Source organism: Pyrus communis, chromosome 7 (assembly GCF_041283825.1).
Source record: "Pyrus communis isolate YQ-2024b chromosome 7, ASM4128382v1, whole genome shotgun sequence".
Taxonomy (NCBI): Eukaryota; Viridiplantae; Streptophyta; class Magnoliopsida; order Rosales; family Rosaceae; genus Pyrus; species Pyrus communis.
This window is the reverse complement of record NC_142571.1, coordinates 1,340,115-1,476,054: the sequence shown is the minus strand read 5'-3', so window position 1 is coordinate 1,476,054 and position 135,940 is coordinate 1,340,115. Positions and strand designations below refer to the sequence as shown.

Genomic DNA, 135,940 nt, shown 5'->3' with positions numbered 1-135,940 from the left:
GGGTTTGCTGGTTTGGCCGCTGTATTGATATTTCATTATATATCTTTGCATGTCTTTCAATTTTGATCAGTGGCAGAGTTAAGATTTTTTTCTTAATGGAGGAATAATAATAATAATATTACCCGTATAGATGTATTATATCAGATTCAACATTTTATGTAACCGATATGTGTGATCCAATATCCTAGTATATAAAATGTTGGAGTGATATAAACTGTTATAATAGTTTTGAACTCTCCCTCTCCCCTTAATAATAATAAATTTAAAAAAAAAAAAAAAACCTCCTTATGTAGTGTATAATTGGAGACAAAAGGCCTTCTTGGGATCATAGGATCCCAATGACTCCACCTTCTCTCCGCTACTGATTTTGGTCCTATTTTTTACCAATATATAGGAGAGCAAGCTACGTATATGTTTAAAATGAGGAAAATGATTTATACACACATCTTTTATTTATTTGCACGTTCTGTTTGTTTTAGTTTGTATAGTTGCTTTAATTTATTTTCATATCAGAGTCAGAAAATTTGTTAAGAAGGGTCAATTTTTTTTTCGTTTTTGATAGAAACCATAGACTATGGAGATCAACCTTTTTTTAATATTATAGAAAGATCAACCTTAAACAACTAAAAATTTAAAAGAATCGAACTCATTCTTCAACAACAACAAAGAAGTAACTCGTTCAATATTACAAATACCCAGGAAAGCTTTGATGGTAGTCATTCCAAAATGTATAGTAGTACAAAGAACTATAAGTTCCTAATCTATCACGAGTTCAAATGTTTTTATTTATTTATTTATTTTTAAATTTACAATTATTAGGGACAAAAGAAGAGTTTGAAACTATTACAATAATTTACGAGAGGAGTTTTGAATCTGGGACGCATGGATAGAAACCCAACACCCTATCAAGTTCAAATGTTGTTATTTAGCCTGAATAAACCTATCCTAATCTACTTCAACTAAACAGCCAAAACCATGTGGGTGGTTATTCAACCCACACTCTTAAGGTTGAGAAGCGTAAATGCTGTAAGGAAAAGGCAAAAACTTAGAAGAAAACCCTGGATGTTAAGTGAAGATCAATAGGGAGAAGGGTCAGGTTCAAACCTTCCCCCTCTCGGAACGTACTGTAAATTAAAGTAGCAATAGCTTGTATTCAAAAGATAAAAGGAGTTTATAAAGAAGGAGATGCCAAGTCATATCAAATGTTCTTATTAGTTTGTTATAGGTTTGTTATAAAGTATTCTGTTTTGGTTAGTTAGGCCGAAAAATAGCCTGAAAGGTGACTGGTCCGCTGGAAAACTGGAAAACTCGCCGGAAACTGGGTAAATTTTAAACATTCATAACTTCTTCAATACTCAACCAAATCGAGTGATTCAAAAATGAAAATCATACTTATCCACGAGATGAAGAAAATAGTATCTTTCTTTACTACTAAATCGCCGTGGTTTGGCCGAAAAACTGCTTGAAAGTGACTAACTCGAAAATGGTTAGCCAATTTTGAGCCGTTGTCCTACCAAAACACGGTGAGTTAGCCTTCGAAAAAGGTACCATTCTCTTTGTCTCGTCAAGAAGTATTATTTTCGTTTTTGAATCACTCGATTTGGTTGAGTATTGAAGAAGTTATGAACGTTTAAATTTTACCCAATTTCCGGCGAGTTTTCTAGTTTTCCCGCGGACCAGTCATCTTTCAGGCTATTTTCCGGCCATTTATGGCAACCATTGGGCTTCCAAATAGGTGTAATCTTATTCTACACTTTCATATCTTCATTTTGATATATTATGGGTCGAATTTGGTTAAGAAACGATTAATTAAGTTACAAAGTTTGAAAATTGCCCAAAATCATTCTTAACGGAAGGACTAAAATCATGGATGGTGGACAATCTTAGGGACCATTTCTATCGATCATGCAAATCTCAGAGACCATTTTGTATAATAACCCTTCGTCGAATTTGTATGCATCTCTTACGATTCAGAACATTGGCAGCATAGTGCTAATCAAGCTTAAACGGTCTAACTATCTTTCATGGCATGCACTGTTTGCACCGATTCTTCGCCGTTACAAGCTTATTGGAATCGTTAATGGCACTGAGTTGTGTCTACCGCCTTTTCTCCCAGATCGTTCCATCAATCCTACTTTTGAGCTCTGTATGAGAAAGATCAGAATCTTCTGATTTGGTTGAATTCTACACTTTCTGAAGATGTAATTCCCTTTACTATTGGTGTATATTCTTCTTGCGATCTCTGGATCAAGCTTAAGCAATGTTTTGGTAGTGTTTCTGATGCTCATATTCATCAGCTTCTATCTCTTCTCCAAGCCATACAGAAAGGCTCTCAATCCATGTCCAATTATCTGCAATAGTTGAAAGAAATCTCTGATTCTCTCTTTGTAGCTGGAGCACCGATAACCAATCATGAATTTAATGGCGGCAACATTAGCTGGTTTACCAAATGAGTTCGAATCTTTCATTGATTCACTTATGCTTTGCCTTTCTTCCACTTCTTTGGATGAATTACATGGCATTCTTCTCACAAAAGAACTCTCTATGTCTCGTCGCAAGAAGATCTCATCCAATACTAAACTATTTCAGGCGTTCTCTATGCAGTCACAAGCACCTCTGTTTCCCACTCCACCGCCTCAAGCATTTGCCACTCATAATCAATTCTCACATCAAAATTCTTCTCGGTTTCCCTCTAATCGTGGAAGAAACAATAATTGAAGACATCAACTCAACAACAACAATCGTTTCCATCATAATCGTCGTTCTCGGGGCAATTTTCGTGGAAATTCTTCAAATCGAGGTCGGAATCAAAGGTTTCGTGGTTCTAATTTCTCTGAAAATCATATCATCTGTCAGATTTATAGTTCCACCAGTCATGAAGCCATTGATTGCATTAATCTTGACGTTCATAACGATTGCTCCTTACCTCCCATGTTAGATCTCTCTGCTGGATGCAGCTTATGAACCTCTCATTGTAGAAAGAGTTGCCATCTTCTCCAAAAGCGTCTTAAAAGAGTTAGTCCGAAAATCACGGATACCTCATAAGTACTAAAGCTCCCCATTCCAAGTCTGCCCGAGTCCGGCAGACTCTGAAGAAATAAAGGCAAGAGAATGTGGAATGGTTGGTGGGAGAGCCTCAGCTAAGATAAGGGCATGAGCCACGCCTTCGGGGAATTCTAATTTTGGTGCCCGAAGCTCGAGAAGTACCACTGCAACCACAACTGGACCATGTAGGTTGGCTCGTTGAGGTTGGTTTCAAAGGGTTCACCCCTAGTCATTTTGAAGAAGATATGGTAAAGGTGAGCAAGAAGGAAGAGGCTCGTAGCTACATCATCGAAAGAATGAAGGGCTTCCACCAAGGGGATCCACTCGACCTTTACTCCCTTGGACTTGTTGGTGAAGATGTGTTTGTTGAGCCAGTACAATAAGAAGTACATGTGCTCTTGATCTCTGTTGGCATTAGAAGGGGTTGGGCCAAAGCTCTTCTTAACAAATGGGATAAAACCTATGAACGAAGTACCATAGCTCTTAAAAGTGGAAGAGTTGTACTCTAATCGGGTAAGAGACTCAGAATCGCCTGAACCTTTAGTCGTCGGGTGAGAGGAGGAAGACCAGTCATGGGTAGTATCCATGACTTTACCTGAAGGCTTTAGCCCGAAGACTTGAGCCATGTCGAGGATGGTTGGGAACATCAGACCCATCTTGAAATCGAAGGTGTTGGTCCCCGAATTCCAAAAGAGAAGGGCTGTAGTCAGAAGCTCGAGCTTGGCAACCATCATGACCTTTGAGAGCATGATGAGTTCGTAGATGCCATTATTCATCCACTTCTTCTTGAAAATAGGTTCGAGCTCATTTACCCATTGTGCCCATGCCTCATCCTTCATCAAGGGAAAACCTCAATGATGAGTTGACCACTTAGAAGAAGAAATTCTCGACTCAGCCGAGTACGAGTTGGGGTTGAACCAATTTGCCTTGGCCATGTTGTTCTCCACATCAATTGGGACCCTAAAGGTCTATGCTGGTCCCAAAGGGTGTACTCCCCATTCCTCGAAGAAAAGAGAAGTATTCAGGCCAGCTCGATGGTGATGAAGGCCATTGAGCAAATGGCGCATGGTGATGATCCTCTCACCAGACTCCCATGAAGATTAAGCAGCTTTGGGTGCCATTGAATATGTTAGAAAGAAGATGGAAGAGAATCGAAAGCAAGGAAATTGTGAAGGCAAGGAAGTTCTGGGAAGATTGGGAAATTTTGAAGCTTGGAGAATAATAATTGCTAAGGTAATTTGGCTGAGAGGTTTAAGTGAAGATTATATAGTAAAGAAGTTAGTTAACATTGAGGATCGTGGGTTAGTACAAAGGTTTAGTTAAAACGGTTGTTTAAAAAGGTACAATTCCCGAGTAAAGGCATGCAGTTCGTTTTAATCATCATTGACACCTCGAATTCCAAACTCAACAATCATTGACGCCTCGGATTGCAAACTTAATTAATAATCCAATCATCGATATCCACATCATTTGATTTACAAAATTTGGTTTAGAAATTTGGTCTCCCTAGCATTATCTGTCTAACCCTATGTCTGAAATTCAGACGTAAAATATTGAAATCTTTATGTAGAATAAAAAATTTATTGTTGGGTGGGCTGGTTAAAAAATGAAATAAATATAAAACGAATTTGAATTTGACATTATCAGATATGGTGAATCAATTAAACTAATCATGTTAGACAAAACAAGGGAGTTGGTTTGTAATTCAGAAAGTGTTAAACATTAGTTTATGCCCAAAGCAATAATATAGTGTTGTAGTATCAAAAGTTATCATGTATTTGATGTCTTTAACTTATAAGAGATGATCACGTACGTTGGAGTTTGGACCGTTGAAAGTCAATTTCACAGAGAGGTTAAGAGAGCGCAAATAATACATTCATGTTCCGGAAGATCAAGACTTTCGAAGCCCTACATATATCAATATTTCAACCTTTTTAGATTGCATGCACTACAATTTCATGCTTCAAAGGAATTATAATTAGATTGTCTACCATCATCCATGAATATATATACACACACACGCATGCGTGTGTGTGTGTGTATGGGATAGGGTCAAGGAACAAATAATTTTACAAATACTTTTACATTCCTTGTTGGTCTTTAGATCTATTTGAATCCAATGATCCTGAATAAAACTAATATGACTCATCTAAACTACTAAATGATGTGGCACTGATGACATGGAAATAAAAAGAATTTAATCAATTAAAAAATTTTAAGAAAAAATTATTAGGTTATGGAAGCTTAAACACTGTGGAGCCATCTTCATCTAACTCCCTATGCCATTGTTGATTAAGATGACAAGAACTCAATCATGGATATATCAATCTCACTCTATACAACCTAACTGACTTTTTCACTTTCTTCTTCATGTTCTCTCCCCTCTCTCGAATCCTACAGTATCAATACTATATTTTCATGGGTTGCCTGTAAATGATAGGAAGGTATAAAAAGTGGGCTGAAGAAGATAGATTCAGAACTCTCGCCCGTTAAATTATTATTATTATTATTATTATTTTCTGTTTGGTTCAATCACTGAAGATCCCTCGGTTTCTTAGCCCATAATTTGAATCTGGATATAGTCGGGGAAACAAGATTGAATCTTCCTAGAAAGGGATGAGGTTTTAATCCTAAAACTGATTTACATCAAGTTTCTTAAGTATGTCCTTGATTGACAAGAAAGCTTTCTAGTGGTTGGTTATTGCATAATATAAACAAAAGAACTAATCAAAATCTGTCTTGTCGTCCTTCTTTATTTTGGACTCAGCAACAAATTTTATTTGATGCACAACACAATGGCATGAAGTAAGATGGTGTTCGCCAAGGAAGATAAATGGTTTAGGTGCAACACGACTCTTTCAAAATATTTTAAATTTTTAAGTACAGGTTTATGTTAATTTATTCCAAGTCATTGCCACATCACCTACTAAATTAATGACAATAATCTTAACTTTTAATTATGACCATTAGATTAAAAAGAATCCAAGGGCTAATAAGAAGTGTAAAGATATTTGTAAAAATATTTGTCCCTCGATCCTATCCCTATATATATATATATATATATATATATATATATTTTTTTTTTTTTTTTTCAGATTTGTCCATAGGCTATTTGACCTAACAAGTAATTAGACGAAGCATGTGGGAATTTCCTGAGAGCTTAGGTTTATATGCGACCGACAAATATTATTTACCTAATCAAACCATGCAACATTATTCATGGAGAGAGACTTTGAAAGTCTTTTTTTTTTCTTGGTCGCAAAATTAATATAGTTGCTTATTTGGCCGAAAATGTTGAGGTTGGGGGCAATATTTTGGTCTTCAAGTGGAGGCTTCAGGGTTGTGGGAATCTTTCATCTTACATTAATATTGTCATTTAAAAGAAACGTTCGAAGTTTGAATTGCAGAAATGTTTTCAGGATGCTGATCATTGAAGTTGTGTAACTATTAATTTTTTGGAGTGTCAACTACAATTTTCATATTTTGTTTAAGTTGATAGCTATTCATGAAGAAAGATATCTTACTAATCCCCACAAAAATGGTAGAATTACAAGATGGATAATAGGATTACACATCGGTCATATGACAATATAATATACAATCAACGCCTAATAAAACACAAAAGTCCACACTACTACCAACTAGCATGAACTCAGACACGATCAACGCCTAATAAAACATACAAGTCTTAACTCAAAATCCTATAGATAAACGATACACCAGAATAGTACACGTTGAATAAAAAGTTAACAGTCGGCCAAAGTAGGCCCCGTTAGGGTCAACAACCCTAGATTCTCAAATCTAGAAGATTCGAACGTCAAATTTCCGTTCCACAAGTTCTCAAAATCTAAAATCAATTAACATGCCCAATAAGTTGCACAATGATCCAACAGTCGAATTGTCGTCAATGATGAAAATAAAAACGGAGGTAGAATTATCTCAAACATTGAATAATTGATCGAACATTGGGATATGGGCTCAAGGCATCGAGTACGTATCGATGCCAAAATCCATGTCACTTGAATTTCCCATTCACTGCTGCTCAAGGTGGTTTCTGGTGAACGAAAACTCAGTTTTCCGACCAACTCTAAAGTTCACCAAATTTTTACAGCATGTATAACTCAACATGAGAACAACTTTATACCTGAGACAAAGTGCCAGTATAGGCCGCGGGTGCCGTCAACTTCACATCGTCGACTCGCCGCCTACGGTGGTTTAGTGATGTTGGGGTTGGTCTGGTTTTACTCCGGGGATGATGGGCTAAAAGGTTAGGTAGTAGAGACAGTCGTCGTTTAGGCAATTTGCCAAACAAAGGATAGGGCAGTCGGAACTCATCGAATTTTGCGGCCTTAAACCTCCACATACGGTGGTTATTCGAAGTGGTTCTTGGGTGGGTTTAGTAGATGGAAGTGTGGTCTTCAATCTGAGAAGTTAAGAAAAGAGTTGGGGTAATTAGTTTGGAATTTACTATAGCAAACTAACAACATAAATTTAATTACCTAAACCTAAAGGAAATAACCCCGCAAATTCAAACAAGTTGAGAATTGAAGTAATTAAGTGCTGAAAAACCGAATGTAATTAGTTATTCACATACGTGTGCAAATTTTCTCGATCAACATATATACATACTTTCATGTGACTTTGATGTGGTAATGTATATGTGCGGAAATGAAAAGGTGAAGATCTAGTGAGGATGAATGAAGTCCTTCACAATATATACTTTGACTCAATCAATCAATTTTTGTAGCTGCAGTAGCATCATATGATGAAAACGTAGCAATAGGGACGTGGGATGATCGTAAGGATCACATTATATGCATGCTGCTAGGGCTAGGGTTCACATTCGTTTGAAGAAATTAAAAGAAACTGTTATTTAGGGTTTGCTAGTTTGGCAGCTATATAGATCGATATTTCATTATCTTTGCATGTCTTTCAATTTTGGTCCTATTGTTTTCCAATATATAGGAGATTGAGCTAAATATACGTATATGTGCGGCTAGTGCTTTACATATATGTTCAAAATAAGGAAAATGATTTATACACACTTCTTTTATTTATTTGCACGTCCTTTTTGTTTTAGTTCGTAACTTTCTTTACTTTATTTTCCATGGCAGAGTCAGAAAATTTGTTAAGAATGATCAATTTTTTTCGTTTTTGATAAAAACTAGAATCTAGAAGATCAATGTTTTTTAATACTATAGAAAGATCAACTCTAAAAAACTATAATTTAAAGAATCGAACTCATTGTTTATCCACACCAAAGAATAACTCATTCAATAGTACAAATTATCCAGGAAAACTTTGATGGTAGTCATTCCAAAATTAATAGTACAAAGAACTGTAAGTTCCTAATCTATCATGAGTTCAAATGTTTTGTTTAAGCTAAATAAACCTATCCTAATGATCTAATCTACTTCAACCAAAAAAGCCAAAATCATGTCGCGGTGGTTATTCAATCCATAAACTTAAGGTTGAGAAGGGTCGACGCTATAAGGAAAAGGGGCAAAAAAATTAGAAGAAAACCCTGGATGTTAAGTGGATATCAATGGGGAGAAGGGTTAGGTTCAAACCTTTCTCAGCCCATAGTCTAATTTAAAGAAGAAAATATCGCTTGTATGAAAATAAAATTATAATTAAAAATAATTCAATAGTACCCTAAAATTGAAAGAATGACGAGAATAATATGTATAGTACTGAAAAGAATTATATATATAGAAAAGAATGAGATGAATCACTTAGCCAATCATTAAGCAATTACAGTACCATATTCAGACAAGGCTTCCATACACTACTTGACACAATTAAGTTTATACAAAACTTTACAAACTCGATACATATTGAGAAATTACTAATATTGACAATATTACTTACCTACAAAAATTAACAAGATCTCCTTTAATTTCTTTAATGATTACAGCTGCAACTTTTTTTTTCGCTTTTAAATGTTCTTAGTAAGACTAATTATTGAAAGTAAATGTATGCTTCAACTCCTTGCTACAGCTTTCCTTATAAAGTATAGCAGATAGAGATGTAATTCATATGGTCGACAGGGTATTATCATTCACTTCAATCTCTTAATAATTTAATAGATTTGTACCTTAAATAATGTGACTCAGATGACATAAAGGAAATCTCATGACATTTTTTTAACCTGGACAGCTTCCTCGTTTTACTGTCAGCCAGTAGCTTTCCTTTGCAATATAATGATATATAACCACTTTCAATGTTTCAAATAATCTATACAATGATGGCTGTCATTGTTCTTAAACTACAAGATCTATTTGACAAAACAAGTAATATAATTTTTTGGATAACACTTAGATATACTCACTACTGAGTTAAGAAATCCTAGCAACCTTTGTACTAACTTTTTGTTTTCGTACATTTCACTTCTTCACATGACACATAACATTTTCTTACACAAGAAATAAGGCCGTTAATTGCATCTGACATTATATTATCTATCTTTCATCACTAATTCTTACCCAAAAGCATTAAAGATCATTTGAAGAAATGAAAAAGTCCAAGTACAAAAATTAGTGCAAAAGTTGCTAGAAAGTCCAAATACCAACTTTCATCCACTTGTCAACATTATTGATCAATGCAAACAATTTATGGTACACAATACGAATTGGGAGTTGGTGCATGTTTACAAGGAGAAGAACGTTGTTGCGGATGACCTTACCAATTGGAGTTATAATGTGAATTTTCGGTACCATTATTTTGAGAATCTACCTGTATAGATTGAAATTCATTTAGTGATGATATAATCAGAGTCTCTACAACTCGAATTGTTTATAATAATTTATTGATTTAGTTTCAGGATGAACTACCCCCTTATGTTACAATAAAAAATAAAAATCTCCGTCTGTCTATTTCTTCTTGTATAAAATGAGATTGCACTTTAAGAAAAGTGTGAGTTTATATGCGTTCTTGACTCACTTAACAATGACTAACCTATAACTTTTCACCTACATTTTAATTAAGTTGACATCGACTTTCAACTTACTTACTTTCTACCTTTCACTATTTAATTACCCTAATCTTTTACGTGTGCATGAGAGATTGAGAGATGCATACAATTATATGCATTCACTTTTACCTCATGGAAGAGTTTTGATAGTCACGACAAAATAAGCAAGCTGCGAGATTTTACTTTATTTTAGCAATACTATACTTACAACTCTTAAATGATGGTGATATTTATCATTTTATTTATTATTGTCAGATACGTTTAAATTTTAAAATTTATATAACGAATCTCAAAATTTAAACTGATCCAATGATAAAATGTAAGATTGTAAGCATTACTACTAAGACTAGTAAGCAAAAATAATGAATTATTTTACCGCCGCGATTTTGGAAGAGACAAAAGACATTGATTAGAGTGGAATAAAAGTGGGTTAGGGAACACGATAAGAATAATTTTTATTTTTTTATAATTAATCTCAGAGGGTTTGATATCATTCCACAACAATTTTGTGTCGTTTCCGGCTCTTTAATCGCATTTTAGCTTCTTTAACTTCAATGGCATGCTGCATGCATGATGATGACTGATGGGGACGCCTAAAAAAAACCCTAATTAATTAACGTGGTAATCCCACATACGCATCACCCACTTGCTGCAGTATGATTCGGGGATTTTCATTTCCCACTAGCCAATCGATGCCCTAGATTGAACTTTAATATCTATGAATAGAGTAATGCTATGGAGACTAAAATTACGAATTAAATGATGTGTCATCAATAAGAAATGAGCACGTTTATCAATGTTTAAGTAATAATCCAATCATTAACTTCCATGTCATTTAGCTTATAAAATTTAGTCTACAAATTTAATCTCTCAAGCATTACTCTTATGAATAACATTAGTTTGGTTGTGTAATCATCTGACAATAATGTTAAAGACAAACTAACTTATTACACTAACTTTTAAGATACCGACTAACGTGCACTGTTAATTTGTTTCATGTACTTCTGAAGTTCTTACATGCATTCTAACGTTTTGGAGTGCCAATAACCTATGCAACCTAAAGTTTGTAGTAATAAAGTAGTATAATCGCATTATGTACATGTTGTACATGAAATGTGAATTAGTAGCTAGTTAAACGATATGCTTAAGAATCACAACGTCAATGCATGTGTAAAGTGGTGTGACAGTTTACAAATCCTAAATATGTAATATGTTTTTAAAGACAAACGAGGAGAGATATATATGGGAGAGATGCATGATGAAGAAGGGTTCGAAAAATACTGGACAAATACAATTTTAAATTATTTTCATTTTCTAAAGTTTTTATTTCATTCATTCTCCATTTCTCTATCTTCCCCTCTTTCCATTCTTTTCCCACTTTTATCCCAAGTATTTTTCTTCCATATCTCTATTTGATGAAATACAGATATAGTTTTCATTTCCTTTAATATTGGTAAGTATACTCTATTATTGCATACAACGGTTTCACTTTGAGGGAAACAATATAGGTAAGCTACAAAATGAGTTTGTCAACATAATTATGTATCGAGTTTGTCATCATTATGAATTAAATATGAAACCTCTCAAGACTAGTTTGGGATTGTTGTCCTTTTAAATAAAACTTTTTTTTTTTTTTTTGTTTTGAAAAACAATTGTAAAATAAAACAGTAAAGTTTGATAAACTCCAGTTTTAAAAGTGCTTTTAGCACAAAAACAATGTGTAAGTGTTTAGGAAACTTTTATGTAAATCTGTTATGACAGTATCAAATGACCAAATGAATATGGCTCGGTCTCCTAAGCTAGAATTTGCAGAGTCGTGAGTTATGGGCTTTCGTTATTTTTAGATCTCGATAGGGCTACTTCAAGGAAAAGGCTGAAGGAGGAGGAAATAGATTCACAAATCTCGTTGCTAAATCGCGATTGGAGGCGGAGGCTGGGCGTCGTGGTTTGCTTCAGATCCACAAATCGCTGGGATGAAACGAGTCAGCAACTATTTGTTTTCATGATTGGGATGGTGATGGGATTAGCAAAGCTATGGCAGATGAACACCGACACCACCCAATTTTGTACATGAACAGCTCTCGTACAATAAAGAGAGAAAGGAAGGTAGGCTTTGGAATTTTGATAAATTCATTTGATAGGCACTGTTCACTCGTGTTTTGGAATAAAAAGTCGGTTTTGTAAAGCTCCATTTTATTGCTTCAGCTTTTCGACTTTTTCATCCAAAATTGTGAAAAATACTGATTATAGGATGTTCATCAAACACTAAAAATGTCTCAAATTTTTTTTATGTTCGCTTTTTTTAAAATTTCAACCTTACCAAACTAGTATTCAAACTAGTATTTAGTAAGATAAATATCACTAGGCTGTAATGATAAAAGCATGTATTTGCATATTATAGAATAACATGGTTCACCAATGTAACGTAGAATGTGATTTCTCTTGTTCCAAGAAAAAGAAATAAACCCTAATTTTTCATGAACATAGACATGATAAATTGACCATGGAGAGTGAGTAGGAGACCCTCTTTTTAGCAGCCCTTGGATCTCTACTACGACATATGTGTGGTCATTATTCCCACATTACAAATGCTCGAGTTCATGCAAGTCTTTAATTGTGGGTCGGTCTCCCTCCAGAAAGCATGCAATTAAATAAAGGATTAGGTTTTTCAGCACAAGTCCACAAATGAGAGGACTCCATGGCAAAGAGTTCACACTTGGCAAGCACGCCACAAACACTAGACTGGCAGTATCTTTATCAAATTATTACAGCAATCTTAATATTTTAATCCTAACAAAGATTTGTGTTTGCTGATTAGGACAGTTGCATGAGAGAGAGACCAACCAAAGTGCCCATGTCATCCAAAATGCCGGTTTTTATCGATGTTTGTTGGCGTTTAGGTCATGATTATGTCGTTTTCATTAGTACATTACAATACCCTTCAACAGATTCTCTGTTGGTATGTTATTCTTGGAGGATGATTCTCTATCCTCCTATTTAAATGATTACGGTTAAGTAACATCAATATTTTATATTGATTTTTTATAGAGATAATAAGACAAAAAATAATGTGTGAGAGGAGGAGATGGAAGAGGATGAAGATAGGAAGGTAGAGAATCCTCCTCCCTTCTTCTTTCCCTGCAACTTGTAGCTACGAAAAGGTTTTCTCCGTCGATCTTTTATGCTTAAATATTTAGGGTATTTTAAAGTTGAGGTTTGCTTTTGACAAGTTCATTGGCAGCTGCCATTTTCTTATTAGTTTCTGTAAAGAAGGCGGGATACAGCTTCAGACTGCTTTCGTTTTTGTCAATATAATAGTAAGCCGGGTCAATTTGCTATACAGTTACAAAACCTTGAATTATGCCATTAGCATTGTTATTCTTAAAAAATTTTAGTTTTCATATTCTCTTGTGGGAGTCCAACACAAAAGAGTTTCTTCCAAAAAGAAAATTATCAAACCCGAAACAAGACTTGGTTCTATACGATGTCAGAATTTTTCATCCACTCTTGTAACAGTGAGTTGGACACAGAAAATATTTTTTTTTTCACTAATAAATCACCAAGCCCTAAAGAAGATTTTGATTGTTTGCGATATATTTGCATCCACTCTTGTAAGAGTATGACATTGTGTCCAACCTAGAAAAAAGTTGTCCAAAAACAAAATACCAAACCCTAAGAAGACTTGTTTTTATTATTATTTTTTTAATATGTTTTATTACAAGCGATATTCTACAATAATTTACATTAAGGAGAGTGAGGATTGTTTGAACACTCTAGGCCCACTGGATGAATAATTTACACTAGTGATAGCCTTTAAAGAAGATTTGGTTGTTTGTGATGTCGGCATCTTTCATCCACTCTTGTGAGAGTTTAACATAGAGCATCGAATAGAGAAAAGAGTGTTTCCAAAAACAAAAGACCAAACCCTAAAGAAGATTTGCTTTTTATATTACAAACGATATTCTATACTAATTTACATTAACGAGAGTGAGGATGGCTTGAACTCGAGACTCAGTGATCTAAGGAAAATATCCTAACCACCAGAGCAATCCACTACTTGCAAAACAAGCGATAGCGTCTAAAGAAGATGGTTTTCTGCGATTTCAAAATCTTCCGGGCCAAAGAACTGAAATGATGTTGTGAAATAGCATTGGAACATCAAGTTAAGGAAACATTCATCTATATCACTTGTTGATGTTAGATTCCACTTTCCCAATTCATTATTTGGTTATTGTCCTCTTATGGAACAAAATCATGATGCCATCCATAATCCACAAGATCTTCTCTTATATTTGGAGACAGGTTAAAGACAATTCCAAAAAAATATATTATTAAGCATATAATCTCTTGAAGGGATACAATGCAATCTATCAAATTGTACAAAAATATGCCGATAAAAAAGGGAAGGGGGAGATGGAATATTGCTTGCTCCCCATGGAGATGCAAATCTCTTAGTGCTCAAAAACACAAGTTGTACAGAAAAAGTTGAAAAAAGGAAATGATTCTCGCACAATCTCTTTTCCGCATACACATTCCTGTTTATTTTTGGCATTTATTCAATAAAAAGAAAACTATAGCAACAGTGCCTCAACTAAAAATTCGTGACCATTGGTCCCTTTCACTCATCAAAATCTCCCGCTATGGTCTTTTTCGTCAACTCCATTAAAACTACTGTAAAAATAAGTCACGTGGCATACACGTGAGGCTGAATGAAGAAGCAAATATAAAAAACCAACTTTAACCCAATTGGAGCAATGGTCCCTCAACTTTAACTTGATTGTAGTAATGATCATTCCAACATGACTAATTTTGACGGAATTCTAATGGAGTTGACAAAAACGACTATAACTGCACGTTTTGATGCGTTAAGGAACCAATGATCATAGACTTTTAGTTGAGAGACTATTGCACCAATTTGATTAAAGTTGAATGATCAATTAAATTAAGGAGAAACGTGGGATAAATGAACAGGACGGGGTCGGGATATCATATCCTGGAAAAAAAGAAAAAGAAAAAAAACATATAAACAAGAGAATCGGTCAAAGAATCATTCAAAGTTGTCCATTTGCTGAGAACTGAGGGATTGATAGAAGCAGTAGCAGCTGATGGGCAGAAGAGTAGCGTTCCTTCGCCCATTCAAAGTGAGCCCAACAGGGTCCCAATACAAACAGAAACCATTTGAACTTCACGTGCCCCATGGACCCATCACTTTCCTCCCTCTCAATCTGAAACCAACGGCACCACGGCCAGAGGGCAGGCTTCAGTCTCCCTCATCCGATATGCAACTAGATACGGTGATATTAACATTATGACCACAATATGGATTCCAGGACACCAAACCTGAATCTGATACGATCATTCATGTGACCAATAAACACGAATATGGGGGGTTCCGGAATACATACCTGTCATCCGTTGCGTCGAGGCAGAAGCAATAACTCTTACTATAAATGGAAGAAATCATAAAAATTAGATTAGAAAATGTTAAAGAATGGTAAAAGGTGGGATTGTGGTTGCAACTGTTAGAAAAAGTGCAAAGATTTGTGAGATCTTTCTTGTGACTTTTTCACCCTTCAACTTGGCTTATGTGGTGTGTGTGATGACTACTCTCTTATAAACAAAAGACCCCAAAAAAGAAGAACTAAAAAAAGAAAATCTTAAAACTCTTCCACTCAAAGTAGGCAGTCTCCAGACGGATTCTAACAGATGAAGACGATAGGTTGACTTAGCCACCCAAACCCTTTTCCCCCCTTTAAATACCCTCCTCAACCATTTATTTCCTTGCCATTTGTACACCTCTCATTTTTCCTTTTACCCTTTTCTTGCTAAGAAACAACTCAAAACATTAAGCTCCCTTCACCTTCTGCTTCCTCCATCGCTTCTAACCGGGCAAAAAAATGAGGTATCCACCCATTTACTTCCTCAAACAAATGAACATGCTTATCATCGAAGGCTTCATGGTCTTGCTCGTGAGCTGCTTAACCATTAGAACGAACCTTTGTTCTCCAAACACTCCTTCGTTGAAAACACTTCCCCTCCATGGGCATTTCGACTTCCATGAAGTTCACCATGCAGCTAGAGATTTCGGCAACAGATATCAGTTCCTCCCTGTGGCAGTGCTGCATCCAAAGACCGTTTCAGACATTGCTACTATAGTTAAGCATGTTTGGGACTTGGGTCCTGGTTCGGAGCTCACAGTTTCAGCTAGAGGCCATGGTCACTCGCTCCAGGGCCAGTCACAAGCCCACCGTGGAGTTGTCATCAATATGGAATCACTCAAAGGCCCTCAAATCCAGATTCACACCGGAAGTTCTCCATACGTGGATGCCTCTGGTGGTGAATTGTGGATAAATATCCTGCATGAAAGCTTGAAATATGGGTTAGCGCCAAAATCATGGACCGACTACTTACATCTAACTATCGGTGGTACTCTGTCTAATGCTGGGATCAGTGGGCAGGCATTCCGGCATGGCCCGCAGATCAGCAATGTCCACCAGCTGGAAGTTGTTACAGGTTTGTTAAACTAAACCAGCGGGGAGGGCAAACATCCGTGGTGATGGTGATATATCACCACGGAAGACAAGACCAACATCAAAGGTCAGACTTGCTCATGAAGCAAGTCATTACTTTGACCTTGGTCTCATGAATGATGATATAAACGAGTATCTATGAAATTTGTATATTGATCCCATACCATCTATTTTTACTAACAGATGAACTAAAAATGAGTGCAGGAAAGGGGGAGGTTGTAAATTGTTCAGAGGAGCAGAATGAAGACCTATTTCATAGTGTTCTTGGAGGGCTCGGTCAGTTTGGCATCATAACACGGGCAAGAATATTGCTCGAAGCAGCACCTGCAAGGGTAAAAGCTATATATCATTGAGGCTAATGTGTCAAAACTTAAGCTTCCAGGTGCAGTAGAAAGTATCAGTTGCTAACCAAAATCTCCATTTTTGTGAATAGGTAAAATGGATTAGAGTCCTGTATTCGGATTTCACAGCATTTACCCAAGATCAGGAGCATCTAATGTCTGCAGAAAATAAGTTTGACTACATCGAAGGATTCGTGATAATAAACAGGACCGGTCTGCTAAACAACTGGAGATCATCCTTCAATTCAAAGGACCCAGTTCAGGCCAGCCAGTTTAAGTCAGATGGAAAAACTCTCTTCTGCCTAGAATTGGCCAAATATTTCAACCTGGACAAGACTGATTTAATAACTGAGGTAAGCCGCACAATGGCCTACGAGCAAGCAAAATGGTTTGGTGGAATTCGGTTGTAAGTTGACTATATAACTAACATTGCACTCATACATCTCTTGCTGGCATGCAGGAGGTTGATAACTCATTGTCTCAATTAAGCTATATCCGTTCAACGCTATTCGTGTCCGAAGTTGCATACATAGATTTCTTGGACAGGGTACATGTGGCTGAGATCAAATTACGCTCAAAAGATTTGTGGGACGTTCCACATCCGTGGCTCAATCTTCTCATACCAAAAAGCAAAATTCACACTTTTGCTAGAGAGGTTTTTGGGAATATCCTTACAGAAACAAGCAACGGCCCTGTCCTCATCTACCCAGCTAATAGATCAAGGTCAGTTACATCAAATGTGTCATTATCTCCAAAAGTCCCTCCTATGGCTTGTCTTAACAACTAATCTCTTAATTCCATGTTCAGGTGGGACAGCAGAACTTCTGTAGTCATACCGGAGGAAGATATTTTCTACTTAGTGGCATTCCTAACCTCTGCAGTTCCCTCGTCAACCGGAACTGATGGATTGGAACACATCTTAACTCAAAACAAAAGAATTTTAGCATTCTGTGAAACAGCCAAGCTTGGGGTCAAGCAATACCTACCCCATTACGCCACACAGGACGAATGGAAGGCCCACTTCGGTCCACGCTGGGAAGACTTCGCACAGAGAAAATCTGCTTACGACCCCTTGGCAATACTTGCTCCTGGACAAAGAATATTTCAAAAGGCAAAACCCTTCTCGTGACAGCTGCGACATGTAAATATTATAAAAGAAGAGGCCCTAAAGGCATGTGGGGAAGTTCCCTAACCAAAAAGGTTATGAGCTACTTTATATTCACAAGCCTTATATGTGTCGCAGGGAGACTGCAAGCGTTTTAAGACAACGGGTAAAATACTTTTATACAAACTATAAGTCATGGTTGTAAAGGGACTGGAGAAACACCTGCTCCATAGAGGATGTAAATACTAACTCTTGTCAATATGGCTGAATAATATATGTCATCAATCCAGTTCATATCTCCGATATCTTATCGAATAATTCCTCTCTCCAATGAAAAGAAATAACATAGTTGGAACAAAGTAGGGATCGATTCAGATGAAAGAAAAAACATAGCGAAATAAAAAGGAGAAAAGGACCCAGAAGAGCAATTAACCTGTAGTTGCAATCTTCAGCTTATTGCCTCTGTCACCTTGCAATATATTAATATCATATCTTGCTGCAAAACATCCGCTAATCTAGTACAACACTAATTTATACGGAATTGTGGCAATAACTAACTCGGAAAGCGCTGGCAACTGCAACTTGTGGGAAGGGGCTTAGACCTACAAAGCATTCATTCAGATAATAAAATGATAATGTACAATATAAAATGACATTGGCTATGTTCCATTTGATAACTCTTAAACACCGTTATGCAATAATTCCTTCCCAGAACAGATTCCAAATTTTACATCAGCAATCGTCTGAACCTAGAAATTTGATCATATTCATGTGTGTGTGTGTATGTGAGTAAAATATATATAAATACGTAGAGAAATTGAATAGAAGATATGTTTCACTGCGAAGAACATAAGCAAAAACACGATCGCAGCAAGCAAGGGCTTGGACAGTATTGTTGGCCAATTTATTTGCATAGTCAGTAACTTCATTGGAATTTTTAGGCAAGGAAATATGACATACAATGTGTGTGTGTCTGTGTCTGTGTCTGTTGTAGTAGCAAAAGGAAATTGATAGAGGTTACCCTTAGACTAGTACTGAACTGCAATAAACCTGATATATAACAGAATATCATAACGACTGAATTGAAGTATGGAACGTACAGAACAAATAAATTTACTGGTATTCACCCAACTAATTTGAAACAAAGATGCATAATCTTATCCTTTGTTTCCTTTTATTGGTTTTGGTTTTCTTGTTCTTCTCTTAAATTAGAAGACTCGCACAGCGTTGCAGGCCGGCATAGATCTCAAACAAAATCACTTTATCAGGACCATTTTTCTCTACAAAGTGAGAATTTCCAGTTTAATGGTCCTGCTAATCATATATAATATCCATGATTTTTCATACCTGTGAGTTATGTCAACTAAATAATACCAAAGTTAATGAAATTATACAGTTTCATCCACCTTCATGTACATTCGAAGTCAACAGAAAAAAGGATCTATCAAGTAAGTGAATTAAAAAAAGGAGACTTCTTCCATCTTTGTCTCAGAAAGTTAGAAATGTATTCAGTTGTTCAAACAATTCATGTACCGTTTTAATCACTGTTGACTGTACAACATAGTGATTTTAAAGTTCTTTGACACCAAGACCACCTTCATAATTACAAAATGCAGTGGTTGAGAATGGTCTCCTCTGTTTCAGCAACCACTCAAACACCAGTGACTCTCAGAAGACTAAAATCACCACAATTTAAAGCAAAGCTTCAGCTTTACTCATGTTGTTGGACGCTAAGGATCCTTGCTTTTGAAGATGAACTTAAACCATTCAAACTTCTCACAACGTTAGTTTGTTAAATAAAGAGAAGAGTTCAGTTATGAACACAAGTACTCTTTCCTTTTAAAGTACTCAAACATTGACAATATCATTGAATCCCCTTTTCAATTATCTGTACAAACCACAGAATCCCAAGAACGATAAGGCTAAGTACCTCACTTACCTTAAATAGAATATGGATTGTCTCACTTAAAAACTTTGATAATTCTAATGTTGCTTCTCCAGTGACTACAGAAAAAGCTGTTGGAAAATTGGACACAACAAAAAGGTCCATTTTCTATCAAAAGCACCAAACTTCAAGCATTTCATCAGTGCCAATTGACCAGATATACCGATAAGCATAAAAATAATTAGATATGAAAAGGATCTAACGTATAAAAGAAACACTTACATATGCATTTCAGAGCCAAAAGTTTGTGGTCAGGGAGCGATTATTGTCCCATGAAGGGCACATAATAAGTCAATGGAATGTGAGTGGGTAGGTTGCTTAGTGCACCAAATTGAAGTTGTACTACACAGGGTTCTGTCAGATCCTGATTCCCATGATGGTTGGATTGGACATACCTTTATATAGAAACAACATACTTAACAGTACTAAGGGCCAGTTCGGTATTGTTGTGCTTATATAAAAAAAATTGTTTTTACTGTGCCGTGAGTATACACAACTACATGTTTGGTGAAGGACATGTCGGAAAATGCTATTTATTTGTCTGTTTGGCAAAAAGAGCCAACTTTGACAAAAGAATTTAACCATAAAACAAAATATTGTGAACAAATTACTTCAATGTATTATAAACGTTAAAATTTTGAATAGATGCGTAAAATACCGTCAGCCAAATAATAGTTCCAACATAAACATCAGTAACCCGAAATTATACAATACATTAGGTCCTTGTATCAAACCAATTCACAAGAAGCCTCAAATAGCATAACAAGATAAGTTCACAAATATGATTCGTATGTACACTTTAATTACTCATGTTTGAGTTTACAAAGTCACCACTTGTTTCAAGATCTTAAACATTGGGATCCAAATGATCAGAGATTCATGTCGCCGATTCCAAATGAAAGGCCTACAAGCATTTGGGACCTCTAAAGCATTTCTTGCCACTTTTATTGACAGAAGTTTAATACTTTTGGAATGGATTATTTACACCATTGTGCTGTGAGCTTTCTTCTTCCATTATTTCCACGGGTAAGTTCTCCAACAACCAAGTGTGGCTAGTTATATCTAGGATTGTTATGATCACTTACCTCTTTGAATTTAACAATATTCGATGCTTCGATGATCTGTGGTTCATGATCCCCCCTTGTACAAGTCAGCTAACCATATCTACTTACGACGTCTAGAAAGAGAAACATTGTCCAGAAAAACGAATCAATTAGTGACATTGTTAACTAATAAATCGTGATGTCAAGAAACAAGACATAGCAACTCCAATGATTGACATAAATGTTGAGATGAGCCGAAGAAACATGAAAAATTCTAGCAATAACAACAAGAACGGATTGAAGTATGGGTTCGAACTCAAAGCTCGGCAAGAAAAGCCTCAAGAACATCCGGGCTAGCTACATATCCGAATATAAGCTAAAATTTGAATCATCAAACACAAGGAATAAAATTAATAGGAAATTAATATGCCAAGGAGTGAATAAATTTTTTTCAATTGGATCAATTTCAAGTGGAGTTTGGAAAATGGATTTAGAGCTGTGCAATTCAACAAACATAATCTTAGACATATTCAATTGACAACAAAGAACCCTAGTCCAAATCTACTGCACCCAAATTAATTAACCCAAAAATAAAATCACAAAAACTAGACTGAAATATTGGGTTCAGTTACCTTGTCTCCCAAGGACAACTGGAGCGAGAGAGCGACGGGAGGAGATGGGAGAGACGAACGACGGAACGAGAGCAAGGAGAGAGACAAGGATAAACGTTGTCATTTTCTAAAATACCTGAGGGTATTATAGGTAGTCCACTTTTTAGGGGCCGAAATACTCACATAAGCTGACCATTATTGTACGATTCACCAACGTCAGAATGAATGAGGATCTTCAAATTGTATTTGTTCAAATATTTAAAATAATTTCTAACCTCACGATGAATTAACAAGATTCCAAAATCTCTACATAAAGGATCAGGAATTAAATTCAAAGATGTGGCGTGTAAAATACAAGTGCAATACATCCCGAATCACTTGGACATGCCGAGGGGAATCATTGGGAGGTGTGTCTAAGTTGCTCTCATTGGGAGGTGTGACAAACCGGCCAACAGCAACCGCCAACAGTCTTCATTTCTTGACAACGTGAACGCATCAGCTGCTGCCGCGTAGAAAGCAATTACGAGCACTGGCCGCTTGTTCTTCTTCCAGAGACAACGTGACCATTAGAGTACAGGAGTAGAGAGAGGAGGCCAAGCAAGTTCATTTCACCCCACGTTCTCGTTTCACACGCCAAAACCCACCTCAGCAAAGATAACCCTTTTGCGTTCGTCGGCATAAGGTGTCAAATTTGACAGCTTTTTTGGGTACACGTTTGGATTTGGAGCGTACCAATTAGAAGGAGCCAAAGCCAAGTCAGTCCACCCAACCGCGTCGGCAAACACAAAGCAGAGTTTGTTTCTTCTTCCTCTTTCCTTTCGCTTTGTTTGCGTTGATTCGTTTTGGTGGGCCTTGGATAGCCGCTGAACCTGCTCGCTAAGAGTTCTGTATGTTTTTGCTTTGCGTGTTGGAATGCAAATCTTGTGTGGGGTGATCTAAAACCCTCTTCGGTATTTGTTGAAATTTTGTAGAATCTGAATTGTCTTAGGGGAAAAGGTAAGTGGAAATTTGACCAAAGGGCTGTTTTTTTGGCAGAAAACTCACCAAGAATATCTCATTTTTATTGCGAATTGAGGTGATTTGATGGTCTGAGCTGTGCAGTTGAGGGTGTTGTGAATCTAAATACAAAATCGGAAGTGGGTTGTTTCAAACTTTGTGTGGTTATTTGAATTTAGGGAGTTTGGTTTTGCAACTTCGAAGAGCAAAGAGATCTTCTTGAGATAGGTTATTGACAGTTTGATTGTGGTTTCGCTTCTCGGAGAATATAATATTGGAAGCATTTCTAGTGTCTGTGAGCATTTGTTCGTGTAAGTGACTGTGCTAGTCTTAAGTTTCTTGGAGCGGAGTTTAGAAGAAAATGGTTGGGAGTACTGATGGAGTGACCGATAAGGTCTACTCAAATGGATTGATTCACCACTCGAGTGATTCTGTTGAGGAGAAGCTTGATGAGCTTCGGCGACTAATGGGCAAAGCAGAAGGTGATCCACTTAGGATAGTTGGTGTCGGTGCAGGTGCTTGGGGAAGTGTATTTGTTGCTATGTTGCAAGATAGTTATGGTCATTTAAGAGATAAGGTCCTAATAAGAATATGGAGACGGCCAGGAAGATCTGTGGATAGAGCCACGGCAGAACATTTATTTGAAGTGATCAATTCAAGGGAAGATGTATTGAGGAGACTGATTAGGCGGTGTGCGTACTTAAAGTATGTTGAGGCAAGATTAGGTGACCGGACACTTTTTGCAGATGAGTTGCTGAAAGATGGGTTTTGTGTGAATATGATTGACACCCCTCTTTGCCCAATGAAGGTTGTCACAAATTTGCAGGAGGCTGTGTGGGATGCCGATATTGTGGTGAATGGGCTGCCATCAACAGAAACTCATGTCGTCTTTGAAGATATTAGTAGGTACTGGAAAGAGAGAGTAACAATGCCAGTCATCATTTCACTTTCTAAAGGTGTTGAGGCTGAATTGGAGCCTGAACCGCGCATAATTACTCCTACTCAAATTATCAATCGAGCAAGTAAGACTGATTCCATACTTTTCTTGAATTGTTGGCAATGTTTTTATGGTCAATGCACTGGTAGCTAAGGTTTCTGACACCTATTTTTCCTTGAGCATTTCTTTTTTCTTGGTTGTTTTCTATCTGTTTCAACATTTCTGGTGCTCTTTGATGCTGATTTATAGTGTGATATAATTGTTTAAATGATCCCTCCCTTGAGTTGAAGGCCTTGAGATTCTTAATGGGGTTTTCTTTCTGATTAAAAAAGTGATCCTTATTAATTATTTTATGCCATTAGAGTGGTTCATACTTGATAAAATGGCTGTGTGCGATAGATATCCAATCAATTAATTTCTTGGTAAGCTTTTGACCTTGGCTATTCTCTTCTCTTATTTTAATTTGTACTGTTTTTTGCAGCTGGTGTTCCGAATGAGAACATTCTCTACCTTGGAGGACCCAATATTGCCTCCGAGATTTACAACAATGAATATGCTAATGCTCGGATATGTGGAGCTGAAAAGTGGAGAAAACCCTTGGCTAAGTTTTTAAGGCAACCCCATTTTATAGTGTGGGACAATGGTGACCTTGTTACTCATGAAGTTATGGGTGGCTTAAAGAACGTCTATGCCATTGGAGCTGGTAAGATTCTGTTCTTTACATATCCTATTTGATAAACGTTAAGAGGTTTAGAACTTTTCTTGAATTTAACCCTAAATGGTCGGACTGCGTTGCATATTAATGCGTGCTAGAGTGACTAATTGTCTTAGGCAATGTAGTTTCATGAATTACAAAAGAGAGGATAGTGAGAGAGAGACGACTTGTGAATAAGGAATTGCAAAAGATGTAAAATACATTATGCTAAACCATGTCTCACTTTAGTTTTTGGCAAAGCTGAAATACGAGTAGGCTTTGATAATTAAACAAAAAGTGCTGCATTTTTTTTGGATCAAGCTCAGCTAGTCTTAAAATTGTTTCATTCCACATAATGATACACGGGCAATCCACATATATGTGTGTGTGTGTGTGTGTGTGTGTGTGTGTGTGTGTGCGTGTGTGTGTGTGTGTGTGTGTGTTTTTGTTGAAATTTGGAATTATCTGCACTTCATTGACCGAAGGCTATAACAGAGTGACCGAGTCATGTTTAGACTCCAAAAGTTAATTGAATGCCTCACTATTTGAGAGCATGAGTTGTTGGTGGTTCAATTTTACCTCTTGATTCAGTGTCATATAGACCTAAGTATGCATGTTAGATAAGAAAATTTTTATGGACCTCAAATATCCGCCTCTTTCTTCAGTCCAGTGTTGTTGGAATTTTAAATTATCTGCACTTAATTACCTTCTTTAGTAGATCACATCACATGTCAATTGGAAGGTTGATATGTATCATCCTCATCCCTTATGTTGCCCTGATGTATGTTAAATATCTTGGAACTTTATATCGGGTACTAGTGCTATCCTTAGACAATGCGACAATTATAATAAGTTGATTTTATCTCACTTTTAAGAATGTTTATTTGAAGGCTTTAATGTTTAATCAATACATTAATCTTCAAATCATGACTTAACAGGAATGGTAGCAGCATTAACCAACGAGAGCGCCACAAGCAAATCAGTATACTTTGCACATTGTACATCAGAGATGATTTTTATCACTCATCTGTTGGCAGAAGAACCAGAGAAGCTGGCAGGACCTTTGTTGGCTGACACGTATGTAACCCTGTTGAAAGGTCGTAATGCATGGTATGGACAAAAGCTGGCCAAAGGGGAATTAAGCCTTGAAATGGGTGATAGCATTAAGGGCAAGGGTATGATTCAGGTATGGTCTCAATCACCTTCATATTCATGACTTCACGAGCATGATCTTTGCGTTGTATTATTATTATCGTTCAATGAAATATGGGCTTTGAACATGAACATAGAGAATTGACTAATAGGTTAATCTTTGTGAGGATTATAATGACAAGTGATAGCGATCACGAATCACATTCCAAAGAGTTATTTGATAAAACGATGTTCTGATGGCCGATAAATTATCAACATATTGGACCTTGCTGATTCTGCGGTTTAATGCTACATACAGTTGTCGCATGAAGGATCACATCACATCATATCAAATATACAGTTTTTCTGTCGTGTGACTGCTTTCTGTTGGATATCTTGATGAAGAAAAGAAAAACTCTGTTTGGAGGTCTGCTGATGAGAATCCTACTTTTATCTTACAGGGTGTCTCTGCTGTGAAAGCCTTTTTTGAGCTGCTAAGTCAGCCCTCTTTAAGTATCCTACATCCCGATGAGAAGAAGCCGGTTGCCCCCGTTGAGCTTTGCCCTATCTTAAAGATGCTATATAGAATTCTCATAATAAGGTATTGCTTTTCTACATTCCAAATGAAATTAAGACAACTGCATTTTGATCAAGTTGGTTGAATTTAATGTGAATCTTAGTAGAAGTGAATTTGATGTTGTCTCGTTATGTATATCTTTAGGGAGTTCCCACCACAGGCTATTCTTCAAGCGTTACGGGACGAGACCATGAACGACCCTCGGGACCTTATTGCAATCGCACAAACCCATGCTTTTTACAGGCCATCTCTTCTTGGTCAGCAGCTTTGATGTGAATTCTCTCTCCTTTGCATGTAATTTTATTAGTTCTCGAGCATGTAGCAAGAAGCACTGGCGTTGTAGTTTTGTTTGGCAGTCTGCCGGGGGAATAATGTCACAGGAGAACGCTTGGCTGACGGTATGTTTGTTTTTGCATCCAAATTCAGTACCCCTCTCTGGCTCTCTGTTAGGGCTGTAAATCGGTTCGAAACAGTTCGAGCTCGCATGAGTTCGCCCGTAAAAAAAAATCAACCTAGATTGGCTTGATTTTATGACAAGCCAACCTTGAACATTAGTATGTTTGGTTTGTAAAGCTTGTGAGTAGCTCGAAATTTTTTTTCGAAAGAGCTCGAAGTAAGGTTTGAGCTCGGCTCAATCCTTCACGCTTGATACGTAATAAAATATATGAAAAAATGGCATCCAATCTTTGATTAAACGTGGTGTAATCATATTATTTTTATTTGCGTAATACGTATTGAGAGGCCGAAGTCAAGCTAACTCAACTAACAGTACAAATTGGTGCCCAAAGAACCCTAAACTTTCAAAAATAATGTCTACTTCGAAAGGATTATGCTTCTTCCCTTAAGGTAGCGGGTTTGAAAGTTCTGGATTGAACTTTTTATGTTTTATAATTATATTCCTGGCATGTACTGCCATGTAACAAATTTTTTTTACACATTCAAACCAACTTACAATAAAAAATAGCTTGAAATAGTTTGAGCTCGGTATCAAGCTTGAACATATTAAGCTTGCTAGCGCTCAACTCATATAAGAGCAAGCCAAGTCTAGCTCGAATTTGATAAATATTAAACACATCGATATTCAATTCGACTCCCTCATTTATCACCTTTCTCCTTGTAATTTAAAACTTTAAATTAGATTATAGTTTCGAGGTCTAGTTACAATGTTACGTCTCACTCAATGGTACATATTATAAAATTAAACCGTTTGATTTTTCTGATCACTAAGTGATACTTTTAATGAAAGAAAAATTAAAGCATCATTCGAATATGAGATAATTAAATATACATAAAATTGTAGCAAATGATCCTTATGACTTTAACCCTATTGGAGTAATGGTTCCTTAACTAAAAATTCATGTACATTGGTCTCTTAACTCATTAAAACATGTTGCTATAGTCATTTTCGTCAATTCCATCAGAATTCCAACAAAATGACTCATGTTGGAATGACCATTGCTACAATTTTTTCATTTGGTTTTCTATATTTGCCCCTTGATTCAATCTCACGTGCACGTTACTCATTTTGATGGAAGTTTTAACGGATTTGACGAAAAAAACCATAACTACACGTTTTGATAAGGTAAAGAACTAATGGTCAAAGATAAAACATTGCTACAATTTTCTTGTTAAATATAATATCCAAATTTATGCCAAAAAGTAATAAAGAAAAAGGCGAAAAAAAAGGAATATTGCGGAAGGAGCAGCGTTTTCATTGCCGAGCAGGCCACTAAAATAACAGCGGAGACGGAAGAGGGGCATAGAGTGAAAGAGTGAAAGAGAAAAGCCGAAGGATGTCGTTGGTGGACTACCCATCTTCAGACGACGACGTACCGGAGGAAGAGGAGGTTAGGGAAAACAAGGAAAACGAGCCACAACAACAAGTTCCCAGGGACAATCCGAGTCTTCCGACTCGTCCTCACACCCAGTAATTTCTTCAATTTCTTTTTTAAATTTGAAATCTTTTACTTCTTTCGAATATATCACTATTTTGTTATGATTTTATTTATTTATATGTGATATTCTTAGTAATTTTTATTGTTTTTGTTTTTGTTCAATTTGTAGAAAAAAAAAAAAAAGTGTTGGGATGCTGTTATTTTTGCGTATTTGAGTTGTAAATAAGAAAGGAAAATTCAAGGATTATGGGAAGAAGCATATTGTAATTAGCTTAATTACAATGAGGGTTATATCCCCTCTTTAGAAAATTTTAACTTTTCCTTTTTAGAAACGATATTCTACACTAAATTCATGTAAAAGATATTCCACACTGCTATAGTCAACTTGGCTAACTCCCAGTCTGCCGGAAAATTAAAACTTAGAGATAGGCACAGTGTAAAAGAGAATTCCATGTTTTTGGTCTTTTATTTTATTATTTTGAATTTTTCTTGGGTTTCTATATTGGTTGACAGATTGGTGTTGCATAATGTTGTAGTAAAAGAGGGTTTTTCTTAGCAGTCCTAAATTTTTACAGCTCGGAGAATAGTCACAATGTTTTATATAAGCTTCTCCTTCCTCGAGTTGAATTTTAATTCGATATTTTTTTTTCTGTGTAATAGATCAGTTGTTTCATCACACCAGCAGCCTGAAGGTTCTGCCCGTTCATCAGCTCCTTCAATCCGGCAACTTCCTGATGCTTCGCTGCTCTTGAATTCTCCTGTTTTCTCATCCAATATGGTGAGTGGCGACGACCACTCTTCTCGTGTTGCAGCTGCAATGGCTGAGAGTTCATCGCGCAAGAGAGAGTCGAATGCATTTGCTTCCTCTGTTCCCCGCAGTAAAGTTCCTAGAGGTAGTTTGCCTCATTCCAAGAATGTTCCGGATACTGTTGGTGATCTGCTGGTTCCGCCTCAGCTTAGTGGAAGGTCAGTTTCAATATCTGGAATTTAAATTCTGCTTTTGTTTAACTGTTTAGCTATACGCACATACTCTTTTGTATGCTTTCATAACTTGCAATATGAGCTTTAATTTCTTGAATATTGCATCTTAAGTTGCTTATTGTGAGTAATCACAACTTCAGAATTCATGTAGTCATGATTTGGGATTTAAATGCTAACTTGCTATGTTGTTTTTAGAATCCCAACTAAACTCGGGTCACATAGAGATCATGCCATGACGTATTGAAAGGGAAAAAAAGTTTGTAGATTTGTGTTAGCAATGAGTTTTGGTGAATAAATTATACGATTACAACGAGTGAATAGAGTGTGAAGTTGTACTTTAAAGTTTAAATTAGAAAAATTTATTCCTTGTAAGTTCAAATACTCTTCCATATTATCTGCAGTTACTTGTAATATTTACATGAGAGAGCCATATGCTGTATAACTTAAGAGTTTTAATGAAATGGACTCCTTTTAATTGGGTAAAAATTGCACACATGGAGTGTGCAGTAGTGGCTTAACACTTAACAGTCATGATGACTTAGTTGAGTGTACTCATTTTAAGTTGGTCTGTAATAAGAATCCTGCTCCACTACTCTATATTCTTAGGGTTCTGCAGTACTTGTATTGGTTCATCCTTTTGCCTTTGCTTTTACATGAAAAGATGTATTTGGGTTGCTTACTACTGCGCCATATTTGATTCTGTGACTGGATACGTTCTTCATGGGATACTCCTAGGAAAATATTTGTTAAGTCTGTCTTCCACTGTAAAGGGCCAGGTTTGTGTATTTCAAGGTCACTGTGCATAAATCTTGCTAAAACGATGGCTATGTGAAAGAATTTGTAGGTATAGATTAAATACAATCTTCTTGTGTTTGGTGAAGTTTGGAAATTGGTTAGAATTCTAAAACTGTTGGTCCTTTTTCTTCCTGATGGTGGCAATCCCTGAACTTGGCGTATTGTATCTGTTGAGCAACATTAAATATGCCAACTTTGTTATACGTCAGAGTTTTCGTTCTCATCATCGTTTTTTTCTCTTTTTTGGGTCCAGGAGCAACATTGTTACAGAAGATGTAGGAAAGCTATTTGTCAAAAAGCAAGCTGACCATTCACCAAAGTAGACGATATCTAAAGGGGTGATGACGTAGTAGGAGTCTTAAATTATGTGGTTTCTTTTTGTTGTTTTGGAATGAGAGTCGGGATAATGTCTTTCAGAATCACATCAACTACTGAGGATTTTTGTTGTGTACAATGTAAAGAATGTTAGAGGACCCTTGTATTGTATTTTAGTTTTAGCTTGCCTAAGTTGTGTCACAACAGTTAATTAGTTCTGGATCAACGAGTCAATGACAATTACATTTTGAAAGATATCCAAAAGTAGAATTTTCTGCTTCTGATGTTTTTTTTTTCTTTTCCTTTTTTTTTTTTTTTTTGCATTTATGAGGCATGGTTGGCTGTGAGGCACTGGAGTTGTAGCTTGTGTGTTTCTGGAACTATGACTCAGAATTTAAAGCATGTTCAATGTCTTGTCCAATTTGGTGGTCTATTTCCCTTGATCTGATGAAGAAATTGTTTCCTTTGGTCTGATCAAATGGCTTACCCTTGGATTGTTGCTCATAGAAAAAGCAAACCCTTCTTGAAAGGTGGTATTGGAGTATTCATGGTATGGCTGGTGATATCATCACTCTTATTAGTAGAAGATCTCCGAACGGAGTTGTATAGTAGGTAACAAACCCAAAAATAAATGTCCCCTAGACTTTTTGGGCAACAAATTTTCTGTGTGGAAATTAGATTAGGAAACGGTTTCTTCATTCCTTTTAACTAGAAGAAATTGCTTCTCGTTCATTAGTTTAAGTTCGATTTACCTATAATTGTATGTAAATGACATTTTTGTACACATTTTATGACTGCAGTGCTGTTATTCCCAATACTCTTTTCTTCTTGTTACTGTTTTTATTCATCTTCACATGAATCCTCAGTTCTTCACCCCTAAATATTGATTAATACTCACAATTACTTGATACCGTCAAAAGAAAACTACGAGGCCTGAGCTTCTCTTGGCAAGAAGATATTCTTCTCACAGAGGGATGGCTTGCAACCAGCATGGATGTCGTGCACATAAAAGGTCAATCGAAGATTACTTATTGGGGGCGAGTGACGGATTATTTTCACAGCTACAAAACATTTGCAAGTGATCGAGAGGAGAAGTCACTACTACAACGGTGGTCAACTATTCAACAAGCAACCAAGAAGTTTTGTGAGTATGTTACTCAAGTGGAAGAGAAGCACAAATACAGTGTGAATGGGCAAGATCAGGTAATCTTCTTTTTCTCAATGTTATTTATGGTAATCATAGTTTGGTAGATTTAGTAATGATCTTTTCTTTTTTTTTTTTCCTTCTTTGGGCAGCATTTTTATGCGAAACAGTTATACGAAAAATTGGAAAAGAAAAAATTTCCTTTCGATCATTGTTGGAAGCTGTTGAAGGATGCGCCAAAGTGGTTGGATGATATGCGGAAGCCCAGGAAAAAACCAACAAATAGAGGAAAAGGTACAAGTCTCGCTCCTGAATTCTCTTCTCCTTCTACTTCAGAGAGTTTGATAGGTCTTGTAGAGGACGACGTCCCAAATACTGAATCTGGGAACACAGAGAGGAAGAATGTCCCAAATACTGAATTTGGGAAAAAGGAGAGACTGCAAATAAGGAAGGATGCCCCAGATGCTAATTCTGGGAACAGGGAGAGACTACCTATTGGGAATGATGCCCTGAATAGTGATGTTTGGAATAGGGAGACACCACCGAAAAGGATGGACATCCCAAACATTGGTATTGGGGATATGGACGTCCTAGTTACTGATTTTGGGAATACGAAGAGACCACCCATGAGGAAGAATATCCTGAATTCTGATTTTGGGAGCATGGAGAGACCACCAATAAGCACAGACGTCCAAAACACTGACTTGGAGAACATGGATGCCTCAATTACTGATGTTGGGAACATGGAGAGACCACCATTAAAGAAGGGCATCCCAAATACTGATTCTGGGAACATGGAGAGACCAACGACAATGAGGGACGTCCTGGATACTGAATTTGGGAGCATGGAGAGACTGCCAGTAAGGCTGGTTGAGAAACCGAAGATCGAAGAAAACCAAAAGAATGACGATGCAAATAAGCAAGCCGTGGATATCCTACACATGATGGAGAAATGGAGAGACCAAGTTAATGAAGAGAAAAGGCAATATCGGTTAGAGAAATTAGAGATGCTTAGGGAGAGGCTTGAGATGGATAAGGAGAGGCTTGGGATGGATAAAGAGAGGCTTCGACTCGACCGTGAGGACAAAGAGGAGAGAATAATGTTGATGGATATAAGTATAATGCCTCATCAGCTTCAACAATACTATCATCGACGTCGAATGGAAATTCTTGCTAGAGGAATGGGTGGTGTCTGAAGTCTACTTGTTGCTTTGTAATTATTTGCTATCCCAGCGTACCTTCTCTTTTTCCTTTGATAGTCAAAACTAGCGTTATATTTAGCCTCGAACGTTCATCTCGCTCATTACCCTCACTGCAACCCAATCTTACTTACCTAGGAAACTTGCAGTTGACCCAACTCGGCACAGCACGCACATTCACCGCCATCTCTACTGCATATACCACCGAAGCTCACGCATTCAATTTGACCGCCAACCAGCGAAGCCCCGCCAATCAACTCCACTGTGACAGCCGAACCCAAGCAAGCATCTCCGCTGCTTTCTCTAAAGCTTTTGATTCTGTCAGGGGCCTAGCTCCTTTCAATTCAACTGAGCGGGAGGAAAGAGGCAGGTTGCTTTGGCGGCCGCAGCCCGGGTCTTGGTGCGTACTGGCTCGCCTAGTCCCTTAGGACACGAGTTAAGTCTTCACCCTTGCGGTGTCTTAAAATGTAGTTAACAACTCAACAGCAAAGAGGTTAACAGTTGAAAGATGAAAGCAAACCGTATAAAACTCAGCCTGCAAGTAAATATTAATCCTCCTGGCCTTTCCTGCCCCAAAAACTACAGTTACCAGATCAAGCGCGTATAAATTGAATTTGAATAAATACCACCGAAATGGCGAAAAGAAGACCGATTTCTATCTGAAATGTACAACCAAAAATGACGAGAAATGGTGTCGAAAAATGTTGAGCAAACATGCAACGAAAAAACGAAGAGATTCCTCCAAAATTCTTGCACAAAAATCTTTCACGAACAAGCTGTTTCGATCTTTCATGCGTTGTCAGGGCCACTGAGGAGAGGTTCGTAGACATCCTCGTGATCCCGAGGAGCTTGTTGTTTCCTGACTGAAACAGGAATGAACTTGAGGACGACAGCAACGAGCAAACTTACAGCGCCGATCAAGACGCTTGTTAACCACAACTCCCAGCTCAGTGGCACGGTTTGTGCAAACTTGCCCAAGAATTCAACGATGATGATCTGGAAAACAACGGTGGAGATCATCACCATCATGAAGGTGTAACTGCTGAACATGCCACTGAACACATTGATCTTCTCCATATCACGGCTGTTTATCTCGTTGAATGCCTGCAATACATGCAAAATTATATCACCTTTGAACGAAGAAAATAAAATATCAGATTAAAAAAAAGAAGCCCTTAATCTATTGTAAATGACCAACTTACCCACCACGTTTGACGTCACCCACATTTTACAGAGATGACACATTCAAGAAAGGAAAAATAGCAAATAAAATTTAATTGCAGGCCATTCCTAGGCATAACATTGATCAAAACAAATGTTCAGAAGGAAAATCGACGGTAAGGTACAAGTAGTTGTTGGGGAAATTGGTGAAGTACTCAAAATAAAAACTTGGGAAAATCCGATACTATGTTTCTAAAAATAATTTGATAATTATTTTAATAGCTGAAACAATCATGAATTAAACAGATAAGAACAAAAATGATACAATGTATTTGTAAACACGAAAATTCATGCAATGAATAACAGTAGTACCTGGCAAAACACAAAAGAGTTGAATATGACGGTATTGAGAACGGAATTTGCGTCGGAACCAGTTAGCTTCAAAAGCCGGATTCCACAAAACTTGAGAACCAGAAGGACAGCAATTTGGTAGATACTCTGGCCAACAATGTTCCTCCACATGATCCCGGTTATGAACTTGACGTTCCTTCCGACCGGTGGTCTTTTCATTAGGCCCTCGTTTGGTGGCTCCGTAGCCAGCGCCAAAGCACCGAGAGTATCCATGATCAAGTTCACCCAAAGCATCTGGACAGCCGTGAGAGGCGCGGATCCTGAAAGTTATTTCGCACGATCATTAGCGCCTGCAATGCATTTGGTAAATATGTATGTTGAAAGGTTTTGAAGTAGTTCCGCAGATGGACAAACCTGAGACGCATGCTGAAACGAAATTGAGCATCAGAGCTGCGATGTTAACTGTTAGTTGGAACTGTACAAACTTTTGAATGTTGATGTAAACCGCCCGACCCCATCTTGCAACGTTCACTATGCTTGTGAAGTTGTCATCCATTATGATAACATCGGCATTCTCTTTCGCAACCTGTGGACCGGCAGATGTTTAGCCGATTATTAGCATTTAAGAAGAAACAAAATTGTGTAGGATGATGTTTGTAACAAACCTCCGTTCCCGCAATACCCATGGCAAGTCCGATGTCTGCCTCGTGCAGCGCAGGAGCGTCATTTGTCCCATCACCAGTTACTGCCACAACTTCTCTAAGCTCATTCCTCAACTGTTTCACCAAGGTGTGCTTGTCCAAGGGCAAGGATCGAGCCATTACCTGCACAGAGAAATTTTCACCAATTTCCTGACAGAAAATTCATCTGGAAACTACTTCCCATTGTTACAAATGTGAATTTGATGTTAAGAAGTTACTAAAGCAATAGAAAAACTAAAACCTGCAGTTTCGGAATTATTTCCGCCATCTCCTGTGAGCTCTTGTTTCGGAAATCTGGCCCTTCTATAGCCAAACCACCTTCTGTCAAAATACCACACTCCGTAGCTATGGCTTTAGCCGTATTAATATTGTCACCGGTGACCATCCTTACAGTAATCCCAGCATCTAAACAAGTCTTCACGGCTTCCCTCACCCCTGGACGCACAGGATCCTTGATTCCAACAACAGCTATTAACGTATACTTATCGTCAGGAATACTGCTTTCACTAGAGGAATCATCTATATTCTTAAAAGCTAAGCATAGAGTTCTTAAAGCTTCACATGCAAAACCATTTATGATATCAGAGATATTCGTTCTTTGCTCGTCCGATAGAGGCACAGCTTCACCATCAGTGCCAACAACATTATCACACATTTCTAAGATTATTTCTGATGCTCCTTTGCAGAATGCTCGTTTCTTTCCTCCATCGGGTAGAGCCGCTAGCACCGACATCTTTTTCCTGACTGAATTGAATGGTTCAACCGTAAGTATCTTATAATCCTCACTGTAAGATTTAAAATCACCTCCCAGAAGCATTCCAAATTCAATTATCGCCGTCTCTGTTGGAGTCCCTATAACGCTATTATTTCCATCTTCCCCCTTGACTACCTCCGCGCTTGTATTCAGAAAGATGGACTGTAAAAGGAGGTTATGTACTCCTTCAGAAGCCGATTTCAACTCATCATTGTTCTCATTACTCGTTATGGTCTTGGTTTCGTTACAGACCCATATCTTGTTCACAACCATATGATTTGTTGTCAAGGTTCCTGTTTTATCTGTGCAAATACAAGTAGCAGAACCCATTGTCTCACATGCAGAGAGATGCCTCACAAGTGCTTTATCCGACATGAGTTTTTTCATTGCAAAGGCAAGACTTAACGTCACTGCCAAAGGTAGCCCTTCTGGGACTGCAACAACAATTATAATGACGGCAGTCGAAAAGTAATTCAAAAGCTTTTGTGCATCTTTGGAAGACCAGTCTTTCATGTGATGGTGAACCGCCTTGTTTACTAAAAACCTTGAAATCAGAACTATAAATGTCAGCACCGCAAAAGCCAAACCAATTTTTCCGATAATGGTTGCAACTCCATTAAGTTTCACCTGCAGTGGTGTCTCATTGTCTCCCCCTTCACTCAGAGTAACCATTAGTCGTCCCCATTCGGTCCTCATACCAACTGATGTCACTAGCATTTTACCAGAACCATCTTGCACTTTGGTTCCTGCAAGAAGAAAAGGTCTGTCTTGATTTATGTCCACTGGCTCACTCTCGCCTGACAAGCTTGATTCGTCGACTTGTAAGCTGTGGCCTGATATGAAAATACCATCAGCTGGAACTTGATCACCGATGGAAAGATGAACAATTTCTCCAACCACCAAATCGTAGATAGAGACCTTCTGTCTACGTCCATCTCTAGTCACCTGAACCATTATGTTTTTCTTCTCCTTGTCCAGTTCTTTAAATTGCAGTGACTGCTTGTAGTCGCTAATTGCAGTCACCAACACTACTAACAATATGCTAACTATTATTCCCAAGCCATCATACATACCTTTCGGCATTCCTTCAGTTGCAATTCCAACACCTATAGAGACCGCAGCAGCAACCATGAGGATAATTAAAGTTAAATCTTGTAAGGCTTCCCAGAGAAACATCAAGAAACCTTTAGAAGGTTTCTCTGCATATTGGTTTAGGCCAAATATATTCTGCCTAATAGGTATCTTGCTTGAAACAACACCATCTTTCAGCGATACAGAAACCTCTCCTGCTAATCCTGATACTCCTCCGTGTCCTTCCAAACCCTTCGTATCATGAGATCGAGCAAAGGATGCAATTTCTTCAGGATCAATGCCAAAACCAGCATCTTTTACTTCTTTGGAAAGATTATATCCCCCACGATTGCCAGCTGAATTGTACAAAAAATTATAAATTGACTTAGAAAGGAATCAGAAGTTTGAATGAAGGAGATGTTACTATATAAGAAGGATATAATACCATCGATGAATTGCAATGCCGCTTTTTGTACGTAAAGAGCTACACGTATCTTTTCCTGACAAGAATCAACAGAAGCATAGCGAAAATGGTAGATTAAGAAAATAATTAAAACCAGTATTCAGAGTTAAATGAACACGCTTTTCATGCTTAGCAGATGACAAATGCCATCAAACTTGATGCATAACAATCTTGATGCGGATATAATCATATATTATATATCTATTTAACATTGACAAGCCTAAATTTCCTGCCATTGAAGTATAGTTCGATTGAAACACTAGTCTGATGTGCTGACAGTGCACGCCATCCTCACACAAGCATATAAATTTTGTCCTTATCAAATGAAAATCCCGACTTTATCAACATGAAACCTTCATTCCTTTGATTTTCATTCATTTTCTGTCACACTATGAAGGCGTGACACTTTCAAATGGAGGTAACACAAAATCAACGAAATAGACACCAAGAAACGCAATTTTCTGAACATCTAACAATGTGCAGCTTCATGGCATCAGTGGTTGGATTTTTACCTCAATACACATTATGGGAATTTGAGCCTCTTCCTCCCAATTTCTCCCTAGGCCTTAGGCCTCAATTGAACTATTTCATTGTCATTGGTATATTCAACTGCATCAAACCCTCTTCTATTTGTACCACTTTCATATACTTTTTTTTGGCGAAACAACGGGGCTAAACAGCACAAGACAAAAGCACAGAAAGAACTTAGCCCGAGAGTCTGTACAGATGACTGTTATTTCTCGAAGCCACACAGATTGTCTATCACTTTCGTGTACTTGAGACAATCACTTTCATAGAGAGTGAAAAATATTTCTTCGATGGTTTAATTGTTTAATTAAGCTGACATTAGTAACCCCCATGAGCATAAAAAACCATAGCTACTATTCAATAAATAAGTTTAATGCACAGTAATAAAGAGATTCAACACCCTGAAGTGAAGACCTTTAGAAAATAATAAAGTTTATGAAGATAAAAACATAACTGCTGAAATAAACTCATCAAACTGTACCAACTCTACCTAGGGAAAAGTTAAGACACGTCTTTTTCTTTCAGAGTAAGAAGAAAAAAAATAAGCACAAATGTTAAAGTTAAGCTAAGAGCTTAACGATTGAGATCAGTAGAATTTATCTTCGTTTCTCGAATTTGTAACAATGCAGCACATTTAGTGGCTTCGTTTGTTGCTCGGGAAGGGGGTTTCATTTTTTGGATGGTCTTGAGCCACAATAGTTGTTTAATACGTTGACTTTAGATATAAACGTTTCCATTTGAATTTTATCTTTTTCTTTCAGAGTAAGAATAAAATATATAAGCACAAATGTTTAAGTTAAACTAAGAGCTTAACGATTGAGGTTAGTGGAATTTATCTTCGCTCCTCGAATTTGTAATAAGGCAGCACATCTAGTGGCTTTGTTTTTGCACTGGAAGGGGGTTTCATTTTTTGGATGATTTTGAGCCACAATGATTGTTTAATACTTTAACTTCTGATATAAGCATTTTCGTTTGAATTTAATAAAATTCTTACCTTTAAAGGAAAAAAAGAAAAAAAAATTAATTCTTGTGGGTCCCACCTTTGTAAAGCCAAAAAAATAAAATGAGACGATTTCTTGAACGATACGGACTTTGCAGCTTTGTGGCTGCCTAAACCCAGTGTCAGTGGACAATTTTTTTTGTGTGCCGAAAATATAATTAGCTACATCAAGTATTCTAATACAATTAATTGATTTTTTTTTTAAAAAAAAAAAATTTAATTAATTATATTATTTTACCGGCACGCTAAAAAATTTCTCGTGTCAGTTGCCGCCTAATGGACTTCTGAATAACACCACCACCACCTAATGGACTCGTGGATTTTGACCCCTGCCACCTCTCAAAGAATGAGGTTTGCTCACCCGCGCACATGGATATGTGCATGATTTGTGTAAATAGTGCATTGACAAGGTATTCTAACTAATGGAAAGAGATCCGAAGAGGATCTCTTTCCTCCCAAACCATCCTTCAAAACCATCAAATTAAGTTATCCGGGCCTTTGAAATTTGATCCAACGGTTTAGTAAAAACTTTTGAAAGTTATAATAATTTTTTGCCGTTGAATTAAATTTCAAGAGTCCGGATCACTTGATTTGGTGGCTTTGGAGGTAGAGATCCGGAGAGGATCTCTTTCCCTAACTAATGTATTGTTATGGTAAAATTATTATTCTATTAACATAATGGTGCACTGTTCTAAAAATTATCGCTTAGGACTGCCCTGATTAGTCCTTAGACGTTTAAAAATTAAGAAAGTCTGCCTAGACCCGGTTAGGTACCCGCTTAGGTTGTGACTCTCACTTGGACAGAAAATCAATAACTTTCTTTTTGCATTTTGTTTTGTCAATAAAATGTAAGAGACTTCTTGAATACTTGGATGAAAACTCATTATGTACTTGTTCCCTATGTTTTCAATATGTTATAATACTTTATAATCTATACGTCATTTATTTTGCAAATAATGTATGCCAATACATTATCGGTAGCCCATTGTGAGGCTAAGCACACGCCCTCCTCCTTAGTGTAGATAATATCGTTAGTTAAAAAAAACACATAAATGTGTTTTTTTTATAATATAAATAGGCACTTATTTATACAATATATAATAAATTTATTTATCCCCCTAATCCGCCTAGGCCCCCGCCTAGCCGCTTAAGTGTTAGACCCCAACCAGCCGCCCGACTAGCCGGTTAGTGTCTTTTAGAACCTTGAATGTATGTCGTCAATACACTACTTATCTATATTATGCACATCAGCACAATTCAGATGCGCAGTAAGAATTAATGCTCAAAGCACAATGCAATGGCATATTGTGCATTGGATTTTAGCACCCAAAAGAAAAACAAAATAAAAGACAGTTTGTGGAGCAATCATCCAACTCAATATTATGCACATCATGATTAATTAGTTGATTACTTGATGATATGTTCATCATCAAAGGCATTTCGAAGCCAAGGATCATACAAATATTATAACAAACAACACATCTACTACAAGTCACTTCTCCCTCACAAGTATAATTATCCAAGACTCGCAAAGGCCTGTTCGGTTTCCAAGAAAATCTGAGGCTCCAAACAATAACACAAACACAAACAATAGAGAATTAACACATGCATCTCATCTATTCCTCTGACTTCGCCATAAATTTTTGAAGCCAAAACAGAACGTGACATGCAATTAAAGTAACGAGCCATCGAGTAGTTTGAATGTGACAAACACAAAGGCGAGAATCGAAATAATTAGTTGAAGAAATTATATATAGGAACGACGATGATCCAGATATTGAAAGGAACCTGGAGGTTCTTGCGCTTCCGCTCGTCCTCGGCGCGCTTGGCGAGATCAGCGACCATGCGGAACCTTCGGGTAGGATTCTTGACAATGGAAACCGCGGATCGCCACCGCTTCAGGGCCTCCTCGGACGGCCGTTTGGGTTCGACGTCGAAGTGCGTCCGCAAGTACTCCTCCATTTTCTCTCTCATGATTTCTCTCTCTCTTCTTCTGAATACAACGACGATGACCACTCTGACCGACTCGTTCTGTGTGACTGAGTTCGTTTGGATCTGTGAATTAGTTCGTAGCGAGAGAGATAGAGTTTTATTTGGTGTTATAGAAACGTTCAAAAGGAAGCCGACAATGGCGGGAATGTTTGTGTATTAAGAGTATGTTTTGCACAAAATCTCGAGGGGAGATATTATCAATAAATTACCGACTAATTAGCTCAAAACTAATTAGCTAGCTAACCAAAATTAATTAGCATGGAAGGCGAAGCCAAGATTTTGTAGCAATGTGGGCGTGACAAAGAAGTTCTCAAGTATTAATTAAAATACGTCTGTTCACAATTATTTCATACATGTTTTCATATTTTATAGTCATATGCATGACCGATATATTGTATCAAATTTAATTTTCTATGTATTATTTTAGTCATTTGAAAAGGTCCATATTCAAATCTCCTCGATAAAATATGTATAATCTAAGGATAATGTTATATAGACTAAATTTTTAAACTAAATTTGCAAACTAAATGATGTGTCAACAATAAAAAATAAGTACGTTAATCAACACTTAAATAATAATTCAATATTTTCTATAAGAAAAACAAAGTTTGCTATGAATAATTTAAGGCGAAATGAACAATACGCAATTGTTTCGGGTACTTAATCCATTTATTGTATCTAGTGTTCTAAAAATCAAATCACATTTTATTGGAAGAAAACACAATATTTTTTTTTTTTTGAAGTCATATGATATTATCTACATTAAAAAGTGAGAAAGTGGACTCAGCTCATAATGGGCTAGCAATAATTTAGTTTGAATTTGCTTTAGGTCAAAATCAAACATAATACTTCTCACTTACAAATAAAATAAAATAAAAATTACGGTCTACCCTACACTGTAATACTAAGTAACAACACAATGCTTTAGAGAAAGAAAAATCACAATGTTATGGATTCACTATGTCCTTCACAATATTATTATAAGTTTCTTGCTTTTTCCCCAAGTCTTTCACAATTCATTCATTTGATTGATACTTTCCCTATTTTGCTCAGATTGATCCTTGCTTTGGGTTTAAGGATTTCTTTCCTCGTTGAAGCTTGGAAATGGCCATCCAAATAAGTTAAGGAATAGCAAAAGTTTTTTTGTTGTTTTACGTACGCATTTGCCCTTTAAAAGAAGGGGAAATTAAATTAGGTATAGCGTATTTTTTGCTCACCTCTACCGTGAAGGTGATGCTCATCCCGTATTGTTGTAAATTAGTTTAAATTTCGAGTATCGTGTATTAGATCAATTAAACAAACTAATCTAATGGAATGGGGGTGAGCATCAAAAAGGGAAATATTGACGAAACATACTCTAATTGTTGTGTGATATGAGATGCAAGTAGTGGATTGCTTTAATGGTTAGGTTTTTTCTTTTCAACTTACTGCGTCCCGGTCTCAAGCAATCTCTCTTTTTGTACTTTACATGAATTTAATATAAATTATCCTATCCTTTGTCAAAAAAAAGAAAATCATCTTATATGGGGTGATATGGGATACTGCAATCTAAGTCAAAATCTGATCCAAGTTCACTTAATCAAGTTACAAATGGGATACACATGACAAACCTAAATTTCAACCAAAGAATACAAACGGTATTTCTATTCTAAATATTGCTAAGAAGAAAAGGAAAAAAAAAAAAAGAGTTTGACGTTGTAGTTTAAAAATTAATATCCTAACCAGTAGAACAATCCAACACATGCTACTCGAATTGGTGTTGACGTGCTAGATGACAAGCATAATTAGAGAACCAGTATTAACAACATGATCCAGCCATTCAACCTCAAAATACTCCACCACCACCACCACAACCTCCTCCACCGCTGTCACCACTGCCGCCATAGCCTCCTCCACCGCCACCACCCCCACAACCTCCGCTGCTGATGCTGCCAACATGACTATGTACGGTAGCTACAGCAGTTGCAGTAGCCAACATAAAACCAGCTGCTCCCAAAACAGCCACACCACCGTCTTTGGTTCCACCACTTTCAACATCGCGGCGCAGAGATCGTTGATAGGAGTGATGTGACACGGTGCCTGGTGATGATTCATCCATCACGTTATATGTTGTATAAATATAGAAACAAGCAAAAACTAATGCAACGATTGCAACCCCAGTAGCACAATATGCAGCGAATGGCGTCATCTCGCACAAGTTTGTCGTTAAAAATAAAGGTTTTACGATAAAATTCCAGAATTCTTTGATAATCTCATAGTATATTCTTTCTTCCCCATCTTAGAGCAATTTATAAGAGAACAAAAGTAATAAATAGGAAATAAAATCAAAATAAACTGTCCCTAAAAAAAGTAAGCTTCATAGCTAAAGGCTTCATTGGATTGAAAAGGAGAATAACCGTAACTTACCATCATTTTTTTTTTTTTAAGAAACATTTTTAAAATGATTGAAAACATTTTTTATACAAATATTTTTTGAACCAATCTTTAATAAAAATATAAGTAAATTCTGGAAGAATACTTGAAGTGTTTTTTAATACCAAAAATATTTTTTCTAAAAGCGTTTTCAATCATTTTGAAATCACTTCCAAACACTCTAAAACACAGAACCTTTAATTAAATCAAATCAAAAATCATTTCTATTTTATTTTTTTAACACCCCCTCAAACTCATTATTTAATAAAATAAAATCCATAATTATAAATAATTCTCAATATACGAGAAAGAGCGCCTAGTGCACGCTTTATATCTACCTTACATCTTGCGGTTATCAGACATTTTTGTCACGCCCCGTTCCAAGAAAATTGAGAAATACCAATTTTCGAATGGACAAGGATTTTCTGCCCTTCACTTCCGGTGTCTTCCATGTGCCCTCCTATTTTGTATGGTCACGGTTAAGCCACGTCAATATTTTGTATTATTTTTTTCATAGAGATAATAAGATAAAAATGAATAGTAATATAAAATGTTGACATAATTTAACCGTAACCACACAAACAGGAAGGCACAAAAAGGGCACCGGGAGTGGATGGCAGACAATCCTTGTCCCTTTCGAATTAAGGCATGATTGCTTTATTTAAAATCATAATTGCAAAGCTCTTATTACACATTGAAATGTGTTGCACGGACTCCATACTCTCCACCAAATAATTTGATAAATTTTATTCAAAACTTACCATGTCTACGGATGAAATTAATTGATTGGCATGCTAATGTAATTGGGTGATGCTGTTTATAATGTATACTCAATTGAAATTCAAGCTAGCATGGAGTGTTTCTTTTTATTGGTGTAAGTGTATATTAAATGGCAAAAAAGATATAATGTATTAAGTGTTGCAATCCTATTGGATTAGGAATGTGATTGTGTAAATCCTAGTATATCTAGGAGTATCTTGCATATTCCCTTTAGTAGTTTAATTCTTATTAGAGTTGTAATCCTAATAGGGTAAGGATTTAACCTTCCCCACTACTATAAATAAAGGCACAATGAGGTGAAACAACACACACCTCAGAATTACATCTCTCTCTTCTCTCTCTCTGTTGCCGCCGGCCTCTCTCGCTGTTTTTACTTTATACAGTTCAGTTAAAGCATCAAAATAGAAGCAATTAGGGTTTTTAACCCTAGAATTCAAAGAAAACAAAACTGGGATTTATGCGGCACCGCCGCCGCACCACCGTGGTACCATCGCCACACCCAAGCGCTGGCCTACATCCCAGCCGCATGGAGACAACATTGGGACAATGTCGTATCGACACCTTAGATCAACCACAGTAGCCCTTTGGGCTTGCTGTCACTAAACCACAACCAAGCTTTGGCCTGGGTTGAATCACATGCACGAGCCCGAAACCCCGACCCACACCCTAGCATACCTGAAGCCAACTGGGCTTGTCTCTTGTCTCTTGTCTCTTGTCTCGGCCCCATCTGCTAGCAAGCCTTTGTGCTTGTTGGGCTTTGCCTTAGCCCCAACTTGTGAGCACCATAACCCAGCCCAGATGGATGGGCTTGTCCTTACAACCCAAAAATCAAATCCAGCTTTGATGGGCTTCACGCGTACCCACTTCCCAGGCCAGCCTGTGTCTGGCATGTGCACCCACATCCCAGGCCAGCCCATGTCTGGCCTTTGCTGCTCGGCCTATTCCAATTACACAATTCGTGGCCTATGACCATGTTTGGGCTGCAGCGTAGCCACCCAAGGCCCAATATGCCCTTTAGGTCTTTGCCCTACTCACGACACCCATACCCACTGGAATTGGGCTATGGACTTTTGAATCCAATGCTATCTTTTGACATCCTATATAATTTTAACCCGAATGTTATAATTAATTTTGCTTATACGTTTAACCCTTAATGGTTTCGATCTATTGAATTAATTAAAGTGACCAGCAGTCCATTAATCTAACAATTAATCCAAAATTATTGGCATGAAGCTCACTTTTTTAGAAATTAACGATTCAATAAATTATTTTGTTTCTTTGAACCGTTGACTATCTTTCACAGTCCCAAAGCACTCACGCTTGGGTTCCTGACGCAATCCACAAATCCACTACACTTTATTGTATATTGTATTCTGTGTTCTTGCAGGTACTCATATATATAAACTAAATGTTCATAGCTAAATCGAACTTGTAGCTTTGAATTTAGCACATTTGAAACCCTAAGTTTTCATTCAAAACTTACCACATGAAAGTCGTAGCTTTCATGCTTAAATTAAACCAATACATGTATATAGAACCCAAATGTTCTACGATATATGTCTACGGCTTTCCGTATGACTGACCATGTTTTGTTGTACCCTCCATTTAAAGACATGTCAAACTTGAACAAGCTCGATTTCACCACTTTGGAAATCTCTGGAAGAAACTACCTAAAGTGGGTTCAAGACGTGAAGCTCCATCTTACTACAAAAAGTCTTAGCTACTATTGAGGAACCTACCAACAATGAACCCATCAACGAAGCTCAAAATGCTACTCCTATGATCTTCAACTGCAGGCACATCCATGATGCACTGCAGACCGAGTAACTCATAGAGGAGGATCCACATACCCTCTAGCTTGCTATGGCCGATCGATTCGATCACCAGAAAGACACTTACTTGCCTAAAGTAAGACACAACTGGTAGCATTTACGCTTCCAAGACTTTAAGTCTGTGAATGAATACAACTCTGAAGTTTGTAGAACCCAATCACTACTTAAGATCTGTAACGATGACTTAACCGAACATGATCCTTTGGAGAATACCTATTCGACCTTCAATGCCACAATATTGTCCTACAGCAACAATATAAGGCACATAAGTTTACCAAATTTTTGGATTTGATATCTGTTTTACTTCTTGCTGAAAAGTAGAACCATCTTTTGATGAGAAATCATCAAGCTCGGCCCACTAGTTCGAACTCTACTCCTGAAGCGCATGCGACCAATTCTAGTAGCCATAACCAATAAAAATCCCATTGTGGCCGTGGAAAAGGGCGGTAGCCCCACCACGGGCCCAAGGTCAACAAAATAGAGGCTTATCCAATGGAGGAAATTTGACCCAGAAGCGACAACCCCTTGGCCCCAAGGCTCTAAACTTCAAGAACAAGGGAAAAGCTACCGTTCAATCGGCTTCCACTGAATTGGACATGTGTTATCGCTGTGGATCAAAGAATCATTGGTCACGCGTATGCCGAGCTACCCCCGAGGCTATTGCCAAGTATCATTCTCGTCGTGAGTCTAACTTTGCGCAAGTAGAACTTCCCGAAGATACTACTACAACTCTGGAGGTTTTAGATTTTTAGGAGGCATTCGTTCCTATGGAAGAATGAAGTTTTATTTTTCTAAGACATGTTAGGGAGTTTTACACCCCTAGTGGCCGAAACCCCCCCCTAAATTTATAGGTTTATGGTTTAATTTTTGGACAATTTTTCTAAGTATTTGGAATTATTTGTGTGGTTTTGGTTTGTTTTGAATTATCGATATTATTTCTCAAATTGATTAATTGAATGAATGGAATTATATTTATGATTTGACCGATTCAATTAATCTATTTCTAGGTATGACTAGTGGGGAAATTAGTTGTCTGGCTGATAATGCCACCACGTACACCATATTGTGTGAGAAACACTATTTTACTAACTTCGTACCTAAAAATGCACCTCTGAGAACCCTCTCAGGCCCATCCAACTTCATAGAAGGATATGGAAAGGCCCATATAATGTTGTCCAACAGTACTGAATTAACCATTAAAGAGACAATTTGTTTTCCACGTTTTGACAGAACATTGTTGAGTTTTAGAGATATTTGAGATAATCAATATCATGTTGAAACCACTAAAAAGAATGGTTATGAATTTCTTTGTATCACTTCTTACAAATATGACCAGAAGTGTATTCACGATAAGCTGGAACGTCTCCCGAGTGATTTATACATAACAACCATTTGATCAGTGGAGACCCACCATGTGGCCGACCCTATGGCCGACTTCCAGCCCACTTTACTGCTTTGGCATGACACTTGGATGAGATATTGACACGCGCTAACCCCGATATCCCCAAATATCAAGGTAGGCACGTGATGGCCGATGTCCGAGAGTGACGAAGCCATTTTAAATAAGCATGCAAAAAAAAAAAAAAAAAAGTAATTAGAACGATTATGCCAAAGCAAGAACGTGTTCAGAGCATACAACTACTAAAAATAGTATGGAAGAATTACTAGGAAAAGATACGAACAAGGGAATGATATCAATACTGAGGAGACTTAAGGATACCTATGTTGTAGAGTTCTGACGCCGAGATCATGTGCCTCAATCCTAACTCCTGAAGGGGTGCAAAAACAAAAGAGGTGAGTGAACCGTAATTTATAATAATACTAATAATAGGAAAACATTTTATTTTTGGACATAATAACCCCCTGTTTTGAAAACACATATATAACCCTAGCATGCCATGTAAAACATTCGTAAAACATGTAGATATTATGCATACTTCTCACTTTTCTCCTTAGTCTATAGGTTTTCCCCTACCTTGGGTTTTACCATAGCTAGGTTTTGTGAGTTTTACTACTCATGCACACTTTCTTTTAAATTTGAGAGTCACATTCACCCGTTGTGCCGACAACTTCATCAAATGTTCTACCTTATCTGCTCAAGATCTGATGCGATGTTTTGTTTGAGTATTTACACACTCAAGAGAGTGTTACAGTCCTATTAGATTAGGAATGTGATTGTGTAAATCCTAGTGTATCAGGAGTATCTTGTGTACTCCCTTTAATAGTTTAATTCCTATTAGAGTTGTAATATTAATAGGGTAATGATTTAATCTTCCCTACTACTATAAATAAAGGCACAATAGGGTGAAACATCACACACCTGATAATTATATCTCTCTCTTCTCTCTCTATTGCCGTCAACCTCTCTCATTCTCTGTCATTTATACAGTTCAGTCAAATAAGCCTACAACATTAATTTCTTTTTTCTTTTTCAAAAAAAAAAAAAAAAACTAAAGACAAAAACTAATCATGGTTAATGTTAACGAAGTCTGTGTTTGCATCTACTTGTTGGCAAACTCATGTCATGTGCTGCCATAAGTTTGACAGGGTGTTGAAAAATTAGTTATTTATTTTATTATTATTTATGGTTTTCTTGTGGGCCAATGATTAAGATTTCTTACCCTTCAAGGTTTAGGGTTTATTTTTATGTTTCACCATATATATATGAGAGTTTGTATTCATTTATTTTATATAAGTCTGACAAGATATATTTTTCGTTTTGTAGTTTTGTATTCATTTATTTTATATATATGAGAGTTTGTATTCATTTATTTTTCTTTTTTTTTCGTCAATAAAGAGATATTTGTAGTTTTGTCATGTGGTGCCGTTTGTTCGTTTGCGCAGTCTAATGTCCTAACTTATGAATTAGTTATTAGTCAATCTTAAATCTGGGCAGATGAGTTTATGAATTAGATCCCAATTTTCTTGTTATTTTACTGGTTTAGTACATGGAACTTGTTTGTTAATTTATTTGTACTTAATTTGATATCTCAAATATTTTCGATTTAACTAATATTTTACAAGGATGATTTATAAGGTCCAACTTGAAAAATATACGGTTCAGATAATTGAAATTCAATGTGATGTGGCCCCATAAATAATTAATCCTCATCAAAAGAACTTATTGGCTATTATATTTCTTTGTGTTCCGGGACTTTTAATGAGATTGCTAAGCGTGGTCGCGGCTTGTGAGTTTTTCTTTGTACATTTCTTTTATTTTTTACATCCTTCATACCTCATTTTTTTCTATGTATTTATTACTAACACGGAAAAGTGAAATAAAAAAATCGAAAACTAAAATAGCTATAAAATGAGCGTTCAAAGTGCTTCTAATGCATTTTAAAGAAAAAAATGGATGACAAATTCCTAATTTTGTTCAAATTAAAAGTTATTCACATAAAAAAAAATATTCCTACTAACACCACAAAAATGATAGAATTAAAAAGTACAACTGTTTTTCATGAGTATCATTTAACATGAATAAAATAAAGAATTTGTCATTTATTTCTACTTTAAAATACTTTTAATATAAAATAGTCAGATCCAAACTAATTTTTCTATAATTATACATACAAATTATCAGCGACCGGATAACATCCAAAAGGGTATAATTATGCAGGTATGCTGACACCGCCAAATCGGTGATCCTTGTTTCCATTTTGTCTTTGTTATCATTGTTAAGAGTTGAGTTCCCCCCTTAAGTATAAAATCCAGGCTACTTGCCTCATAATTTTGACAGAGAGGAAAAAGTATGCATCAAAACATAAGCTCCGCACGCACAATTTGACCACCCCTATTGTGTCATCAGTCTGTTATTCCAAGCGTACCTCTGATCTGTCGAGTGAGAGGCCTTTCCCCCGGGTCCGCCGAATCATTGTGGCCGATTTTCATCTTTGTTCGACTGATAGGTCTCACGATCAAGCAAGCTTATAACAACAACAGAAATTTTAGCTTGAACGTACTGTCGCACACCTCCGTTACTCTTTAGGACGCATCTGCTCCAAATAAACTACCCACCTCGCAGGCATCCTTAAGCAAGAGAGTGACCTTTCCGAATTGGCGTTGTGTGTCACCATGTCCCACTTATCCTAAACATTCAATCAAGGTTGTCATTGCAAAGCTATAGTACATGCATATACGCGCGCGCGCGCGCACATATATATATATATATTAGGATCAAAGGACACATATTTATAGATACATTTTAATATACTTTTTTGTGGTTCTCATTTTATAACATTTTTTTAAAGATCTAAACCATCAAATATTTCTATTTTAATTTATAGATCATCCTTGTCAAAAATTAGATAAATTCAAAATCATTAAGAATCTTTTGTAGTGAAAAATTAGACGAATACAGTTTTAAAAAGAAACACCAAGATGACTATTATTTAATCCAAGAATCATATAATTTTGCAATTGATTAATTTTTGGTAGAAATAATTTTTGAAGAAAGACGTAAAAATAGACGATCAGATTGCTTCGTATAATACAAAGTGAGCCCTAAGAATGTGTCAAAAAAATGTGTCCCCACTCTTTATACAAGACAGATTAGCACATGGAGCCTTGAACCTTCCCTCTTTAATCGTAAGCTTATTTTTTTAGCAACCGTGAAACTCAAATTTAATTTCATTTTCATCCGTGAAATAAAAATATCACCATCTTACACTCCCTAAAACAAGATTTTCATCCCAAATTGTCTAGATCTTGTTAAGTTGCTTATGTGGTAGACATGTTGGACCCTTCACACAATGATATGACGCCACTTGGATTTACATATTAAATGAAAGTTTAAAGGTTTTTAAATACTAAATTCATAAAGAAATTGAATAGAAAAACAGAAAAATATTGTATAAAAATCAGAAAAGATAACAAAAATATGGAAATGGAGAGAATGAGAAGAGGAAGAGACGGGGGTCGGCGCGGGTTGACTTCGGCGACCATTTGTCGGCGACATAGGATTGCGTCGGCAAAGGTTTTGTGATAAAGTGGTAAAAAGTGGTGAAATTTATGTTTCGGAAGAAAAAGTGAGATTAAGTTTGAGTTTTACATAGCATACTAAAAAATAAGCTTTGATTTTATATGTGCACCAAGAAACTTGTGTATCTTTATATTATGAGCTACTAGGGTTCCATGGATCTCGTCGGGAGACGTGCTTTGAGTTTGGATGGTTGTTGGAGTGCATTTAACAATATTTAGTAGAATTACAAGAGCGCTCATTGCGGCAGGCTTGCCCACCTCATTTTTCATTCGTCTTTTTGGTTCTTTGATTCTACTTCTCGGTGGCGCCGGCTTTGTGGTAGTGGAGTGGCTGTTAATTTGGGTGGAGCCGGCTGCTTTTCTGTTCCAAATCTAGTGTTTTATGTTTTGGAGTTGTTATGGCCCCTCTTATTGAGCTTGTTTCCCTGTCTTTGAACTTTCCTAATCCTTCAATATTGTAATAAAAAAATTAAAATGAAAAAGCCAAAAGAGAATACCTTGGATCCTCTTCCGGCATAATCATGTTCGTTTAGACGTGGTACATGCATGACAGAATGATAGAGCAGAGCAAACACAGCTTTTCTTTTTTACTTGCTGCATTTTCTCATTCGACATTATTAATTTTCATACAATCATATCCCAAACTTTACACCCAATTCTGGGCCAATATTCCCCTTTTATCCTCTAGGAAATCATACCACCTAGGCACCTACTCTTTTTTTTTCTTTTTACACAATTTTTATCCTTATCATTATTTTTTTGAGAAATTATTCAAAAATAACGGACATGATTAAACAAAAAGGTATACAAAAACAAAAAGTACAGTTATTTTGACAAGCTGTTGTCTTATTTATGACTTAGGCAATCGTTACTTTAATATGCGATTCATATTTTCTTTTATTGAATTACATTCGTACTTGGAAAACATCAAAACTGTTTGATAAAGACATTACGCAAAATTGCACGCGTATAGAGATACATAAACCAAGTGCAACTAATCAAAAAATCTTATAAGGAAACAGTCTTGTTCTTTGTGTTAATAGCACACTCAAAAATTTCTGTGTAACTTTGACACTGTCGCATCAGTGGCAACGATGAAAATTGTCGGAGGAAGGGACAAAACATGGAAGGGTAGAAGCTTCGGCCTTATTTTTGGCGCGCTTCATAAAAAACACATCCGATTGCGAAAACTTATCAAACACTTTCACAATCGCCCATTTCTTCTCATTTGAAGTACAATTCAATCAATGCATAACCACAAACGTATTCAATGCAACCTTGTCATGTATCTTCATTAACCCATGTATTATTTTCTCATATATGATGCCTTAACCTCACACACACCTTTAGAACAGTGGGAATGGAAAATTATCAGGCTTATCATCATTGCTTCTTGACTTAGATATCATGTTATGGAAGAGATACAAGGTATCTTCTCATCGATTCTCTCTACAGTAGCTCCTAAGCATGACATTCAAGATAGAGACAGTTAAGTGCGGTGTTGCATCAAACACCTTGTAGGCATGACCGAGTGACTTATATAATTTATAAGTATGCCTTCGGCTCAATTCCCTCACTCAACATTGCGTTAAAATACCTCTTGGCCATTATATATCGGCTGTGACGCATAATGGCCTTAAATAGAGCCTCATAGGACTTGAAACTTCTCCGCACACCCAATTCCTTCGTACTATCAAACAACTTAACAGACTCTTGACAATAACAACTTCCTTAAAGACGTTGTTCGAATTTTTTTTTTTAATCCCAGTACGAAAATAACATTGTTTTGACCTGGGTATTTAAAAAAATACAAAACGCAGAAGAAGTAGCAAAGTATATAACACAAAAGCAATGAAGTAGCGCAACAGATTTCAACGACAATTCAAAGGATCTGAAGGACGAACTCCTTACTCTCAATAGTGATTTGTGGCAATCGAAGGGGTGGGCATCCCTCCTTGTCCCCATGTAGCCTCGCTCGTGTATCTCATGGTAGTATCAATTCATTCAGATAACACATGTATTTATTTATATAGAATATACATTAAATTTAACAATGAAATAATCATATCGTCAAAATATATTATAACACGATGATTACTATTGCTATATGCTGACACCGCATTGTAGTGTGACAATCAACAAATGTCTTGCCCCGTTTCAATCTTTTTAGTGCGCTACCGCATAAGGTAACCTCATTTTGGCATTACATGCCAAAGTGAACCATTCATCACCTGAAGTCATGCGCATAATGGCCTAACTTAGTATTCTAGTTACACAAGTAATCACATTTCTTCAACTTAATAATCATGTCATGCCTCATGATGAAATTGAGATTCCACCATAAAACCAATTGGCAATATGGGGAGTAGCCCAATACCATATAAGCACATAGCAAACTTTGTCCCTCACCGATGTAGAACAGCTCTGAACACACCCCCCGCACGTGTGGCGGATTTTCAAGCCTACACGTGGACAACAACTGGGCAATGTGGAGTGCGTGTGGTCGTTTGGCTTCACACGAGGACAACCCGCTCTGATACTATGATAAAATTGAAGTTCCACCATTAAACCAATTGGCAATATGGAGAGCAGCCCAAGACCATATAAGCACATAGCAAACCTTGTCCCTCACCGATATGAGACAACTCTCAACACCTCATAATTTAAGTTCATTAGCATAGTATGTAGTATACCCGTGTCATGTAAGATCATCTTCAATAATTTTTTTTTTAACCCGTGTCATGTAAGATCATCTCCAGCCAATATCTATAAGCCAATTTTAGCCCAAATTCATACAAAACCCGAATCAAGCCAAATGCCCAAAGAATATGCTCAACAGAATTATGGTTACATTTAGCCGCTTCATCTAGCAAACCAGCATCGATGGAGAGACTTATGGCTCGTTTGAAAAGTGATTTTATATGATTGAAAGCGATTTTAGATTTCAATCATTTAAAAACACTTTTAAACGAGCTCCTCAGCCATGCATGACTGGAGATGAAAAAATGTAACTCTATTCTTTAAAATATTAATTTTGAAAGACTAAAACATAATTAAAGCAAAAATGTTATTTTTACCATTTATTTGTACAATTACTTGTACCATCTCTCTGTAGAGATGAAACACATATGCGTTTGACAACTTTACTTCTATTATAAAAAATAAATAAAAAATAGTATAAGTAATTGTATAAGTAGATGGTAATTATATTACTACTCTAATTAAAGATTACGTACGTTTAGCTCTCCATAACATTAATTATCCTTCAACACGAAATAAGACATTTTTACCCCTTTTCGCTCCCGTCACTTTCATCTATTTAATTTACCAGAGTTAAAACAACGAACCGAAAACGTCATAGTCAAAAGGGCTCAAAGACATCAACGACTTGTGAATTGCCGAGCCCTTCATTCCAAAACCCTAATCATAAATTCCCAAGAAACCAGTTGGGAAACAGCGCAAGGATAGGTCTTACACGGTAAAATAGTAATTTTGCAGTTACCGAAACATTTTGCCTACCTATTTTTCAAACAAAGTTAAGAAGATCAAAATTTTAAAGTAAATTTACGAACTAAGTATGTATCACTTATAAAAAAAAATAAATACATTAATCAACACCGAACTAAAATTATCCATGTTTCTCACCAACCATATCCATGTTAGGATCTTTTTCATTAAAATCACCGAATCAAGTAATCGGGACCTTCTAAATTTTATCTAATGGTCCATTTGTTTTAATTCCTTAAAAATTGTAATAATTTTGTATCGTTTGATGAAATTTAAAAAATTCGAATAATTTAATCTAATTATCTTGATATAAGAGATTACGAGAGAATATCTTTCCATTTTATCCATCTAACTTAGATTTCTTTTACTGGTCAAGTAGGTTAGCTACAAACTCCGAGCCAAAGGGTAAATAATATATCTTGCAGTTACTGCCAATTTTGTCACGCATTCACAAAATAGGGCTACGGAGCCCAAAAGATTCCAGTATCCGTGCACTTTGTCATACGTGTGGGCATCACATCTACTTTTAGATCTCTGCATGTCCTCTCTCTCTCTCTCTCTCCCCCCACCCCCCTTGTCAATAAAAAGTGAGAGAAAGTAGAGAGAGAAAGCTTAGAGAGAGATAGTGGCATGGCATAGATCGCTCACATGGGTGGGGTAGTTGGTGTGTAGGGACCCAACCCCCAATCTGGCATTATATAAATGAGTAGGACCCGCTTGCAGCGTCAGCAATCCCATGTGACACCGTGCACTGCGGTCCCCACTCAGCTTTAGTCTCTAGGACCCCATGTATCCCGCCAATTACAAAACAAGAAGAAAATAGAAAAGGCTTTTCACAAACGGACAAAATAACAAAATAAACTTAGAACTCGTTTAAAAAGGACATGGGTCTATTGGTTTTAATTCATCAAAGTGATCATTAAATTTGATTCAACTACAAATAAAAATCAATTTAAAAATTTATAATAACTTTAATCATTAGATCAAAGGTCCGGATAATGAAACTTGTTGGATTAGGACCAATGAATCCGAAAAGACTCCATGTCTGTTTAAAAATGCCTTTAAAAAAATTGGGAGTATTTTTAATGAAAATGTTTTTAAAATTAACTTTTGATAAAATATAAAACCAATTACTTTTGGTAAGAATATTTTTAAAATCAATTTTTAATAAAAACGGAAGTAAGCTTTTGAGAAAACACTTAAAAACATGATTCAAAAAACATAAAACCGATTTCCTAAGAATATTTTCTCTGAAAACACATTCAATTATTTTAATAGCATTTAAAAACGAACCCTAAAATAACTAAAAAGTGCAACAACTTACATGCGACTGATTCACTGTCTCATAACATGCAATCTAATAATCTTATGTCACATGAAGAGGAACTTAGACACGCATGAGATTAAACCGGAAGACCACATGACAATAGACATGCAAGAGATTAAACCGGAATACCACATGACAATAAATACGTTTCTTGTAAGTCGTTAATGCATACAAGGGCAATGAGGGTATAGAAAAGAGTAAATAGTATCAACTTGACTTGTTTCATTTCTGATATTGTTCCTAAACTTTTCTTACTGTTTGATAACAACTACAAGCAGCAGGAACACATGATTGATAGTGGTACAAAAAAAATTTCCCAATATCTAGCTGGAGCTCATCTGACAGTAATTCATCCTTCTTCCTGAGCTTTCCCTTCATATCAGTGAATCAGCCTTGTAGTTACAAACATACAAATTTACTTTTTACCTCTTTCTTTCCTCAGCTTAGCTTCTTCTGGGTTCTTCTGCTTCTGCTGTACAAAGATTTTGATTACACTTGAAAAAAGACTAACAGTAACGTCTAACACTAAACCTTTGGGCAATTGTTTCACTTGGAAGGTTGAAAATTAAAATTACAGTGCCAAAAGTAACAACAAACTAACATATTTTTCTTTTCTGTTTTTTTTCCTTTTTTTTTTTTTTATTTTTATTTTTTTACCGTGTCTCCTTTTCTTTTAACCTGTGGTGCTTTGATTTCTTCCGACTTGATAAAGCTAGTGCAGAAAATGGGGGGAGTAGATGTGACCGAAAATAGTACAAACAACAAACAAAAGAAAGGAAAGGTTAATGGGGATGGGACGGGGACCCGCTTCCTTCCTTTCACTGCCCTTTTTACGTATGCATTTTTGTATGGTAGTAAGTAGTATTGTTGGGTATTTGGATGGTGGTACTGCTGCTGCTGGCGGTGATGGTGGTGGTGGCGGTGGCGGTGGCGGTGGCGAGATTTGATATCATTTGATTCTCTACAGATTGTCGGGGGTGGCTTTTGTTTGGTTATACTTGAAACATGTTGACCCTCCTGCAAAAAAAGACAAATTAATCATATAGATTAAATGTTTATCTAAACAAAATCTAATCTTAGGTTTGAAAGTAACTTTTACCTAATTAAGCTTGATTAGGAAGTTCCAACCGGGCATTTTGGCCCCGCTCCTGTGCCGGCGTACATCCCTATGGCTCCGTGGCCGGAGTTCAACCTGAAATGTAATCAAACCTTGCAAGTTACATATATAATTCACTTCGCACCGTGATGAAATGAAAAAAAATTGAGAGTAGGACATTAGAATTTACCGTGGAATTTGGCAGTTGAAAGACTTGAAGGATGCCACGTCCAGGGTGGAAGACGCTGGAAGAAGGGAATTTGCCACGTTAATATTAGCGGTTGCAGCTGGGGCATCCGAACCATTGGCCTCGCTAGTCCCATTGGGGAAGGCGGACAATGTGTACTCTCCAGCGGGCTTTGTTGGAGATGCGAAAGGACTATCGGGAAGATTGTGCTCCAAGCTGCAGGAACTCAATTGTATAAGCTTCTACACATTGTCCTTGCAAATTTGAAATATGGGTAAACTTGATGCATAACCCGGCTTACCCTTCGAGCAAGTCACCAATCTCATCATGGGGGGTCTCCTTGCCACTACTATTGCCACTTCGGCTACCACTGCCATTTTCGTCATTGTTGGCAATTAAACCTTCACCTAGAACAGCGGCAGCTGCTTCCTTAAGCAGCTGATCGGCATCCACTGCTGGAGTCATGTGTGGCATCAGAGAAGAACAGTTATCTGCAATCAAGAACAAATAAACATTACCTACTGCATTGAACCATGACGTGGTTTTGTGATCAGGGTATGAGTGACAAAACAAGTACCGTGGGGAACTTCTTGGCCGCTGTGAACCGAAGGATGCATCAGGTTTTGATTGAACATGTTGGGAGACTGGGTAGGGGAGTGAATCGGACTGCTGGCAGAAAGCGCACAGTGGTGATGCTTCTTGACATCAAGTAGCTGCAGGCCCATCAGTCTTCGACTTTGAATTTCAAGTGCTTGCTGCAACTCAGCTTGCTCCTCCAGCTTCCTCCTCCACAGCATATCTTGAGGATTGTAAAACATCCGCGGTCCTAAAATAAAAAAACAAAAATAAATAATTAAGCATGTGACAGAAATGGAATGCATATCGTCAATGCGTGAAAATTAATAAATATTACCATGTAAATATTTTTGTTTAATTAGCTAACCTAGTTGGAGATCATAAGGGTCTCTAGCATCCAGCCCAGTAGGTGTACCACAGGGGGACAAATCTCCCCTTTCCCCTTGTTGCTGTTGTTTCCTGGAAGATTAATAACATGCAAAGCAGCATTATTAGCTTGTTATTCACTAAAATATAATTTAATTAAGGTATTGATATAATAATTAGTGGAAAAATTAAAACAAGATCAATTGAGAAAGTGAGAGAGTTCGTGTACTTTTCATGAACTTTGCCCTTCTCCTTGTAAGGCTTGACAAGCACTCTTGCATCACAAACAAAATGAGGGTTCCCTTTGGCCAAGATGAGCTTCACCGTCTCCGGGTAAATGAATGTAACGAATCCAAACATCCTCTTCTGCTGGTACGGGATTCGCACGTCTTGAACCGGCCCGTACATGCTTCATTATTTTCCGATCATGGACAACAGAAACAAAGGTCAGCAAAACGAAAACAGCCCGTGACCTTCAAACTGACACTAAAACGGAACAAATAAAAAAAACAAAAGAGAAGAAATTAACCTGAAATAGTTTGAGACATCTTCCTCTCTGAAAGTGCTATCGGCCGGGAAAGTCAGGTATATCTGCCTTGAAGCTGGGTTCACAATCCCCGCCCCGCCATTCATCGAAAAATCAGATCTTTCGAGGCGGGATCGGCTGAATTTGTGCATATCATCACCCATCATCAAGGCAGCTGCTGCAGCCCTACATGTACAATCAACAGAAACGATCAACTTAAATGTAACGCAAATGATTAAATATAAGAGCTTTCCTTTGATTAATTTCTAAAAATGATATAACTTCTTTAAATCATGTACCTTTGGGCGTCAGTTTGTTGCTGCTGAAGAAGGAAGTTCATGCACTTCGAGGAGTACGGGAAGGAGTTGGCTGACGCCGCCATGAGCTGAGAAGCAGCAGCAAGTCTCTGCTGCTGAGCGGTTTTAGATCTAAGAAGTGCTTCGTGGTCCGTCATCTCAAGCTTGCTCGGCGACCCAACAACCACCTGTCCACCGCCGTCGACGACGGCGTCTCCGAGCCCGCCGCCGTGCAAGAATCTGCAGCTGGCTCCGTTCTTGCAGTAGCCTCTGGCGAAATACAAGCAGGGTTTCCACCCAAACCCTGAGTTGGGGTCCTCCAAGCTCACGTCGCTGACTGAGCAACTTCGTCGGTGGAGCGGCCCACCACCACCCCAATTAGCAGAGCCGTGGAAGGAGGGAAAAAGGTTCGGATCAGAAGCGGTGGTGGGACTCGGACTGGAAGACAAGTCGGACTGAGGGTAGAAAAAATCAGGCGACTTGGGTCCCACCATTGGTGGTGGACAGCCGTCGTTAAGGAAGGAGAGCTGCTCTTGGAGCTGAAACTCATCCATCACATCAGTTGGAACTCCTCCATAAAAGCTGTTTATTTCTTCTTGGTTTCTGAGCTCGGAGAGAGCAGCCCAGGAAGCGGAGGAAGAAGGGTTTGGGATAGTGAGAGAGAGCCTCGAGGCGGAAGAGCAAGAGTTCTGCCTGGAGATAGCGATGGGGTTTGTGAAGGGGGAAGGAGAAGGAGGGGTGGAAGGAGTAGGAGAGTTCGATGATAAGGGCACTCCCAGCTCCTTCCTTGCCTTGAGAATGACAGAGTGGAGAAAAGCTTCAGGCCCAAAAGCAAGCCTTATCATTTCCTTCTCCCCATGGTCTTGTATCAGAAGTAGACCCATGATTTTTGAAGCATTTTCTGGGTCCAAATTTTGGATCCTTGAGAACACAATTCTTGTAGCTTCGTAGGAATCCATGGCGGATAGAGAAGTTGAGTTGATGTGTGTGTTGGAACTGGAACTGGAACTGGTACTTCACTCGCACCACCAACCCTAAAAAATTTATGTGTTTCTTGGGAGGAACAAGTGAAAATTTCAATTTCTTTTTCTTTTTCCCAACCCTTTTACCTACCAACTTGTTTTTGTGATGAGTAGGAGGAAGAGTACAAGAGAGAGAGAGAGAGAGAGAGAGTAGTGTTCTCTTTCTGTTTCTTTCTATCTTAATATTCCTGCAAAACCCAAGAAAAAATAAATAAATAAACAAAGGTAGAGAGAAAAGGAAAAAAAAATTATGATAAAAAAAGTTGGAGTGTTAAAAGTAGTATTCTCGTGTGGTTTGATTGATTAAAAGGAAGCAACTAGTAGCTGAAGCCGAAGAGAGAGAGAGAGAGAGAGCGAGAGAGACTTTATTTCTCCAAAAAGCAATTGAAGAGGAGGAAAGTTGGGAGGACTCCTTAAGCATAAAGTAATAGCAACAAAACTGAAAAGTTTGAACTCAACTGAACTGAAATAAAATCCCCAACCAAATAATCAGTCACTGAAATAATCAATTTTTTTTCGAAGTTTTTGTTGCCAAATTGAAGCTGAAACCAAAATCTGTGACTAAAGTAACGCTTACCCACGAAAGATGAAAGGAGTAGGAGTGTTGCTGTTCTGGTTTCTGTGCGTCTTCCTGCAGCTCAACTACTTGAAACATATTATTTGCTATAAATTGTATAAAATCCCAATCTTAGAGCTATGGAAAATCCGAGTCAAACTTTTACCACAAAAGCAAACCACCGCCTTTTCTTTCTAGCTTTTAGGCCCTCTTTTGCCGCAGCAGAAGAACCATCAATTGCTTCACTGCTGCTGCTGCCACTGTTTCTGCTGCTGCACTGCTGGGTTTTTGGGTTCTGAGCTTCTCTCTCCTCCTCGCATCTCTCTCTGTTGGGTCTCTCTCTGAAGTTTTATAGAGGACGAGGACCGAGTGATGAGAGAAAGTGAGTGAGTGAGTGTGTTGAGTGTCCGAGTCGGGTGTTTTGAGTGGGATCCAGATCTGTGTGCTTGCTTCAAATACTGCACGTATTCTTGCCCCTAACCTCTGACACTCTCTAAATTTCTCTGTAATTGTGTTTTTATTTCCCAACTCGAAAACAACCTGGTTTGACTCCACGCAGCTTGTGTGGGGAGGTCAGCACACGCGCCAATGGTGATCTTAAGGGACTCATCGAGGACCATGGTTGATTGCAGAGTGGTTTGCACGCTCTTGGGGTTTGGTTTGTGGACGGATTCTGTGTTTCCGTGAGTGAGTCAATGCCTCCATCTGTATTAATAAGATGAGTGATCCGCAAATGGGATTTTTCTGGGTATTATTGTTTGGAATTAGGTTAAAATAATTAAAAGCAATTTTAGATTACTAAAAGCGTTTGTTATATGTTTAAATGAAAAAATTAAGTGCTTCTGGTTTGAAATAAACTCGCTTAATTAAAAATAATTTAAAATAACTTAAAATATTTTTAAATTGTTAAAAGTACTTTTGACTTTATTTGGCAGAACAAATTAATATTTTTGAGTTAAAAAAGATATTTGAAGTGCATTCTAGAAAAAGCTGTGTTATTTGCTTCTTAAGAAGTACTTGCATTTTTATTAAAATTTTCAATATGTTTCTAATAAAAATACTTTTATTATAAATAAATTTAAACGAGTATTTGTTAAAGAAATAATCTTAAACAATCTCCTTAAGTGAGTTTGTAGAGAAATATATTTTTAATAAAAACGTTTCCAAACGAGTCAAAGTATAAAAATTTGCCTTACAATGTTTTTAAATTTTCTCTCATCTTCATCCACATAATTAGGGGTCACTGGAGGTCATGTCTCACTCTCTTGAAAATAATTGATATTATGATGATGGTTTTTGAGGGGAAAAGATAGATCTCATTTCAAACAAAACAATCCAAAACGTATAAGAAGATGATTGGGCATGCCTAAGAAAAAGGCTTCTGAAAAAACCTCTCACAGTTAAAACCACTTAAAAAAATTATCAAGAAAAGAAAAAGAGGTCAAGCATGCCAACATTAACAAAAAATATACAAAAAGGGAGGATGGGTGGTTTATTTTTTGAGATTTTTTTTTTTTTTTATGTTGAGTGATAACTACAAATGGTATGGGGATTTGTATATGATAGGGAAGCATGGTTCATGCCCTTGCTTTTTTTGAATAAGATGCCCCACAAACAAATAAATGATGACTGAATCCCTATCTCCTCTTCTTTTCTCACTCTCCAAGCACCCAACTCATATCACATTATAATTTTAAGAGGCAATGAGCCCCAATCACTTTTCTCCCCCACCTTTTTATGTTCATTACTCAGTTATATGCACAAAGAAAGATACAGGAGGGAGTACAAAATTGTTGCCTCTTGGTGGTGAGTAACAAAAGTAGTTGGGACTTGAAAAGTATAGCTTTTCATTAGAGAGAGAGAGAGAGAGAGAGATAGAGGGAGAGGGAACCATGGAGAGCTTCCACATGGGGTGTATGGCCAATCTCATAATTCTACTTTCAAGCAAATGTTCATGTTATGTGGTATGCACTATGTACCCTATTTTTATTCACATGTGTGAGATTCTCAGTTTGTACCATACATTTCAAAAAATTTAGATAACAGGATTAGTCCAGTGTCGAGGATATGGTGATGGATATGAATCAGCTAGATATTCAGAGTTCAAAACTCTCATTTTTAACAAACAAAATTGACAAATTATGTCGTCAAATCGTCAAATAGATTTGTTTGGTTTACTGGCCGTAACAATCACTTATACATGCTAATTTGTGAAACGATTACTTTTCAATACTCAATTCATGTATCGTCAATGGTTGATTGATATGTTGTATGTATTTGATTTTGACCAGTCCAACAATTGAGATTTACAAATTGACCATTTCAGTCGATTTTTCAAATTATTAACACAATTATTCATGTAATTAGTATGAGACTTACAGTTTGATGACATAGTAAATAAGTAAACTATTTAAGCAAATGATTACTAGTGAGGAAGGTTAAGTGATATTTAAGAATTAAAATAAGTTTAGAATTCAATTTTACGACAATGTAACCGAAAAACATTATTAGACAATCGAACAAGAGATTCCTAACATAGATTCATTACCAATACCAAAAATGATGATAATCCTCTTACATGGAGTACTTTATGCTCCACGATCTTGGCTTCTTTAATTTCGTAATTAATTGAAACATTAATCAAACCATTGAACCAAAATGAAAACAAAACAATTGCATGTTTTGAGCTATGTAATCACAACATTCTTTGCTAGTCAATTCCGCGCGTGACATCTTGAAGCTTATAACAAGCGCGTGGGAATAAATCCACTTTGTTTCCTTTTTTGGTCGAAAATTTTCACTTTGTTTCTCTAATCTAATGTATGATTGGCCATTGGGTCATGAATATATTTTTTAAATAAAAAATTAGGGATGGGTACGAGCAAGGTCAGATCCAAATTTGAAAGAATTGGATCGGATCAGTTTGGAAATGAAATGCAGTTGGTTGTTATATTTTCAAAAATGGAAATAGACCTAACCCGTCCCGTTTGTTGTAACGTTTCCATGGGTCCATGTCCTTGTGCAACCTGAAAAACCTGATGTGGAGAATTGTATGAAGGCAGCGTTGAGTAATGCTTGAGTTTATGTTCTATTTCCTCACTCTACAAATTCCTACTAAAACCAAAATGCAGAAAAACCTAAATCAGAGAAAGAACAAAAACAAAAAAAAAACTCAAATCAAACCCAAAGCAAACCCAGTATCAACGGAGACCTCGATTGACGAAGATGGTGGTGAGGTGGTGGGTGGGAGGTACCTCGTAGTGTTGAGGTGGTGGGTGAGAGGGACCTCAATTGACATAGATAGAGATGGAGATAGAGAGTCGAGAGAGGGACGGGGGAGAGACACAGACTGAGAGAGAGAAGAAAATGTAATATCTATATGATACATGCGGAAAATCACAAATCAATGATAGAAACTGTTCGTTAAATTAATAAATTTACTTAATCCCAATACTATTAATTTCTAAGGATTTAATTGTACAAATATATATGTTCCATCCTTAATTTGCTCTAGGACTTGCTCTTTAGAGCTAGAGTTTTCAAAATTGAAGTAGTAAATGATTAATTTTAATGTCATTTTTTTTAAATTTTATTTTTGCTAGGTTTGTCTGTCACATCCCGGCTCGGGACGGATCACTTCCCGGGCCCGCTCCACCACCGTAGCACGATATCCACCCCCTTAGGGGCCCGACGTCCTCGTCGGCACATTTCCGGCCAGGGTTAGGCTCTGATACCAATTTGTCACATCCCAGCCCGGGGCGGATCACTTCCCGGGCCCGCTCCACCACCGTAGCACGATATTATTCGCTTTGGGCTTACCATTCCCTCACGGTTTTGTTTTTGGGAACTCACGAGCAACTTCCCGATGGATCACCCATCCTGGGAATGCTCTAGCCCCCTTCTCGCTTAACTTCGGAGTTCCTACGGAACCCGAAGCCAGTGAGCTCCCAAAAGGCCTCGTGCTAAGTAGGGATTGGGAATATACATTTAAGGATCACTCCCCTGGGCGATGTGGGATGTCACATTGTCCTTGGTGGGAATTGGAAAAATAAATTAAAATGCCATTAAATCAGTATCATATGAAAAGCAAGATCCTCTCCAAAGCTTAGGAGACTGAGTCTCTTGAGCAAATTCATTAGAATGTTGAAATTTGATCAAACTGCTACAAATAGTAAATCCTTCTAAAAATTATAATAATTATAACTGTTGAAATATGAGTTTGCGCAGAAAGCTGATCCTTCTAAACTTAGGAGAGGATTTTGATCCGAAAAGGATGGTTTCCTCCTATTATGTAATGGTACTACACAATGTTGGATTCTTGAATCGTGATATCCAAAAAGTTACTTAAAGTATTGTGTTCATATCAATTCACATCATAGCTTCCTGTGCATGACATGATAGATAGTTAATAGATATGGGATTAGTTGGGCTTTGATTTTTTTTAAATAATTACCACATAAATGTAAAGATTATTGCACCATTACATATTTCTTTCACTGCAAAAAAATGGTTTGAGAATAATATTAGGGAATTAATTTTCACTCTTTCTCACTTTACACACAAATATAGTTTCGTAATGGTTACATTGAACAATTAAAGTAAAATTATGATCAAAATTAAAATAGAATGTGCACAAAATAAAAGGAATGTGTTAAGAATTACTACTCTAATCTTAGCCTAAAAGATAGCGTTATTTGTGGTTCGTACGTGATTCGTAACAGTTCTTTTGATCAATAGAAGAGAAATTTCGATTTGACATCTCTTCCAACTTTTCTAAAAGAATCCTGCAGGATTGTTTCATTTATTTTTAAGCACTCTTAAGGATACGAGAATAATACTACTGCTTGTTTTAATTATATCGTAACATTTTTAATTATTCCCAAAAACAAATAACATTGTTACTATAAAGTTTAAATACGTGTACTTTCTTTCAAAATAAGGGAAGATTGATCAATAAGCTCTTATGCTAACGAAATAGCAAAAGTATAAAATTTAAAACATACAAGAACACTCAAGCGCTAACTAATTAGTAGCATTCAACAGAAAAACTAATTAGTAACTTAATACGTGCTAATTACTCATTGGGGTCCATTATTGAAAACTATCTCTACAAAGATTCACTGAAATTAATCTTAACTCTTTAGTTATTAATTGAAATCAAAAGTCGTTCAATTTTTCTATTTAATTGTACAGATATGGCTCAACATGGTTAAATCATTCGAACTCAAATATATGATGGAGGGACTATGAAGAACATCAAATTGCAGATACCAACCTTCGGACCCAAACCCTACAAGGATCATGCTTGTGCACATTCCATTAGGTTAGGAGGAATGTCGGTCAGTATTACGGTCTAGTAGTATTTCTCTTCACTTGTGAGTGAGCTTTTTGGTTCAATTTTCATCAAAGATGAATTTAAACCACATTATTACTAGTCTATTGTGAGATTAAATTCATCTCCTCCTTCTTATTATAGATAATATTGTTTATTAAAAAAAATGATATGATGGAGGGATGTTACCTTAGGTGTTCTAGGCGACAAAATACGTTTGGAAATGTACATGCATTGAAACTTTTGCTTTTGAGAATTATGCAAGGAAATCTAGTCTTAATTAACACGCACAGTATAACATGGTACAAGTAAATTGACATATATGCAATACGATATTGTTTGCCACTTGTTAATGCCTTATTACTTTAGGCCGTAACAAGAAATATCAGTAATTCCAACACGCATGATGCATGAAATGTAATTGGAACTCGTAAGGAGTCACATTGACCGAAAGTGGTAGATTGACCTTGTAATTAAGAATTTTCTTTCTGATCAGATTCTAAGTTTAAACTCTTCACTTTTTCTTAGTGTGGAATATTATTTTACTAAAAAAATGATTTGCAATGACCATGAACCAACAAAAATAAAGTTTTTATTTATAATATTATTAAAACAGTAGTAATTAGTGTTATAAGCCATTCGAAGCTCCTTTATTCTTTCTCAATGTAGGGTTCATTAGAACATCTCCAATTCTACTCTTACTTCAAACTCTAAAATTTGATTTTAAAATGGTATATCCCCATAATATTCCAACTCTAAAAGTTTCCTATCTCAACCATACTCTATATTTGAAACTCTAAAATAAAATATTTCTTAATACTCTATACTTTTTGACACATCCCTACCCAGATATTTAGGTGGATACTTAAACCCGAGGCATGCTGGCCAATATTTGGAAGGTGACGAAATCATATTATGATAACCTTTGGGTAAAAGTGTGAATAAATTAAAATCGAAACCTAAAACTAATTTACGAGAATGTGCAGTGCAGATGTATCCATATTACATAAATGTAACGTTAGAGCATAGATAAGAGTGTAGTTATAGAAGAATATTCTCATCCTAACTAGGATGAATATTCTCATAAATACAAGAAATTAAATTCTCACATTTACTGGGTAAATACAAATATTCATATGTACAGTAAACTGCAACATCTCAACTATATAAAATAGCATGCTCATCACAATAGTATAGACACAAGTCCATTCAAAAAGTAACTACATGGAACAAGTTGGGTGTTTACGCTCAAGTACTACGTACACATGAAGCTGGTGCTAAGCGCATCACATATGAGTCTTAATTGCCTAATGCAAACCAATACATGCTAACACCTGCAATAGATCCATAATGAGCATAATTGTGCGATGTGAACATACACTTTAGCCGATCCTAGCTCGAACTAGTACTATAGACACCGATATAAGCATGCACGATAAGCAAATAAAAATATACGTGTGATCATGCCAAAATAATTTCATACACATCAACACCCTCAAATAATACTTATAATCATAAGTAAAAGCATGATATGATGTAAAAACACATTATCCAAGCAGTTATGGAAACTACAAAATATATATATATATATATATATATATATATGCTTGAAAACAAAGCTCACTCACTAATATGTAATCAGGTCGTAGCCGCCTTATTTTGCTTGCCCTCTAAACTCTTCGGGCTAAGTTTTTCTTATATGGGAAATTATTACATACTCATAGTTAAATTACCCAAAGTTTGTAAATAGTAAGGAAAGACTTGAAAAATTATGTCTTTTGCTTGCTCAAAATGGAGTTAAAAGTGTTAAAAACAGGGCTCACGCGCCGCCACACGCCGCCGGGAACCGCCACACTTCAGCTATGCATGATCACGCGCTTGCATACCAAGACCGGAAGGAATATTGATTTAAGGTTAATGGAAAAAGTAACGGTTGCCTGACTTCGCCCAATTGACAGAATATATATTTCTTCATCTTCTCTGGTGAGCCGGTCAACTGCGTTTCGTCAGCTGCCTGTGTCGCCGGAAACTGGGAAATTTGCCGAAAATTTTCCAGACAGGATAAGCTTGAAGTATTCAACCAATGACTACGAAATTCACAACCTAGGCCAATTTGAGGGTGTAGAATCCAAGCATCACCATGGTTTGGCCAAAAAATGGCAAGCCTTTAAATAGGCTAGGAAAGTTTCGGCCCGAATTTGGAAATCTCGAAACTGCAACGGGTTGCTCGAAACTGAGCCTAGGGACATTGAAGAGTTGTTTGGTGGTCACGATCTTGTCTAAACTTGACGAGATAAAGTCAGAAAACCCATGTCGTTTCTCTACAAAACTTACTAGAACTGCAGTAGGTTTCCTCCTCTGCGATCTGTGTCCACAACTCACCATTTCGACAACTAATCACAAGATTTAATCTACTAAATGAGGTGCAACGATTTAAGAGGATTAGAAGCTTACCTTTGCTGGGAAAACGATGAAAAGCTCGTCGGGAAGTTTGGCCTTGTCGAAGCCTTGCTTGTACATTTGGGTTCAGATTATCATGAATCCAAACCCATGGCTGGGTTCGACGTGACCAGGTGAGTGAAAATGTGGAGTTTTGAGCGTCAATCTGTCTGAGATGACGTCGTTTATTTGAGTTGCGGCGAGAAGAGGGAGGCCGATATGAGAGAGAGAAAGATGAGATGGTGGAGAGAGATGTGTAGGTGGGAAGATTTCCCAAATTGTGATATTTCTTTAAATAGAAATATCTCACATAAAAGACAATGAGATATTTCTAAAACAGAAAACAGATATTCTCTAAAACAGACCCACCGTTTGTTTCCGCTGGAGCGTTCATAATGAGGAGTACTACAAGATGATAAGAAAGAAGATAAAATATAAAGTGAGCTCAAAGGATTTCACTTAGCTCAAAAGGAGCATTTTCGTCATTTTACAGCTTTAGGAAGAAAAATACAACAAATTATAAAAATATCGTCACACTTTTCCAACAAAAAAAAAATTATATACTTAAAACACTTTTCCAACGAAAGAAAAAATATATACTTAAATGTAAATTTACTATACACATGACTCATCTTAAAATTTATCTTATACTAACTTCATATACTTAACTATTAAAGTTCAAAATTTGTATTATAAAGTCAAGATTAGACTTGAATTAAAGATCTCAATGAAATATTTGTAATGGTATAAACTTTTTGATAAAAAAAATTAAAATCAAATTTGTGATATGATAATAGTTATAATGTGAAAGAGATATGAAAGGAAATAAAAAAAAAAAAGTACCATAGCAAAAATGAGTAGTATAGGCATTATAAGAAAAAATTACATCTACTCCATATATGAAGTATGATGGTGTCTACTCCATATATGAAGTAGAATAATTGATAATCCAAAAAAAATTAACATTTTTGGAATTGCGTTTAAGAGTAGGGTTGGAGGAAATTTATGCATCGAACTAAGGTTTTGGAGCAGAGTTGGAGATGCCTTTAGAGGAGCATGGTTATTAGTACTATCTTATATAAAAAGACCCAAAAAATAAATGTGTTTTATTGATTATGTGAAAAGTTTGCATGTATGTGAAGCTATGTCTTCCTTATACATATGTTTATTCGAATATGCAAACAATAAGTCGTTGAATTTTTGGAATTTTTTACTAAATAAGGAAAAAAAAACATATTTACTTTCCATTGCTCCGTGTATTGCCACACACCAAATTATGATGGAAATTTCGCTGACTAGTATAATAACTCAGAAAATGTAAATCGGAAAACTGATTTTTTTTTTTTTTAAACCTCAACAGTATGAGAGAGATTTTATTGATAATCAAAAAAAAAAAAAAAGTTACACCTAATTAAGGGGACCAAAAACTGAGATAAATTTATATGCCAAGATACACATTAATTTGAGAAGCGGAAGCCAAGCAAGCCAACATAATCTAAAAACAAAGCAGCATGAGCAGCCGGCAAAGGGAAACCATGTCATACCAAAGTTGGAGAAGACAAACCCATGTTAGCAAAAAATGGTCCGCAACAACATTTCCCTATTGATATATGTGAGAGGCGTAGAAAGTCATTTCTCAAATGTTATCCAAATAAATAGACCGTTGCGTACGAAGAGGCCAAGGAAGATCAAAATCAGTCAATCGAAGAGCGAAAATAACACTTAAAGAGTCATTTTCCAACCAGTAACAAGTGACAACCATATAATTTGAAGATTATTGTATACACAAAGAAACAAAGTAACTAAAATAAATTATTCTAAAGCGTTGAGATAATAATATTCCCATATACAAACTTCCGGGGTGTCTTTGTCACACTAAAAGCCACATTCTAACAGCAATAAGAAATACATACTGCTTCAATCAAAATTGTTCGGAATAATTCAACTCATCATGAATAAGCTCAAAGACCTTAAAATACAACTACTTAACAAACGACTTGAAAACATTATCTTTGGACTTCACAATCAGCCTGTTATTAATGAACTTAATTGGTGTCTTGGGGTATAATTCAGTTTAAATATTTTACTAAATTATGATCACCAACTCCTGCTTATGTATTTATCCATTTTTCTAAACCCTTTAATTTCCACAGCTAGCCTCCTAAATTACGAATACCATTAATTATACATACATAATGTTGTATCAGTTGGTAGCCTCCCGATTAGTAAGTGGGGCATCGATTTTCTTCAAAAAAGAGATGAGTAATTTAGGAAATATTCTCTTACAAAAATTTAGGAAAATGTTAATGGAAATTTAATTGAAAACATGGTTTTATAGTACAAATGAAGATACTGCATTATATCTTTAACCAATCCACATATCACATTTCCAAAGTAGCCAAACACGTCCTTAATCGCATGGTTACTATTTGTCTCCCACCAATTGGGCATGACATACACTCACAGTTTCAAGGCTTTAAAAGGTAATGAGAATAGTTCACGAACGCTCCTCAGTTCTCACGTGAACCATCGTCAGCTTTCACTATTTGCCAAATTTGGTTCCCAATAAAGTTCCTTTTTTGAGGGTTCCAAAACCACATGCCTTATTTCTCTCACGCTTTTCTTTCATTTCTGGCTGGGGCCAAAACCCATGCGGTTTGTTTCCATGAGCATCACCCAAAAAAAAAAAAAAAGTAACTACCAAAAGAGTGATGGCAACAGTGGTGGAAGAGGTCAGCTTTGCACTCTCCATCTCCACCTCATCGATCATCAGTCGGTGATCTATGGCGTTTGCTCTAATACCCTCTTGAAGCAGATGGTTGAGCTCATACAAAGATCCAAATACATATGACGTCAAAACCGAAGCGAGAAAACATAATTGAAACCCGAAACTTCAAGTTGCGAGATTGTAAAATGCAGTTAGTGATCAGTGTGATTTATGGCCTTTGTTCTTGCTAGTACCCTCATGAAGAAGATGGTTGAGCTCATACAAAGATTCAAATACATCCACGTCAAAAAAACTGGAGCGAGAAAACGTAATTGAAACCGATACTTTAAGTTGCGAGGGTGTAAAATGTAGTTAGTCATCGGTCGGTGATCTATGGCCTTTGCTCTAGCCAGTATCCTCATGAAGTAGATGGTTGAGCTCATACAAAGATCCAAATGCATACCACGTCAAAACCGAAGCGAGAAAACATAATTGAAACCTAATACTTCAAGTTGCGAGCTTGTCAAACGTAGTTAGTCATCAGTCAGTGATCTATGGCCTTGCCCAGATGGTTGAGCTCATACAAAGATCTAAATAGATACGACATCAAACCGAAGCAAGAAACTTTAAGTTGTGAGGTTGTAAAATGTTGTTAGTTATTTGTCAGTGATCTATGACCTTGCCTAGTACCCTCAGCTGAACCATATTTGACTTTAATTAAAAGAAATGAAAGAGCTTGCAATATTGAAAGGATCTTTTGATATAAAGGTTGCTAAACCTGCTAGTAGAATAAAGCTTTGAAATGAAAATGGTGCAGCAGTTGGTTCTCTAGAGAGAGATTTGTTTGATTGTTTTAGTCTTCTTTCTTTCCTATCTTTTTTTTTTTTTTTTTTTTTTTTTTTTTTGGCCTTGGGTTTAGATATATTGAGAACAAACCATATTGTAGAAGCAAATCTACTTTGCTGCACTTGCGTGAATAATATCTATAAGCATATAACATATAATAATGAATGTCATTTGATATCTGTAAGCCAATTATATATATGTCACTTGATGCAAGTTTAGCTTAATTTCAAAATAACCTCACAAAAAGCTATAATTTAGCCTTAGACACAAATAAGTAAAATTGTGCCAAATTTAAGCACAAACACAATGCAGATGCATAAAATTTTATTTGAAAACTATACAAAATAACTTGAAGGAGGTCAAGTATGATTAAATAAAGTAGAAAGAGCTTATTTTATTTAGACAAAAAAATGGGAGAAAGCTACGTGATTTCATTTGCGATGCGACGCTGCGGCTGTATATACTATATAGTAGAGACTTGAGTGGTCCTATTCATACAGGTTTAGATTATACTTTGTCTGTTTGCGTATACAAAGTCCCCATCAGATTAAAGAGAGGAACTTTAATATATGTATTGAGACTATATATATATATATTTATATAAGGATATGCGAATGTGATGCACATGTGCAACTTGATGAGGGAAAAAAAAAGGACAAGGTTTACATGGGCAGAACCATGAAGATATCAAAATGGTCCCGAGACTATTGTACTATATTTTTTTTCACACAGAAAAAATTAGAGTTATTCCTCTAATTTCCAAAGACTTATTAAGGATTTAGAGTCTCAACCAAAATCTTATCTTTATTTTCATCATTGAGTTCTATTTGAGACTAGTGGCCCTTATGTAATTAACCAGTGATGAATTTTGAGAGACTGTTAAGTGATCAGAAGAGGAAAAGACAGGAATTAGGCAAGGGCCGTGAGAGAGTTGGTTTTTATTTTTTATTTTTGCTTGATTTTTTTATTTTTTTCTTTGAAGTCTCTTGATACAATTACTTTTACTTTTCTTTTCTTTTTTCTTATTTTATTTTGAATATGAGTTATGATACTGGGTATGGGGTTGAGTTGAGAAAGAGTGACATTATACTAAACTCAAATATTGGTGGTCGGTAATTAGGACACGACATATATTTATTTTTCTTAAATCAGAATAGCATTTTAAGGTGAGACTTTTGATCTCTCCTAAGCCAAAATCCTAGCTCCGCATAGCAGTTGGACAATAACTAAGAAACGAAATGTGATCGAATTTGCTGCAAACTAGTTAGGGATATATTCAACGTTTATACGTATATCCTAATGTTATAAACATTCAAAAGCTGCAGGAGCAGTTCTCTTAGGCTATATATACGTCAATTTTGTAAGCAGAAGCTACATGCCTTAAACAAGGCCTTAAGTTTATGGGCATTGACACTTATGTTCAGGTAGAAGGAGATTCACGGGTTCTCGTTGAAAATAGATTTTTCAATGGGTTCAGAATACAGAGAGGTATGCCATAAGTTATTATATAAGCAGAGGGAAGGTTTATTTATTTATTTATTTTTCATTTTTAAGTGTCCCTCTACTTGTATTATAACATATGTGTATGTACCCGTGCTTTGTACACATTGAAAAGTCTCTTCTCATCAACATCATCCAAAATTCTAAAAGATGTTAGGCGCTAGGTGGGCGAGAGGCTGGGGCCTAGCACCTATGTGGCTAGGCGGATTTAAGTAAATTTATTATATGTCATATAAATAAGTGTCTGCTTATATTTAAAAAATACATAATTTCACTAGGATACATAAATTGCAAAATAGAATGACATATGGATTATAAAGTATTAAAACATAATGAAAACATGGGAAAAAAGCATATAATACGTGGTCATCTAAATATTCAACAAGTCTCATGAAATTTATTGAAAAATAAATAAAGTGTGAAATGAAAGTTATTTATTTTCAATCTAAGTAAAAGTCGCAACTAGACGGGTGTTTAGGCGGGTCTGGATGGCCTAGGAAGACGCATAGGCGATCTAGGCAGGCACCTAAGCAGGTTTAGGCGTCCTTTCTTATTTTCAAATGCCTAAGGGTTAATCGGTGTAGTGACCAACCGTCTAGTGCCTAGAAAAAACCTAGGTGGCGCTAGATGAGATTTTTAGAACAGCGACATCATTGGCGACAAGGCGCAACTTCCTTAGAGAATAAAGTCAACTATTGAAGACATCATTCAACTCGGAGAACTAATTTTCAAAAACATAATTCATGCATATTTTCCGCAAAGCAAACATGACAATCAGTTGGTCACTGAATTTGGACATCAGTATAATCATAAGTGTATATTTGGTTTTCATAATTTTTTCATTCCATTACAAGGTATATGTATTGTGATTGTATGTAAAGATTCGTAAAGGATCATCGCTGTAATTCAAGCTTTGTTCAGAAAAGAAAATAAAAAATAGATTGATTGAATTTTTGTTAGAATGATATTTGGCTGAAGATTTAGAAGTAAAAAGCATGATACGAATTTTAAAACTGCAATGCAAGGGAGGCTTTCACAAGCTATCTCAATTTCTTCCACCACTTGAAATCCGAGTTTACTCATTTGTTTACTACGCTTAAAAATTAGAACGGTGGATGCACTATTGGATTTTTATGCGCTTCAAATTGTTAAATTTATTAAGTTTTTTTTTTTTTTTTTTTCTCACTCAAAAGGGAACTAGCTGGTGGCTTCGCCACGATAGTCTATTTTTTTTGAGGGGTTGGAAGATTCATAGAAGCATTTTAACATTTTCTAACCACCATCGAACTCAGGACGTGCTGTATGGAATACGTACTTGTAATTCATTTCCAACTACTGAGCCACCCGTGATTGTTTATTAGGTTAAAAATATTCGCCTTTGTAAAACCATAAAAAGTAAGAAATATTTTATGTGTTTGTTTCAACTAAAATTGCTGATTTTCATCACAAGACTATTAGATTTATCGAATAAAAGACACTTTTTAACTCTAAATTACTTTAAAAAGAAGGGACATGTTTGAACTAGAAACATGGTGAATTGAAAAAGAAAACCTAATCATCATCGCAACACATGCGCAAGACTATTGGATTTGAAAACTGTACTGTGAAAAAAGAAGAAAAAGATATAACTTTGCATATAAATGGGCTTAATCCAGAAAAAAATTGGGTGCATTTTTCTCACTACTATCAAGTTTGGTAATGTATACCACCTTATTTATCATCGTTAGTTGAAATTTTCAAGGTTTGAATGCCGAATATTTGTTAGGCCCAAACCAAACAAAACTGTATAAACAAAACCGAACCAAAACCAAATTGTTTGGTTTCATTTCGGTTCACACTATAAAATCGAAGACAAGTAAATTTCGGTTTTGATTTTAGCCCAAAACCATACCTACCCTTGTTTTTGTGGTGCTAAATTGGTGGTGTGGGTTGTTGGTCGCCTTTGCTTTCCGGGCAGCTGTAAACCTGCGACAGGTCATCCATCCCCTAGCCTTTTATGTTTTCTCTACTAGCCACTATTGGGCCTCTATTTGTTGGGCCTATGAGGAGTATTTTTCTTTTTGGGTTGAAACCCCTTTATGTTTTTATCACAATTAGTTCCTGAAATTGGCATATACTATAAAAATGATTTTTAAAATTGAAAATCAATCAATGTAATCTTTAAAAATGAGTGTTGCAAATCAATGTGGTCATTCTGTCACTATACCATAAAAATTTTTGTTATGTGCTGATGTGACACATAACTGGGTCTATAAACTAATTAAATATTATCTATGTTGATTTAAAATATTTAAAAATTAAAAACATATTTGTTATAATTAAAAACTTAAAAAAAGAAAAAGGAAAAATAACTTAAAAACTGTGTACTTTATCTGCTCAGCTTCTTCCCCTCCCACAGTAGCCAAACACACCAGCCGCTTCGCAAACCCTCCATCTCCATTTTTCTCAACAACGAGTTTCCGGTCATCACCTTCATCAACATCGTCATCGTGATTTCAGCGTCATTGTACAACCAAAATTTTCAGTTCTCGAAAAAAAGATAAAATTTGACATCTGAACCCAGAAAAATTCAAAGATTTAAACAATCCAAAAACACAAAGGGTAGATTCCAAAATCCAAAGCTGTTATGACGACTCCAGACCAGAGAGGCAAAGCCCCATTACTCAAAATCTTAACGCAAAAGCACTCCCAATCACCTCCTGCATATCCGCCCCAATCAGCACCGCTAGCTCCACCATCACCCACAATACATACTCGCCCTCGGGTACTCTTCCCTACACAGCTCTGCCAAGTGTCGCCCAGTCCCCACCCCCAGTTGAGCCGACAGCAGTTGCGCCAACAGCCATATCGCCGTCACCCACATCAGTAGGCACAACAACGAGTTCCAAGTCGTCGCCCACTTTATCATTTTTTTTCCAAGTTTTTATTTTACAATATAAAAATCATTTTTTATTATTTAAATATTTTAAATTCACATGGACAATATTTAATTAGATTGTGGAACCTAGTTTTCATTTACAGGAACTATATTAATCCATTTTTAATTTTAAAGACCATCTTGATGGTATAGCCAATTTCAATAATCATTTGTGATAAAAAAATCCTTTCTTTTATGTTCTGTTTTGATGTAGGATGAAATAATTATTTATGCTTTGTTTGATAAGTGGCGCTCTTTTTGTTGCCAATTCTTTCTAGCGATATGTAAGTTGTACATGGGAGTCTCCATAGACTTCCCGTCGCCTCATGTTTTTGACACAATATTTTATAATATTGATACGAGAATTAACATTAAATTGTAAGGTGACAAATAGTGTATGGTGTGGATAGATTTGTCAGTGTACCAAGGAACACCAAGTGTTATAATACAAGTGGTTGGATACTTAGAAAAAAAAAATTCAACCACTTATATTATAACACTTGATATGGTATACAAGATTGTGTTTCCAATACATTGAAAAATTCTTTATAGAGGATCCCACTTCGAAGGAGTTTCTTAGCATTTCTCAAAAAAAAAAAAAAATTGTCATTTCGGGTTGGATTGAATGATTATTCATTGAGCATTGAGCATTGATCGAGCAACACTAGCTTAATCAAATATCTTAATGCATTTTGTGCCATAAATTTTAACAATATTAAAGAATAAAATAGTAATTTTAACAAGGAAAATAAAATCAATCAAAGTAGTACTATTTGTAACATTTATAATATTATGCATATATGGATAATGGTCCCCTTGTTGTGTTACCACAAGCTTTTTTTTTTGGTTTTGGTCTGTTTGGAGTGGTAAAAGTTTAAAAATAAATGAACAAATAATAGGAAATTTGGGTTTGGACTAAATTTATTTTAACCAAAAATCATGTTATAATTTTATTTAATTAAAAAGACTTAAATTTTAATGAAAAACCCTTAAACTTTCATAAAAATGACAAATTTTTTTTAATGAAAAAGACATAATTTTAATATTAAAAAAAAAAAAAAACTGATGCGCAAGGCCTGCGCATCATCACACATACTGTTTATGAAACTTAACGGTACTACACTGTTCATGAAACTTACTATATTGTTTATCAAATTAACAGTACTACATTGTTTATGAAACTTAACGGTACTACACTGTTTATGAAATTTACTACACTATTTATGAAACTTACTACATTGTTTATGAAACTTAACGGTACTACATTGTTTATGAAACTCAACGGTACTACACTATTTATGAAACTTAACGCGCACTGGGCACACATGTTTATATTTTTTGTTTTTTTCTTTTCTTTTTATCCTTATCATTAAATAAATTTATTAGATGATTTTTTATTAAAATGTAAAATTTTGAATCCGTATTTTCCTTAAATAATATACTGAAGGGATGAAAATAAAAAGGGAAATTAACCTTTTTAAACCCGAATTCATAATCTATAATTAACTTGTTTGTAAGTGAGATGTCTTAGAATTGAATCTCATAGATGGTGAGTTTGAAATTAATTTATTTCATTCACCTCTTAGTATATCGTGATATTAGAACATCTAAGAAATGGTAATTGAAATGTTAATGGAAAAAAATAAGATGAAAAGGAAAGGTCGGAAGATGAAGTTAAATTACAGAAAGGGGACAAAGTTAGAAAGCAAGAGAAATGGGACAATGTTAATGTCCCCTTCCGTTGTCCATGAAATGTCTCACTCGAGGTTTATGAGGCAAATAGTTGTTATCGCTAAGCTACAATATTATGTATGATATTATGGAGTTGCATGAATGATTCATATGGGTCCTTCGCATATCAACGAGATCTAGGAAGATAGTGAGATGTAGCACTTTCGTGGATGTACCTGAGTGACTAGGTGGCCTTTACTTTATACTAATTTTTATATAAATTGTTTGATAATCCTTTAGTTTATATTTTTTATTGAAAATTAAGTGCAATTATTAAATAAGATTTTAATTATCAAAAAAGTGAAAAGTGAAAACCAAGTAAAACAAGAAAAGCACCTTTGCGGCTGTGCCTCTTAACCAAGTAATGAGAATGAAAGGCTCCTCTTTTTTTTTCTTTTTTTTTGGTCAAAAACATGAAAACTCATTGAATAAGAAATGCCCAATACAATTACATCAAACTAATTCAATAAAGTGGCGATGGCCAAAGCCTATTCAGCAAAAAGACAGAAAATAAAAAAGGAATCCTAATCCTTAACCCGCAAAAGCCGACATGTGCTGCCGCTATCATCTCGCCATCGGTCACAATGGTAGCCGTCCTAAGAAAACCAACTTTACGTTGAAGAAAGTATCGCGGTGCAAAGCAATTCAACCCGCAATAAAGAAAAATTCCACCACAAAAACTGCTACACGGAAAAGAGTCAACAAATCTAAAACGCCGGGAAAGGGCAAAGATCGCTAAAAAAAATTACAAAAAAAAAAAGCTGAGAAATAAAGATGTGACTTCTCAAACGGATAACTAGGGACGTCGGAAGAGCAATACAAAGACATAACTAGAAAGAACAGGAAAAAGGAGAGAAATCATTAAAAAAGGAAGTTGCCGCGATCTCAACCAAAGGAACGAGTCCTGCGACGCTGAAATGGGGCTTCAGATTTGGTGCTGTAAATGAAAGGCTCCTCCTAAGAGTGGGCCACAATGATGGGGGCAACCCTACAATATTGAGTAAGATCATTTTAGCAAGATTTACTTTTAAGAATCATCTCTTTAAAAAAAAAAATAAGCAAAACGGAAATGATTAGATCATTTTAGGGTTATCGTCTCAATATGATCACATAATGTTCACCGGAATATTATTTTTTACTCTATTTTAAATTTAGTACTATTATTGCGAATTAGTATTACGATCTAATTGTTAAAAGTGAGAGGTCTTATGTTCGAATATCGTGGATGGCAAATTTGATATCAAATTAGGCTGCTCATTGTGTGGTTTAGTCGAACTTCTCCTCCCTTTAGTGAAAAAATATCGATGTACTAAAAAAAAAGTACTATTATTAGGGGAGAGAGTTCGACATTATAATAATTTAGAAAAAAATTGAGTTTCGAATCCGGAATGTATGGGTAAAAACTCAGCTCACTACGATATTAGACTACATGCAAAATACCGGAAACATTATGTTCATCAACTTTTTTGTTTAAAATTATATGATAAAATGTTTTCCTATTTGGTAGTTGTTTTAAAAGATATACGTTCTTTTCATCAAACTGCATTGATGATTGAGGTTACACGAATACTTTTGAGTTTAGTTTAAATATAAAATCTAAATTAAATGCTATATTTTTTTAGTTTAATACTAGTTGAACTAATTTGTTTGTTAAGACAGAAATATCCAACTCAACCATCAAAACCATATTAAGTAATTACATTCCGAATGGTAACATGCATACGTAACATAATACTTGTTCACCAAAAAAAAAAAAAACAAAAAAAAAACATAATACATTAAAAAAAACAAAAGAAATCACTACGTCCTAAGCTCTTCCTCAGGACATTCTAAATTCCTAAACTCTAAAATAATAAACCTCAGACCTTGACATGCTTACTAAAACCATAAAGGTGCGTTTGTTATACCGGATTATCTCAAATTGGATTAACTTTAAAAACGAGCAGATGAAGAGTTGGCGATTCTTGATTCTCCACGATTCGAAACGAGTTGACTTGATTATGGATTCTAGGTTCTCCGTGGTTTTGGGTTGGTGGGTGTAGGCGATGTTGGCGTCTTAGCAATCCCATGGAATTCGGGGGGCCTTGCTAAGACCTCCTAGGGAAGGAGATAGTCCACTCAAGTCCCGCTTTATTCCATTAAACTTAGTCCCTGTAAGTAACAAACACGGGACTATACTAACGTATGGTCTAGTCCAATCTAGTTTAGTAAGAGTTAACGTGCCCAAACAAACGCAGCCTAAAAGTCAACCCAAGAACCCAACAAATTTTTTAAAATCTTAAAAGAAATAAGCTTGCGTTCGAGAAAATAATCTCATTTAGTAATAGCCTGTCATGCAATAAAGCTTCTATCTACCCTAAATATTTTGTTGAACTTACTATACTTTTCCTTAAACTAAGTGTTTATTCTTGAAAAATACTATTAAGTTGGTATTGATCTGAATTCTCTAAAGAAAAAGTCCCTCCTTTTAAGTTTTCATGTAGTTAATAATTAATCAATACATAATGTAGAAAGCATTCACAATGTACTATTCAATCAGATAAAATGTTGAACCCTAATTTTGTGTGTTAAAGATAAGTGGGATCGACAATCTGATAAAGAGTGGAGTCCTTGCATCTTTCCCTCTCCAATCAAAGTGGAAATCTGACAAAAATAGGCCCTTGTTAAAGATGTCCCTTTCTATCCATCATTATTTGACAAGAAAAATTTGAATACCTGTTGTATGCAAGTGATCGAACAGTCGATGCACGTCCATAAACACAACTGTTAATTTTCTGCACTACTGTTGAGCAGTTGCAGAGCTGATTTGGTTTTTCACGGGAAGAGAGGCCAGGTCCCATGCACAAAGGGGTAATTACACACTTAGGTTTGTGGTCACTTTCAAAAAGATTATGTGGTTGGAAATTTTTGTCCAAGCGAATTGACCAGAAAATATATATATAAAAAAAAAGAGAACACCAAAAATCAACTAATTAACACCGGTGCTATGTTTGCTAAAGAGTCTTCGATGCTTAAGACAACAAGAGGTTTAGGCAAAACTGAAAAGTTCATAGAGAGTTCTCAATTACCAGATTTAGTGAGTGGCTATTTATATAGCAGAAGTTCAACAGTGTATGCTATGCAAGCCGACGTGTGGATGCGGTGTCCTCTGCCCGTGGAGAAATATTTTCTTTGGTGGATGCCTAGGAGACATCCAAAGGTCTTTTACTTTATCCTGAACTATACATGTAGGAGGTAGTCTTTAAGATGGAGTTGGGTAGTGAAGAGAGACCATATGGACACCATAAGGAGCCTTGCACTGGCTGTTTGGGTGCCCTACGGGTTGAACTGAGATATGGTAGTTGCCCACTCCCCTCGGGAGAGGAGTGGTGTCTTGCTTGTGAGCCATGTGTTGATGGAGTTCTTGGCAAGTGATGTCTTGGGGCCTGTTTATTGTTGTGGGCTTTCGACGTCTTCATTGCGCTGATCTGCTTAGCCCATTAAGGTTGATATTGTGGTATGCTCATGTTGTAGAGGGTCACTCTGTAATCTGAGACTTTTATGCATAGAGACACATTTTGAGTAGATGTCGTTAATTTATGTTAATTTTCATATACTCAACCTTTAATGTTTTTATCGAATAAAAAAACCTTCAATATTTTTCATTTAGTACCTTAAGTTTTATATTGTTAACAATTGAAGCCACACTGGTTTTGATAGTTTGGGCATTTCACTAACTGCCTATAAAGTAGTGTAAAATGATCTTATTTATTAACTAAGGAATTGTCATTAGCACTCCAAAAATCTTATTTGGCACTCCAAATTTTTTATAATTAGAAAGAAACATACACTTGTGAGAAATGTAGAATGAAATTTTTGAAGTGTTAATAACAATTCTCATTAACCATAATGTACTTAAGATAATGTCCTCGAATTAGAACCCCTAGACAACTACTTGAAAACAATTAGCCAAATTAGAAACTATTGAAAGTCTCGGGACTGACTAGGGTACATTAGGTTAAGTATTTAATACGATCACGTATTGATGGCCATATATAATTGTTTGTTTTTAGTACAAAGATATATTTTACATTAAGGGAATGAGGAGTTTGGTTAAGTCACACAATATGTAACCTAATTTGGTATCAAATTCGTCATACACGAGATTTGAAAGGAGTTTGGCTAAGTCGCAAAATAGGCAACCTAATTTGGTATCACACAATAGGCAACCTAATTTAATATCGAGTTCGTCATACACGAGATTCGAACCTAAGACCTCTCACTTACAAATAAAAATAAATACAACCAAATTATAGTATTGAGTGGCTTATTGATGGCCAAATATAATTGTTAGATGTCATTATTTTATATCTGGGTAATTGTACTCAGTACTCAGTTATATTACAACCAAGTCCCAAAGACAGAGTGAACTTCACAATTTAGCCTTTTTGATCCACCCCGTTCTTTGAAATTCCTCTAACCTTCTCCTCACATATATTTGAAGTCAATTAAAAAAATCGGCCAGGAACAAAATAATAAACAGAGGAAGAATCATGTGCAAAGGTTGACTAACAAAAATATCAACTCAACAAATGGTAGATAGCCTTGGTGGTTATGGTTTTCTTGTTCAATCCACTGTATTCTGAATTCAAACTTCACATTTTTCCTTACTGTAGATTAGTGTGAAATATCATTTATATTAAAAAAAAGAATATTAACTGAGCAAATCAATACTATATATAACAGGGTTGTGATTAACCTTAACAAAAAAGAGAGTCTTTCATGTAACCAAAGATATCATATAACAAGCATCTATTCGACCGATGCTGCACTTTTTAAATACATGACAAACATCTATTAAATGATTGATTTTATTAAAACTATGTCTTAATTGCAAGAGAATATTTATACGGAATGGGCACCATAAGATCAATTTTGATAACATCTTTCTTTTTTGGATTAAATCAATGAAAATGGGCTTTATACGCTACACACTGTAATAGTGTGCACCCTCAACGCCCTTTATTTGTGAAAACCTGGCTTTCCAAGATGAGGCCTGCTCATAGCTCAAAGGTTTAACAATTCCAGGGAAGCAAAATGAAATATTCAGACGACCAGAGACTGAAACGATGAAAACGCAGTCGGGAAAAGTTGACAGAGAAAGGAAACTAGGAAAAGAAACTTAGCATCTTCATCTTGTTGTCGAACATCATATAGATTGGTGGCAGAACAACAATCAAGTCCCAATATACGGTCTGAGAAAGGACTTCTCATTTCTAATTAAACTCCATCCACAAAAATTTTACAAGGATGCATCAAGAAACAAAGAGAAGTCATGATTTGAGTTATTCAGAAATACCAAAACAACAAATATTATGAACATAAACTTACACGTCTTTTACACAATGTATTACACCCTGAAATATGATAGGACACGTTTACTTACATTTTCGGGAAATTGTTCTGGCATAGGATAAAACCCTTGTTACGATTCCCTTGCTAATGATATCTTGTTGAAATTGGGAATCAAACAGATATTTACAACATGACACCCACTATATTTTCATTCCTAATCTTTTAGATAACAAAGGATGGTATGTTAGGAATGAGAATGACATCTATACGGGCCATCCTTGTATTCTATACCTAATGAGCAAACATGCTTTTATCGTCATATGTAGTTTTCGGATATTTACTCTGGTATACAAGGATGAACTTACATGCTATAGTTGCTTCAGTAAATTACTCAGCTTGTGTCGACTCCTTATTTGTATTTGCTCGGCAATCAATTACTGCAGGCTGACGATTTCCTCCTGATGACACCATCGTTTTTTCCCTTGCACCGATACTAACCTGGACGGATGACCCAACAGGTGGACAGGAGCATGGTAAATCGGTTTGACAATGAAGTCCCATTGCCCCAGCACTAGACTGCAGATTACACTGACTTTCCTTGAAGTAAGTATTACCGTTACATTGTTTTTGGAAGGGGAAACCACCCAACTCATTATCAATCTTTCCTCTAAGTTCCAGCACAAGGCCTTTCAGCCTTAAAAACTCAGCTTCAAGAGTTGCCTGTGCCTGTATTTTCCCAACAAGTTGCTGGTTCAACACCTGCAATTTCCTGATTTCCTCTTCTAAATAAGCTGTGTGCGCCTTCTTTTTGTCCCTGTACTTTCGAACGGCTTCTCTATTGCCCAGAGGCCTTCTTCTTTGTGGTTTCGGGATGGAACGCTCTTTATTCTTGCTATCATCATCATCATCATCTTCGGACGAAAGAACTTGGGTGTGTGTGTGGTAGCAAGTATGTGTATGTGCAGCATCAGGGCCAGGAGGGTTGCAAGTGTGAGTGTGAGTGCATGTCTGCGTGTTCAGAATTTCATCAAAAAATGTATCTACAGAAGTTGAACCTGGAAAATTGCTAGAGCAATTGGGATTTGGAAGCAAAGCATGGTCTGAAGCAACCACCTCCCCATCATCCATGTTTTCTTTGATTACTTGAAATAAGAACTACTTCAAGCTAAACAACACAAGAAATATGTATCTGCAAAATACAGAATTGGGCCAATTCCCATTTTATTGGTATACAAATTATAATAACTTGAAGCACAATTAAACCAAACTTAGTTCTTACTCAAAAGTATGACGTTTTGACTGCAGGTACGGATCCGGAATTCAAAATTGAAGTGAGATGAACTTTGAAGACAAATTTCATTAGCGAAAGGAATTTATAAAAATTTCGGCGGAGTCTCCTTTTAGCTGCATCCAAATCAAATACAATTCAAGAATATATACAAGCAGCTGATCCCTCTGAAAAATATTCAGTTAACTTATTTGAACATATAAGCATAAAATCAACCATGAGCTGAACTCAGAAGTAGAAAGTAATTGATAAATTCGATTCCACAGGTGGTGAGGAGAACAACTTCAAGTGGGGCAATAATATATGATGGAGCAGAACACAATATAAAAAGCAGATTTTTGTTGCAGAATATATGAACAGAGGCAGAAAACTATGGAATTCTTTGTGAAAGCAGTATGACTTGTTACCTGATTTTTGCCTCAGATTCTGTGAACATGATTGTTTAGAAGTCAAACACTCCAGCACTTTTGTTGGAGGATAAAATGTCAAACACTCTACAGTACTAACTGGTGCAGTTTTATTCCCGGTCTTCAGATAATACACATGACATTTTATATTTTCATTTGTGCCAGTGTCACAGTGTCTATTACGTTTTTTTTCAGCTCGGGAGCTATTTTTCACTCTCATTTTAACTTCTCACACACCTATCTTTATTTAGGTTAAAACAGCATTTCCCTTTCAGTTTCTTCCTTTAAATTGGGTTTCTTCTCATACTTTGTGGCCATAAAATGGCCTGTTTTAAACTTCTTTGGTAACAGTTTTTAATTTACAAATAAAAAGAAAACTGACAGTTGTTTGGCAACTGATATAGATTTCCTTTATTTGTGGAACTTGTAAATGAAATTCTTTTTGCTGTCGACTTTTGAATTTGAGGTCATAAAATGAAAGGAAAATTAATAAAAAAAACTTGAAAATTTTGAGTTTTAACGAAAATGGCAAAAAAATGTTGTAAATGAATAGTACCAAAATTGACTTTTTAGTGTAAAAATATGGTTTTTCGTTAAAGTGAACAGTACCGGAAGCTTTTCGTTAAAGTTCCCTAAAATGAAAGGGAATGTGACGAAACGGTCGTCGTATTTTTTGGAGGAGAAGAATTTTGGGTTGGTAGGATGGTCCAAAGGTTCCAAGACTCAGACGAGATCTGCAGTCGAGATTAAGGATCCTCCTGACCAAGCTCATCGGGCTGTTGAAATTTTATCCAACTGTTACAATTATTATAACTTTTAGAGGGGCCCTCTGTTTGTAGCCGTTGGATAAAATTTCAACGGCCCGATGGGCTTGATCAAGAAAATCCTCACCTTTTGCTCAAGAGAGGATCCTGATTCGCATGTTTTGATATGGATCTAATGTATTGCACAATCATACGTAGGGTCTAATAAGTAGAGCAATTAAAGTGTCCATAATTTGAAAACAAAATTGCACCGACTGTCATTGAATGTTTTATCATGACTATTCCAGAATTAACACGAAACTTTAAGTTACACATCAAATCTCATCATTTCATAAAAAACTTTCATCTTTTTTAGTGTAAAATATATCATTGTATTAAAAAAAAAAGTTACTCATCAAATCTCATCGTTTCATCAAAACATAAGTAGGATAAAACATGACTCATGTTTTGAATTTTCCTCGCGATTCCTGCAGATTAGTATCCAAATTTGAATTTGAATTCGCATGAAACTATGAGACCTACAAGTAATTTTACATGTTTTCGTTGAGTCGTTAACAACAGTAAGCTTCATTTTTTCTGGTATTTGTTACATGATTCGTGAACATTATACATTGGTTGTCTTATATAAGTAATTGCTCAAGAGGCTTTTGACATTGATTGTGTTAGCTTCGGAGGATTTTAACATTACCAAGATGGAAGGCTACATCTTACTATTAGAATCATGTAAAATTACTTATTCCACCATGATAGGTAGTTACAATACGATAGGTAGTTTAGCTTGTACAAATACTTATATGGCAGGTAGTTGAAACTGTAAAAGTACTTATATAATAGGTAGTTTAGATTATAAAAGATCAATTGAAATCTAAATTTATGCCGACTAATATTATAATATGATAGGTAGTTTAGCTTGTACAAGTACTTATATGACATGTAGTTTAGACTGTAAAAGTACTTATATGATAAGTAGTTTAGATTGTAAAAGATCAACTGAAATCTAGGTTTATGCCGACTAATAGGGTACCTGAGTTGAAAAAAAGAAAAATAATATAACTAATAGCAAGGCCCCCCCAAGAGATTTATAGGTGTCCAAAATTTTGGAAATGTCCTAAATTAATTTTAGGAAATATGTGGTGCGAATAAAATGACTCTAACTTTGGCTTATAGCACACAGTTTTTTGTAAAAAAAAAATTTGAAATTTTTAGCTTTAAAAAATATCTTGCGCTGAAGTTAAGGAAAATATTGCAAAACCTTTAGATGTGATCCTACCGATTATTAGGTTCTGAAACTATTTTTTATTGATTCTTAAAGTGAGAAAATAGAAAAATGTGACATCCCACATTGCCCAGGGGAGTGATCTTTATATGTATATTCTCATCCCTATCTAGTACGAGGCATTTTGGGAGCTCACTGGTTTCGGGTTCCATGGGAGCTCCGAAGTTTAGCGAGTAGCGCACGAGAGCACTCCCATGATGGGTGACCCACTGGGAAGTTGCTCGTGAGTTCCCAAAAACAAAACCGTGAGGGAATGGTAAGTCCAAAACGGACAATATTGTGCTACGGTGGAGTCGGGCCGGGATATGATAATTTGGTATTAGAGCCTAACCCTGGTCGCGTGTGTGCCAATAAGGATGTCGGGCCCCTGAGGATGTGGGATTGTAACATTCCACATCACCCAGGGGAGTGATCCTTAAATGTATATTCCCATCCCTACCGAGCACAGGTCTTTTGGGAGCTCACTGGCTTCGGGTTTCATGGGAACTCCGAAGTTTAGCGAGTAGCGCGCGAGAGCATTCCTAGGATGGGTGACCCATCGGGAAGTTTTCGTGTGAGTTCCCAGAAACAAAACCGTGAGGGCGTGGTCGGGGCCCAAAGCGGACAATATCGTGTTACGGTGGTGGAGCGGGCCCGGGAAGTGGTCCGCCCCGGGCCAGGATGTGACAATTTGGTATCAGAGCCTAACCCTGGCCGCGTATGTGCCGACAATGACGTTGGGCACCTAAGAGGGGTGGATTATGACATTCCACATCGCCTAGGAGAGTGATCCTTATATGTATATTCCCATCCCTACCTAGCACGTGGTCTTTTGGGAGCTCACTGACTTCGGGTTCCATAGGAACTCCGAAGTTAAGCGAGTAGCGCACAAGAGCACTCCCAGGATAGGTGACCCATTGGGAAATTCTCGTGTGAGTTCCCAGAAACAAAACTATGAGGGCGTGGTCGGGGCCCAAAGCGGATAATATCGTGCTACGGTGGAGTCGGGCCTGGGAAGTAGTCCTGCCCGGGCCAGGATGTGACAAAAATATCTTTAAATTTAGGTTTTAAATATGAATTATAATATACTTTGCACAAAAAAATATATATATTTTGAAAAATATGAATATGATAGTTTGTTGTTATGGTAAAAGAAATAAAAGAAACATTAACAAAATAAAAACTAAAAATAAAAAATTGAAAAGGGATGGATCGGTATGAAGAGAGCGACTTTTTTTTTATTAAGTCGCTATATTCTGAGCGATTGTAGTCAAGGAGGATCGCTATAAAAGTACCGATCGTATCATTTTTTTTTTTTTTTTGTTTTACTTTTTCCATTGAATAGCTATAGTAGAGTAAAATAGTAATCACAACGCAAAGTTTTAACCTAACAACAAAAAGTGCAGACACATGGAGTCCTATTCATGGACCTAAATAAAAAAATAACTAAAAATTGGACTAATCTAATTGTTAGGCCATAAAATTGGGAAATGGATCATTTCCGGATCTCTTCCACCAAATCCACCCAATCATCTAATTCGGACACTTGAAATTTAGTCCAACGGCTAAAGTTATTATAACTTTTAAAGGGCCCCCTGTTTGTAGCTGTTGGATCAAATTTCAAGAGCCTGGATTGATTGATTGGGTGGATTTAGTGGAAGGGATCCAGAGAAGATCTCTTTCCATAAAATTGGACCTATTTCAAGTTAGTTTATTTATACATAACATATTTGTAAGGAAGAAGTTAATTTAAACCACATATTAATGAAACTCTTTTTGTCAACTATAAGAGGGTGGAAAAACATTTTTGCCTTCTATCACAAAATAAAATTATGGACAATAAAGTAATTTGCACAAACTAAATTTTGCAATTGTTTTTAAAAGCATCATCTACATGTAATCCTAACAAATCACCTACAAGAACTCTGGATTTTTACGGGTGTATTTTTTGATGAAATTTCAAATTTTTATGGCACTTATTTTCAAAACTTCAAGTTCGAGTTTAAGTACGAATTCTAGGTTCATGATATCTGCAAACAAACACAATATACATATGTAGTGAACGGGAATAGCTTCGGGATTTATGTGTGAAAAGAATGAGTGACGACCCAAAATATGGGGCTGTCGTGGCTTGCAGGCCCAAAAGAGTAGTTATTGGGTTGCTGGGCAACAAATGAGAAATAAATGGGTTAACAAATTATATATCCAATTATTGGGCTAAAAAGGAAAAATAAAAAACAAGGCCTAACCCATGGGCTTGTTATTTCATGCGAGCCAAAAATAAAACAAGGGCCAAAAGAAACAAAAAACAAGTGGGACGGTTTGGTGCATATGCCCAATTGGGTTGCGGGTCGACTGCAACCAGGTCAGGTTCGTAAGAAAGGTGATGCAAAACGGCTTTTTTTTTTTACCTTAGAGTTTTGGAGCAGGAACGACTTGGTGGGTTGGGCAGCGCGGCTTCAGGCTGCGGCTCCCATGCGTGTAGGGTTTGAAAAATCCCATTTTTTTTTCTTCTCTTATTCACGCATATTCAATTCACCACAATTATAAGAATAATAAATTTAAGCTGAATCTATAATTTGAAAAGAAAAAAAAGAAGGTAAAATTAGAGTTCATACTTCATGGTGAATGTTTCATGCAATCATTGCTGAAAAAATATCAAAATTGAAACCATGTTTTATAGATTACTTGGATTGCTTGATGAATATTGTGAACGACTTTGTAGTAAACAAGCATTCAGTTCCTTAGCTTAGTTTTAGGAGCGTGTTTAACAATGCGTTGTGGTCTAAGTTTAACTGAAGGAGAGAGAGAGGGGTGCAATTGCATAAAGAGAAAAGATAGGCTTGGGAATTACTGTGATGATATTTCTCCATACCTTGTGCCTTTTTTAAGAAAAATAATGGGGTTACTTGCTCTACATGTAATACAAAGTTGTGCCTTTTTGTTTTTTGTAATTAATTCTTGAATTATTTCTCGTTAATATTAATCGTTGTTGAGACTATAAATACTCAAGTAATGATTTCTGTTGTGAAATTTATGTGAATGCCCACATAAAGAAAACAACTACATATGGCTAAGGGTGGAAAGTGGAAGAATAGAATTCAAAATTATATTTCTTAAATAGTAGAAGTTTGGTTTTTATTGTTTTAGTGTGTAAGCCTTTTACATGCATTAAAAGAGACGTATGCTTGTATCGTATGGGTAGTACAAAAAGATGAAAAGCAGAAAGTAATAATCATGTTTTCCTCATTTGTCTCTCTCTACATTCATTTCTCTTATCTGATACTAGTGAAGAAAATAAACATAATAATACATGGCTCCCGTTTCACTTCAATCTCTAACAACTCTGATAATATATATAGGTACGCATCATCTGATAATAACATGTTTCCAAATGCTAAAGGTAATCATTATCTTGAATTAGTCAAAGCTTCAAAAGACTCCAAAACAAAACTGTCGAACACTCTAATGCTTTAGCACATTCAATCACATATATTAAATATTAGCCCGTTCTATCAACTATATTTTTCTCTCAAGTGAGGCTAAATATATATATATATATATATATATATATATATATTTACACAGATTGCTTAAGGGAAGAGATCCCCATTTTTTCAAAAAAATGGGGACACACTCCCCACCGTTGGATTTAACTTTAATGAAATTATATGGTTGAGATTGTGTGCCTTAAGCAATCTGTATATATATATTTATTTATTTATTATATGGGTTTTTATAACCAAATATATCTCGGGATACTAAACCTAGTTAGAAACTTTTTTTTTTTTTTTTTTAGTTTTACATATATTAAAATAAACGGTTAAATGAGTATCCGTTTATAACCGCATGTAATACCCATAACCGTCCATTTAATTTTACGGATAAACGGTTATACCCATAACCGTTTATTTATCTAAACGGTAATCTATAACCGTAACCGTCAAATTTAAATGAGCGGATAACCGCGATTACTCATAACCAATGTGTATTTGCCCATCCCTAACCGAGAGTAAGAGTAGAGTCGTCGAGTCCAAGTCGGGAGATTCAAACTGAATTTTAAGACTGGATTATGGCATTCCGATATTTCCAGAGTTTCAAGAGAGCAGAGGTGTGCCAACTCCTTGCCTCGGATGGTCCAAAGACTCGGCAGATTGGAGATGGACAGATAAGTAAGCTTGTTGGGCAGCCGCAGACGATTGTCAGGTAATTGAGTAAAATACAGTTCTCCTATATTGTTGTTGGAGTCGTCAAATTCATGATGGTATCAAACCACATCATATGAGTTTTCCATAAAGAAAATTGATGCTAATTACCGATGTCAATTTCAATCAATGTTTTAAAAGGCGAAGGCGTAGCCGAAGTGTTTCATGGACAACCACACCTAGGTGAAAGTCTTGAGACTTGAGGCGTGAAAGATAATAAAACAAAGTTTCTAATCTCAACTCAATAATGAGCCAGGCACTGATCATTAATATTCTTAGGAAGAATACATAAGCAATCTGTGTGGAAGAACAGAAAACATAATATACAATCAGAACTACAGTCAGACTTGGTTTATCAAGGCTTTGCCGTACGGGATCTAAATAATTAGGGACTGCTGTGGGTTCACAAAAAAAAGGGAACTGCTATGGTTACAAAAAAAAGGGGGACTGTTGTGGGTTATGAAAAAAGGACTCGGCCTAAAAGATTTTTTGGGCCAAGTCTTTTGAAAAAAAAAATTACTTCTTCGTGAAGACGCTGCTGTTGCAATTGAAAAAATAAAAGAGTGCAAGGATTTCGGCCGCCTCAGAACGCCCTAAGGAGCGCCCCAACCACATCTAGGCGAGTTTTCACCTACTCCCACTATGCAGAAGTGATTTGACCCCCGCCCCACCTCCAAAGCCACCTAGGCGTGCCTCATGGCGCGTTTTTTAAAACACTGATTTCATCGCCAACACCCATGTTAATTCCACTCCGGAGTATCAGATACTCCTGAATACCATAACAAATTCTGTGATGACAAATGAGTATTCCCTTCTAGTAGGAAAATTATGTTTTGAAACGGGTGTAGAAGTTTTTCTTTATGTAGTCGTAGTGAGGATTTTTATAAGTCTGTCAAATAGTGATCGACAGTAAAGAAGAACGACTTCTCACATTTAATGAGTCTAAGTAGAGTTCGTATTTAAAAAATTGGAGCCAAATAACAAACAGTACTTGACCTGAATTCAATGAATGTGAGACGGGAGGTGCTTTGAGCAAGAAGATGCTTTGTATTTACATCTTGGCTGTAACAAGGTCACAACTACGGGCAGCGAATGTAAGCTGCTCATCCTTTGTCAGTCGTAGTGCTGCTGCAATTTTTTACAAAGCGGCGTGGTTAGACGAACTTGTAACTTCATGAAGAATAAAGGGTTTTGATTCAAAACAAAAGATGTGCAAATAGTGCTAAAATATGAACGTAAATTTGTAGGGAAATGAGAAGCATACCTGAGAAAACTCCTCTGTTTCTCATTATCTTCATGCCATTAACTCATATGCACATAGGGGATGTTTTCAATCTTGGACCAATCCTCTCCTTTGTCTCGTTCACACCGATGCAGCAGAAGAGGGCAGCGATGAATTGATAGGTGACAAAGCGTTGCTGGCAGCCCCTTTGTTGGCAAATATTGGAGCTTATCACACTCCCTGATGACCAATTTGTGAAGAGTTGAGAGATTTTCGAGCACCTCCGATATGGATCCAAGATCTGGGAGTCTTTGGATGATGAGGGATGTTATAGTGTGGGGAAGAAGGAACTCGCTTGAGAAGGACACGAGGCCAGGAAATCCACCAATAGTGAGATCACGAAGAGAGTGGAGTTTGTGAAGCCTCCATTCATCTACGGGATTGAGCTTTTCACAATCGGTAACTGTAAGTAATCTTAAGCTGGTGGGCAGACCTTGCTTTGGCAAGGAGATGAGATTAGAGCAACCAGATATCTCAAGTTTTTGCAAACGTTTAAGTTTGTAAATGAACTGCGGTAGGGACTTGAGCTCCTCGCATTCAGAAATTATAACTGATTTTATGTTTGTTGGCAACCCGCCTTTCGGAAAACTCTCAAGAAAGGGGCATCCAGTTACTTGCAAGATTTCCAGATTCAGGAGGTTGAGAAGGCTGGATGGCAAGGTCCGGAGTTTAGAGCAATCGCTGATCTCAAGGCGCTCAAGTGTTGTGGGTAGCTCACCTCTTGGGAATGACATGAGAGAGGGGCAGTTGTCTATCTCCAAAAACTGAAGCATCATGTTGTCTTTGCACATCAAACCCTCCGGCAATGAATGCAGACTTTTGCAATAGCAAACTTTTACGTGTTTGAGGGTGGGAGGCAAGTTTCCTTCCTCAAGAAATGATGTCAAAAAAGAACATTTACGTATCTCCAAGTACTCAAGGCTATTGTTGTTGCTCATCACCTCCTTCCGAAGGCTCTTAAAACCACCACAATCACTGATTACAAGACGCTTAAGCATGGATGTCAACCCTGTATATGGAAATGATTCGAGCTTTGGACACCATTCAATTCTCAACTCTGTAAGACACTTCAGTTTGTAGAGCTCATGTGGAAACTTCACCAGGCTTGGAGAATGTTTCAAACTCAAATATTTAAGCACAGGTGGGAGCTTATTCGCTTCATCTGGTAAGGCAATGAAATTAGGACAATTGGAGATGGTCAAGCGTCCAAGGGATGCAAGACCTGCCAGTCCCAATCTCTTATTTGACAAGAATTCAAGTTCGAGAAAGCTATCAATACTCAACTCTTCAAGTTTTGCGATATGTTGCACCAAGTCCTCAGGCAGAGACTTGACATGTGAAACATTATTCAAGTGCAGAGAGGTTAGTGAGCTTAGTTCCATCATGCATCCAAGTAGTTCAACACTAGAATCTAACACGGACAAAGTAAAAAGGCCCATTAGCCTTGGAAGTGCAGCCAAATTTTTACAACCATCTATCTCTAGATATTCCAATGAAGGGATAGTAACAGGAAGTTCATCAAGCTCACCACAATCTACGAGAACAAGCTGTTGAAGGCTTGGGAATTCTGCAGGTTCCAAGTTTCCAAGTTCAGAAAGACAAGAAAAAGTAGTTAAAGCTGCACAGTTCTTGATGTGCAACTTTTTCAGGGAGGAAAATCCATGGGAGAACTTTCTTAACTTCGGACATCTGAATATGGAAAGCTCACAAAGGCCAGGAAATCCATCGAGTCTTCCATCTTCTATAGATGACCATTCCTCCCACTCTTTCATGTTCTTAAATCTCAAAGTCTCCAACGACGGAAATGGAATTCGAGAATCATCACCATCCCCAAAAAGTTCAATTCCAACATGATTTATTCCATCCATTCCTTCAATTACAAGGTCTTTAAGAGAAGGTAGTTGGCCAAGGGATGGTAAAGATGTGCACTTTGTGCAACTGTAAAGATGCAGATATACCATATTACTGAACATAGGATCACTCATCCAACTTGGAAATTCGGTACCACCATAGTACTTGATGGTGAGTTTCTTCAGGTTTTCATGAGGCTGTAATGCATCGAGTACATCCGTCTCAATTTTTTCAGTTCGTGAACTATTACCATTGCTGCTCCAATCCAGAACTAGCTCATCAAGATAATTTTTTGCCTCCAATTTGGCCTGAATTGCATCTCGAACACTGCCCACCTCATGCAAACCAGAAATGGAAAGGGAACCTCGAAGATGTGACAAATCCTTGAACGCAGCTATCCCTGATCCGGTGGCTTTCCCCACAACAAAATCTGACAGCATTTGAAGGTTAGTCAATCTTCCCATTCCCAGAGGCATACTTTTCAGGTTAGTTCCAATAAGGTTGAGATGCCGTAAATTCTTAAGGTTTCCCATATCTGTAGGCAGTGTGGTGAGGGATACACATCTGAACAATATCAACGTCTGCAGATTGTATAGGCTGCTTGTTGACTCAGGTAGCTCTTCTAATTCACAATGAGACAGATTAAGGTAACGAAGACTTTTCAAATTGCCAATTGAATCTGGCAACTTAGCTATGAGATAACCACTAAAGGACAACACCCGCAAGAATCTCATTTTTGGCATCATATCACGAGGAACCTTGTCGGTTATGCTGCTGAGACTGAACCCATGCATCGGATGTAATGGTAGAAATGTTCGCAAACACTCAACTTCGCTGAATGGCTCAAATTTCTGAAAAACATCTTCAGGTTTGCGAATGTATGACAAGTGACGAGTTTTTGTGGGCAGCTCACTATTAGTCTCTGCATTTTCCTCCAACCTGAAAAATGTTTTTCCAGAAACAGATTGCGCTAGATCATGGATGAGGTCATGCATCACAAATCGTTTCGCGTCATTGAGGTAATGTTGGATGAAGGACCTTGATAGTAATTCCGAAACATATCTTCCAGCTACATCTTCTATTCTTTTATTTCCATCTGGCTCCACAAAACCCTCGGCCATCCATAGCATGACTAACATCTCTATCTCATATTCATAGTCCTTAGGAAACATTGAGCAATAAGCAAAGCATCGCTTCAAATTCCCTGGGAGGTGATGGTAGCTTAACCTTAGAGCTGGTAGAATGTTGTTGTCTGGAAGTTCCCACATCTTGCTTTTCAAGATATCATTCCAGAAATTCTCATCCATTTCAGGTTCAGCACGCAGAAGACCCCCAAGTGCCTTCACAGCCAAAGGCAACCCTTTACACTTCTCTACGATTTTCTTGCCAATCACTTTGAAGTTTCCCCAGGCATCTAAACTTCTGTTATCAAACACAATTTGTTCAAATAATGACTGGCAATCATTTTCTGACAATGCCTTCAAATTGTAAGGTACAACAGTGCCCACAGTTGATGCAACTTTTTTAGAGCGTGTTGTTATTATAATTCTACTCCCGGGAGCGCCAACCATGAAAGGTATTCTTAATTCATCCCAACTTTGATAATTATCATTCCAGACATCATCCAAAACGACCAAAAATTTCTTCTTGTCCAACAATCTTTTGAGATTTTCTTGAAGTAATTCCAGATTGTTTGTGCTTGAAGTACTCTTGGTCACCGACTCAACAAGTGTTTTTATTATCCTGCAGACATCAAATACATCAGACACACAGGTCCAAGCTTTCAAGTTAAAATGCCGACCCACGACCTCATCATTATACACAAGTTGAGCTAGTGTTGTCTTTCCCATGCCTCCCATGCCTACAATTGGAACTATGGAAATCCCATCATCATTTTCCTTGCCCAAATCCAGCAACTTGACTATTTCCTCCTTATCAAACTCTCTGCCATAAACATGAGATTCATTAACCACTGGAGTTGTCGGCAATCTATCAATCCCAGACGACATCCCTCCAGCATCTTCTCTCAAACGAAGAATATCTTTTTGCTTTGCAATTTCATCTAATCTTTCTATGATCTTTTTCAGCTTTGGCTCTACACGTTCCTTAAACGGATTCAGAGCATTACCAACGTCTTTCATCTTAAAGTCCAGGCTTTCCTTGACTGTTTCATTTGCATTCAAAGAGTCACAGACATAGTTCAATGCCTTATTATTGTATTGCGATTCAAGTGAATCGTTAGCAAGCTCATCCACAATGTCCTCAGCATCATAGGCCACAACCCTGACTTCTTCAATCCAAGCTTTGACATCTAAGTCTTTGACTTGCTTCTCCTCAGCATGATTGAGAACTGCACGAATTATGTGCAGGTTTGTCTTGAGTTTTGTTAAGAGCGAGCCGTCCAGTTTCCACTTGAGGAAAAAATCAATTACGTCTTGATTGGCCAACTTGTTAAGCAGCAGGCTTACAGAAGCAGATTCAAAGGCTCTTCTCAAAGGCATGGTTGCAGTTTATGTTTCTGAGGAAATGAGAGAGAAAGAGGGAAGGGGAGAAAGTCAAATGAGATATAGAAAGACATTTATGTATAGAGAAAGAAAGCTGTCAATTTGTTGCTTTGTAGAATTGTAGTATATGCAATATATTGTTTAACCTAACTAGCAATTTAAACTTTAATTCCGACAATTTCGTCAACCAAGCCCGAGATTTTTCATTTTTATTTTGAAAAAAGGCATAATATGTACTTGATTTATCTGCCAGAAAGGAGAAAAAATTATTGCACTTCAATATTTCAGAAGAAAAATGTTGGTTGAAGACAAGTGGTGGTGTATTCATTACTGGGGTAAACTTTCTTGAGCTATTTGGACAACATTAGAATAACCAAGGATGTGGCAAAGTAAATAACAGAGAAGAGAGCAATGCTCGTCGTCACGCCCCAAAAGCCTGGCATGTGAATGATTCACATGCCTCGACGATCCCAAAAATACAACGCTCAATCGCCGTAACATTGTATTCCCAATTTCCCAAGTACCCTCGAGTAAGCATGTTCATGGTCTCTTGCTGTATAGCAAGCATGTTGCCCAATAACTACAGTTGGACCCCTCTATTTTTAGAAAATCATCTAACTGCCGAAAAAGTACATTCAAATTTACAAAATGCCTCTCTGCACTGCAGAAAACAGTACAGCAGCAGCAGCAGGGACATTTTTTTTCCAGATTTTTTACTTGTTCTTCATGCAAAAAACTACCCATTAAATAAATTCCAAATCCACTATCAAGTAACTAACTAAAAATTAATTTCGAATTTTTAACTCAATTGGTAAAAATCTCCAACTATAAGAACAATTCCTCATTGGAATTGTACATAACGGATTTGAAACTTACCCAAAAGTATCAATCGAGTCCCCAATTCGTCAAATTAGCTTCCCGAGCTCATAAGCAACTCAATCAACACTTCAAGTTACAAAATTTAATCTCAATTACATTAAAATTCTGAATCGGGAATATTTCGAAACCGTACTAAAAAAATGAGTACCTTGATATGTAGAGCTCGTTTCGTGGATCTCGTGGTTGAAAACAGCATCAAATTTGGGCTTGTATTTTGAGAATTACAAAGAAAATAAGATCTTGGAGGAGGAGAGGAGAACAGAGACTTCGTCTCTTTCCTGCTTATGGTCTTCACGAAGAAGAAGAATGGGTCTCTTCTCTCCCTAACTCACCAGGTCAGCTTTTCATTTTTCAAAATTTTCGGGAAAAATTAATTAAAAACTCATCATGCAGAAACAGTCTGAATACTTCAAGAAGAAATAGTGACAATCATGGAAGAAAAATAAAGTTTTAACGAAATGCTATACTATTTATTTATAACATATTTTTATTCTTTTTGGTTAAAATTTAAAGTTTTTAAATTTTTTTCGTTAATTTTTCTTTGAAAAAAAAAAAAAATCTCTGTAAATAATTGTACTCTTGTAACTATTTGAAAAGTTATTTGTAATCTTGCAGTCTCGTATCTGTATAAACGAAGGCTTTCCTTCATTCACAAAAAACATACGAGAAAAACATGAACTCCTCAACCCTCACACTGAGCAAGTATTCAAAGCTTTCTTCCATACTTTGTAAACTTTCATCTCTGTAACCTTCCATATTTTTGTAATCCATATTATATTAATAAAGAGCAAGTGTACATATTCAAGTAAGCAATTCTCCAAGCTTAAGCTTAAGTAAGCTCTCTCTCTTTTCGTATAGAGTGTGTGTTTAATTAGAATTCCAATTCAAAATAGGAAAACATTATTATAGTTTAGTGTTGACTTGCTAACTTACGATTATACTTTGTTCGAGCAGTCTGTTACAGTTGAACGATTATCATATAAATAACTAGACATTAACTATGAATACCCCTGAGTTATCAATACCTCTGATTTAGCCTTGTGGCCTTGTACCTGCATTATGAATGGTTTTCATGCCAAAACATGTCGAAATCCATATGTAATATTTTATGTCTAACTATTATAATGGTCATCCGACTAGACATTAAACCTTGCACATGGATTTACCTAGCCATTATCAAACACGATGAACTACCAAGCACATGAATCGAGTCCCCAATACCAAGTGATGTCGCGATTGAAGATAAGCCATTATCAAACACGAGGAACTACCAAGCATGTGAACCCGGACAACAAGATGAGTCAACTACATATTCAAATGTTATTTATGGAATCGAATACATGGTTATACCATCCATGTTAGAAGAAGTTTTAGCTCCTCATGTTAAAGATTATATGTGCTTATCTAGCTTCGTGATTTCTAGTGTCAGAGTCAATTTAAAGACAAATTCGAGGTTGAGTTTCTTTCAAGTAGAGGAGTCTAATGTAGAACAAGATATAAGTCAATTCCAACAAAGGAAGATAGAGAAATAAAATGTTTCAAATTTTAAAAAAGAAGAAATAAAGCTGGAAAATATTGGATTCAATTGATGACTACAGAAAATGCAATAAGAAATCTTCTGGAATCAAATTGGGCATGTAATACGTTGTTTTAAAGAGAATTGCAAGAAGAACAAGACTCATGGTTACCATGACCTCAACATGTTTAACGCAAAAAATGATGGTTTTCAGCCTCCGAAACAACGTTTAATGTTTGTAATAAGATCAAACTTCTGGTTCTCCGTTTGATTTATGTCATTTCACTTCCTCAAATACCCATGAACTTTCCAGGGTGGAGCCTTTTGGCTTTTATTGTAATGTGGATTCAAGAATTAGTCAAATAAACCTTTTGGTTTTCTCCTAATTCTGGTGGATTCGAGAATATTGTTTTTTTAGGGTTTACGTTTGTGTCTTCGTTAGCTTGTGTTAAAAGATAATGCACAGCAGCAATTGCAGGAAATATAGCAAAGGTAAGAGAAGCTAAACTGGCTCAATCCCTCGATAATCCAGAAGGTGAATTATCATTGAATTATATAGAGTACATTGCTTGATTTAGAAGTATAATTATGATACAATGAATACATAAAAGGAATGTTTTAATGATATAGGAAATATTGATGAAACAGAAAACAATCCCAAGAAATCAGGAGATATCATGTGTCATGTGTTGCGTCAAAGGAGGTTGTTGTTGTCACATCTTGGTCCGGGCCAGTCACGTCCTGATTTAGATCAGGGTGTGTCAGTTGTGGCAAGTTGAGTTGAGCTAGTCAAAGTAAATGAATGGAGATAATGGCTAATTTGCGTATAAAATGACGTTTTTGTGCTTATAATTTTTTTACATGAATATCATAAGATCGAAATGAATAAAATATTATATAAAAATGAAAAAAATCTAACTGCATGAATGATTTTGACTAATTATGAAAATCTAGAGGTAATGGACTAAAATTAATTTAGAAGGAAATTATCACACTTCACAAGTTCGATTCGAGTGAGAAATCAACAAATCGGTCTTTTTCAAACTTAGCGGTGCGTTAAACGTGTCAAGCAATACAAAGAAGTGGAAATAATACATCCATTTGCGTAAAGAAATAGCGCGCTTAGGCGCACTCTGCTGCGACCCACAATACGTGCTAGCTCTGTACCCGAACCGGCAGCCTATGATATATTGCCCTTGGATTGTGCAAAGCGATTGGACCCACTGAAACGTGATTGATTGGCGCTTGGAATCCGATTGTAGGTATTGGAATCTATTTCAGTTGCAGAGGAACATAGCTTTTGAAGAATCTGGTTGAACCAATGATATTGATGTTACTGTCTTCTCTACACTTGTCCTTTTCACAGTTTTTTTTTATTGAGTAAATTGTAGCAATAATTTCTCAATTTTAATCAAATTTGAACAATGGTCCCTCAACTCATCAAAATGTGTAGTTGTGGTCCCTTTCATCAACTTCGTCAAAATTTTGTCAAAATAAGTTATGTTGAAAGGACTATTGCTACAACTGAGGTCGAGATCCCTCAACTCATCAAAACGTGCAGCTATGGTCATTTTCATCAACTTCATCAGAATTTTGTTGAAACGAGTTATGTTAGAAAGATCATTGCTACAATTGGGTTAAAATTGAGAGACCATTGCTTAAATTGGGTTAAAGTTGAGGGACCATTACTCGAATTGAGTTATAGTTGAGGGACTATTTTTCCAATTGGATTAAAGTTGAGGAATCAATTGTAATGAGATTTTAGTTGAGGGACCATAGCTGCACATTTTGATGAGTTGAGGGACCAATGGCAATAGATTTTTAGTTGAATGACCATTACTCCAATTAAGTTAAAGTTAAGTAACCATTGCTACAATTTACTCTTTCTTATTCTTTTCTTTGTTTTTTTCTTTCTACTTTTTTCTACCCAAACCATTTTTGTAAAATCCAATCTCGTTTTTCTTTGTTGAACCGCTAACTAGTTTACTAAGAAGATAAAAACGCTCAAACGTTAATCAGTTAACAATTTAATATAAAGTTAATTATTCGTTTGTGAGCAGTCTATAATATTTCTTTCCATAATTTGACCGTTCTTTGTTTTAGATCTTCATTCAAAATCACTTAAGAAAAATAGTCTTAATCATAAATCATTGAGCTATTCGATTATTGTTGTCAACATTTCATTGTGTATTTGACAACACTTGGTTTGTCAATTATTTTTTCACAATTAGATATTGAAACATTTTTTGATTTGAAACATGGAAAAATGTTATGGAACAAGCACAAATACATGATTAGCTTCACATTAAGTTACTAACTAGTTGAACGCTTCGTGTTTAGGAGAAGGTTATAAAACAAATGTACAAGTAATTTCATCACAAGGTACTAAACTTCCCCTTGTGTTTTTTGGTCGGTAGAGCGGTGTGGGGTTTTGTTGTTTAACGGGCAATTATTCAACACAAAATTTTAAAAGTTGGTTTCTTTTTCCTTGTCTTCGGAAGGAAGAAGAAGCGTTTAAGCAACTCCCTCCCTCTCTCTAGATTTTGGTAGAATCTCCTAAATACTTGGAGAAGACTGACTGAGCATTCCACGAAAACCATCGCAACTGTTATGACACTTCTCTGCTGAATTTAAAGGTAACCCAACTGAGAAAAAGAAGAAGAATTTCTATTAAGTTATTTATGTTATACTGTTTTTAGGTGTTAATTTATAAGTTAATGGTTGATAATTGATTAGAAATTCTGTTCATTTCATATTTGGTTCATGTTTGTAGAATATATTTTGTGGATATGGAAATACTCTCATACAGTTCTGCACCATGCTGTGATGCTGTAAATTTAAGGGGAAAATTAGTAGAGAAAAGCTCAAACTTAAGTCGATTCGGGCTCCCAGATGTTAGAAAAAAAGGAGTTTGTGGTGTTCAATTTGATCCCAGAAGCGAGCTTTTGAGGTGTTACAGTTTAGATCGGTCTTTCTTGAAGCAACTAAGATACCGGGGAGGTTTTAGGTCATTGAGCACAAGTGAAAACTTCAAGCATGTTGGTCCCATTTCATCAAGTGGAAGCTCGGATGGCTATGTAATTGGCGCGGATGCGGATGCAAATGTTTCAGAAACGGGGGAATCCGTGACTAAGGTTTCGATTCCTGGTCTACCGGACGAATCCAAAGGCGAATTTGGTGCTCCAATAAATAGTTGTTTTTGGGAATGGAAGCCCAAATTCAATGTGCATTATGAGAAAGCCGGATGTGATAACTTGGGATCCCCTCCGGTGCTGTTTCTTCCTGGTTTTGGGGTTGGCTCTTTTCACTATGAGAAGCAACTGAAAGATTTGGGGCGTGATTTTAGAGTATGGGCAATTGATTTCCTCGGCCAGGGTAGGTCATTGCCTTTTGAAGACCCTGCCCCTCGTATTAACGAAGAAGGTATGTCAGACGGGCAAGATTTAGCGTGGGGTTTTGGAGAAAAACCCGAACCCTGGGCAAGCGAGCTTGTCTACTCTATTGACTTATGGCAGGATCAAGTTCGTTACTTCATAGAAGAGGTACACTATAGCTCAAGGAACCTCTGTTTGTTAAAGTTTCGGAAGCATTTTTGATAACTTGGTCTATTTCGTTTCTTCTCTTTCCATTGTTGTTTATGCTAATTTGAGCATCTTACATGGCTCCTTTGCTTGAGTTTGTATGACTTCTACTCTTTTGCGGCGAAATAACATGTAATTTTAGTTTTTTCTATATGAGAAATAGCCTTCTTCATCACTTCCTGGACTATTACTCATGAGCAATATAAACGCAACCATTTTTCTTTGCAGGTTATCGGTGAACCTGTCTATATTGTGGGGAACTCGCTTGGAGGATTTGTTGCTTTGTATTTTGCCGCATGTAACCCTCATTTGGTGAAAGGTGTTACCTTGCTGAATGCTACTCCTTTCTGGGGATTTTTACCTAATCCTGTAAGATCTCCAAGACTAGCAAAAATATTCCCATCGGTAGGATCATTTCCTTTACCTGCCAGTGTGAGAAAGCTCACACAAATACTGTAAGTTTTTATAGCTGGCATAATTTTTTAGGATATGTTTTATGATTTAGGTTGTAAAGTACATAAAACTGTTTTGATTTGCTTCATTGGTTTCAGTTGGCAAAAAATAAGTGATCCTCAGAGTATTGCGGAGGTACTCAAACAAGTTTATGCAGATCATTCAACAAACGTTGAAAAAGTATTTTCCCGTATACTTGAGACATCAGAGCATCCAGCCGCTGCTGCATCATTGGCCTCGATTATGCTTGCTCCTCAAGGAAAATTATCCTTTAAGGAGGCTTTGGCCAGGTAGACAATACAAGGGTTATAACTTATATGTATGAAGACAATTTTGTATGTGCTTTCGTTTTTCTGGTGCAAGGAAATCACCAGTATATTTTTTTTCCGTAGATGTCAAATGAACAACATACCAATTTGTCTTATGTATGGAAAAGAAGATCCATGGGTGAAACCTATTTGGGGCCTTCAGGTGAAGCAACAGGTGCCTGAAGCTCCATATTACGAGATCAGTCCCGCTGGTCACTGCCCTCATGATGAAGTTCCGGAGGTAAGCAGTTAACTAATTAGCACCGAAATATCCTATTTCGTGCATTGAATACTTGCTAATCCAGGTTTAGTTGGCATATATTATCGCTGTTATATATGTTTTAATTTGGATATACATTAAAAGTTTGTGTATTTAGATCAGTAAAATAGGAAAGTAAATCTTGTATATTATTTGTGATTTTGTTAATAAGTTTCTTGCTCAGCAAGAGTAACTCTTGTTAGATAAGTAGATATTTCATTCATCGAAGTTCTGAGAGATTCAGAAAAAGTCGATTGGTTGGATTTTTCTACGAAGATAAATGTACATAAACCATATTCACTATCAGCTTTTCGTTGGAGAGCTTTCGATTGGATTTTTCGATTTCCTGTTTGATGATTTCCTTTCTTGTTTTGTGTTCTTAGAAGACTAATTGTCATTGTCCTGCAGGTTGTGAATTACTTGTTACGCGGGTGGATAAAAAACCTAGAGACTGAGGGTTCAGTTGCGTTACCTTTGCTTGATGCCCCTGAAGGTATGCCGAACAACCTTGCCAAGGACTTGGAATTTCTCAGAGATGGATCGAAAAAGTCAGTAAACGTGCGGTTCTTCGCATCCAGGTTCTCACTTTGGGACATGATAAGTTCTTATATCAGATTCATGAACCTGCAACGAAGATAATGTAGATATAGAAATCTGACAAATATATTCTTTTGTTAATATACATATTCCACGTATATAAAGTTGTCATATGTTTTACTCGTCTCTTCCAATCTACTCACTCCATCCAACGACCTTTCATAGCTTCTTAAAACTGATTTGTAAAGAACAAAAATTCTCTCCAGCGCACGCGGGTTGTGGGTGTGGGCTGCAACCCGTATTGATAGTGTATTGACAACGTATCTTTATGTGGATATTGTATCGTCCTTAATTGTACTATCATTAGACTGCCAATATGATGGGGATCGGTTATGTGCCAACTCATGCGCACAATCATGTGCGTTGGAGAGCATTTCTCTTGTAAAGAAATGGTGCTCAAGAGCTCTTAAAGCAATTGGGTCATAACATTTCACCGCGCTTTTGCACCCTTTGGAGACTAACTTGGCAGTGGCATAGCAGATTAGCAGTGACATAGACACAGATAGACTTTGAGCCATACCTTCCAGAAATTAATCATCTCTCCCTCCATTTGCTATCTCTCTCGTCTTTTTTTTGTTTGTAGCCTTTTGGATATTTATAGGCAATATTTGAATCTTTTTTCTATTTTCTGTTTTTTGTTTCCTTTCATTTTAATATTATTTTCGAACCAAATTAAATTTTAACATTATTTTTAAAAATATATATCAATTTTGTCACGTCACGTGTCATTATCCCAAATTATATAATCCTTGTCTTGTACTTTTTCTCAATTTTTTTTTAACCAAGTTAATATGGATTGTTAGATTCATTTAATTTTCAAGAAAGTGTACCAGATTGTGCCATGTGGACAAAATGGTCACTTTCCTTTTTTTTTTCTTTTTTTTTTTTGGTTTAAACAAAAAGACGGCTGAAGTAATGAGGATTGTTGGAAATCCAACAACCCAGATTCTACCACGTTTTAGACAGCCTACAATGTAGGCCTCGCGATGCATTTTTGTCTCATGACGGGCCACCCACGAACGTTGTATTGCACGCATCTGACGTAGAATTTTTTTGCACATGACCGAAGTCATGTTGGCATCAGATCAAACTCGGGCAAAGAGTTTGGCTAAAATCGCCAGCTGGGCTGGTCAGGCAATTCTGAGCCCATTAACTGCCTGACTTTTTTGACTGGGGTGGATATGGTAGCAATTGAGTAAGAGTAGACTTGCTCGAGAGCAACTCCACCCCATTTTGGCAAGAATTGACCCATCAATTGGAGAAATTTTTTATTGTAACCGGAACACGAGTGATAAATATTTATATAAATGGTGTAAAATTTTAATTTTTAACTTTTTAACACATATCCCACCATTTGTACAGTAACCTATGATGTATCATCTTATGTTCCGGTCACACTGTAAAATCTCTTCATCAATTGAACAAAGACAATTATTCCCTTAATAAATAGTAATTTGCCTAGGGCATGAACAAAACTCAAATTTCAACCAACTTTTATTTGGGTCAATATAATATGCTTATATACAATAACGACACCGCGCAAACAGTTGCAGAACACGACGCCAGCAAAACCCAATTTTCAACCAACTTGGGTGCTGGAAATTTCATATAATCGAAGTCACGTACGTTTCATCACACCAAACTCTCGTCTCTCCAATTCAATCCATCCAGAAAACCAAAACACAGAGTCGAAATCTCGATTTTACATTTATGGGGTACCTTTCCTGCAGAGCTCAATCAGCCATCTCCGTCGCCAATTCCCAAACATCATCGTCCAAAACCACCGCCACCGCCGCCCCGGAAAACCCCATCAAGATCCAACACTTCGACTACAGTGATCTCGTTGCCGCCACCAATGGCTTCTCCGACCAGAAGCTTTTAGGCAAAGGCAGCCATGGCTACGTCTACAAAGCTGTGCTCCGCGGCCGTCTTGTTGCCGTCAAAAGACCCTCGAGAGCTCACAGCCAGAGACTCCGACCCACCTCGTCTTCTGGGCCGGAGACCGCCAACGAGGTCGACAACGAGCTCGAGATCTTGTCCAAGATTCAGAGTCCGAGGCTGGTCAATCTTTTGGGGTTTTCGAATGATTCGAAAGAAAGGCTTTTGGTGGTGGAGTTCATGAGCAACGGTACGCTGTACGATGTTTTACATTCGAGTACAAATCGGCCTCCGAATTGGGGTCGTAGGATTAGATTAGCTTTGCAAACTGCTAAGGCAATTGACATTTTACATTCATCGAACCCACCTGTAATTCATAGAGATATTAAGTCTGCTAATGTTTTGATTGATCGTAGTTACAATGCCCGGTTGGGGGATTTTGGATTGGCTCTGAGGTACTGCCAGTTCGACGAGTATAGGCTCCGGTCCACCCCGCCGGCGGGGACGATGGGGTACTTAGACCCATGCTATGTGACCCCTGACAATTTGAGTACTAAAACTGATGTTTTTAGTTTTGGGATTTTGTTGTTGGAGATTATAAGTGGTAGGAAGGCTATTGATGTTGGGCATTCTCCGCCTTCGATTGTTGATTGGGCTATCCCGCTTATAAAGCGAGGGAAGCTGATAACGGTTTATGATCCGCGAATTGTACCTCCTAAAGACCCTGTTGTGAGGAAGCAATTAGCTGTCATTGCAGCCAAGTGTGTGAGATCTTGTAGGGAGCGTAGGCCATCGATGAAGGAGGTCGTGGTTTGGCTTTCTGGGTTGAGTAAACTGGTTCCCCTGCATTCGTGGAATGGTTTTAATAATCCATGTACAATGGTAGAGACCATGGGGCGCCCGGTTGAGTCAAGGAACGCACATTTGATTTCGAAGCTAGAGGGTGTTGGAGAAGAGAATTTGGAAGCCCTAGAAGCTAAATTGACTAGGCAAGCGTTGAGGAATTCGCGTCGAGTTTATTCGGATTTGGGGTTTAGCAGCAATCTGATGGAGCTTATGGCAGGTACTGATGGGGAGTCAGAGTTCCATGGTAACGCAGATGGAGATGACTCCAGTTCAAAATCGGCGAATCTGGTTTCTAGATTTGGTAGTGCAAGATATATTGGTAGGAGTAATCAATCAACTCCTGATAATGGGAAAGGAGTCCCTGATTTGATGCAAAATCATTCTTTTGGGAAAAAGTCATTTACATGTTCAAGGAGAGATGATGCAATGCCTCATGTGAGCGGCAATTCTCGTGCAGCTGCTGGTATACAGCTTGCTGCATAAATTTGATTTATGTGAATAGAACAAAGGCATGTAAGCTTTCTTGCTTGCAAATTTTACATTGATGCAGATTTGTTGCTCTCTTATTTGTTCTTGGTTTTGCTTCCTCACGTCTTGCGATTCGTTAATTTGTTAATGTGTTGTTAATTGATCTCCCCATTTGTAAGTTGTTTGATCATTTTTGTTTTTTGTCTTTTAAGTTGTTTAATGTTGACGAATGATATGAAGACTTTTGTAGTCTGAAAGTTCACATATGTCAAATGCCAAGTGATACCGCTTTTGATCCTTTTAGTTCAGCATCTTTGTTACCGCATTGTTCAAATTTCCGGGATCCTTAGGATTTGCCGAGTCAAGAGTAATGTTTTGAAGAACTGTGGCTCATTGCGCTGCATATGCCTTCAAATTTTGTAATGTCTTGTTTATATTCAGATGAACAGAAGAACACGCAATCTGTTTTTGGTTCAAGTGTGTGTGCATCCCACGAGATTTGTGTTTAGTTGTGAGCCTCATAGATGTCTACGCGACTTTGTTTTTAGTTAGGCTTTGATTGGTGTCCACGTATTCGATAATTCACTGGATTCAATGCGTGTCAAAGGAAGCAATGGATACCTTTGAGGAAGCTAAATTTTTGTTCAAGTTAGAAAGTTGAAGATGAACAAGTCATGAAGAAAACTTTTTTCTTCTAATCCACACGAAATTGTAGGACGGTACCAATCTACAAGTTTTATTTTTATTTTTACTTTGACCAAAATTTCCCATGCTTCGAAAATTACTCTCAATTTTTTCCATATTTTAGTACGTATTCTTGCAACAGAAGCCATGAAAGTATATAGTGCATCATGATGGAAAGCTTTATGTTATTTTGGCAGAAACGTGCCCTTTTGCTCATCTTTATTGTATTGATTGTTTCCCCGCATCATTGCAATCTCAAACTAATTAAATTATAAACATTTTTACTTATCACTAACCATCATCAATCGAAGTCCTCGTTTGAAAGTATTTTTAAAACCGTTGAAAGTGGTTTGAGATGAAAATGTTTTTGGAACCAATCCTTAATAAACTGCAAGTGAACCCTAGAAAAAACATTTGAAGTGCTTTATGGAAGAAGCACATAATTGATGCTTCTTGCTCAAAGCATTTCAAATGTTTGTGGAACTCAAATCATTTTAAAACACCTTCAAACGAGCCTTAAATAACTATTTTTGTTTGAGTTTCTCCAATCTCTCAATTTTTCTTAATCTTTGATCTGAAATAAGTACCTATTTGAAAGCACGATTTAAGTTGGATTTTTCCACAATACAAATTCATGTTGCGTAAAAAAACGCAGAAGTAGCTGTTAGATCCACGACTTCATTCTTCTCTTTAAAGGTATAGATTAATCATGCTTTATTGACTCGTACTTCGATTAAATGAGAAATCGCAAGCACCCGATGATGATACCGTGTACATGTAACATGGTAGACAATTTGTTGCTTCTAGATGGGTTTGACATTAGGTCGACAAGGCAGAATTATTTTCAACCAAGAATATATCGAAGGGCTCAACTTAGATCATATCACTTTGAATTCTTGTTTGACTGTCTTACGGTATCACAATGTTGCTTTGTTTACCCATCATGAAAATGGCTAGTCTTGTCAGTTAATTTAATCTGAACACCCTCTTTACTTTTACTGTTTAATTTCCTAATTTCTACCCCTTTATTGATACCGATCTCATATACTAAATAGCTGATTTACTAATACGTAAGAGTCTGATTTAAGGAGTTGAAATATGGGTGAAGTGAAGTAAGAATTTGATTTTACTGTCTGAAAGATTTAGAAATTCCATTACTGGTATTAGGTGGACTCTTTTGATGCCCTAAATGCTGATAAATGCTCGAATGCGTTGCGAAGAGTGCGATTTTGTTTCTTCCCACTCTAATCTCGTGTGGTAAATATGCCATAAATGCTAATAAATCAAATGATTATTGACTCTTCATAGATAAACCTCATGTAAATAAATCAAACGCATATTGTATGATTTATGAATAATGCTAGATATATTATATATGTGAGCTACGTTAGTTTACTATATTATGTAGCAACCGAAGAACGCTTTTTACATTAATTATTATTTCTTCTTCTTTGCTTTACAACATTTTGAGTTTGAACGCTCCCTTTTCCTGTGTATAACATAAAATAAAATAAAAAATATCGCTAGTAATAAAGAAGAAATGGTTAAAAGATGCTTTTCATGTTGTTGTGAGAACCTTGTTTAATGACGCATTTTCCGGGAACACTAGTGCTCTGCGGGTCCAGGAAAAGGAGTGGACAGGTGCACAAACACCAAGTTTAACAGCACTCGCATGGATTTGTAGCAGCAGCCAAACATTCTCTTTACGTTGTAGGCTTGTAGCTGTGGCTATATCTACTGTTTGTTTCCCTTTGGACTGGATAAAACAATCAAGTACAAGACAAACTGAATTTTGAAAGATATCAAAAGATTCCAGAGCACTCCTAGCCTGCTCTCCAAACATGGTTTCAAACTGAAAAGGTAAACCGGAAGAAGAATTGTGTTTTTAGCTGTTTGGCAGCAAGCAGAAACAAGCATGTTAGGTATCCCTTTGTCAAGGCTTTACAGCGACTTCTTGGCCTCTACTTTTTTGAAATTCTGAAACTCGATAGGCCTTATATCACTGTAGCCTAGCGTGTGGCGCGGTTTTATTTTTTGGCTCAAATTCAATGTTCGGTGATGCTATTCACACATTAATTTTTATTTCTCACACATCTTTTGTCAATTTCTGTTCTTTGATATTCTTCAATTCTTTTGATTCGGCGGCTGAAAATTGAGAGATGTGTGTAGAAAGTAACAAAGAGTTTCGATGGCAAGCCATTTGTTTATAAAGAACTAGGTTCATGTTGTAGTCACTAGTGTAATAATCCATGATCGAAATAAAAGGAAGGAGGTGGGTTTCGATTACAAATTGCTAATATGTTTAATTATTTGAAAAAGAAAACACAAGTGGAGTCCACAAGATACCAAGAAATATAATCTGCCGCGAATGACAGCAAAGGTAAATATAATTCTTGACATATCATATGCGTTTATTAACACCCAAGTAATGTAAAAGAAAATATCACGTTGAAAATATAGATTTTATTCTCAATTTCAACCAAGAATCATCACCAAAAGGGGACAAATGAAAACAAAACTTGATTAATTCGATGTGGTGGATGATTTGGGGACTAAATTGTAAGTGGTGGATAAGTTCGAGGACTAACTTGTAGGTGCTCCTAAACTTATCCACCATTTACAATTTAGTCCTCCAACTTAGTTTTTGGTTCTTGGGGTGCTTCAACTCGACCACATCTGGTCCTGCCAGTTTGGTATGGAAATGTGAATATCACATCGACAATGTCTAATACCAATGTACCATACATATCCATACAAATTTGCAGAATGCACAATTACAACTTTATCTTCCTCCTCGTAGTAAACTCGAAAATAGCATTTACTTAATACATTCAACATCTAACAATCCGATATGCAACCAAAAAGAGAATATCATATATGACCGTTACACAGCGGAAATCTCTTAAGAGACTAAGTGCACTTACACTGACATGAATAATAAGAGGCCCCTTCAATTCATGTGCCCAAACCATACCGAAATCTCAGATTGCTAAAACAGTAACACATAAATGATACACAACCAGTCATTTTCAACAAAATTGAAGTCGGAATTCTAATTGTGTTCATATAACAAAAACACAAAGGTGGTACAATTTCATGCCTATGACAAAATGGTACCCAGATCACTAGGAAAAGCTCAAAGCAGCTGAGTAAACGTTCTATGAATTTATGTAAAAATGTCGAAAGTGAAAAAAAAAAAAAAAAAATCAATGCTATTTCTAAGCACTACAAAAGTAAAACCGAAAGAGTCACCAAGAAGTCTTTTAATGTGCAGAGAGACTATCTTCACTATTTGCGTTCAAACCCACTATTTGCCTTCCAAGGTAGAATTAATCGAAAGCTAATCAAATCCCGAAGCCAAAATCTAGATATGCACTTCTTGAATGCATGAAAACAAACCGTCCCGCACTCTTGCAGATTAGGCCATGAAAGATTTCTGGGAACCAAACAATCCGAAACTTGCGTGATAACAGGCTTATAGTCTCACATTTTGCCTTGTCTTGATCATCCTCTTTAGAGTTGCAAGCCAAAAGTTGCACTCATCCCATTCACTAGTGGTAAGAAGCACCTGATATAAAGCAGAAACCAAAGGAGCCCCTATTAAAGCTCATCCATTTATACAGTGCAGTGCAAAAATAAAAAATAAAAAATAACCGTAAGTTTGAAGTTTTGAGAAAATGTACCTGGATTTGCAGGGCAGTACCAAAATCACCATTATCCAATGCCTGGCAAAGCTGAACAAGCTTATCAGCAGCATTTCTAGATATGTCCCCACTGTTGAGTTTGGCAAACAACGCACCTATCTTCCTTGAATTGTCTTCTATTTCACGCTTCTTACCGGGATTTGCACGTGCACCTCCCAACGCCTCTGATGTCTCGTTGAAAAGTCTTGTTAATGTTGCGATTACCAATTTTTGATGGGCTGTACCACATTATACACAAAAAAGCAAAGATTGTCACACAACCACAGGTTGGAAATTCTATGTGATAAATAGGGAACCACAGATGAAGGAGAATATTTTACAGACCACACGCACACAAGGAAATAGAATTAGCAGTCTCCCAACTGTTGTACTTGTTTAAATACACAAGTAACACTAACGTCTAGATGTCAAAATATCTCGTAGACCATATATCCCAGTTCAAGATTCGGCCATTCCATGATACGAACTGCAATACAAAAACTCAACTAACTGCGGTCTCCACAAATATTTCATTCCCTCTACTTCTTTGGGCCAACAATTGCATGCCAGACAAGAGGACAGCTCAAATAATGTAGAGAGTCCATCATTCAGGTCAGGTCGATTTTAATGTTAAAGTAGGGAAACAGCCTACACTATAATACCTAACAAACATAGAACCTAGGTAGAACTCAATTTTGGACCCTCTATTACATGGTGTTCAGGAACTATAACAAAAACGGAGGCTTCTCTCATCTATAATTGGAGTCAACTGTACAAAACCTCTTCCTTTACCAATCTGAAGTTGGACAATATTTTCGTTCCTAGTCATACTTTTGTCAAGTATCTCCTAATTACCTCCACTCATAATACTTCTTGTCTTCATCGTCCAGATGAATATCAATGCAATTTGTCCATAACCACTCTTTCTTGCAGTGATCACAGTGGTCCAAAATTCTCATGTCCTTTTTTTCAGTTTTTCAAATTTCCAATCATGAGAACTGATGATATCTTCGAGACCTCAATAACTTAAAGTTTGAATCTGCATCTTATTATTTAACAAATACTGCAAATCAAAATATTGACAATCCTACCAGCGTATTACTGTTTAATTGCATTTATATATTTGATAGTCCACCAATTCTATCTAAATTCCTCTGATTTTAAGTTTGAAATTGAGGGAGCTATGACAAGGAGAAAATTACGACATGAAGCTAGCTTCATATTTCAAAATCGGAAAAGTTAAACAGATATAAAGAGCAAGGCAATTCAGGAGAGAAGTTAGCAAATTTCCACAAGATAGAAGGAAATCTCAAATTACCAGGAACATTGGATGTATCAACTGTCTGTATGGTGGGTGGTGGAGCAGCTGCTGCCACAGGGGTTCGGGCTGGAGCTTGGTGAGTAGGACTAGGTGGCTGCAGCGAACCCACATGAGGCCCCTGAACAACTCCTGGATTAGTAACGGGCATAAATCCTCTTGGAGGAACAGAAGCAGCTACAACATGTGGTTGATTTACAGGAACTGGAGGGACATGTGATTGAAGAGGAGCAGTTGAACCAGGCCCTGGTTGCATAGGTTGGAAAGTCTGAAACACCAACCAAAAAAAAAAAAAAACGTTAGAAAAACAATCATGGTCATGGTTTCTGATATTTAATTTGACATCAAACGAAGATATACGGACAGGATACAACTGAGAACCCAATGTTGGCTGCTGATATTGATCCACATTTTTCAGCACAGGAGGAGTTGAAGGAATGAAAGGCCTTACTGCAGGCTGAGAGGAAACAGGAGGTGCAGAAAATTTCTCCTACAAGTACACCATGAAAAGTCCAATGAACCAGACCCTTGAACATTGAAAAATGTGAGAAGTGACCAGTAACTTCTTAATAACAAAAAGTTCATTACAACTAGGATTTCACAGCCAAGTGCCATTAACAGCTAAATTTCAGATAATCATTAAATAACACGCACATTTTCAAAGACTAACGAACAATTTTATAATTTTGTAGCATCCTGCAATTTACCAAAAGAAAAAATCCTAATAACCCTTAACCATAGCCCCCCACTTGGTGGGAAAAGGCTTTGTTGTTGTTGTTGTTGTAACCCTTAACCAGCAAGTATACACATTGGCTCTACTTCAAAGAAAGGAATTTCAGTGCACTGATTCCAAGAATATTTTTCTGTAGTATTAGTATGTTATAGCATGTTCAGAAAGTAAACAAACTAATTACTCTTTACTAAGGAGCCTAATAAACAACAAATTACCTGTGGAACCTGAGGTGGTTGGTTAGGAAGAAACATATGGGGCTGGGATGCAGGCTGATACGAGGCAGGAGGGACATATCCTCCTCTTCCATACGAAGGATTCACAGGTTCTTGGTAGCTCTCACCATAAGGACTTACAGGAACACCTGATTGTAAATGTGATGGCACTGTTTCCTAACCATTTAAAGAGAGAAAATAAAAGTCAATCCACATCAAGAGAACAGATTTGGCAACAAACAACAGGAAAAAAAAAAAAAAAAAAAAAACAAACGGCAACGAAAAACTTCATGAACACCTGATAATATGGAGAAGAGGACCCGACAAAACTAGATTGGTCAGCCGTGTATACAGGCCCACTTGTTGCAGGTTGGTTTCCAAATGTTTCATTCTTGGTAACTTTCTCTGGTGCAATAACACAACAAATAACATGGGAAGAAAATAAATAATGTAGGTAACAAGAAAGAAGCTTTTGTAATTTTAAGAGCTGTAACCATCGAATTTTGTGTATTGAACTAATTAAAATATTGACCACTCAGTAATCACTTTGATCAGATTAATTGCCATTGATCGAAATCTCCAGCATACAAAAATGCATATATTAAAACGTTACTTCAGTAACTTTTCAAGAAGCACATACCAGGTTCGGTTGAAAGAGAAATACGATCTCTTAAGATAACAAGCTCAGGTGACAACTCATCAGAACCTAAGAGTTTTAGGTACTCCAATGCTGTTGTTAGAAGGCCTTGACTAGCTAAAATTTCAGCATATTTCTCAACAAGTTTGCACAAGGATGCACTAAACCGCTTCTGCCCAGATGCCAAGGCAAGGACAATTGTCTTTTCCATTAATTCCTAAACCAAATAACATAACATATTTAACCTCGTTCTCTCTGAAAAAAATAAGCATATTTAACCTCATGGCCAAGAAGAACATGACTGGCCTGGTCTAAATGAAAATTTACCTGGAGAAGGTCAACATAGGATCTCCCCTCATGCTCAGTTGTCAGACTTCTTGACCAAATCTCTACGGTTTTATCAATATTCCCCGCACATATATAACAAATAGTTGCCGCCAGAGTATTACCAGCAGCTACAAGTTTGGAAGCAAGTGTATCACAAAGCACGGTCCACTCATCTCTGGATGCAAACTGTCCATTCATGACACATTGAAAAACATAAATCAATTAGTAATTATACAAATTTCAAAGTTGACTTGCTCATGATTTGCTCTTATGATACAGCTATTAAGAGCGCAGTTTAGGGTAAGTCAGAAACACTAATGAGTCAAGTAACCAAAAACACTTCATTTACAACGCATTACTTGTCAAAAAATGTAAACAATGACACAATGTATCATGGCATTAACATTTTGAGGAGCTGGGAAACTTACACTACACAGAAGAGCAAGTGTTTCTTTCCAGAATTTTAGGGGTCTGTTGTTGACAAGACTCAAGAGATCATTGCTCACCATTGCAGAAACAATCTGATTGTAGGAATTAGCCATGTTAAACACAATTATGACACAACTTAAAGACACAGTATAATCAATCTTTCACATCTTTACATCTACATTCATATATTATCAAAATATGAAACAGAAAGTGTTTCGAAGCCTCTTAAGAAAGTGGATTGTAAATACCTTAAGGTAAGGCGAATGGCTCATCTTAAGATACTGATCCCGCGTGCTCTCCCACAACGAAGCACCACCAGCATGAGCAATAACTAAAGCATCAGCCATTTTATTTACTGAAATGCATTTTGCAACAGCACCCTTATAATCTCCTACAACTAAAGCATGTTGAACAGATTCATCAAACGATGGATCAGCACTCTCCTCCTGTCCATCAGGCTCTTGTTCCATTTTTTCTGTAACAGGAACTGCATCCCCCTCAGACAATTTGCCACCAGAGGTTGACACAGGAGTTTCAGCTTTTGGACTAGGAAGATTATTAAAGAAATCCTCTCCATTATCAGATGGAAAGATGGTGGCTTCCTTATCATTCCCAAGACCCACTTCATCAGTTATTGTATCCTCAAGCCCAAGTGCATTGACTTCCTGTGATGGATCTTCTGGAACATCTTCTTTTGTTTCCTCGGGCATACTGAAACCAAGATGAGTGATCAACTTCGTCCTTGCAGTCCCATCATCTTCAAACATAACCCTTAATAAGCCCCATGTTTCCTGGTCATCCTCAGATCTGCCGAACAGAATCATGCAAACAGAAGCAGAAGAGAATTAATTTTCAAGAGATATAAACTCTCTCGAAGCTCATAAAAAAAGTTATTTCTAGTAAGTGGCATACTCAGCCTCCTGTGATTTCTTCTCACATAAGGCTCGAAGTAAAGGCCTTTCCCCATTTTGTATAGCAGCTTCAAATTCAGAGGAGCGATTCACCAAACTGTGTTCAGTCACCAAGCTGTGTATATAAACCTGCACACACGGGAGGAAAATGAACTCTAAAATGCATCAGAGCAGAAGACACAGGGAGCATGCCAATAAAGCGTACCTCTGAACCAGCAGAACCATGCTGAAAGGACACAATCTTGCCTCCAAAGCCAAAAGATGCTCCAACTGGGCGCTTATACCATTTCGGAGCTCTCAGAGGTCCTGAAAAGAAAGAATAACAAATGAAAATTTGTAACACCCCAGATCTACTGTTCTGTACAAACTAAACCTATTCCAACCTAAATCCTGCCAAACTTTATTGCTTGCTGTAAGAGATAATCTTTGTAGAAAAAGAAACAAGAAAAAAAAAATAGCCAATGAAGTGCTGTTGTTAACAGAGTTCAGCCAACCCAAAAAGAAAATTTAAAATTGTCAATGCAATGATTAGGAAAGTTTGGTATCCAAAATTTTACACTCAAAAACACTTTTTGAGTCCCAAGCTCATAAATCTTGTTACCGATTTTCAAAAACTGTTAAGTCTTGACAACAAACTAACTAAAAAATGCCCACTTTTTAAAAACTCAAAAAGTTAGGCTCTAGAGTTTTCAATCCAGCCACTCTCCCTCTCGAATCCTCTCTCCTCTCAGTCCCTTCTCCATCTCTTTCTGCTCTTTGATTATCATTGGATCTGCAAACAAAGTTTCATACTCTTGCAGTCAGGGTTTCTAGTTGCTTTTTCCATTTTCTTGTTCCACCTCTTTCATCGAAATAATCTTTTTATTATTTTCCCCTTCTTTCTCCTTTTTTCCTTCTTTTCTGTGAACTGTGGTCAGTTTCACTCTATTTGCCTGTCAGACCCGGTTGCTTTTTTTCTCTCAATATTTAAGATTTAAAATAGGTTTTTAAGCTAAAGATTTACAAACAAAAGGTTTCAAGTTCCATACCAAACGACCTTTTTTTAATTAACAAAATCTAGTATTTGAAAACTTTTGTTTTTAAAGAAGGATCATAGTTTTTTCAAGTTTTTTAAATAAGACACCAAAAGGGCCCTTAATTTTTTTTTTTTAAATAAGTTACCATGCAATGGCTAATTAATTGTGCATTACCTGCACCAAAAGCACTTTCCCCAACTCCATATCTGCTGCAACCCTGTGAGAAAAATAAAAATAGAAGAATAGAAGAGATTTAGAACATGGTAAGTTCATGAAGTAACATAGACACAAGCGCGCGCACATATATTTATGCAGTTCATAAAATAACAGTAAATTCCAATATGATAAGAACCTCACTATACCTCAATATTGTAAATTCCAATTTTTCCATCAAATGAAGATGCCGAAATCACTCCAGGTACTTTTGGATACCAATGCACATCAAAATTCCAATTGGTGCCTGCCGGCAATTCACATACAATCTGAACCAATATATAAGAAAAAACAACCCTACAGTCAGACAAATGATAGTGCACTTCAACTGAAACCAAAAATACAGAAGAGGATAGTGCACCTCACTGAAACCAAAAGTACAGAAGAGATTAAAGTGTAGGAAAGGTGCAGAACAAAAATATTGGCCTCCTTGAAGAGCGGGTAAAAACCATACCTCTGCAGAAACTGTGTCCCAGCAAATAGTTCGATTATCCTTGGCACATGTAAGCAGATAAGAGCTGTCATTCGGACACCAAGACATTGCAATTACACCTGGGATAAGATGGGTATGTAACAGAGTTGTAAGCATATCCGAATAACTTCTGATCAAAATAATATCAGTAACAGCACTTTCAAGTTCCAAAAATAATTGAATGCAAGTTCAAACACATGGATCACGAGTTGACACAACAATTCCTAAAAGCAGAAATAGAAACATAATGGGGAAACTTGTGTACTATTTAAGAAAGCCTCAAAGCCTTAACCTAAAAAAGCCACTAATCAAGTACAATCATGCACATAAGGCATGATATCCGAGTGGCCATTGAAAATCTTGGCGCTCTCTCGCACCCCCTCTTTCACAATTAGTGACCGTGAATGGATCTTGTTTACTAAAGTAAAAGAAAACCCAAGTAGACTAGCAGTTTGAGGCTCTAATGAACAATATGTGGCATGCCCTTAATTTCATAAATCCTTCCAGGTTCATAAGACTTATTATCCACTTCATATTTGAATGCAATTTGATTTCAAACCACATTGGGAAGGGCTATACAAAAATCTCATAGCATATCATGTTGTAGAGAAGGATATTTTAACAGCTCCTCTGACCTGTTCCTATGCCCAGTAATTTTTTTTTTTTTTTTGGAGAAGAAATGATAACAATTTATTAAAACAATAACATGAATTACAAAATAGTGGATAAGAAATCCACCATCTAGCAAAACTAGCTAAGACCTCTCAAGTAGATCTATTTATGAGTAACAGAACCTCAACCAAAATCATTTCACGGCTGCTAACATATCCCACACTATATGAGAAAGAGAATAATCCATAAACTCATTCGAAACTGATGCCCAGTATCTTACTCTACCCCATAGTTCTGCTACCCCACTCCATTATAATGGAAATTAGCACTAGAATAAAAATAGCTTTATGAAACCCAAAGCAAAAACTGCTCCCAAACAAAAAGAAAGGAAGCAAAGAATCATTAACAGGCGTTCTAGGATTCATACAGCCGACCCCACTTAGTGGGAAAAGGCTTTGTTGTTGTTGTTGTTGTTGTTGTTGTTACCTTTTGTGTGCCCGACAAACTCTTTAACTGGTGACATTATATTACGCATATCCCACAGCTGCATGAACATAAATGTTAAAATGTTTGACCACTAAACAAATAGAATATTACTTCAATATCATTACCCTCAGAGACGGTGAACCATCTTCATCTGAAGCAACAACTAGCTGAGTGGCAATATCAGGATTCCACTGCAAAACAGAGCACCGTCTTCTAACTGAATCTGTAAAACTGCCGGTCAAGCAATGTCAAGTTAGGTAATGGAAATGACCAATCCCAATAATCGTTGAGATTTTAATATAATAGATTCACAGTAGAATATAATCAAATCACCTTATCACTGGCTTTTGCTTTTTCAGGTCCCATATCACTGAAAAATTCAAAATATTAAATTCTAACAATAAATAAAACTACTATACAACAAGTACCGAAAGAGAAAAGGTATATTTCTCACCAGTTGTCCCATTTAATGAAGTGGATGCTAATATATGTTGGACCTTGCTATTCCAAGATAAAAATGAAACCTCACCCTGGGCAGCAGAACCACTACCCTGCATAAAGACATCACACTTTGGATCAGATGATGTCCAGATTGCTTTTAATATATTCATGACTATAACAAAATCAAGAGAGAAAAATCATTTCATGCAAAGACAGGGACAGAAAGCGATCTAATTATAGACTTTCTCTTGTAAAATAAGGAATACGGTCAAAATCAACATAGGCGTCCACAGGTAATGAGAATAATTTGAAGAAAGGGACCTCTCATCCTTTCCAATTGTCCACCTCCTTATGTTTATCATGATTGTATATTGATTACTACATCTACAATTGATTACTAAATCCAACTTGCTTCTCATTCATTGTGATGCATACTGTAAAAACTAGTAGTCCTATTTCTTTTGCTACCCTTGGGTAACAAAACTGTAAACATCTTTAATGATGTCTAACTATTGTACTCTACAAGTGCATTTCAGGTAGACTGTAAGGTGAAGTATGACAACCAAATCAAAGGCTCTAAGGCCAGAATAAACTAAAAATCTGTGTGGCCAAATAGAACCACACCAAAAATTGAGGATAAAGAATATAATACCGACTACAGAGAAAGAGTTTGCAATACTTCAGAAAACTGACAACTAATTAGCACAAACCTTGAGAGGTGGAAAGTGAGATGGTTCTGCAGGATTGGTCAAGTCCCATATACAAATTTCACCATCATCAGCCCCAGATGCAAGCAAATTGGGTGCAATTGCATTAAATTCAAGACCACGAACCTGGAATAAAATAACAAGAATAAAGGTTTAGAGTTTGAAAAAAAATACCCTACGTAGTGATCAGATGTCCTAGCATTGTAAGAATCACCAAAAAGACATGCATCTGAAAATGAAGAATACTTACAGGGCCTTTATGTCTTGTGAGATGTCCAACTGAAGCACTTACACCTGCCTCGGGACTAAGGATATGAAAGAATAAAAAATAAGGCCCTTCCAAAGCACACCAAAAAATGCTTTCTGAAATACAAAAATAATTCCACAAAACCAGAGGGCATGTAGTTCCACGCATAATTTTGTAAGGGAAAGATCAAATCTAACTAAAACCAGCAGGAGGCTCAGATTATTGCACTACTAACAAATACACTGAAAATATAAGCCAAATGCAAAATTTTCAAGTAAACATACACATTACCAAAGAACCTAAACCATAAAATAACATAATGAACTGAAAATGTTCAAACGCGTTCTGTCAGAGAATACGCCCAAGATTTCATCTTCACAATAGAATTCATGAAAATCCCAATTCACATTATCTACATATTCAGACTTCCAGCAACCAAGAAAATTCCAACATATCATTTCACTCCCAAAAAATGAAAATAAAAAAAAAAGGAACTGGGCATTTAATCACAGCTTAAGATAAGATCTAATCACTCACACTACAAAAATAAACCGCAATATCAGCTACCTTTAACCCCATTTCCCTTCACCCCAAAAAAACCACTCACTCAGATCAAAGTCAAGCACCAAGAAACTACAGAATTAGCAAAACTTTCCACTTTCCCACATTGTTCCAACACCCAAACGAAAACCCACATTCCAAATCCACACAGATAATCCGAACTTTACAAGCAAAACTCAATTCATTTCGATTCAATTCAATCCCAATCGAAACGAAAAGCAAACGGCAACTTCAAATCCAATTACCGGATCAGAGTCTGTGGGTTCCAGATATCAATAGTGCCATCAACGAGTCCACCAGCGATGAGCCCAAGGCCGAATTCTTGGGACCCCGATCCAGTGGGCTTGGCCCACGACAACCTGTTGAATCTCTCAGAGCTCGTCGACTCGCCCACTACCGGTAGGTCACGATCTTCTGACTGTAAATCAAGCTTGAAGATCTCAATGTTGGCGGAGGAGCTGAACGACAGATCCACTGCTCCGGCCATCGTCCCTGCCGCCATGTACGGCGCGTCCGGAGCAAGCGCCACGCAGGCCGATCGATTCACCCCCTTTACGCACGCCATGGCTCGAAAACTGAGCGAACCCCAACCCCAACTCAATCTTTATTGGAATCGGAAGAACTGGGGGAACGGATCTGAGAGAAGAATTGGGGCAATTTTGTATCTCCTTCTGCGAATTTTTCGAATTTTTAGGGTTTGGTTTTGAATGTGATCTCTGTGTGTGCACTTGGCTTCTGAGTTGAGGCCTCTCTCTCTCTCCTCTCTCCGTCTTTGATATTTGGCAATCGTTGGCGTTACGCGATGGTCAGCGAGTGTTGTTGTAGCGGGTTTGGGATACTTGATCCTCTGCGGTCGGGCGCACTGTGGGTGTTTCGGTGTTTGCGCTGTGGATGGTTGTTCGTTGGGATCTGCTGCGTTTTGTAGGGGAATGATTTGGGAGGAATGTGTCGATGTAGAGGATGATTTTGGAGGAATGACTCTGGATTTTGTAAGCACGTCCACCTAGATGATGACAAGTGTAATGCTGGGCATTCTCCTATTTTGTGCTCCTTTGCGGGACCAAGGGTGATTTTGGGCCTATATTTTGCGGGTGATGAACAATAGCCGGCCCAAAACTATTGGCGCTTTTTATTTGAGTGGAATGACCTCAACAATTTAAAGTCATTTGTACTCCGATGTCTTTAGTTTGTAAGGATATATACAAAGATTCGAACATAAAACATCTTGTAAGTTAAGAAGAATAAAAGATTTAGAAATCTTTGCTAATCTTTTTACCAACGGATGATTAGACGAAAATGAAATGAAATTGACTATTTTGCTTAATGCATCGTGTCTGTCACCTATATCACTTTTAACAAATGTGAAGCATCGTGCCTATCACGTATCACTTTTAACAAATGTGAAGCATCGTGCCTATCACGTATCACTTTTAACAAATATGAAATGTACGTATACACTATTTTGCTTAATGGTGTTTTTTTTCTCTAAAAAGAAGAATAACCAGTGGTGCATCATGATTATCCACTTTTTTTGGGTTCGAAAAAGGCTAGTTAAGATGACCATGATCAAACAGATTCACAGCTTAAGAAATATCAAACTCAAATTCAATGGTGTATTTTTAACTCTACATTATATTGCCATACCTCTTTTTACAAGATAAGAAGAAGAACCGACTTTTAGGTTTAGCATCATCTCATGAATGAAATTTGATGACAAGAAACATATCTTACAATATATCATCCTTCAAAGTTTATACCGTTGAATTTTTCGAAATTTGTATAATACATTATATTTGAAAGCTATTGTGTTCTACTAAAAAAAAGAGAATTGTCAAAACAAATGAATAAAAATACACGCATAAAAGAAATATATGGCTTGTTCATAATTGCTTTTAAAAACACATTCAAACAAGCCAGGCCCAAAAGAAGAAAAAAAAATCTCCATGAAAATTGCCAACTAACCAAGCTACCCTTAACAGTTAACATTAGCATGCATATGTTGATAATTTAAAAGAAGCATCAACAACTTAATTATTTAGTATCGTTGTCATTGCCTCTGCCACTGTCGTTTTGGTTCAGTTCAACAGGCGGAGTATGCCTATCAACTGGGAGCTTTATTCTGCCCAAGGAACCTCCGGGAACAAGCTTGAGATTCTCACAGTTGCACATCTCAACCATGAATCCATCTGGATCGTTGAAGAAGAGTTGGTCGATTGTGGTTCCGTTTTCGTCATCCTCTACTGCTCTTTTTATGTAGTGTATATCCAGGTCCTTCAACTTCCGCTCTATGGCTTCCATGTCTTCACACTGCAAGTAATTCAAACTAATTGACGAAAGTACTCCAAACTAAATTCATCTAAATTTGTCTTCTCAAATAAAAAGCTCAACAAATCGTCAAGTACATCAGTTAGTACAACAATATGGTGGCATTTCCATTCACAAGTGAAATCTCTTAGATTCGACTTACGTGAACGAAAAATTCAAACCAAATTACTATGACTGCCTGACTGCGTGGTTTGACCACACTCCCTACGCTTAACAGTAAATTTAAGGTTGTGTTTAAAAAAAAAAAAAAAAATTAAAAAATCGACCTGTACATGTAGAAATTAATTTTTCCAATAAGAAGAACTGGAACCTGGAAAGAGATATGGTTGTCCATGGGATCCAAGTGATCTTGATTAGGTGGAAGCCTCTCCTCATCCTCAGACTGCACCAAATGAATCCCAATTCCATAATTAAACAACCAAGCCCCATCAAAATAAAAGCTGGTGGCCTCTCAATCTTGACAAACCCCAACACTTTGGTGTAGAAATCCACCGACTGCTCCACATTTCTGCACAGCCTCGATACGTGGTTCAACGCCATTAGAGGAAGTGAGTCGCCTTCCTCCTTCTGCTCATCTTTTTCCTTGCTGTGTTTCTGTTGTTCCTCATGGTCGGTTTTGCTTTCCTGATCATTCTTTATCTCACTGGGTGTTTCCAGCTTCCTCTCCATCTGTGGCATTTATCTTAATTTTCCCTCTCTCTCTCTCTTTTTTTTTTTTTTTTTTTTTTTTTTTTTGGGCTTTATAGCTACCGGCCGGTGTTTAGGGTTTAGGTTTAGCGGTGTTATCTATTTTCTGAATTGGAGTAGTGAAATCTGTGTATTTCTATAGAGGAAGAACCGATACATGACATGTAACGTAAGCTTCCACGAGAGAAATCCGTGTATTTGTATAGAGGATGGACCAATATTGACACGTAGCGTAAGCTGCATGGGAAGGGAATTACGTGTGCCTTGTCTGTAGGAGACGGCTGGCTTTTGAGTATGTCGCACAAAGCCCTGTCGACTCTTGTGGATATCCGTGCATTGAGGAGGTGGCTATATATTAAAATATTGAATGAGGATCCTCCCATCCTTTCTGTGAGAATCTTACGAATCTTTGAATCGTGTTCATTCATCATATATTATACTGTCAGTTTTCGTCAGATACTATTCATGTTTAATTTTGAGTAAAATATTTAAAATAATTTGTAACGCATAATATACAATAAACGGACATAATTTGAAAGTTCACAGGATTCTCACAAAGTGGATCCGAATAGGATCCTCATTTTAAACTGTATGGATCATTAAAAATAATTTATAAAGTGAGTTGTGTTATAAAATGTGTGTTGAAAAATGGGTGGCTGATCCTAACCCTATATTGAATCCATAAACTTCCCTGGATAAGCTTCTGAAATGCCAGCATTTCACGTATTTTTTTTCAGACAAGTCTGTATTTGCAGATTTTCTTTCTCTCATTTTCGTATGTGTTGTTTATTTCTGTTAAGAATTTGGAAGTATTGCTGCCACAATATGGAGTACGAAGTACGAACGGTGAAATAAGCTTATCAACTAGGAAGAAATCTTACCGAGCTCGCGGCAGGGCTTTTTATGGTAAATTGATCGAAAGTGTGATGCGCCTCTAAAAATCTCTTTTTGGACAACGGACAAGCAAATTCATTGAATGAGAATGGCTCGATACAAATACAACAAACTAGCCCAATAAAGTGGGGAGAGCCAAAGCCCATTCAACAAAAAAATAGACATGACAAAAACCCAGAGCCGCAGGCAGCAAAGACCGACCGCTGTCGATGCCATTACCTCGCCAACGACCACAAAGGTAATTGCACGAAGAAAATCCACTCCGCGTGGAATTCGATGAAGTAGTCGCACCACAAAATAACTAGTAGTAAGGAAAAACCCCCAACCCAAAACTGCCATATCGGAGAAGAGCCAACAAATCTGAACCACCAAAACAAGCCCCTGCAGGTAGAACCAAAACCAAAACAAAAGGGAAGGGGATAAGGCTAAGGCGGCATGTAAAACATCCTCACTTTGGGCAAAGACGCAACACGCTTGGCCCCGGATTTTCGATATCCTGGTCAGGTACAAAGATGTGAACTGAAGGCTGAGATATGCGAAAGTGGTTGTGAGAGGGATGTCAAGTGGGAAGAAGGAGGAAATGAACAAGATGGAAGATGATGAATGTTTTGGGTTGCGGAGCAAGGGTTGTAGGATGGGGGTTGGGTTTGTCAAGACATAAAAGACTGTAATAAACACCGAAATATAGCAAAGAATGCTATAAAATGGGGATGAATGCGGGGAAAACTACAAAATACACAAGCATAACTGAAAGAAAAGAAAAAGATAATAGGGGGAAGAGGTTGCCAGCCGGCCCCAACCCAAGGAAGGAGTCAACAATGTTGAGAACTAGTTTGTGACTTACTCTATGCGAGAGAGAAAATGGAGAGAGCAGCTGGGGTTGTTGTATTCAAGGCCGCCTTTGAAAATATAAGTATCCCTAAAAGAGAGAGTTTAAATAAGGGTAAGAAACTTTGTACAAGATTACATGTTTTGTATAATCGATGATTCTGTTGAAAATGAAACTTACGTTGATGAAAAAATGGACATTGTATAAGCTTATAAGTAATTTGTGTTACTCTTTATATTGCCACTTAATTTTATAGTGGAACTTCGACTTTCTTTATAATTCTGTGATTCTGCACAACAACAATCTCTATGCTTCCTTGATTCACTCATAACCAACAACAATCACTATACAGAAACAAACCAACTACTCGTTTTGCGCATAACCAGCAACAATCATATTCCAATAAACGATTTTACCATCACATTAATTTCTATACCACCGCAAGCTATGCAAAAATGGACAAAACCCAATAATCTAAATAAGTAGAAGCATAATCATCTTCAAGCTATATGTCGTCTTAATCTTTGAAATTAACTTCAAGTTAACACTTCAAAAAAGAGAAACAACACCTATAACTACATAATTTAAAAATTTAACGTTTAAGAATATGAAAAATAAGCACCAACCTACCGAAGGGAGGAGAAAAAAATACGAACAACCTATATCTTGTTTTCGAAGATGATTACAAAGCAGATTCAATCGGAAGCAAAACCATATAACTCCAGAAAGAAATTACTTCCCAATTTCTGAAAACAACATATGACCATAAAGATTGAGGGAAGAGAGATACAGAAAGAGAGAATTGCAAACAAAACTCTAGTCCCTTAAGGAAGAAAAATGGGTGTAGACGAGGCAGCCGAGGGATAGCTTTGTGACTTTGTCTCAGAGTTGAAGGGGAACTCAGTGAGGAGTGACACATTAGGTTTTGTCTTTATTGAAATCATAGAAATACCCTCAATTAATGGGCGATAACGGGTAAATCCAAAATGACCAGTTATTTAACGACTGAGAACTACTTTGGTTATGGTTTTATGCAATTCAACAGAAAAAATTTGGTGTTTCAAGTCTCTACTTTGAAACTTTGAATTGTTCAACCATTTTTTGAGTCCTTTCATCTTGGATACTTATTCTTTGAAGATTTAGGAGGCTTTGAGCTTCACTAGTAGAAAAAACAGCTTGCACGATGATATTTTGCGCGACGAACAAAATTTCATCGCACAAGACATACTTGCGCGACGAAAAAAAATCGTTTCGTTGCACAAACAAGATGTACTTGCATGATGAATATTAGTCGTCCCACGTTTGTATCATGGTATTTTGTGTGACGAACGTATTTGTTCCTAAAAATTTTGTGCGATGAAGGTTAAACCGTCGCTCTGTGTTCTTGCGACCAATGATGTTTTTCGTCGCGCAAAGTTTTTCTTCACGTTCTTTGCGAGATAGATTCTACGCGCAGAAGTTCATGTGACACAAATACACTTTGCACGACCAACTTTTGTTCATCGCGTAAATAGTAAAACATAGTAGTGCTTGTGAACATGCTGGATAAGGCATTTAGGTTTCAACTAAACCTTTTTTGTATCATGCAGTTAGGTTTCAAACCAAAACTGTTTCAAAATAGTAAAAACCGAACCGTCTGGTGCGACTCGGTTTGATTCGTGCTTTGATTTCAATTTTCAGTTCTAAGTGCGCACCTATATATTGTAAATGACGGAAGTCTCCATAGATACAACCACGCTCGAAAACTTGCTTGCACTCAAAGACTCAAAATCTAGATATATTATCCAATACGATAATTGATCACCGAAACTCTAAAGTTACCTTGTGTAAACAAATATGAATGAGTAGTGAGTTGTGAAGTCAGTGAGTTTCCTAGTCACATAATCCAAAAAGGGCACTTTCTCGGCGTACATATATAGCGGAGCCAACACGGTAAGCATAATCATTTCTCTTTATTAGTTGAATTGCTCCAAAGGAAGGTGATGCGTCTCCCTCATAGACTATATGTTGTCTGCATTCGGCTCAAGTCGGTGTATTTGGAAATAAACTGAACCAACATAAGGAAAAAGGACATAAAAGAAAGTCGAAGACATTGCCAGAAATAGGGAGATCATTTGATTGCTTCTTTATTTTTTGTTGAATATATATAAAGAGTAACGCTCTTGCTGGACTTGTAATACTAGAAAAACGTTGCTAGATTGTAAAAATAAACCAGATAGATGGTCTAGATTCATAATCTGGCAATATAAGCGTCGGAGGTACAAGTTAAGCTAAAAATATAGTAATTATCACCTAAATGAGTAAGATTAAAATATATTCCTGTCATATCCCTATCCATACATATACACAATGCAATCAAACTATTCAGGGCCGCCTTTGAAAATATAAGTATCCCTAAAAGAGAGAGTTTAAATAAAGGTAAGAAACTTTGTACAAGATTACATGTTTTGTATAATCAATAATTCTATTGAAAATGAATCTTACATTGATGAAAAGAAGGACATTGTATAAGCTTATAAGTAATTTGTGTTACTCTTTATATTGCCACTTTATTTTATAGTGAAACTTCGACTTTCTTTATAGTTCTGTGATTTTGCACAACAACAATCTTATGCTTCCTTGATTCACTAATAACCAACAACAATCACTATACAGAAACAAAACAACTACTCATTTTGCGCATAACCAGCAACAATCATATTCCAATAAACGATTTTACCATCACATTAATGTCTATACCACCGCAAGCTATGCAAAAATGGACAAAACCCAATAATCTAAATAAGTAGAAGCATCATCATCTTTAAGCTATATGTCATCTTAATCTTTGAAATTAACTTCAAGTTAATACTTCAAAAAAGAGAAACAACATCTATAACTACAGAATTTAAAAATTGAACGTTTAAGAATATGAAAAATAAAGCACCGACCTACCAAAGGGAGGAGAAAAAAATACGAACAACCCATATCTTGTTTTCGAGGATGATTAACAAAAGCAGATTCAATCAGAAGCAAAACCATATAACTCCAGAAAGAAATTACTTCCCAATTTCTGAAAAATGGGTGTAGACGAGGCAGACGAAGGATGGCTTTGTGACTTTGTCTCATAGTTGAAGGGGAACTCAGTCAGGAGTGACACATTAGGTTTTGTCTTTACTGAAATCATGGAAATATCCTCAATTAATGGGCGGTAACGGGTAAATCCAAAATGACCAATTATTTAACGACTAAGCACTACTTTGGTTATGGTTTTATGCAATTCAACAAAAAAAATTTGGTGTTTCAATTCACTACTTTGAAACTTTGAATCGTTTAACCATTTTTTGACCCCTTTCCTCTTGGATACTTATTCTTTGACGATTTAGGAGGTTTTGAGCTTCACTAGTAGAAAAAACAACTTGCACGACGATATTTTGCTCAACAAACAAAATTTCATCGCACAAGACGTACTTGCGCGATGATAAAAATCGTTTCGTCTTGCAAACAAGATGTACTTGCAAGACGAATATTAGTCGACGTACTTGCGTGATGATAAAAATCGTTTCGTCGTGCAAACAAGATGTACTTGCAAGACGAATATTAGTCATCCCACATTTGTATCCTGGTATTTTGTATGATGAACGCATTTGTTCCCAAAAAATTTGTGCGATGAAGGTTAAATCGTCGTGCTGTGTTCTTGCGACCAATGATGTTTTTCGTCGTGCAGAGTCATTCTTCACGATCTTTGTGAGATGGATTCTGCGCGCAAAAGTTCATGTGACGCAAAATAGTAAAACATAGTAGTGCTTGTGAACATGCTGGATAAGGCATTTAGGTTTCAACCAAACCCTTTTTGTATCTTGTAGTTAGGTTTCAAACCAAAACTGTTTCAAAATAGTAAAAATCGAACCGTCTGGTGCGACTTGGCTTGATCCGTGTTTTGATTTCAGTTTTCAGTTCCAAGTGCACACCTATATATTGTAAACGATGGAAGTCTCTATAGATACAACCACGCTCGAAAACTTGCGTGCACTCAAAGTACTCAAAAGTCTCAAAATGTAGATATATTATCCAATACGATAATTGATCACCGAAACTCTAAAGTTACCTTGTGTAAACAAATATGAATGAGTAGTGAGTTGTGAAGTCAGTGAGCTTCCTAGTCACATAATCCAAAAAGAGCACTTTCTCGGCGTACATATATAGCGGAGCCAACACGGCAAGCATAATCATTTCTCTTAATTAGTTGAATTGCTCCAAAGGAAGGTGATGAGTCTCCCTCATAGATTATATGTTGTCTGCATTCGGCTCAAGTTGGTGTATTTGGAAATAAGCTGAACCAACATAAGGAAAAAGGACATAAAAGAAAGTCGAAGACATTGCTAGAAATAGGGAGATCATTTGATTGCTTCTTTATTTTCTGCTGAATATATATAAAGAGTAATGCTCTTGCTGGACTTGTAATACCAGACAAATGTTGCTAGATCGTAAAAATAAACCATATAGATGGTCTAGATTCATAATCTGGCAATATAAGTGTCGGAGGTACAAGTTAAGCTAAAAATATAGTAATTATCACCTGAATGAGTAAGATTAAAATATGTTCCTGTCATATCCCTATCCATACACATACACAATGCAATCAAACTATAGAAACACTAGAAGAATTAGCAGTTCTTCCAGGTTCACATTGACTTAATTCTAACATCTGATGCAGCACAGATTGATGGTTTGTAATATCAGTCGAGGTGCAGTTAAAAATAATAATAAACACACTGTTCCCATTCATTTATACACAGTGCGACGACCAAGTCGAAAGGAACCGTGATACTGTTTTTCGACTCCCAGGTGTTCTTAACTATTTATAGTGATTGGGTGATGGGGAAGGGGAGGGAGGTGTACGTGTAGGATTTATATGGGTGGTTTGGGATGGAATCGAATCTAAAACTTCCATTTTACAAAGGAAGAAGAATATCATTGAACGGTAATATTAAGATACACTTATCAATAGGAATGAAAATTTGCAATCCAAAAATTAGATTAATAATTGTTTAACTATAAGGTAACCACTAATTAGGAGAACAAAATGATCATTTAGTATTACGATTTATTATTTCTCTTCACCTTAAGACGTTTTAAGTTTGAATAATGTGGCAACGAGTTCTATACCAATAGATTCTCCCACCCGTAGATAAAAATATTTCGTTATATCATAAAACAAAAATTAAGAGGATAAAATTGAAAATAGCATTAATATAGACGATGGAAAATGTAATTTAGATTATTCAATCACAGGGGTAAATCTGGGAATCTGAGATTTATTTGGAATGTTAGGTTTTTGAAGCATGTCATTGGGTGCACGGAGAATTACCCAAACCAAAAGCCCTGAACAAAAGATGAGGAAACTGTCCGAATCTTCTTTATGGAAATTAGAAAATCAATTAATCGTGTTCGTACATTATATATCGTACGATCAATTTTCGTTAAATATTATTTATATTAATTTTTAATAAAAAATTTAAAATAATTTATAACGATATAATGTATAATAAACGGACACTATTAATTAATCTTTCGGATCGCAAGGATTTAGGAAAGGATCTTATTCCCGAACAAAACCCTAGTCGTGTCCGACTAGAAAAGTAAAAAAGCAGCAGAGGCGCTGAAGAGAGAGAAGTGAGAAATAGGAAGAGAGAGATGACGCAGAAAGGGAAGCTGTTCAAAGGGCAGCAGAAGAGGAAAACGATTCCTCCCAACCGCCATGGAAAAATGACTCAAATTCGCAAGGGCAAGCGAGTAATCAAGCCGTCGAAGGTCACCGGTGAGATGGATTCCGATCGGGTATGTTTTTTCCCTTCTCTCTCGTGATTTTGTTTTATTTGATTTGATTGGTGATTAATTTTAGCCCAGAATTATCAATTTTTGTGCTGCTTCCGGTGAACCCTAATTGTATGTAACCATGGAAAATTGAAAATTGACAGTTTTGTTTTATTTCATTTTATTTTTTACAAACGATAGCGTTAGTGGGTTAAATTCTTAAATGGTAAGCGGGAGGGAGACCGGTAGGGATCGAACCTGCATTATTGCTTTCCGCTACACGTTTTATTTCATTTGTTGTTTGATTAATTTCAGTCTCATTTAGTGATTCTTCATTATTAGTTAGAATTAGTAATAATGGAGTTAAATAGATTGATTTGAGAGTATTTGTTTGGGGCACATTTGATTAAGGCATTGCTCTAAAGTGCAGTTTTTTCTCTGAGGATAGCAGGTTATGTCTTTCTTTCGGTTCATTTATCAGGAAAAATCAAATCCTCTTGCACCGATGTTTCCGTAGGATTTTGTTTGGGATTGCTTCTAGAGGCCCGAAAGTGCTTTAGGACAGCCAACAACACTTTTGATTGTGTTTGGCGGAAAAAATATTAGTGCTTTGGGCTCATAGAAAGCGCTTCTAGCAGAAGTGCTTTCCATATAAGGAATCGTAAACGGGCCCTAACTCTGTTCTGATTCATTTCCTTTCTTACCTCTTTTATTGGGAGTAGGATTCTATCCCCTCTAAATTTCCCTCCCCTTCCCTCCTATTTGAACGGTCATGATTAAGCAATATCAACATCTTGTGTTGACTTATTTATAGAGAGCGAAAGACAAAAGAAAAAGTGTGAGGGGAGGGGAGGGGAGGGGTGAAGTTTGTGTTTCACCAGTGTATGGAATAACTTGAAAAAACAACTGTATGCTACAACTTCTACTATGGATTTCCAGTCATGCGTCGGAAGTAAATAGCAACAGGCGTTCTGTGTTTCCATTTTTTCAACTACAGTAGTATGCTGCTTGCTACATCAAATGTTAATAAGCTGACATTGTTCCCCCAAATCTTAAATGATATTGAGTGTAGCTACTCTATTTATTTCCTAGGAACCGTGGTGCTATTTTGGCATTTGTTCCAATGCATAACATATTTTCTTAAGTTAGTAAATTGTGGATTATATTTTCTGTCTTCCATCTATTGTCATAATTACTGAGTACCGGAAATTTGTTGATGTCATATGAGATTTGTAGATACGAGAGGACTGTAGTGTGGGAAGTTGGGGGTTCTAGTCACCTTGCTATATCCCTATTAGTACAGAAACCCTTTGAAGTAGGTGCTAGTAACCAGATATATTGTTGAGTCAATCCCTCCCTAACAATACATTCAAATTCACTAATCTGAATTTTTATCTTGTTGTAACGCGTTTGATGTGCTCCTGGATTCCATCGGCATTTATCTGTTTTTGAATATATAGGATGCGGAACCCTATCATTTTGTGTGCAACTTTTACTCCCGATTCATTTCATATTATGCCATAGGTCCATTATTTCTTTATACTGATGTCGATTGGCATCTCCTTTATGAAAACTAGCACTTTGCTTTACATCTCTTCTTGCTTCGAAGTTCTTACTTCTTGCTTTCTTATCTGATGGATTTAGGAGATGACAAAGTTCATAAACCACTGCAATGAGATGAAGGCGGCCACCGCTGCAAACAAGGAAGGCGGTCAATTAAGTATTGTCAAAACACCTCAAGAATCCGGTAACACTACAAAGCGATAGTAGTTTCCAAAGCTTGCGGAACTTTGGATGCGGAGAGTGATAGGTTGTCAGGAAACACTTGAAACAAACTGTGGTTGAAAATTTTGTGGTGTTTATTGTGGTCTTGTTAGATTTCGTGTCCCGCTCCAACTCGTTATGTAGTTTGTATCATTTGATTAGGCTTCGAAGTTTTGGGATGGTAATTGTGACTTGTTTGTGTCATTTCCAGTACAACATATTGATTCATCTAATATAATGCCGTGAAACATTTGAGAATGTGACAAATCAACCCATTGGGTTGATAATTGGTAGTCAACATGTTAACTTATCGACTACGATAAATTGGGATAAATTGGATTGGATTTTGCAGTTTTTTCTTTTGCATACTATTAAGGCCCGTTTAGTATGATTTCATCATAGCACTACTAATGTCGCTACTATATTATGGTGAAATCAAATAGGTATTATACCCTAGGATTCACCATACGGGTCTTATACCCTAGGACTCTAGGAGGAGGAGGATTGGGCTAAAGCTATATTATGGTGAAATCAAAGGGGGTCTTATACCCTATGACTTTAGAAAGAGGGGGATTGGGCTAAGCCACAAAAAGAGTTGGTCACACTAGGTATCAAATTTAACAAAAAGATTATAATTTATTGAAATCGTCATTAATTTGAGTCAAATCATGAACCTTTCACTTTTTGATATTTTTTTTAATACAACGATGTTCTACTCTAATGGAGAGATATTTGGCCTAGACCACACAACGGGCTAGTCATAAACTAGATATTAAACATCACAAAAATATAATATGTCATTGTTATTCATGTAAATTGAATCTGAAATCTTTTACTTATGAGTAAAAAAAAGGTTTATTCTAATATTGGTGCTCCATGCTACTTAGAAGTTAGTATTACGATCTAGTGGTATTCTTCTTCACTAGCAAGTGAGAAATTTCAGGTTTAATTCTCGCTAAAGGCGAATTTGAATTACATTATTGCTAGCACATTATGAAATTAGGCCTATTCTTTTCCGTAGACAATATTGTATATTAAATAATAATTAAAAAAAAAAAGTGGTGCTGTCTATCTCTACTGTGTAATACTTGTCATCTTCTGTCCTACAATACAGACGTTGAGGTGTATCTGAGTCATCCATCTGATGGCCCAGGCACACTAACCTCAACACGTTTACATCTTCTCACCCGAAGAGGGGGCCCGCTAGATGGTCAGTCACATCCATGTGGAGTTTCTGGTCCAAGTAGTTCTCCAATTTCGCCTTGACTGTTTTCAATTTTTACTTTTCAACTTCAACTTTTGTTGCAGGTCAACAGGGTGGCATGTAGAACTTTTGAGATTTTACTCGACTTGTATCGAAAAATCACTGATGCGCGCAGTAAAGAACAATAATATTTTTGAGTCTTGACTAATAAGATGAAATATATTAAAGAGTTCACCTTTTCAGTATTTCGTCTTAAATTATTATACGGGGAATACTCTTAAAAAGATTAAATATAGAGACAAAAGTTCTAAATTAAATAATGTGTCATCAATATGAATGAATATATTTATCACGCTTAAGTAATAAACCAATCATCAATTTTCAGTTATTTAATTTTCAAAGTTTTGTCTTTAAATTTAATCTCCTAAATATTACCGTTATAATAGTATGGCTATTGCTGATAAACTACACAATCTACACCCCAACATCTTCATTGATCAACAACGTGAACTTTGGTGATGGGTCTGACCATTCATCGTCGTTGTCGCTTTTCTCAACATTTTCCTCTCCTCTCTTTGTTCTTGTGTGTCTTGTTGCTTTTGGATATGAACCGGCGAGCTAACCACATTTTTTTAAGATTAAGGACCAATAAACCATCACTTGAACTAGAGTGAGGATCCCGGGAATCCTCAAATCACATCCGTTCATCGTACATCGTGTGGTAAAAAATTATTGTAAATTCTTTTATTTAAAATTGAATATAAATAGTACTTAACGAAAACTAACCGCATGATGTACGATAAACAGATGTGATTGGAGGACCCTTAAGATTCGCACAAAGAGGATCTGGCGAGGATCCTCACTCCTTGAACTACTCATATTGCTATTAAGAAATCACTAATCAAAGCGATAAGAAGATTGAGAATTTTGGGATATGGGGAATTTGGGCGTGAATGAGGAGGTTATGGCGGTTGTGAGCTTTGAATTGGTAATTTTTTTTCTTTCTATTTTTGTAAAATTAAATATTTTTATTTTTATTTGTTTTTTATGCTAGTTGGGGCCTGAAAATACAATACTACCCTTATTTCTAACAGACTTTTAATAGAAATTACATTTTTGAGTTAAAATTCCTAACCGTCTTTCACTATAAGAGTTTAATCATATTTTTTTTACCATATGGTTCATCATGCAAGTACCGCATGACCACGAAAATAATTAATCCAATTTGACCGAAATATAAATAAACCTCGTGTTAACACACATGAGCCACCAATGAGCGAACACCACTTCAGCGGTTTCATTTTTTTTTTCTAAATGTTGAACACAACTTTATTGGTAATGGTCATAAATCATGATGACCTAATTTAATTTGAGGACTAAATGTATACTTTGTTTGCTTGTTTGTTCCCAATTGGTAAACGTAAGCAATTCATGAAATTTCATGTAACAAAAACACGAGCATACGACAAGGTAGGTTTTTGTGCCCTTTTTGCATACGTCTCTTTCTCCTTTTCTCACGCAAAAGTCAATGCTTTGCTTCTTATGCCACCATTACTCATTTTTATAATTTCATCTCATCCGTCCAATAATTCCTCAACCACAAAATTCAAACTTCTGTTAGTCTAAATCCTTCAAAAGATGTCAAAATGTTCAACTTAGCACTAACAGTCAAACAAGATAGCAACAATATTTTCTAACCGAAAATCTAAATCTGATGTAGCATAACATGGATTGACATATGTCACCCTTGTTGACAAAATTGACCGCAACTTCAAATTTTTTTAATTAATTATTTAATGCATTTTATTGATTAATTAATGGGTTTATGAAGTTTCATGTCTGCTTTTATTTAGACTGAATTTAT

At 36.6% G+C, this 135,940-nt stretch overlaps 11 protein-coding genes, 2 long non-coding RNA genes and 1 pseudogene across 20 annotated transcripts; 6 read left to right on the top strand and 8 right to left on the bottom strand.

The window, feature by feature from the left end:
• The first annotated feature begins 15,801 nt into the window (after nucleotides 1-15,801).
• On the top strand, nucleotides 15,802-18,290 carry LOC137733624 (cytokinin dehydrogenase 6). Its single transcript, XM_068472762.2, has 5 exons — nucleotides 15,802-16,531; nucleotides 16,753-16,880; nucleotides 16,982-17,242; nucleotides 17,350-17,612; nucleotides 17,697-18,290. Exons 1-5 carry the CDS (start codon nucleotides 15,916-15,918, stop codon nucleotides 18,016-18,018), a joined length of 1,590 nt encoding a protein of 529 aa, XP_068328863.2. The 5' UTR covers nucleotides 15,802-15,915; the 3' UTR covers nucleotides 18,019-18,290.
• Nucleotides 18,291-20,614: 2,324 nt separating this feature from the next.
• Nucleotides 20,615-21,756, bottom strand: LOC137733626 (uncharacterized). The gene is made up of 2 exons (XR_011068505.2): nucleotides 21,615-21,756; nucleotides 20,615-21,116 (listed from the first exon to the last, which is right to left on the bottom strand). It is a non-coding gene; the product is annotated as an uncharacterized LOC137733626 (long non-coding RNA).
• A 151-nt stretch (nucleotides 21,757-21,907) lies between these two features.
• Nucleotides 21,908-26,482, top strand: LOC137733625 (putative glycerol-3-phosphate dehydrogenase [NAD(+)] 1, cytosolic). The gene is made up of 5 exons (XM_068472763.2): nucleotides 21,908-23,611; nucleotides 24,008-24,229; nucleotides 25,159-25,406; nucleotides 25,813-25,952; nucleotides 26,073-26,482. The coding sequence occupies exons 1-5, from the start codon at nucleotides 22,951-22,953 to the stop codon at nucleotides 26,197-26,199; spliced, it is 1,398 nt and encodes a 465-aa protein (XP_068328864.2). The 5' UTR covers nucleotides 21,908-22,950; the 3' UTR covers nucleotides 26,200-26,482.
• Nucleotides 26,483-27,589: 1,107 nt separating this feature from the next.
• LOC137735073 (uncharacterized) lies at nucleotides 27,590-32,338 on the top strand. Of its 2 annotated transcripts, XM_068474444.2 has the most exons (4): nucleotides 27,590-27,855; nucleotides 28,484-28,789; nucleotides 30,835-31,117; nucleotides 31,211-32,338. In XM_068474444.2, exons 1-4 carry the CDS (start codon nucleotides 27,722-27,724, stop codon nucleotides 32,252-32,254), a joined length of 1,767 nt encoding a protein of 588 aa, XP_068330545.2. In that variant the 5' UTR covers nucleotides 27,590-27,721; the 3' UTR covers nucleotides 32,255-32,338. The 2 variants fall into 2 exon arrangements, with proteins under 2 accessions (XP_068330545.2, XP_088553454.1); XM_088697328.1 differs by lacking the exons at nucleotides 30,835-31,117; nucleotides 31,211-32,338 and adding an exon at nucleotides 29,853-30,195.
• Nucleotides 32,339-32,859: 521 nt separating this feature from the next.
• Nucleotides 32,860-40,354, bottom strand: LOC137735712 (calcium-transporting ATPase 4, plasma membrane-type-like). Of its 2 annotated transcripts, none has more exons than XM_068475156.2 (7): nucleotides 40,075-40,354; nucleotides 36,741-36,795; nucleotides 34,712-36,651; nucleotides 34,435-34,593; nucleotides 34,184-34,355; nucleotides 33,791-34,089; nucleotides 32,860-33,361 (listed from the first exon to the last, which is right to left on the bottom strand). In XM_068475156.2, exons 1-7 carry the CDS (start codon nucleotides 40,258-40,260, stop codon nucleotides 33,047-33,049), a joined length of 3,126 nt encoding a protein of 1,041 aa, XP_068331257.2. In that variant the 5' UTR covers nucleotides 40,261-40,354; the 3' UTR covers nucleotides 32,860-33,046. The 2 variants fall into 2 exon arrangements, with proteins under 2 accessions (XP_068331257.2, XP_088553452.1); XM_088697326.1 differs by lacking the exon at nucleotides 40,075-40,354 and adding an exon at nucleotides 37,271-37,566.
• Nucleotides 40,355-55,318: 14,964 nt separating this feature from the next.
• LOC137734156 (zinc finger CCCH domain-containing protein 53) lies at nucleotides 55,319-60,456 on the bottom strand. Of its 2 annotated transcripts, none has more exons than XM_068473461.2 (10): nucleotides 59,763-60,456; nucleotides 58,167-59,373; nucleotides 57,871-58,053; nucleotides 57,571-57,750; nucleotides 57,343-57,434; nucleotides 56,977-57,225; nucleotides 56,701-56,890; nucleotides 56,403-56,615; nucleotides 56,216-56,308; nucleotides 55,319-56,133 (listed from the first exon to the last, which is right to left on the bottom strand). In XM_068473461.2, the coding sequence occupies exons 2-9, from the start codon at nucleotides 59,120-59,122 to the stop codon at nucleotides 56,230-56,232; spliced, it is 2,142 nt and encodes a 713-aa protein (XP_068329562.2). In that variant the 5' UTR covers nucleotides 59,123-59,373; nucleotides 59,763-60,456; the 3' UTR covers nucleotides 55,319-56,133; nucleotides 56,216-56,229. The 2 variants fall into 2 exon arrangements, with proteins under 2 accessions (XP_068329562.2, XP_068329563.2); XM_068473462.2 differs by having other exon boundaries at nucleotides 58,167-59,648; nucleotides 59,763-60,229.
• A 6,112-nt stretch (nucleotides 60,457-66,568) lies between these two features.
• LOC148695428 (uncharacterized) lies at nucleotides 66,569-67,884 on the bottom strand. Its single transcript, XR_015964241.1, has 2 exons — nucleotides 67,528-67,884; nucleotides 66,569-67,438 (listed from the first exon to the last, which is right to left on the bottom strand). It is a non-coding gene; the product is annotated as an uncharacterized LOC148695428 (long non-coding RNA).
• Nucleotides 67,885-82,548: 14,664 nt separating this feature from the next.
• LOC137733542 (basic leucine zipper 19 pseudogene) lies at nucleotides 82,549-84,338 on the bottom strand (annotated as a pseudogene). Of its 2 annotated transcripts, XR_015964215.1 has the most exons (3): nucleotides 84,243-84,338; nucleotides 83,827-83,951; nucleotides 82,549-83,736 (listed from the first exon to the last, which is right to left on the bottom strand). The product of XR_015964215.1 is annotated as a basic leucine zipper 19 pseudogene, transcript variant X2 (transcript). The 2 variants fall into 2 exon arrangements; XR_015964214.1 differs by lacking the exon at nucleotides 84,243-84,338 and having other exon boundaries at nucleotides 83,827-84,231.
• Nucleotides 84,339-91,311: 6,973 nt separating this feature from the next.
• Nucleotides 91,312-97,415, bottom strand: LOC137733197 (putative disease resistance RPP13-like protein 1). 3 transcript variants are annotated; one of them, XM_068472356.2, is made up of 4 exons: nucleotides 97,131-97,320; nucleotides 96,980-97,048; nucleotides 91,731-96,117; nucleotides 91,312-91,591 (listed from the first exon to the last, which is right to left on the bottom strand). In XM_068472356.2, exon 3 carries the CDS (start codon nucleotides 96,098-96,100, stop codon nucleotides 91,769-91,771), a length of 4,332 nt encoding a protein of 1,443 aa, XP_068328457.2. In that variant the 5' UTR covers nucleotides 96,101-96,117; nucleotides 96,980-97,048; nucleotides 97,131-97,320; the 3' UTR covers nucleotides 91,312-91,591; nucleotides 91,731-91,768. The 3 variants fall into 3 exon arrangements, with proteins under 3 accessions (XP_068328457.2, XP_068328455.2, XP_068328456.2); XM_068472354.2 differs by having other exon boundaries at nucleotides 91,312-91,594; nucleotides 97,131-97,290; XM_068472355.2 differs by lacking the exon at nucleotides 96,980-97,048 and having other exon boundaries at nucleotides 91,312-91,594; nucleotides 97,131-97,415.
• A 3,306-nt stretch (nucleotides 97,416-100,721) lies between these two features.
• Nucleotides 100,722-103,822, top strand: LOC137735355 (pheophytinase, chloroplastic-like). Its single transcript, XM_068474775.2, has 6 exons — nucleotides 100,722-101,134; nucleotides 101,272-102,040; nucleotides 102,308-102,534; nucleotides 102,631-102,822; nucleotides 102,925-103,081; nucleotides 103,508-103,822. The coding sequence occupies exons 2-6, from the start codon at nucleotides 101,288-101,290 to the stop codon at nucleotides 103,736-103,738; spliced, it is 1,560 nt and encodes a 519-aa protein (XP_068330876.2). The 5' UTR covers nucleotides 100,722-101,134; nucleotides 101,272-101,287; the 3' UTR covers nucleotides 103,739-103,822.
• A 1,350-nt stretch (nucleotides 103,823-105,172) lies between these two features.
• Nucleotides 105,173-107,191, top strand: LOC137735118 (serine/threonine-protein kinase-like protein At3g51990). The gene has a single exon (XM_068474494.2). The coding sequence runs from the start codon at nucleotides 105,407-105,409 to the stop codon at nucleotides 106,901-106,903; it is 1,497 nt and encodes a 498-aa protein (XP_068330595.2). The 5' UTR covers nucleotides 105,173-105,406; the 3' UTR covers nucleotides 106,904-107,191.
• A 3,390-nt stretch (nucleotides 107,192-110,581) lies between these two features.
• On the bottom strand, nucleotides 110,582-121,539 carry LOC137733650 (protein transport protein SEC31 homolog B). The gene is made up of 22 exons (XM_068472789.2): nucleotides 120,823-121,539; nucleotides 120,020-120,074; nucleotides 119,773-119,895; nucleotides 119,076-119,172; nucleotides 118,955-118,991; nucleotides 118,747-118,852; nucleotides 118,622-118,679; nucleotides 117,506-117,603; nucleotides 117,201-117,320; nucleotides 117,013-117,055; nucleotides 116,028-116,128; nucleotides 115,824-115,951; nucleotides 115,160-115,718; nucleotides 114,911-115,003; nucleotides 114,483-114,668; nucleotides 114,159-114,372; nucleotides 113,817-113,923; nucleotides 113,522-113,695; nucleotides 112,938-113,063; nucleotides 112,574-112,841; nucleotides 111,256-111,494; nucleotides 110,582-111,140 (listed from the first exon to the last, which is right to left on the bottom strand). Exons 1-22 carry the CDS (start codon nucleotides 121,140-121,142, stop codon nucleotides 111,048-111,050), a joined length of 3,345 nt encoding a protein of 1,114 aa, XP_068328890.2. The 5' UTR covers nucleotides 121,143-121,539; the 3' UTR covers nucleotides 110,582-111,047.
• A 921-nt stretch (nucleotides 121,540-122,460) lies between these two features.
• Nucleotides 122,461-123,600, bottom strand: LOC137733522 (glyoxylase I 4). Its single transcript, XM_068472667.2, is given in 3 exon segments — nucleotides 122,461-122,884; nucleotides 123,213-123,337; nucleotides 123,340-123,600. Coding segments are annotated over 3 exon segments (642 nt in total). The 5' UTR covers nucleotides 123,581-123,600; the 3' UTR covers nucleotides 122,461-122,608.
• Nucleotides 123,601-130,876: 7,276 nt separating this feature from the next.
• On the top strand, nucleotides 130,877-133,130 carry LOC137735057 (uncharacterized). Its single transcript, XM_088696250.1, has 2 exons — nucleotides 130,877-131,132; nucleotides 132,753-133,130. Exons 1-2 carry the CDS (start codon nucleotides 130,989-130,991, stop codon nucleotides 132,873-132,875), a joined length of 267 nt encoding a protein of 88 aa, XP_088552376.1. The 5' UTR covers nucleotides 130,877-130,988; the 3' UTR covers nucleotides 132,876-133,130.
• The last annotated feature ends 2,810 nt before the right edge of the window (nucleotides 133,131-135,940 follow it).

Excerpts from the sequence above, each read along its gene's own strand:
- LOC137733624 (XM_068472762.2), top strand. The coding sequence starts at position 15,916 with ATGAGGTATCCACCCATTTACTTCCTCAAACAAATGAACATGCTTATC. Across the intron at positions 16,532-16,752 it reads CCAGCTGGAAGTTGTTACAG|GAAAGGGGGAGGTTGTAAAT; the intron begins GTTTGTTAAACT and ends AAATGAGTGCAG. Across the intron at positions 17,243-17,349 it reads AGACTGATTTAATAACTGAG|GAGGTTGATAACTCATTGTC; the intron begins GTAAGCCGCACA and ends GCTGGCATGCAG.
- LOC137733625 (XM_068472763.2), top strand. The coding sequence starts at position 22,951 with ATGGTTGGGAGTACTGATGGAGTGACCGATAAGGTCTACTCAAATGGA. Across the intron at positions 23,612-24,007 it reads TCAAATTATCAATCGAGCAA|CTGGTGTTCCGAATGAGAAC; the intron begins GTAAGACTGATT and ends TGTTTTTTGCAG. Across the intron at positions 25,407-25,812 it reads AGGGCAAGGGTATGATTCAG|GGTGTCTCTGCTGTGAAAGC; the intron begins GTATGGTCTCAA and ends TTTATCTTACAG.
- LOC137735073 (XM_068474444.2), top strand. The coding sequence starts at position 27,722 with ATGTCGTTGGTGGACTACCCATCTTCAGACGACGACGTACCGGAGGAA. Across the intron at positions 27,856-28,483 it reads CCGACTCGTCCTCACACCCA|ATCAGTTGTTTCATCACACC; the intron begins GTAATTTCTTCA and ends TCTGTGTAATAG. Across the intron at positions 31,118-31,210 it reads GTGTGAATGGGCAAGATCAG|CATTTTTATGCGAAACAGTT; the intron begins GTAATCTTCTTT and ends TTCTTTGGGCAG.
- LOC137735712 (XM_068475156.2), bottom strand. The coding sequence starts at position 40,260 with ATGAGAGAGAAAATGGAGGAGTACTTGCGGACGCACTTCGACGTCGAA. Across the intron at positions 34,090-34,183 it reads CGTTTCAGCATGCGTCTCAG|GATCCGCGCCTCTCACGGCT; the intron begins GTTTGTCCATCT and ends AATAACTTTCAG. Across the intron at positions 33,362-33,790 it reads ACTCTTTTGTGTTTTGCCAG|GCATTCAACGAGATAAACAG; the intron begins GTACTACTGTTA and ends CATGTATTGCAG.
- LOC137734156 (XM_068473461.2), bottom strand. The coding sequence starts at position 59,122 with ATGGATTCCTACGAAGCTACAAGAATTGTGTTCTCAAGGATCCAAAAT. Across the intron at positions 57,435-57,570 it reads AAGGGCAAAGTTCATGAAAA|GAAACAACAGCAACAAGGGG; the intron begins GTACACGAACTC and ends TTAATCTTCCAG. Across the intron at positions 56,309-56,402 it reads TTCAACTGCCAAATTCCACG|GTTGAACTCCGGCCACGGAG; the intron begins GTAAATTCTAAT and ends ATTACATTTCAG.
- LOC137733197 (XM_068472355.2), bottom strand. The coding sequence starts at position 96,100 with ATGCCTTTGAGAAGAGCCTTTGAATCTGCTTCTGTAAGCCTGCTGCTT.
- LOC137735355 (XM_068474775.2), top strand. The coding sequence starts at position 101,288 with ATGGAAATACTCTCATACAGTTCTGCACCATGCTGTGATGCTGTAAAT. Across the intron at positions 102,823-102,924 it reads TTTAAGGAGGCTTTGGCCAG|ATGTCAAATGAACAACATAC; the intron begins GTAGACAATACA and ends TTTTTTCCGTAG. Across the intron at positions 103,082-103,507 it reads CTCATGATGAAGTTCCGGAG|GTTGTGAATTACTTGTTACG; the intron begins GTAAGCAGTTAA and ends ATTGTCCTGCAG.
- LOC137735118 (XM_068474494.2), top strand. The coding sequence starts at position 105,407 with ATGGGGTACCTTTCCTGCAGAGCTCAATCAGCCATCTCCGTCGCCAAT.
- LOC137733650 (XM_068472789.2), bottom strand. The coding sequence starts at position 121,142 with ATGGCGTGCGTAAAGGGGGTGAATCGATCGGCCTGCGTGGCGCTTGCT. Across the intron at positions 118,853-118,954 it reads AAGCAAAAGCCAGTGATAAG|TTTTACAGATTCAGTTAGAA; the intron begins GTGATTTGATTA and ends CTTGACCGGCAG. Across the intron at positions 111,141-111,255 it reads GTACTGCCCTGCAAATCCAG|GTGCTTCTTACCACTAGTGA; the intron begins GTACATTTTCTC and ends GCTTTATATCAG.
- LOC137735057 (XM_088696250.1), top strand. The coding sequence starts at position 130,989 with ATGACGCAGAAAGGGAAGCTGTTCAAAGGGCAGCAGAAGAGGAAAACG. Across the intron at positions 131,133-132,752 it reads GTGAGATGGATTCCGATCGG|GAGATGACAAAGTTCATAAA; the intron begins GTATGTTTTTTC and ends TGATGGATTTAG.